This window comes from Somniosus microcephalus, chromosome 13 (genome assembly GCF_052327205.1).
Source record: "Somniosus microcephalus isolate GS21.2 chromosome 13, FLI_Smic_1.0, whole genome shotgun sequence".
Taxonomy (NCBI): Eukaryota; Metazoa; Chordata; class Chondrichthyes; order Squaliformes; family Somniosidae; genus Somniosus; species Somniosus microcephalus.
In genome coordinates, this window is record NC_140999.1 from 183,481,122 (window position 1) to 183,625,300 (window position 144,179).

The 144,179-nt window shown below is 46.4% G+C and overlaps 1 protein-coding gene across 2 annotated transcripts; it reads left to right on the top strand.

Annotated features, from left to right (window-relative positions):
• Window positions 1–29,957: 29,957 nt before the first annotated feature.
• On the top strand, window positions 29,958–112,812 carry hm13 (histocompatibility (minor) 13). Of its 2 annotated transcripts, XM_086005774.1 has the most exons (13): window positions 29,958–30,773; window positions 36,236–36,334; window positions 36,875–36,957; window positions 54,312–54,400; window positions 56,423–56,508; window positions 60,874–60,999; window positions 61,928–61,985; window positions 65,900–65,983; window positions 72,775–72,811; window positions 75,354–75,456; window positions 81,971–82,056; window positions 98,921–99,108; window positions 109,269–109,357. In XM_086005774.1, exons 1-12 carry the CDS (start codon window positions 30,561–30,563, stop codon window positions 99,066–99,068), a joined length of 1,212 nt encoding a protein of 403 aa, XP_085861900.1. In that variant the 5' UTR covers window positions 29,958–30,560; the 3' UTR covers window positions 99,069–99,108; window positions 109,269–109,357. The 2 variants fall into 2 exon arrangements, with proteins under 2 accessions (XP_085861900.1, XP_085861901.1); XM_086005775.1 differs by lacking the exon at window positions 98,921–99,108 and having other exon boundaries at window positions 30,123–30,773; window positions 109,269–112,812.
• Window positions 112,813–144,179: the final 31,367 nt, after the last annotated feature.

Sequence of the window (144,179 nt, forward strand, 5' to 3'; positions counted from 1 at the left end):
GTCCGACTCCCCCCCCCCGCGATGTCCGACTCCCCCCCCCGCGATGTCCGACTCCCCCCCCCGCGATGTCCGACTCCCCCCCCGCGATGTCCGACTCCCCCCCCCGCGATGTCCGACTCCCCCCCCCGCGATGTCCGACTCCCCCCCCGCGATGTCCGACTCCCCCCCCCGCGATGTCCGACTCCCCCCCCCGCGATGTCCGACTCCCCCCCCCCGCGATGTCCGACTCCCCCCCCCCCGCGATGTCCGACTCCCCCCCCCCCCCGCGATGTCCGACTCAATTCAATTCAATTCAATTCAAATCGCTTTATTGGCATGATAAGTTACATCTTATGTTGCCAAAGCATCAAAATACATTTATGGTTTAGCACATAAACGCAGTTCTATTCATACATTGTATAAACAGGTATATCCCTGAATGTATAAATATACATTCGCATTGTTTATATATATTCTTTTCTTAGTTTACTGGTTGTCCCTCTGTTCATGGCAAGCTGTAACATAGTGTGCCGCCAGTGTTATACAGCTTCTCTCCTCTCCCAGTAGGAATGGGAGTTTTTGGTTGTCATTCAGATTTCTGAAATCAGGGCATATTTGTGAGAATTTTTGGTAGAAATTCTCCCTGATGCCCTGATATTTTCCACAAGCTGTGAGGAAGTGCATCTCTGTCTCCACCACTCCCTGACTGCAGTGAGAGCATATCCTGTCCTCTCTTGGCAGCCTGGTCTGCCTGTGTCTGCCTTTTTCGATCGCTAGGCTATGTTCGCTAAGTCTGTACCTTGTCAAGGTTCTTCTCAGTTTGTTATCCTTTACCATGGTCAGGTAATCAGCTATGTTGTATTGTCTGTTTAGGGCCAAGTAGCAATTGAGTTTGCTTTGGGTTTTTGTTGTTTCTGCCCAATATGTCAGATATTTTTCCTTTTGCTTAGCGACGATTGTGTTGGGTCGAATTCTTTGTGTTACCCTGTCACTGTCCTGGGGCTGGTTATTGTTAGTATTGTTAGTAGTTACTTCACTGAGTCCCAGGACTAGTTGACTGAGGGTATTCTTCTTTATGGTCAGCTCTTGGCATTTGAGGGCGTCGTAGTGATAGCATTGGGGATTGCTCATTTGTAGGTGATTCCAAAATTTGGTGGCTCTTTTTTGGATAGTGATTATTAATGGATATTGGCCTAGTTCCGCCCTGCATGCATTGTTTACTGTTTTCCTTTGAGTCCGGAGGATACTTTTACAGAATTCTGCATGTAGGATCTCAATTGGGTGTTTGTCCCATTTTGCAAATTCTTGTCCGACTCCCCCCCCCCCCCCCCGCGATGTCCGACTCCCCCCCCCGCGATGTCCGACTCCCCCCCCCGCGATGTCCGACTCCCCCCCCCCCGCGATGTCCGACTCCCCCCCCCCGCGATGTCCGACTCCCCCCCCCCCGATGTCCGACTCCCCCCCCCCCGATGTCCGACTCCCCCCCCCCCGCGATGTCCGACTCCCCCCCCCGATGTCCGACTCCCCCCCCCCGCGATGTCCGACTCCCCCCCCCCCGATGTCCGACTCCCCCCCCCCCCGCGATGTCCGACTCCCCCCCCCGCGATGTCCGACTCCCCCCCCCCCCGCGATGTCCGACTCCCCCCCCCCCGCGATGTCCGACTCCCCCCCCCCCGCGATGTCCGACTCCCCCCCCCCCGCGATGTCCGACTCCCCCCCCCCCCGCGATGTCCGACTCCCCCCCCCCCCGCGATGTCCGACTCCCCCCCCCCCGCGATGTCCGACTCCCCCCCCCCCGCGATGTCCGACTCCTCCCCCCCCGCGATGTCCGACTCCTCCCCCCCCGCGATGTCCGACTCCTCCCCCCCCCGCGATGTCCGACTCCTCCCCCCCCCCGCGATGTCCGACTCCCCCCCCCCCGCGATGTCCGACTCCCCCCCCCCCGCGATGTCCGACTCCCCCCCCCCCGCGATGTCCGACTCCCCCCCCCCCCGCGATGTCCGACTCCCCCCCCCCCCGCGATGTCCGACTCCCCCCCCCGCGATGTCCGACTCCCCCCCCCCGCGATGTCCGACTCCCCCCCCCCGCGATGTCCGACTCCCCCCCCCCCCGCGATGTCCGACTCCCCCCCCCCCCGCGATGTCCGACTCCCCCCCCCCCGCGATGTCCGACTCCCCCCCCCCCGCGATGTCCGACTCCCCCCCCCCCCGCGATGTCCGACTCCTCCCCCCCCCCGCGATGTCCGACTCCCCCCCCCCGCGATGTCCGACTCCTCCCCCCCCCCGCGATGTCCGACTCCTCCCCCCCCCGCGATGTCCGACTCCTCCCCCCCCCCCCGCGATGTCCGACTCCCCCCCCCCCGCGATGTCCGACTCCCCCCCCCCGCGATGTCCGACTCCTCCCCCCCCCCCCGCGATGTCCGACTCCTCCCCCCCCCCCCCGCGATGTCCGACTCCTCCCCCCCCCCCCCGCGATGTCCGACTCCTCCCCCCCCCCCCGCGATGTCCGACTCCTCCCCCCCCCGCGATGTCCGACTCCCCCCTCCCCGCGATGTCCGACTCCCCCCCCCCCGCGATGTCCGACTCCCCCCCCCCCCGCGATGTCCGACTCCCCCCCCCCCCGCGATGTCCGACTCCTCCCCCCCCGTGATGTCCAACTCCCCCCCCCCCGTGATGTCCAACTCCCCCCCCCCCCGCGATGTCCGACTCTTGTCCATTTCATCTGTTATGAAATCCGAAAAATTCCGAATTCCGAAACACAGCTGGTCCCAAGGTTTTCAGATAAGGGATAGTCTACCTATGTGGCTCGGTGTATAAATTGTGTCTGATAACGCTCCTGTGAAGCATCTTGGGACGTTTTACTATGTAAATGCAAGTTGTTGTTGTTCAGACTATCGTGTTGTGCTCCCCTGACGGCTCAGTTTGTAAATGCACCACCTGACATGATTGGAACCATACAGATCAGGGAAGTCTCCGTCTCAATCCCTGGCCTTCACTGCACCAGCTGAGCTCAGCTGCCACACTACGAATGGCCTCAGTACACCTTGGTTAGTGACCAGGAAAAACAGCCAGGGCTGACCACAATCCCAAAACATTCCAGCTGGAAAATGCATGTGTGGATGTCAGGTTAGGAGTGCACCAGGTTTGATTTTGTTGTCCTCATGGTCAAACAGGCAGCTGAGCCTCATTGCACGTATGAGCATTAGCTAGAGTTGCCAACTCTCGCTGGATATATTCCTGGACTTGTCATCACATGACCTCAAGCAGCCATTTTTGCCCATCCCCCATATTTATTACACTAATAAAGGGAATGTATCTAAGAACATAAGAAATAGGAGCAGGAGTAGGCCATTCAGCCACTCGAGCCATAAGATCGTGGCTGATCTTCGACCTCAACTCCACTTTCCCGCCCGATCCCCATATCCCTTGATTCCCCTAGAGTCCAAAAAAATCGATCGACCTCAGCCTTGAATATACTCAAGGACAGCCCTCTGGGGTAGAGAATTCTAAAGATTCACAACCCAGAAAAGAAAATGAAAAATAACCCGCAATTTTTCTCCTGGGCTGCTCGCAGCAATGTTCGGGGAGATGAATCTTTAACTGCTGGAGATTCCACGGCAGTCCTGGAGCATTGGCAACTCTAGCATTAGCTGGCCAAAGCACCAGAGGAACCGTATCTCAGCATGAGTCAACGCTTTCACGAAAAGAGGGGCGAAAATTGGGGACGGGGAAACGGATAAAGAAAATTTTAATTTCAGTCCTGTTTTTAACTGACCAAAACGCTTCTCGCCTTTGTACAGGTCTGACATTGTGACTCAGTGCTTCAGAAATGAAGGTGGGCTGGGAAAGCAGAAATAACAACAGAAAATGCTGGAAAAACTCAGCAGGCCAGGCAACATCCGTGGAGAGAGAAACAGAGTCAACGTTTCGGGTCGAAACCCTTCGACAGAACTTGCTATCGTGCTTGGAAAGCAACTGAGCAGCTCTTGCATTTCCCGTGGGTTGCAGATCAGAGTGGAAGGTTAAGGAGTAGTGCTACAGCGACCCCATCAGTCAAGAGGCAGTACTGCATTGTGGCAGCTTCAATAAGTTTATAGGAATGTTTAATTGTAGGAGAAATGTTGTCTTACTTTCAAAAATAACTGCAAGAGCTTTTATTTAATGGAGTAGGGAGGTACTGGTACCTCTAATCCTGGGGCTATTAGTGTCCCAGCATTGGCTGATAGGACCAGTGAGGCCTTCTCTGCAGATCAAAGTTTTTTTTTGTTTCAGTCAGGTCACATGAGAGAGGGAGTGTAAACTGTCTGGGTGTGAGCAGGAGGAGCCTTGTTGAAAGTAACTGCGGAGCGCTTTCAAGTGAGTTGACCAAAGAATTGTCAGAAACAAAATGAAGGCTAAGAGGAGATTTGATAGAGGTGTTTAAAATCATGAAGGGTTTAGATAGAGAATAGAGATAACCAGAGGGCACAGATTTAAAGTGATTGGCAAAAGAACCTGAGGTGACATGAGGAAAAACTTTTTTACGCAACGACTGGTTAGGATTTGGAATGCACTGCCTGATAGGGCGATGGAAACAGATTCAATAATAGCTTTTAAAAGGGAATTGGATAAATACTTAAAGGAGAAAAAATTGCAGGGATATGGAGAAAGAGCGGGGGAGTGCGACTAACTGGATTGATCGTTGAAAGAGCTGGCGCAGACTTGATGGGCCGAATGGCCTCCTTCTGTGCTGTACTGTTCTATGTCCTATGATGATAGTTTGAGTAGAATGGGCCTACACTCTCTGGCATTTAGAAGAATGAGAGGTGATCTCATTGAAACATATAAGATTCTGAGGGGGATTGACAAGGTAGATGCTGAGAGGTTGTTTCCCCTGGCTGGAGTGTCTAGAACTAGGGGTCATAGTCTCAGGATAAGGGGTCAGCCATTTAAGACTGAGATGAGGAGGAATTTCTTCACTCAGAGGGTCGTGAATCTTTGGAATTCTCTGCCCCAGAGGGCTGTGGATGCTCAGTCGTTGAGTATATTCAAGGCTGATAAAGACAGATTTTGGACTCTAGGGGAATCAAGGGATATGGGGATCAGGCAGGAAAGTGGAGTTGAGGTAGAAGATCAGCCATTATCTTATTAAATGGCGGAACAGGCTCGGGGGGGCCATATGGCTTACTCCTGCTCCTAGTTCATATGTTTTTATGATTCTATGATCTGCTGGCTGGAAGCCTCTTTTCTTAGGAGGATGGTGTGGATGTGTTTGGGAGAGTTGTAGGAAAAAAATCTAAAAATGCTAGTTTAAAACATTGTAAATCTCAACAGACTAATCAGTGTCACTTTTTTCTATGTCTCCTGCAGATCGTCAGTGACACATCTTTCAGGGTTAATAATCCACTCACCTGTGGCGCATTCTTTAACTGCCGACATTGTTGCCTAAGCGTTTCTTCAGCAAACAACAGCATCTTACATTTTTACAGTGTATTTCTGTAATGAAACATCGCAAGTCACTTCAGGGAGTGCAGCAGAGTTAGGGGAAGTGACCAAAAGCAATGAAACAAAGATACGATTTCAGGAGTTAACAGGATCAGACAAATTTTAAATAGTCGTATTCTGGTAAAACACCTGGTTAGCAGACTCTCATCAGTGGACAGAAATGGCCATGCCATAGAGTATTAGAATTCCAACTTGTTGGAGAAGAATACTCAAACATGTTGGGAGTTTTGTTTTCTACAGTATTGAGTCTTAGAAGTTGTGCTCACCCCTATCATTCTCCATATGGCATCTGAAAGACGGCACCTCCGACAGTGCAGCACTCCCTCAGTACTGCAGTGGAGTGTCAGGCTAGATTTTTGTGCTCAAGTGTCTGGAATGGGACTTGAACCCACGACCTTCTGCCCCAGAGGAGTGGGTGCTACCCACTGAGCCACGGCTGACACAAAAAATGCCCAAAGTAGTGGACACACATAGACATGAAAACTTAAAATTAATTTAAGTAAGAAGTGGAACGGAACCAAAATCATCAATGCCACAAGTCACCTTAATAAACTTTTGCTCTGTGGCTATAATATATACACGTGGACGGACAGAGCCATATTGGAATCATTTCACAGGAGAACAGGAATGTGGCGGAGGGGTGCATAACACACCGCCCCCCGCCCACACCTGGCCGGCCTCCCAACTTCCACCCTCCATAAACTTGAGCTCATCCAAAACTCTGCTGCCGGTGTCCTAACTCGCACCAAGTCCCGTTCACCCCTTAGCTCCTGGTTCGGCATCGCCTCAAATGTAAAATTCTCACACTTGTGTTCAAATCCCTCCAGAGCCTTGACCCTCCCTATCCCTGTAACCTCCTTCAGCTCGACAACCCTCCAAGAACTCTGCGCTCTGCATTCCTCCAATCGTGGCCTCTTGTGTATCCCTGATTTTCTTTGCCCCACCACTGGCGGCCGTGCCTTCAGCTGTCTAGCCCCTAAGCTCTGGGATGTCCTCCCTAAACCTCTCCGCCTCTCTCTCCTCATTTAAGACGCTCCTTAAAACCTACCTCTTTGACCAAGTTTTTGGTCACCTGCCCTAATATCTTCTTATGTGGCTCGGTATAATTTTCTTTTGTCTGATTACAGTCCTGTGAAGCACCGTGGGATGTTTTACTATGTTAAATGTGCTATATAAATGTAAGTTGTTGTTGTATGTGCATGTAAAGACTTAACTGTATATATTCAATACAATAGATTCTTTTGAACATTGTTCAAGAGCTAAAGCCCATAGTACAGGACACCAACAAGGCTGAAAATAGAGAAGACTGGGTAAAAGTAAGGAAGCAGTGATTAGGCAACACAAAATTTGATCAGATAATGTGTTTTTGGTGGTGTTGGGGAGGGGGGGAATGTTGGTTACAGCACCAGGAGAGCTCTCTGCTCCTGTTCAGAAAGTGCCCTGGGATCTTTTCTGCCCACCTGAACAGGCAGATGGGGCCTCCATTTAACACTTCATCCAAAAGATAGTACCTTCGACAATGCAGCGTTGCCTCAGTGCTGCACTGAAGTGTCAGCCTCGATTCCGTAGGGGTTGAACCCATTAACCTCTGATTTAGGCAAGAGTGATATCACCTCAGACAAAATGACACCACCAGTCTTAATTTCAAATAGTATAGAGGGCAGGATGGCATATTTGGATCTTAGAATAAGAGAGAAGGGTACAGAGGGTCCTGACCAATGCAGAAAGAGCCCACATTTATATAGCGCCTTATCACATCGTCAGGATATCCCAAAGTACCCTCCACCCAAGGCACTCATTGTTTTTACGTGGTCAGTCAATTTGGACACAGAAACGTATGCCTGGATCAGGAATTCACTTGCAGTGAAAGGGAAGTAGTTTGATCCATTGAAATACTATAGAATCAACGTTCCCACTAAGCTGTGCGGCCGCGGTCTGGAGGTCCTGTGCAGGCCGCTCACCGGCTTTTATATGGGAGAAACCGTGCATGCACAAAAATTGGAATGGGTCGCGCAGCCACTTAAAGGCACCAAAAAAAAAAATAAGAGGGAACATTGTATAGAATGTGAAATGGTTTGTCTGGTGGAGGCCTAAATAATAATAAGTAGTTTGGTCCTTTGGAATTATATAAAACAAAGATGAAATGGTCGTGGTTTGGTCCATTGGAATTCAATATAATGGCAAATGATTTGCTCCATTGCAATTCTATACAATGGAAGATAGTTTGGTCCATTGGAATTCTTCACAATGGGAAGTGGGTTGTTCCATTGGGAATGTTATATTAAGGAAGTGAATAGGAAGTGGTTTGATCTGTTGTAGTCCCGTATAATAAGCGGATTGGAAGTGGATTCGTGCTTTAAATTCTAAATTTGCATGAGATAATGTGTTTATTTTATATGTTTTCTGCAAAAAGTCTTGAAGTCTACAGGTCTGTTTTCCACTGACAACTGAGTACAAAGCTCCTCTGTACCTTGGGGAATGGGGAAGTGATGAAGAAATCAAAGAGAAAGTACATTTATTGCAAATGGTGGAATTTTACAAGAACACCATGGACATATTTAAAAATAATGAATGGAGCTGTGCTCATTTACAGTGAGACAGATTATAAATCCACTGAAACGCATTCACAGCTCTGGTTCACCGCAGGAAGATTACAACCTAATTTTAAAGTGTAAAGATGGGCTTATTTACAATGAGTCAGTCTGCAAAACTGTTGAAATACATCGAGTTGCATTTATTTTATAGTGAGCCAAACTGTAGAGCTGCATTTATTAGAGAACAGGTTCCAACTGATTGCAATAAACCCGAATCTACTCATTTCAATGAAATAGGTGGTAAATCTTTTCCAATGAATAAAGCTGTGCTTAATATTTTATTGCGAGGCAAATTGCAAAACTGTTGCTGTGAACAAATCTGTGCATGTTTTACAGTGAGACAAATTGCAAACCATTTGGAATAAATCGTGAGATGCAGAAGCAGATTACAGATTTGTACATAAATCTCAGGACTTGTGTGCAAAGGGCAAGGAGATAATATTCAGTCCTAAGTGAGTTATGGTGCTAGCCAAGAATAAATTGATGTTTTTCTTAATATTGGTGTCAAAGAAATAGAAGGTTATGTAGATAGGTTTAGAAGAAGTAAGGTGGGAGGAGGCTCACGTGGAGCATGGACCAGTTGGGCCGAATGGCTTGTTTCTGTGCTGTAAATTCTATGTAAAGTCCTGCACTGGGGCTTGAGGTGTGACTCAGATTCAGAGGCAAGAGTGCTACCAAGGAGCCAAGCTGACACAAAAGGCAGTTACAATGTTTTGGATGAGACTGATGAAGGGTATATATCTAAAATCCTATCTGATAAGGGAATTAGGGGTTACGGGGAGCGGGCAGGGAAGTGGACGTGAGTCTAGGTTTGGATAAGCCAAGATCCTATTGAATGGCGGAGCAGGCCCGAGGGGCCGTATGGCCTACTCCTGCTCCTACTTCTTATGTTTTATCTCATAACCTGTCTTTTGTCTTTTTGTCATCTGTGGCTCAGTTGGTAGCACCCTTGCCTCTGAGTCAGAAGGTTGTGGGTTCAAGTCCCACTCCAGAGACTTGAGCACAAAAATCTCGGCTGACACTCCAGTGCAGTGCTGAGGGAGCGCTGCACTGTCGGAGGTGCCGTCTTTCGGATGAGATGTTAAACCGAGGCCCCGTCTGCTCTCTCAGGTGGATGTAAAAGATCTCATGGCACTATTTCGAAGAAGAGCAGGGGAGTTATCCCCGGTGTCCTGGCCAGTATTTATCCCTCAATCAACATCACTAACAAACAGATTATCTGGTCATTATCACATTGCTGTTTGTGGGAGCTTGCTGTGTGCAAATTGGCTGCCAGGTTTCTTACATTACAACAGTGACTATGGTTCAAAACTACTTAATTGGCTGTAAAGCGCTTTGGGACATCCTGTGGTCATGAAAGGCACTGTATAAATGCAAGTATTTCTTTTCTCGTGCCTTCTGTTGCCTAGGCCCTAAGCTCTGGAATTCCCTGCCTAAACTTGTCCGCCTCGCTACCTCTCTCTCTTCCTTTAAGACGCTCCTTAAAACCTACCTCTTTGACCAAGCTTTTGGTCAGCTGCCCCAATGTATCCTTATGTGGATCGGTGTCAAACTTTTTGTCTTAAAATACTCCTTTGCAGTGCCTTGGGATGTTTTACTACATTAAAGGCGCATAAAGAACACGTTTCTTAGGTCACAGAAGTGACTACACTTCAAAAAGTACTTAATTAGCTGTAAAGCACTTTGGGATGTTCAGAGGTCGTGAAAGGCGCTACAGAAATGCAAGTTCTTTCTTTAACTTACAGTATATAATTCAAAACAATAAAAGCCCTTATGCTCTACAGTTCTCCTTAGTAACTTTTAGATCACATGTCCATGTGTTTAAAAACTTTGCATGAGAAATTAACTTTGCATTGTCCGTTCTCACTTAATGTGCTGTCTCCAAGTGAGCTGAAGCAGTTATCACATTTATCCCCAGCCTGCGCTGCACCTGGAGACAGAACTGCCCAATAAGAATCAGAACAAAGGCACCATGGCAGGAGATGGCTCGCCTACCATCTTGATTGCTACTAATCACCCAGCATCTGCTTTGGCCAGAGATGCTAATTCTAACACAATGTGCACCTAGAGGCTTCTGAAAACAAAGCCTATTTTGACAGCTCAGCTATTAGGAATAATGATGGCGTCTCCCTCATTAAGCAAGGTTCTATTAAGATATTCAAGCTCCTCTCTCAGTAAGTAGAAAACAAGTTGTTAATCGATTACATCTTCCTCCGGTGAGACAGCCATTACAGACTTGCTAGCCAATTTGCATACAAGTCTGAAAAGACAAACACACCATTTGTCTTGACCAACAGAGACAGCAAAACAAAAGTAATCTTTCCTGAGAGCCAACACATTTTAAAGTTGTTAGAATACTGACATAGCTGCACACACATTGGTATAAAAAGATATAGAGAGATTATTTTGGTCTGAAGCAAAAAGGACTTTCAGATCTGTTATAGGAACTTTATAGAAATATGGAACATACTTACCAGGATAGAGAAAGTAAACATGAAACATTACTTTTAGATATCCCAGGTCAGCAAGACAAGAGGGCACACATCATAGAAACACAGGAATTGCGAGACGAGAAAAGACCACGGTCCATCTAGTTTGCCTGCTATCATCTTGGTAGTCGACTGATACAATGCTAATGGAGTTGTTGACTGATAAAAGAAAAAAATAAATCACAGCAATCAATCCCTAGCAATTAGTCTACAACAGAGACAGACATGACATGAGAATATCCCCAGTGGTGGAGAGCTTTGGGAACTATAGGTCCAAAATTACCTGTTCCTCCCAAGCATGCGACGCTTACCACATGTCATGTCTCAAATTACTCATACACTGCATCACAAAATATTATTTTCTGAAAGAAATCTACCTAATTTCCATTTGAATAGATCAATACTAACTGCTTCCAGTCTCCCTAGGGAGTCTGTTCCATAGATTGACCACTCATTGACTGAAATATTGGTTCTGCGGATTAGTTTTGAATTTATCCCTCTTCAAGCGCAGGCTGTGTCCTCTGGTCATATAGTGGTTCATTCAAGTGATTAATGGGGAATTGTCAACAGTAGTCACATCTCCACAGACAAGTTTGTGTAATGCTCGGACTGGATTGTGTGAATTCTATTGAGCTCCACATTTGCAGCATCTAATTATTTCTATTTTTGTATGTTGCGCTGTAATATTATTAAGTTTGTCTGAAAACCTGACTTCAAAGGAATTGGGAAGTTAAAAGCTAGAATTTTAAACACTTCTGCAATTCTCTGGAGTTTAGAAGAATGAGAGGTGACCTCATATAAGATTCTGAGGAGGATCGACAGGGTAGATACTGAGAGGTTGTTTCCCCTGGCTGGAGAGTCTAGAACCAGGGGCCATAGTCTCAGGATAAGGGGTTGACCATTTAAGACTGAGATGAGGAGGAATTTCTTCACTCAGGGGGTTGTGAATCTTTGGAATTCTCTACCCCAGAGGGCTGTGGATGCTGAGTCGTTGAGTATATTCAAGGCTGAGATCGATAGATTTTTGGAATTGAGGGATTTGGTGATCAGGCGAGAAAGTGGAGTTGAGGTCGAAGATCAGCCATGATCTTATTGAATGGAGGAGCAGGCTCGAGGGGCCGTATGGCCTACTTCTGCTCCTAATTCTTATGTTCTCATGTTCTTCTGAGTTCGGGTGTATGGTCGAAGTCATCCTGTGTGTCAGGTATAATAAATTAATTGGATTACAAAGCAAAATGGTTCACAGAACCAAAAGTGGTACAAGGGGATAAAAAAACAAGCTGAATTCGCCATTCAGAGACTGAACTGCATTCAAGACGACTTTCTTTCTACCCAAGAAATTGTTACAAAGGGCAAGTTTAAACTAACTTGGCAGGGGGATGGGATACGGAGTGGAGCTATAGTAGGGGGTGATGCACAGCCAAATATAGAGGAAAAAACAAGTCAGCCTGGAAGGCAGAGCAAATATGTAATGGCACAAGGGAGTATGGCAAGGCTGGATGGCATTTATTTTAATGCAAGGAGTCTTGCGAGTAAGGCAGAGGAATTGAAGGTGTTGATGAACACATGGGAGTACGATATTGTTGCTATCACAGAGACATGGTTGAGGGAGGGGTGGGACTGGCAGCTCAATATTCCGGGGTATAGAATCTTCAGGCAAGAGAGAGGGGCGTGTAAAAGAGGGGGTGTCGCAATATTAATCAAGGAGTCAATTACTGCTGTAAGGAGGGATGATATCTTAGCAGGTTCCTCTAATGAGGCCATATGGGTAGAACTTAAAAACAAAACAGGGGCAAGCACTTTGCTGGGAGTGTACTATAGGCCCCCAAACAGTCAGGGGGAGATAGAGGAACAGATATGTAGGCAAATCTCAGAGAAGTGTAGAAATAATAGGATAATAATAGTGGGGGATTTCAACTTCCCCAATATTAACTGGGATAGTCAGAGTGTGAAAGGCTAAGAGGGTGCGGAATTTTTAAAGTGCACGCAGGAGTGCTTTTTGAGCCAGCATGTAGAAAGTCGTACAAGAGAGGGGGCGGTACTGGACCTAATTCTAGGGAATGTAGCCGGGCAAGTGGTAGAAGTGTCAGTAGGAGAGCATTTTGGTGACAGTGACCATAATTCGGTGAGATTTAAGGTAGTCATGGAAAAGGACAAAGATGGACCGGAAATAAAGGTTCTAAATTGGGGGAAGGCCAATTTTAATATGATAAGGCAGGATCTGGCCAAAGTGGACTGGGATCAGCTACTTGTAGGAAAATCCACATCGGAGCAATAGGAGTCTTTCAGAAAGGAAATTGAGAGAGTACAATGGCAACATGTTCCCATAAAGGTCAAGGATGGGACCAACAAGCCCAGGGAACCCTGGATTTCAAGGGATATACAAGAATGGATTAGGAAAAAAAGGGAGGCTTTTGGCAGATACAAAGGACTAAAAACAGTGGAAGCCCTAGAGAAGTATAGAAAGTGCAGGGGGTTACTTAAAAAAGAAATTAGGAGAGCGAAGAGGAGGCATGAAAAAACACTGGCAGGCAAAATAAAGGAAAATCCCAAGGTGTTTTATAAGTATATTAAGGGCAAGAGGATAACCAGGGAAAGAGTAGGGCCCATTAGGGACCAAAGTGGCAATCTGTGTGTAGAGTCGGAAGGTGTAGGTGAGGTTTTAAATGAATATTTTGCATCTGTGTTCACTATGGAGAAGGACGATGTAGGTATAGAAATCAGGCAGGGAGATTGTGATATACTTGAACAAATTAGTTCTGAGAGGGAGGAGGTACTAGCGGTTTTAGTGGGCTTAAAAGTGGATAAATCCCCAGGCCCAGACGATTACAGGCCAGTGAGCCTAACATCAGTGGTAGGGAAATTATTGGAAAAAATTCTGAGGGACAGAATTAGTCTCCACTTGGAGAGGCAAGGATTAATCAAGGATAGTCAGCATGGCTTTGTCAGGGGGAGATCATGTCTAACCAATTTGATTGACTTTTTCGAGAGGGTGACTAGGTGTGTGGATGAGGGTAGTGCAGTTGATGTAGTCTACATGGACTTCAGTAAGGCTTGTAACATCCAGTTACACAGCCCTTTGTTTCAACATTAGCCACTCAGAAAAGAAAACCTAATAGGAAAGGTAAGAAACAGGGAAGAAGAGGTAGAAGGCTGTTAAACAAACATGACTACCATCATGTTAATACTTTTGTATACATGAGTTACTTGTATGCTAAAAGACAGAACCTTACTAAATGCTGGGTATGCAGTCACATCCCTATACATGCAGAGGGTGGAATACCCCAATGGCCCATTCCCTTTAAAATAGAGGAGATGGTAGGGTGGTTATTACAATCTAATACTACCTGGAATAATGAGGACACAGTACAAACCCAAAATAGCTTAAATTCAGATCTACTGGAAAATGAGTGGAAGGGAGCAGGATATAACCCCACGAAATTCGAAGGATGGTTTCATCCCCAATATGATAATCAAAGAAATCCAGAAAGTTTAATAGTCACCTCTAGGGGGGCGATAAAAAAAAATAATACAAAAGGAAAGGTCTGCCTGGTAAACAACGATGGGGAAGGATTGATGGTCGGATGGAGCGAGTGCAAATGTAATTACACTTTGACCAAAACCACTACTAAACCACCAGGTGCAGTTGAATGGCCCTACTCAGGACAATGGAACCTATCCACAGTGCAAAATCTTACCAGCAAGAAACCCTGGGAGGGGGAGCAAGGAATAGGAATGATGCACCAGATATGGATCAAATTTGAAGCCTATAATAATACTTATTTTATCTGTGGGCATAGAGCATACCCTTGGCTACCACAAAATTGGACTGGGTCATGCTACTTGGGATACGTAGTACCCTACATACATCATATTTCATCATTGGACAGCCACCCTAGGGCACGAGTAAGACGAGCCATTACAGAAACCGAGAGGTTTTTCGCCATAGCATTTCCCTGGTATGGAACTGGGAAGCTAGCCAGGGAATCTATAAACATGGCAGCAGTATTGGAACAAATAGCCAATGACACTGCTGATGCCCTTAGTGAAGTAAATGAAACCACATAAAGGAGGCTGTAAAGGTACTACACCAATCTGACCAATGGTCTATCTGGAGCTGGATTTCAGGATGGGGAGGAGCACTGGGAAAACAAATACTGGAGGTCCTAATCGCGATAGTTGTGATAATTGTCTTGATCAGCCTATTAATTGGATGTTTAAAAATATTGTGCACTAAGGCCCTCTCCCTGGTAGCACCAGCCCCTCCAGCACCTATCATGATGATGGAAGAATATGAGAATATTGATGGAGATACTTTTGAAATGGAGTTTGCCAAGTTAGGACAGATAGAAATTCCATAGATTTGTCCTTAAGAAGGACAAAAGGGGGGAATGTGGAAATATAGAATATCATACATATAGTTTTGTGTCAGTCTTGCAAAGTATGATGGGATAGTTGACATGGGTTAAAAGTTTAAGTATTGGTTTAGCTGATGCAAGACTGTTGGAACACGGCCAGAACAGAATGTGCTAGGTACCAAAACTGCCCCCGAGGTGCAGCCTGTAACTGAACAATGTAAGAGGAATAGGAGTAAGTCTGTGGCGACAGATGTCTTTGTGTATGTAGCAATGATTAACTTATGAACGTACAGGAATGTGACAAGATGTTCTATTCATTGTTCTTGTGCATGAAACGGTTTGATGTATGATAATGATGTGTCAATCAGGAGTTGTTTACTTCACTGTATAAATATAGAGCCCGAATGCGTGCTTGTTGGAGTTGTCGCCTCAGCCATTGTCTGAGACACGCTTCCCTTGTGCAAGTAAAAACATTAAAGTGTTACTTTTCTGACGGAAACCGGTGTCTAGAGTCTTACTCGGAGTCGAGATTTCGACAGTCCCCCCATGGGAGACTGGTCAAGAAGGTAAGAGCCCATGGGATCCAGGGCAATTTGGCACATTGGATCCAAAATTGGCTTAGTGGCAGGAGGCAGAGGGTGATGGTCGAAGGTTGTTTTTGTGACTGGAAGCCTGTGTCCAGCGATGTACCGCAGGGATCGGTGCTGGGTCCTTTGCTGTTTGTAGTGTACATTAATGATTTAGATATGAATGTAGGAGGTATGATCAATAAGTTCGCAGATGACACAAAAATTAGTGGAGTGGTAAATAGCGAGGAGGGAAGCCTCAGGCTATAGGACGATATAGACAGGTTGGTTAGATGGGCAGAACAGTGGCAAATGGAATTTAACCCTGAAAAGTGTGAGGTGATGCATTTTGGGAGGACCAACAAGGCAAGGGAATACACAATGAATGGTAGGACCCTAGGAAGGACAGAGGATCAGAGGGACCTTGGTGTGCATGTACATAGATCCCTGAAGGCAGCAGGACAGGTAGATAAGGTGGTTAAAAAGGCATATGGGATACTTGCCTTCATTAGCCGAGGCATAGAATATAAGAGCAGGGAGGTTATGATGGAGCTGTACAAAACGCTAGTTAGGCCACAGCTGGAATACTGTGTGCAGTTCTGGTCGCCACACTATAGGAAGGATGTGATTGCATTGGAGAGGGTGCAGAGGAGATTCACCAGGATGTTACCTGGGCTGGAGCGCTTCAGCTATGAAGAGAGACTGGACAGGCTTGGGTTGTTTTCCTTAGAGCAGAGAAGGCTGAGGGGGGACCTGATTGAGGTGTACAAAATTATGAGGGGCATAGATAGGGTAGATAGAAAGGAACTTTTCCCCTTAGTAGAGGGGTCAATAACCAGGGGGCATAGTTTCAAGGTAAGGGGCAGGAGGTTTAGAGGGGATTTGAGAAAAAACTTTTTCACCCAGAGGGTGGTTGGAATCTGGAACTCACTGCCTGAAAGGGTGGTAGAGGCAGGAACCCTCACAACATTCAAGAAGCATTTAGATGAGCACTTGAAACGCCATAGCATACAAGGCTACGGACCAAGTGCTGGAAAATGGGATTAGAATAGACGGGGCTTGATGGCCGGCACAGGCACGATGGGCCTCTTTCTGTGCTGTATAACTCTATGACCTCCAGTGTACTGTCTTTATTGTATATATGTTTTATGTTGTACATACAGTACTGGACGACCTTTTCTGGTTAATCTCTCAATTCTTTTTATATTTGTTCTTGGGATGTGGGCAATGCTAGCAAGACTGCATTTATTGCCCATCTCCATTTGCCCTGAGTAGGTGAAGGTTGGGCCTACCCCTTGCAATCCTTGTGGTGATGGTGCACCCACAATGGTATTAGATAGAAGATTGTAAATAAATATATTAGTTGATGAAACCTAGTCTGTGCTTATTAAAGGAAGAGCTTGCATTTATATAGCGGCTTTCACGACCTCAAGGTATCCCAAAGCGCTTTGCAGCCAATGAAGTACTTTTGAAGTATAGTCACTGTTATAATGTAGGAAACGCAGCAACTAATGTGTGCACAGCAAGCTCCCACAAACAGCAATTAAATAAATGGCCAGATAATCTTTTTTCGTGATGTTGGTTGAGGGATAAATATTGGCCAGGACACCGGGAATAACTCCCCTGCTCTTCTTTGAAATAGTGCCACGGGATCTTTTACATTCACCCAAGAGGCTTCAGTTTTTAACCTCTCATCCGAAAGACGGCACCTCTGACAGTGCAGCACTCCCTCAGCACTGCACTGGGAGCGTCAGCCTAGATTTTTGTGCTGAAGTCTCTGGAGTGGGACTTGAACCCACAACCTTCTGACTGAGAGGTGAGAGAGCTACCCACTGAGCCATGCTGACACTCACTGAGCCTCGGCTGACACTCACTGAGGGCCGACACTCACCGAGGGCCGACACTCACCGAGGGCACTCACCGAGGGCCGACACCCACCGAGAGCCGACACCCACCGAGGGCACTCACCGAGGGCCGACACTCACCGAGGGCCGACACCCACCGAGGGCACTCACCAAGGGCCGACACCCACCGAGGGCACTCACCGAGGGCCGACACCCACCGAGAGCCGACACCCACCGAGGGCACTCACCGAGGGCCGACACCTACCGAGGGCTGACACCCACCGAGGGCACTCACCGAGGGCCGACACTCACCGAGAGCCGACACCCACCGAGAGCCGACACCCACTGAGCCTCGGCTGACACCTAACAAGCTCATCAACTTTGTATTTAAGATTTTGGTGAACTATTTACACACAGAAAGGCAGAGGATTACTCATAATCATTGTGTTGTGTTACCAGTGTGTCGCAGGGCTCCATCCTTGTATGTTGCCCTTTTGGAAGCAGGGGGTTCAAGTTTCCTATGTATGCTGATGACATACAGCTTTATCTTTTAGTTCCAAGTCTACTACTTGGCTGTCATGTTATATGTCTAACATCAAGTCCTAGGTGAATCAAAATTTCCCTCTAACTCAATGCAGACAAAACTGAAACCATCCAATTAGGCTCCCATCAGCTGCTCCATGTCTTTCGTACTTAACTCCATCCTCAGGCTATGTCCAGTGGTGCAAAGCATGACATGTTGCTTGATCTGGAACTTAGTTTTTTCCCCTGCATCTGTTCTGTCATCAAGACTGCCTTCTTCCACCTAGAAAGAAGGACTTGCATTTATATAGCGCCTTTCACGACCACCAGACGTCCCAAGCGCTTTACAACCAATGAAGTACTTTTGAAGTGTTATCACTGTTGCAATGTCGGAAACGTGGCAGCCAATTTGCGCACAGCAAGCTCCCACAAACAGCAATGTGATAATGACCAGATAATCTGTTTTAGTGATGTTGATTGAGGGATAGATATTGGCCCCAGGACACCGGGGAGAACTCCCATTGCTCTTCTTCGAAGTAGTGCCGTGGGATCTTTTACGTCCACCTGAGAGAGCAGACGGGGCCTGGGTTTAACATCTCATCCAAAAGACGGCACCTCCGACAGTGCAGCACTCCCTCAGCACTGCACTGGGAGTGTCAGCCTGGATATTTGTGCTGAAGTCTCTGGAGTGGGTTCTTTAAAACATCAGCCAGCTCGACCCCTTTGTAATGATGACATTGTGGTGGTACTACCGAGTGTCCCTTACTTATAATATACATAATTCCCTTTAACTTTACTATATATGTATATAATAACTTACCTGTTTGGGCCATTGCCCCTTTAAGGACGCGTCCTAACGCACTGACGTCACGTCACGTGACGTACGCGCGGCGGCCGCCCGTAACGGCCACCGGCACAGCTCGGCCTACCGCATCCGCGACTTCGGCCGCATCGGCCAGCTGCAGTGCCGGGTGCCTCCCGCTCTCGCGACTTCGGCCGCAACGGCCAGCCACAGTACCGGGCAAACGCGACGATGTCACGTCGCGAATCACGTGACGCCCCAAGCGCGGGAAACGTGATGACGTCATCACGCAATCCACAGGACTGCGAACTCAGGCCTCGTGGCGTCCCCGCTGGGACAAGACCTACCTGCTGGCTCTCCTGCATCCATCTGTATCGTCGCTGTATTCCATCTGTTTTCTGCATTAAAGAACTTATTTATTGTTCTCCTGAAGTCGAACTCGATTATTTAGTAGGCAATTCGTCTAATACCTACCTAGATGAACACGAATCGCTACAACATTTTATTTGTGGGTGGCAGCAGAAAACCAGTCCTTAATTATTGCCCTACTGCCTATTCCTTTTGTGAATGGCAGTGTCCGAAGTGATATTTTAGGCAGATTAGAGCAGGCACGTAAACAGAAAGGAAGAGTAGGTGGGGTGGAATTTAACCTCAAGAGGGGGCTGTCACCGGCACCTCCCAAGACAGTTGTACCCTCCTTCCCTAAATGTAAGTGCAGCAACTGCTCCAGGGGTGGATTTCTTACTTCCAGATCTGTAAAAACCTTGTCCAGAGTTGAAAGAAAGTCACAAATCTTCATTTTTAAATCTGTGCATGCACAAGCTTGTGTAATTGAATATCTGACGCTCCAGTGCTATGGCGACACCCTGCAATACAGGTGCGGCAGGTTATACAGTACCAGAATTGTTCGGGTTTGGGCTCACTCGATACTTTTTCTCCATGCTTAATGAAAAAGTCCACTCTGTAAGCAAGCTCTTGCTCCTATGAACTGAAACATGACATTACGTGTGATGTAATGTGGGATAGTGTGACCTGGGCAAAAAATTAGGCCTTTTAGTGTTACCGAATAGCACAGAGAAATTCAACTACCGTACTTCTCACTCCACTTCCGAAAACGAATAGTAATCATGCCAGACACTTTTTTGTAACAAGCTAAACTATTAAACATGCTTATCCACAATTAGTTCCTTACAGAAAGACTTGTATTTCTACAGCGCCTTTCACGACCGCCGGATGTCCCAAAGCGCTTTACAGCCAATGAAGTACTTTTTGAAATGTAGTCACTGTTGTAATGTAGGAAACGCGGCAGCCAATTTGCGCACAGCAAGCTCCCACAAACAGCAATGTGATAATGACCAGATAATCTGGTTTTCAGTGATGTTGATTGAGGGATAAATATTGGCCAGGAGACCGGGGAGAAATCCCCTGCTCTTCTTCGAAATAGATCTTTTACATCCACCTGAGAGCACACGGTTTAACGTCTCATCCGAAAGACATCACCTCTGACAGAAGCTGACACTCCCTCAGCACTGCACTGGAGTGTCAGCCTAGATTTTTGTGCTCTTGTCTGGAGTGGGACTTGAACCTACAACCTATAGGCACAGGAGTATAAGTGAAATATTGGCCTCAATAATAACAGGGAGGCGGGAAGGTAGCAGGAGAGGGGGGAAACCCAGCGGGGGAAAATTCCCTCTATCCCGGCCGCAGCCAGCCAGATTGAAGGCTAGCTGGATGTCATGTGGGTAGGCCTGCGGCTCAAGGACAGCTGGGGATCGGTCATCGGCAGGGCAGTCATTGGGAGGGGGGTTCGGATATCGGGAGGGGATAAACGATTGGGAGGAGGCAATGGTATGAGGGTGGGAAGAGAAGCCATTGTAGAAAATGCTCTGGCTACGATTGGATAAGTAAAAGTGGAACCAAGCGAGGGCAGTCCCACTCAGCTGGACAACGGAGGAGAGATGTTGGAGGAGGATGGTGTGGTCGACTGTATCAAAGGCTGCAGGGAGCTCGAGAAGGATTAACAGAGATAGTGCATCACGGTCACAGTCAGAGAGGATGTCCTTTGTGAGTTTGATTAGGGCTGTTTCAGTGCTGTAGCTGGGATGGAAACCTGACCGGCAAGATTCAAACGTGGAGTTGCGGGAAAGATGGGCATGAATTTGGGAGGCGACAACAGGTTCAAGGACCTTTGAGAGATAAGGGAAGTTGGTGATGGGGCGGTAGTTTGCAAGGACAGAGAGGTCGAGGGTGGTTTTTTTTGAGTAGGAACTGATGACTGCGATTTTGAAAGGGGGGGGCAGTAGCTGAGGAGAGGGAACCATTTACAATGTCAGCTAACATGGGAGGCGGAGGCTGCAGGAAGGGAAGTTGAATGGTTCGCAGTTTAGTAGAAATGGAGTCATTTGGGCAGAATATGGGCCTCATGGACAGGATGAGCTCAGAGAGGGCATGACGGGGACATAGGAGAGAAGCTAGAGAAAGAAGTGGGCTCAGGGCTAGGGAAGGGAGAAAGTTTGGGTTAGTGGGAAATGGGAAGTGGGGGTACAATAGAGGCAGCTGAATGGATGGTCTCAATTTTGTGACAAAGAAATTTATGAGCTCCTTGTTGTTGGAGGTAAGGGCGGAGGGAGCAGGGGAGAAGGGTTTAAGGAGACGGTTTGAAGTGGAGAAAAAAAGCCAGTTATCTTTGCATTCCAGGATGATCCTGAAATAGTGAGCAATTTTGTCAAGAGGAGGGCAGAGCCCACTCGTGCTTTTTGTGGTGCAGCCAGCTATGTGCACCAGATACGTTCAAGTTTGCACTCCTTTGACTTGAGGGAGCAAAGATGGAGGCCATACCAGGGGGAATGAACAGGGTGAAAGAAAGTAAGCGTTTTTCCGGGGACAAGAGCATCAAGGTGGAGGTGAGGGAATGAATGAGCAGATCGACAGCTGCAGAAGTATTGTGGCGAGTGGAGGGCCAAAGGCTAGACAGTTGAGAGTTTGAAAGTACATTTGTATGTGACTTGGGGGGGTGGGGGGAGAGGTTTTTCCAGAGTAGTGATGGATACAAAGGAGTGATCAGAGATGGCCCTGTCTGTGATCGATACAATGGGAGTAGGGAGGCAACATGTGATGGCAAGGTTGAAGGGGTGGCCGTGAATATGGGTAGGGAAGTTTATTTCGGAGAGGTTAAGGGAGGACAGGAGGGCAGTGCTCCGAGGATGAGGAGTCGCTTATTGCAGAGCTGAAGGTAGAAAGGTTGAGGAAATCTCAGTGAGAAAAATTCAAAAGACCAGATCCATATTTTTCAATGATTTATCATGACACAGTGAAAACTAAACTCTACTCCATTTATTTCATTTTTTTGGTGTATTATTTCTCCCTCTATTGAAGTTAATGGCTGAGGTTCACTGAGGTACAGTAAGCTCCAGCAGCCCTTTGCTTACCTCATCCATTTGTCCATTCTTCATGTATGAATCAAGGTGTCAGCCTTGGCTCAGTGGGTAGTACTCTCACCTCTGAGCCCGAAGGTTGTGGGTTCAAAGTCCCACTCGAGTGAGACTTGAGCACATAAGCTTGGCTGACACTTCTGTGCAGTACTGCGAGAGTGCTGCCCTGTCAGAAGTGCCGTCTATTGGATGAGATCTTAATCTGAGGCCATGTCTGCCCTCTCAAGTGGATGTACAAGATGCCACGGCACTATTTGAGGAAGAGCTGGGGAGTTCTCCCTGGTGCCCGGGACAACATTTATCCTTCAACCAACACCGAAAACAGATCATCTGCTCATTTATCTCATTGCTGTTTGTGGGACCTTGCTGTTCGCCAATTGGCTGCCATTTGTCTCTACAATGCAACAGTAGCAACACTCCATAGAAACATAGAAGAGAGGAGCAGGAGTAGGCCATTCGGCCCCTCGAGCCTGCTCCGCCATTCAATGAGATCATGGCTGATCATCCAAACTCAGTACCCTGTCCCTGCTTTCTCCCCATACCCCTTGATCCCTTTAGCCTTAAGAAATATATCCAACTCCTTCTTGAATATATTTAATGTATTGGCCTCTACTGCCTTCTGTGGTAGAGAATTCCACAGGTTCACCACTCTCTGGGTGAAGAAATTCCTCCTCATCTCTGTCCTAAATGGCCTACCCCTTATCCTTAGACTGTGACCCCTGGTCCTGGACTCCCCGACCATCGGGAACATCCTTCCAGCATCTAGTCTGTCCAGTCCTGTCAGAATTTTATAAGTTTCAATGAGATCCCCTCTCATTCTTCTAAACTCCAGCGAGCACAAGCCCAATCGACCCAATCTCTCCTCATACGTCATTCCTGCCATCCCAGGTATCAGTCTGGTGAATCTTCGCTGAACTCCTTCCATGGCAAGAACATCCTTCCTCAGATAAGGCGACCAAAACTGCACACAATACTCAAGATGTGGTCTCACCAAGGCCCTGTATAACTGCAGCAAGACATCCTTGTTCCCGTACTCGAATCCTCTCGCTACGAAGGCCAACATACCATTTGCCTTCTTAACCGCCTGCTGCACCTGCATGCTTACCTTCAGCGACTGGTGCACAAGGACACCCAGGTCTCTTTGCACTTCCCCTTCTCCCAATCTATTGCCAATCCAACAGGGCAACACTCCCTCAGTACTGCACAGAAGTGTCAGCCTAGATTATGCGCTCAAATCTCTCGAGTGGGGCTTGAACCCACAACCTTATGACACAAAGTTGAGAGTGCTACCCACAAATTGATGAGATAAGCAAAGGGCTGCTGGAGCTTATTGTACCTCAGTGAACCTCATTGGCTGTAAAGCACTTTGGAACATCCTGAGGTCATGAAAGGTGCTATATAAATGTAAGTTCTTTCTAGATAGTGAGTGTTAGCAGGCTATTCGACCGCGTGCCCCTATGGAGCAGCCTGAAGCTGACCTCACCCAATATCCGCACTCACACACTGTGAGGCAGGGATCACTGGATAGTTATCAAGGGGCGAGAACCCTGGCCGATTCTTGCCCTGTTTAGCCCAGGGGGTGCTCACTCTTATGCTTGGAAGAACTGCGAAATACAGAAAGGATTTCTTATAGAGGACCCCAGAGTACAACATGAAGGATCAAACCTTCCTCGCAAACAGTGGACAACCATCAACTGCCTCAGAACCGGTCATGGTAGATGCTGCCACCTTCTCCATAGATGGAAGATTAAAGCGTCTCCATCATGTGACTATGGAGCTCCAAATCAGACCCTGAAGCACATCATTGAGCACTGCCCTCAGAGGAAATTTGCAGGCAGCCTACAAGATATCCACGCTGTTACATGAGAAGCTTTGGCCTGGATATCCAACTTAGAGATTGACATCTGATTTGCTTTGCTATTACCATACAAAAGAAGACTCTTCTTATTGCACTGGTGGATGGTGTTATGTATAGTGTGTTCTATTGTGTGTTCTCCTCCCACCTGTGGTGGCGCTGTCACAGGAGATAAATGGTTGGGTGTTCTCTCGGTTAAGTTTAGCTCTCTTTGTTCGGAACTTTCCAGAACTTCCTTTCCTTCCAATAAAGCACTTCATGTTTGAATCTCTGAGTTCTGAGTCCTAAATTGTGTCTAGGTAGAAAGGTACCGACACAACGGCCCAGTAATTCCTGTCACAACGCGTGAGTACGGACGGGGTACTCACGCGTGTGCCAGGAGGAATTGCCGGTTTTGAGCATGCACAGCGCATGCGCTGAAAACCGGCATTTCCTGTCCTCTGACCCAAGGGGTTAAGAGGCTGAACGCATGCGCGGTATTGGGCAGCGCGTGCGACTTGGATTTCCTGTATTTTTACAGATTTGCGCATGTGTAAAGGGCTCCGGTTTTTACGCACTGAAAAACCACACGTAAGTACTTAGTTTTACAGGTAAGTGGTCTTTTAGTACAATTAAGAATTTTTTTTTCCACAGGTTTATTATTTTTAAAGAATCTACAGTAAGGTAAGTTTAGTTTTAGACCCTATTTTTTAAAAATTTATTTTTTTCAAAAATTTGATTAATTGTTTAAAATAGTTTTTTAAAGTTATTCATAGTTAATTTAATTATTGGGATGCTTTTAAAAATTTTATTTAAAGTTTAAGTAGTGTTTTGGGGTGCCGTACTTTTCATGAGTTTGACAGTCTTTACTATCAAACTTATGAATGAAGATTGGCTGAACAGTGCTCACCTGATCCCAGCCGGCACATCGCACTAACTACGCCGCTGGGTCAGGTTAGCATAGCGCGCCGAGATCAGAACCGGGCCACTTACAGGAAATCCACTGCGGGCCAGGTTTCAGATGTCGGCGCGCCGGGTAAGTGCACGTCGGGGGCTTGCACGCGCGGCAAGCCCCCGACACCAAGTTCTGGGCCAACAAGTGGCGATGAGGATCGGATGAATCTGTGTTGTGGGAACTTTCTTGTTTTCGACCACAAAACACTCGGAACAGAGATTGCAGCATCACATTAACGTTACGGCAGTGAGTAAACAGAAATTTTAATTTGAAACGTGAGATGGCTACTATATTAGGAAACATCGGTGATTTTGATGAAAATGTGGAGCAATGGAGCGCTTATACGGAACGTTTTGACTATTTTGTATTGGCGAATGCGGTGGCAAATGAAAAGGTTGTGCCTACCTTTTTGAGTGTAATCGGGCCGAAGACATTCAATTTACTTCGCAGCCTCATGCAGCCAGATAAGCCAGGAACTAAAACATATAAGCAACTAGTGGAAATTCTTGGAGCACATTTTTCACCAAAACCTCTGGTTATTGCTGAGAGATTTAGATTTCACAAACGGAATCAAGAGGAGGGGGAATCAGTGACGATGTTTATTGCTGCTTTAAAAAGGTTATCAGAACACTGCGAGTTCAAGGAGGTGCTGAAGGACACCATTAGAGACAGACTCGTGTGTGGTCTGCAAAATGCAGCCACACAGAAGCGCCTTCTTACTGGGGACAACCTTACTCTTGAAAAGGCCATTGAAGTTAGTGTCTCCATGGAGATGGCTGAAAAGGAGGCTCACCAGTTGAGTTCAACAGGGAGAGTTCACAAGGTGTCATCTGAGCCTAAAGGTGCGCGGAACGGCACATGTTACCATTGTGGGAAAACGGGCCATCACGCTAATGACTGCTGGTGTACGGAGCTGGAATGCCGAAATTGTGGCAAAAAGGGTCACATTGAACGCGCCTGTAGAGGTAAAAAAAGAACAGACAGAGCTGGGAAGCATGGAAGCAAAATGTCTGTATTTGGACAAGAGAGGAAAAAGAGTGTTCATTCAGTGCAGTATGATGGAACAAGCAAAACAGAGGGGAGCGACACCTCTGAGGAGGAAGAGGTGCACATACTGACGGTTGCAGGTGATTCAAATGGCTACTGGGTGTCACCACTGGTGGAGGGACAATCGGTGCGGATGGAGGTGGACACAGGCGCGGCTGTGTCCCTTGTTTCAGACACTGTCTACAGCAAAATGCTAAAGCATCTTACCCTTCAGCCAACAAACATTGTGCTAAAGACGTATACCGGCGAACCTGTGGCCATGAGAGGCGTCACTGAGTGACAGTTAAATTGAACGGACAGACTGCAAAACTGCCACTATATGTGGTAAAGGGAAATTACCCATCACTACTGGGATGTGCGTGGCTAGAGAAAATCACGCTGGACTGGCCTGCAGTCCGCATGATGTCAAAAGGGGAGTCAGGTCTGACTGCAGTGTTAAACAAACATGCAGAACTCTTCAATGGGGAACTTGGGAGCATGAAAAAGATCAGCGTGAGACTGGACATTAAACCTGACAGCAAGCCGAAGTTTCACAAAGCCCGACCTGTACCCTATGCAATTAGGCCAAAAGTTGAGGCTAACTTGGAGGCCTTAGTCGAGAATGGAGTCCTGGAGCCTGTGAGCGTGAGCAAATGGGCCACACCCATTGTTCCTGTCCTGAAAAAGGATGGATCTGTTCGAATCTGCGGGGATTTTAAAGTGACTATTAACCCGGTGCTGTCTGCGGAACAGTACCCTCTTCCCCTCATTGATGATCTTTTTACGGGCCTGGCCGGAGGGCAAAAGTTCAGCAAAATAGACTTATGCCAGGCTTATCTACAAATGCATGTCGATGACAAATCAAAGGAGCTGCTGACAATTGTGACACACAAGGGGCTATACAGGTACTGCCGCCTTCCGTTTGGAATTACGTCGGCCCCTGCTCTATTCCAAAGGGCAATGGATCAGATTTTGAGTGGACTGCCAGGAGTCCAGTGCTACCTGGACGACATCCTTGTCACTGGGACAAATGAGGAGGATCATCTTCTGAACTTGGATGCGACACTACAACGACTGAAAGAGTACGGACTCAGAGTTCGTAAAGACAAATGTGAATTCTTTCAGTCTTCAGTTGAGTACCTGGGGCATGTGATTGACGCTACTGGCCTGCATAAGGCGCCGTCAAAGGTCAAGGCGATCGTGGAGGCCCCAGCACCCCAGAATGTGAGCCAGTTACGTTCATTTCTGGGGCTACTTAACTACTATGGGAAGTTTATTCCAGACTTAGCAACATTGCTGAAGCCGTTACATCAGTTGCTATGTCAAGGCAAAACATGGAAATGGACTGAACTGTGCAACGAAGCTTTCGCCCAAGCAAAGAAAGCATTGCTGAAATCGGAGGTCCTGACACACTTCGACCCAAAGCTACCCGTGCAGCTAGCATGTGATGCATCACCATATGGTGTGGGAGCAGTCATATCCCACATCATGCCTTCGGGTGAAGAGAAACCTATCGCCTTCGCATCACGCACCTTGAACAAGGCCGAGAATAACTATGCGCAGATCGAGCGCGAGGCCTTGGGAATCGTTTTTGGAATTCGAAAATTTCATCAGTACCTGTTTGGGAGAAGGTTCACACTCCTGACGGACCACCGTCCATTGACTTCAATCTTCGGGCCCCACACCGGAATTCCGTCTCTTGCTGCAAGCAGGATGCAAAGGTGGGCTTTACTGTTGTCAGGACACACATACGACATCAAATATCGCAAATCAGACTTGCACGGCAACGCAGACGGTCTCTCGAGGCTACCCTTGCCTGTTACTCCCCCAGAGCCTCGTCAGATAGACATCTTCTACTTTAGACAAGTGGAGGGAGCACCTATCACGGCAGTTCAGGCGCGAAGGTACACCCGCAACGATCCAGTCCTGTCTGAGGTAATGGACAATGTCATTCGAGGGAGAGCTATAGGAGATTCTCCTAGTTTGAAACCTTACGTTTCAAAAAGAAATTAGCTCTCCGTCCAGGCAGGTTGTCTTCTTTGGGGACGCCGTGTCATCATTCCGCCACCTCTGAGGGAACCTATACTGCAACAACTTCATACAGGCCACAGTGGGATGGTTCGGATGAAGGAAATGGCAAGAAGCTACTTCTGGTGGCCAGGTCTCGACGGGAATATTGAGGAGAAAGCCAAAACATGTTCCCCATGTCAAAGGGTCCGGAATGTTCCACAGCTGGCAACCCTACACCCCTGGGATTGGCCTGCAGAAGTGTGGCAGCGAGTACATGTGGACTTCGCCGGTCCTTTCGAAGAGAAGATGTTTATGGTGGTTGTAGACGCTCGTAGCAAGTGGCCGGAGGTCGCTGTGATGAGGTCTACCACGGCAGAGAAAACAATTGAGAAACTTGGTGAGATTTTCAGCCGTTATGGCTCACCGGAACAACTCGTAAGTGACAACGGTCCACAATTTGTATCACAGGAGTTTGCAACCTTCCTGCATGTGAATGGTGTCCAACACATCAGGTCTGCGCCCTATCATTCCTCTACTAACGGCCAGGCAGAAAGGTTCGTGCAAACTTTGAAGCACGCCTTGAAGGCATCGCAAGGTCAGGGCTCAATCCACCAACATCTGAACAGCTTCCTGTTGTCCTACAGGAACGAGCCGCATGCCACAACCAAAACTTCCCCCGCTTCGCTCATGATGAAGAGGCAGCTGCGGACAAGTTTTGACTTACTCAAACCTCCAAGGGCAGAGCAGGTTGTCCATCGTCAACAACAAGCTCAAGTTGAAAAGAGAGAGAAAAGAGCCAAGGAGAGACGGTTTCATCCAGGAGAGCACGTCCTTGCTCGAAACTACAACACTGGACCGAAATGGGTTCCTGCTACGGTGATCGCGCAGACGGGCCCTGTGTCTTACACGGTTGAGACTGCTGAGGACGTTGTCTGGAGAAGACACACAGATCAACTGTTGCTAGGAGCAGGGACAGCCACAGAGGCTCCAACGGCTGGTTGGCCTGAACTGTTTCCGGATGATACCGCAAACCAGCATCCTTTGCCACAGTGCTCTTCTCCAACACAGGAAGTCAAAGAGACTGTTCCACCTGTGCAAACTCCTGACTTTCGACTGACACAGGCACCTTCTCCATCCAGGCCTGTGTCAATGCCTACTGCTGTGGAAGCCAGTGATGACCGCCGGTATCCTGTCAGAGAGCGGCGGCCTCCAAGACGCTTGGATCTGTAGGTTTAGTGACTTACCCACAAGACTGGGGCAGAATAAACCCCAGGGTAAAGTCAGGGTTTGAGGCAGTCTACCTCTACCCTAGGTTCGTTGAGTGCATTGAAAGTAACTTACCTGTTGAGGACTGTCTGTGTGGAGTTTGCACATTCTCCCCGTGTTTGCGTGGGTTTCCTCCGGGTGCTCCGGTTTCCTCCCACAGTCCAAAGATGTGCGGGTTAGGTTGATTGGCTATGATAAATTGACCCTTAGTGTTAGGGGGATTAAATACGTGGGGTTACAGGGATAGGGTGGGATATGTGTTGGTATAGGGGTTACGGGGATCGGGTGGGATATGTGTCGGTGCAGGCTCGATGGGCCGAAATGGCCTCTATCTGCACTGTGGGGTTTCTGTGATTCTGTGATTCTGTGAATACTGTGGACCTTCCATTTAAGAGGGGAGGAAATGTTATGTTTCGTGTGTTCTCCTCCCACCTGTGGTGGCGCTGTCACAGGAGATAAATGGTTGGGTGTTCTCTTGGTTAAGTTTAGCTCTCTTTGTTTGGAACTTTCCAGAACTTCCTTTCCTTCAAATAAAGCACTTCATGTTTGAATCTCTGAGTCCTAAATTGTGTCTAGGTAGAAAGGTACCGACATAACAGATGGCAATTGCCATCACCAATTTAGAGGTAAGCATATGCCCCCTTCTTAAAGGGGCACAACCAATAAAAACTGACGAACTGACGAAAGGTCATTGACTTGAACCGTTAACTCTTTCTCTCTCCACAGATGCTGCCTGACCTGCTAAGTATGTCCAGCTTTTTCTGGTTTTAATTTCAGTTTTCCATCATCTGCAGTATTTTGCTTTTGTATTACAATAATAATACACCTTGCACCGTCATCCCTTTTATCATTTAATCTCTCCTGCCTTCCACCTTATCGCAGACCTTCCATTTTGTTCTTTCCCCACCTCCCCCCTTTACCTGCCCCTGAATTTGCTTAAAACACGTTACACCTTTTTTTAACATTTTCCAGTTCTGAGGAACGGTCAACGACCTGAAACGTTAAAACTCACTTCTCTCTCCGCAGACCTGCTGAGTGCTCCCAGTAATTTTCATGTTTCTATTTCATTTCAATGGGTTTGGAAACCCAGCTCAGCTTTGCTGTTGAAAAGCTCAGTGCAAGAAATCCTTGGGCAGATAGGCGTTGAGTGAAGTGAAAGATATGGAGAAATATATGGATAGAAAAATGGTATCCTTATTTTGGGGAAATAAAACTCAAGACAGGCCCTGGGCGGTTGCTAGGCACAGCTGGCCCGGTTGCTAGGGCGGAGACGGAACCTCCGGTTCGCTCTGCGACGTGACGTCGTCGAAAGGGGGGAACGGTACGTCACGTCCGCCGCCGGCTGTTAAGGAAACGTGGCCGTTCAGGCTCTGGTTACCGGGAGAGAGAGAGAAAAAGAACATGGCGGAGGGAGAGAGCCCGCTGATGGCCGACAGTACCGTTAACGCCACCCTTAACGCCACCGAGGCGGCGGCCGCCGCCGCTGCTAATGCCACCGCCAAGTTCGTGGCCACCCCCGAAGGGACGGCCGTGGCCTACGGGAGCCTGGTGCTGATGGCCCTGCTGCCCATCTTCTTCGGGGCCCTGCGCTCTGTCAACTGTGCCAAGTCTAAGGTAAGATATATGGAGAAATACATTGATAGAAAAATGGTATTTTTTTTGTGTGTGTGTGCAGTTTTGGTCGCCTTATCTGAGGAAGGATGTTCTTGCCATGGAGGGAGTTCAGCGAAGAATCACCAGGCTGATACCTGGGATGGCAGGAATAACGTTTGAGGAGAGATTGGGTCGATTGGGCTTGTACTCGTTGGAGTTTAGAAGAATGAGAGGGGATCTCATTGAAAGTTATAAAATTCTGGCAGGACTGGACAGACTAGATGCAGGAAGGATGTTCCCGATGTTCAGGAAATCCAGAACCAGGGGTCACAGTCTAAGGATAAGGGGTAGGCCATTTGGGACTGAGATGAGGGGGAATTTCTTCACCCAGAGAGTGGTGAACCTGTGGAATTCTCTACCACAGAAGGCAGTTGAGGCCAATTCGTTAAATATATTCAAGAAGGAGTTGGATATATTTCTTAAGGCTAAAGGGATCAAGGGATATGGGGAGAAAGCAGGGACCGGGTACTGAATTTGGATGATCAACCATGATCTCATTGAATGGCAGAGCAGGCTCGAGGGGCCGAATGGCCTACTCCTGCTCCTATCTTCTATGTTTTTATGTAACTGGACCACCTACGGCAACAGCGGGCTGGATGGGTGAAGAAAGCCAAGACTCGCCTTTATACCTGCGCTTTTTTTCCTCTTGCAACGGTTGAATTCCAATAATTAAGCGAGCTGCTCAGTGTGTCGCGCCCTTGCCTCTGAGTCAGACGGTTGGGGGTTCGCAATCCCCACTCCGGAGACTTGAGCGCTGAAGTCCAGGCTGACGCTCCGAGGGAAGTGCTGCGCTGTCTGAGGTGCCAGCTTTCGGATGAGACGTTCAACCGAGGCCCCGTTTGCGATCTCGGCTGGAAGTAAAAGATCTCATGTCCACTATCTTGAAGAGCAATGGGAGTTATCCCTGGTGTTCTGGCCAATATTTATCCCTCAACCAACATCACTAAAAACAGATTATCTGGTTGTTATCACATTGCTGTTTGTGGGAGCTTGCTGTGTGCAAATTGGCTGCCGCGTTTACTACATTACAACAGCGACTACACTTCAAAAAGTACTTAAATAACAACAGAAAATGCTGGAAACACTCAGCAGATCAGACAGCATTAATCAGGGTGCTGCCTGACCTGACGTCAACTCTGTTTCTCTCTCCACAGATGCGGCCTGACCTGTTGAGTGTTTACAGCATTTTCTGTGTTTATTTCAGATTTCCAGCATCTGCAGGATTTTGCTATTATTGAAAAAGTACTTAATAATAGGCTGCAACGCGCTTTGGGGAGTCCGGTCGTCGTGGAGGGCACTATAGAAATGGAAGTCTTTTTTAAAATTGCTGTGGATTATCAGCACATAGCAACATCTTAATACAGGAAACTCTCGATTTACCGGCACCTAAATAACTGGAAATCTCTGTTAACCGGCAAAATTCAGGAGTAGGTTCAGGTAAGTTTTACTTCATATTCGTGGCCGTTCCTGGATCTGTGGTTGTGTAACCGGGGTTCCTGCACTTGTTGCTAAGCAACAGGGAAGCCTGGATTTGTTGCTGTGTACAGAGCTCTCGTGCCTTTTACTATACCTCTCTGTAATCCGGACTTTTTGATAAACCGGCACCACGCCGGTCCCGTCGGTGCCGGATAAAAAAGAGTTTCCTGTACTTGTTGGGATCTGCAAACGTTACTGAATGTTCAGAATGGTTCCCATGCCTTTGTGAGTAACCCAACTATTCTCAGCATGAGTAGTGATACAAAGAGAAAAAAGAAAGACTTACATTTATATAGCGCCTTTCATGACCACAGGACGCCCCAAAGCGCTTCACAACCAATGAATTACTTTTTTGAAGTGGAGTCACTGTTGTAATGTTGGAAACGTGGCAGCCAATTTGCGCACAGCAAGCTCCCACAAACAGCAATGTGATAATGACCAGATAATCTGTTTTTAGTGATGTTGATTGAGGGATAAATATTGGCCTCAGGACACCAGGGATAACTTCCCCCGCTCTTCTTTGAAATCATGCCATGGGATCTTTCACGTCTACCTGAGAGAGCAGATAGGGCCTCGGTTTAACGTCTCACCCGAAAGACGGCACCTCCGACAGTGCAGCACTCCCTCAGCACTGCACTGGGAGTGTCAGCCTAGATTTTCGTGGTCATGTCCTTGGAGTGGGACTTGAACCCACAACCTTCTCACTTAGAGGTGAGCGCGTTACCAACTGAGCCACAGCTGACGGGGAGTCTGAACAACGGGCTGTGCTTGGAGAGTAGGGATCATGTTCTTAAACTGTATATGCGTATATACAGTATATTTCATTTACACACACTTCTCAAGAAACATTTGTAAATAATTAATGCTGAAGTAAATAACACATGATAAAAGTTTCCTACTGGGCAGGAGATATCTTTCTCTCATGGAAGGTGGCAGGGCAGGACAGGTTAACGAAGCAGTTAATAAAGCATATGGGATCCTGGACAAGGCATAGAGTACAAAAGCTAGGAAGTTAAGCTGAACCTATATAAAACACTAGTCTGACCCCAGCTACAGTGTGTCCAATTCTGGGCACTGCATTTTAGGAAGGACGCGACTGCTTTGGGGAGGGTACAGAAGAATGACTAGAATGGTTCCAGGGAGGAGGGATTACAGTTACATGGATAGACTGGTGAAGCTGGGGCATTCTCCTCGGAACAGAGAAGGCTAAGAGGAGATTTGATGGAAGTGTTTAAAATCCGAACTGTTTCCGAAGGCTGAAGTGTCGATAACCAGAGGGCTCAAGTTTACGGTGATTGGCAAAACAACCAGGGACGACATGAGGAAAAACTTTTTTACGCAGCGAGTGGTTAGGATTTGGAATGCACTGCCTGATAGGGTGGTAGAAACCGATTCAATAGTCGCCTTCAAAAGGGAATTGGATAAATACTTGAAGGAGAAAATATTGTAGGGATATAGGGAAAGAATGGGGGAGTGGGACTAACTGGATTGATCTTTGAGAGCTGGCACGGACTTGATGGCCTCCTCCTTGCTGTACTATTCTATGATTCTATTTCTCTATCTCCTCTCTCGTCTCTTAATTATTTAACTATCTATTTTTATAAATATATTCTTATTTATCTGCCTTGCCTAGTTTGGGGGAAACTTGTGTGCTAGTTTCTTCAGCATTAATTATTTATCAAGAATTGTTTGTAAATATATTCTGTGCATTTTTCATATTTCAAGTTGAATATATATTTCAAATCTAGTAGGTGGCATCAGAAGAAATGGTAATGCATGGTAAGAAGAATTAAACTGGTGTCTCAATTAGTTGTATATTTTCCATCAAGTTTTATGGAACTAAATGTAAAGAAGAGTTGCAATATGTAATCTATATCTATGAATTCTGTAATTGGTGCAGTGGTCACTAGTCTGGAGAATAAACGTTAAAGCTGTTGTCCAAGATTCCTTAGGGCTGGAGTGCATTTTGGAGTTTGTTCTGATAACTTCAGAGGAATTGTAAAATCATACAGCACAGCAAGAGGCCATTTGACCAGTCATGTCTGTGCTAGCTCTTTAAAGAAACTATCCAAAGCAGTGGCTCAGTTGGTGGCAACCTCTCCTCTGAGTCTGAAGGTTGTGGGTTCAAGTCCCACTCCAGAGACGTGAGCACAAAAATCTCGGCTGAAACTGCAGTGCAGTGCTGAGAGAGTGCTGCGCTGTCGGAGGTGCCGTCTTTCAGATGAGACGTTAAATGAAGGCCGCTTTTGCTCTCTGGTCATTATCACATTGCTGTTTGTGGGAGCTTCCTGTGCACAAATTGGCTGCCATGTTTCCTACATTACAATGGCGACTACACTTCAAAAAAAAATGTAGTTCATTGGCTGTAAAGTATTTTGGGATGTCCGGTGGTCGTGAAAGACGCCAAATAAATGCAAGTCTTTCTTTCAAGGAGTGCTGAGGTTCATTGTGGCCAAGTTAGGGAGGGGGGAAACTAGGAAACCCTCATACTGGAGCACAAATGTGCTACTATCCCACTGCCTTAGAACACTTCTTTTATGTTGATTGATTTTGTCAACCGGGTATGTAGTTTATTTCTACCTATACTGAACTATTGTATCCAAACAGCTTTCCTAGCCGGTAGGATGGGATTGAGATTTCCCTAGTCCTGCCAATGCCAATTTATGGTCTTCTTGAAAGTTGATGTTTGCTTTGTGTTTGCAGCACTGCTGTGCCATATGCTCCTGCCTTTGCCAAACAGATGCGTCAGCTCATTTATCAGGAAAACCTGGTACCAATGTTCCCCCTATTTTTTTTTTTTGGTGCGCGACCCATTCAAATTTTCACGCATGCACAGTTTCTTCCCTGTAGCAGCCAGAGAGCAGACCGCTGCGGGAGCGTTGCCTGGTACCCCAGCTAATCTTCAGTTTTGAACTCCTTGACAAGCTCCTTACCCCTGTATGGTTTTTCTTTTTGCAGTTTAAGAATATTTATGACGTGTCCCATGTAGCTTGTTTGCGCATTAAAACACCACACTAAAACTGATTGTGGTAGCAGCTTGATCTTGCTCACTGTGCCCCTTACTGAAAAGTAAGTAATGGCAAGGTCCTAGCACGTAGTGTCCATATTGAGTGTCATTATTTTAGGCAAAACTGACTTGTGACCGTTCCATCTGCAGCGATGCTACATGGGACAATGTAAACTCATTTATTGGGGTAAAGAGGAAAGTAACTGGAAGATTTTTTCCTTGTAGCATTTGTACGAATAGCAGGGTAGAAAACGAATTCCCTAACTGTTACCTCGTGGCGAAAGACTTGAGCGTTGCATATTATAAGGCTCCAGTTTACTGGATACAAAAGCAAAATACTGCAGATGCTGGAAATCTGAAATAAAAAGAGAAAATGCTGGAAATTCTCAGCGGGTCAGGCAGCATCTGTGGAGCGGGAAACGGTTAACGTTTGAGGTTGATGACTGAAACGTTTACTCTGGCTCTTCTCTCCACAGATGCTGCCTGACCTGAGTATTTCCAGCATTTTCTGCTGTTACTCCAGTTTACTGGACCTTTGTTTGCTGTCTGCCTTCTGTTCTGGTGTGTTTTGTTACAGCACTCACATGAACAAGTGTGTAAAATCTTGGAATCCCAATTATCTAGGGTTGGATGGAATGGAATCTGACTCTCCCTTTCCCTTTCCCATGTTTTAAACACGGTGGGTTTGAGCTTATTTACTTGGCTGGGAGTTAAACATATTCCACGGACGACTGCTGTTATTGCAATCCCTACAAAGCAAAAATTCAAAAATATCTCCTGGCGAGAAGTACTTGGCTTCAGCTTCATTTTGCCTTTAGTTACGATACCTACAAAAAGAAATGATCTGATTAACCTGAACATCTATTATGTACTCCGGCTGACTGTAGAGCAATGGTACAGTATACTTTGATTCTTAACTGCTTTCTGTTTTGCACTGCAGAATTCCTCCGATATGCCAGAGACCATTACAAGTCGAGATGCAGCCAGGTTCCCCATCATTGCCAGCTGCACACTGTTTGGCCTTTATCTTTTTTTCAAAGTAAGTTGGTCCTAGTTTGCATAACACATTATCCTTCAATTTTCAGTCTCTCTTCTCGCCCCCTCTAAAATAGCTGACTCTTCAAATGTCACCAATCGATGTGCAGAACCTTGATTTTCATCATCCTCTTCTCACAGAATCACAGAAACCCCACAGTGCAGATAGAGGCCACTTCGGCCCATCGAGCCTGCACCGACACATATCCCACCCGATCCCCGTAACCCCTACACCAACACATATCCCACCCTAACCCCGTAACCCCACGTATTTAATCCCCCTAACACTAAGGGTCAATTTTTATCATGGCCAATCAACCTAACCCGCACATCTTTGGACTGTGGGAGGAAACCGGAGCACCCGGAGGAAACCCACGCAAACACGGGGAGAATGTGCAAACTCCACACAGACAGTCGCCCGAGGCCGGATTCGAACCCGGGTCCCTGGCGCTGTGAGGCAACAGTGCTAACCACTATGCCACCTGTAGCAATAATAGCATTGTACTATATTTACTAAACTAATTGTAGCATTTTTTGTTTTCAGATATTTTCTCAAGAGTACATCAACTTGCTCTTATCCTTGTATTTTTTCATACTGGGTATATTGGCTTTGTCTCACACTTTAAGGTATGTGGTCCTTTTTACTATTCAAAGAGAAGGATCCTGTAGAAGAAAAGCAAACCAATTTGCTGTGTAAAAATATGTATGGCTTAGTGGGTATCACCCTTGCCTGAGTCAGAAGGTTGTGGGTTCAAGTCCCACTCCAGAGACTTGAGCACAAAAATCTAGGCCGACACTCCAGTGCAGTGCTGAGGGAATGCTGCACTGTCGGAGGTTCCGTCTTTCAGATGAGACGTTAAACCGAGGCCCCGTCTGCTCTCTCAGGTGGACATAAAAGATCCCATGGCACTATTTTGAAGAGCAGGGGAGTTATCCCTGGTGTCTTGGCCAATATGTGTCCCTCAATCAACATCACTGAAACAGATGATCTGCTCATTATCACATTGCTGTGTGTGGGAGCTTGCTGTGCGCAATTGGCTGCCGCATTTCCTACATTACAACAGTGGCTACACTTCAAAAGTACTTCATTGGCTGTAAAGCACTTTGGGGCATCCTGAGGTTGTGAAAAGCGCTGTACAAATGCAAGTCTTTTCTTTTTAGTGTGTGTCAACATTTAGTTTAACTCTATCTTTCACAAGTAATTGTCCTATAAAGATCTCTGTGGCTGATTTAGCTGACTGGAATATTGGGGGAAAATGTTCTCGTGCTGGGGTCATAGGAAGGAGGCAGGGAATAGATTGGTAAAATGCCCCATGGGCTGTTTGTAATTTGTTGTTGTACGCGAGTCGACTTTTTTTATTGTCTGGTAGTGCGTTTTTAAAAAAAATCTGGTTATTTAGAGCAAGTGGTCCATTACATAGAGTAGCAGAAGGTATAACTTTGTACAGCACTTACACGCTGGTAGAAGTTTGGAACTCTTCCACAAAGGGCAGTTGATGCTGGGTCAATTGTTAATTTAAAATCTGAGATTGATAGATTTTTTTTGTTAAACAAAGGTATTATTAAGGGTTATAAAGGCCCCATATGGAGCTCGGTCACAGATAAGCTTGATCTCATTGAATGGCGGAATAGGCTCGAGGGGCTAAATGACTGCTCCTGTTCCTATAACTGGTAACAAGGTCATGAAATAAGTGGACATCAGAGGTGTTGGTGTTGGATAGCAAAAGCACATACTTGAAGGAAATTAGGTGTAAAACTGGGGACACAGGTGAGGGTTTAAGGAAATAAAGGATTTCAAGCTACAGGAAACTCTTGTTTAAACGGCACCTAAATATCCGGAATTCTCTATTAACCGGCAAAACTCTCACTCCGAAAACAACACCTCAATAACCGGCAATGTTGCTGAGTCCGAGTCCGAGTCTCCCACAGTGGCCGAGTTAGTCAATGGGGGTAGTTCTCCAAACTGCCACTGCTCGGCCTCTTGGCGCTGTCGGAAGTCCGAACACCTCAATAACAGGAGTCTGACTCTCCCGCGCTGCCGGTAGTCTCTTCTGATCTGCCATTTTACAGGGGTACTGTGTGTCTCCCACGCTGCTGGTAGTCATTGCATTGCATTACTCTCAACTGGCAGTACTGTACTTAATCAAGCATCTTCCACCATCCATTTAACACAACATTCTGTAGGTGAGTACCCAATTACTGTATACTGCACATTTCTTGATTTTTTAAATTTTTCTTTGTTAAAAATAATCTCGGTAGATAACCCTCTCCGTCATCCGGAATTTTTGATCAACCTGTATGTAGTGAAATTTGACTACGCTCCCCCCACCCTTGTTGAAATGTAAGCTGACAGGAGAAAATTAGGACATTGCCAACACTTCATGCTCTGGAGCTCCTTGGACCCGAGAAATGTTAGTTAGGTGCCCATCCCCAACACTGATTGCTTTTTGTGTATTTTAGATTTCCTTTGCCCCCCCACCCCCCAGTAAGCTGACTTGAACTGGGATGCGTCCACGGAAGGCAATCGCCTCGCCCCTCTCCCCCCCCCCCCCCCCCCCCCATCCCCTCCCTCTGTACTTCATCCAAGTGGCTTTCTTCAAGTGTGACCTGAGACAGTGAGTCTCTGCAGGTTATTTGCCTATGTAGGGGCAGGAGGTTGCGGGGCAATCACAGCAGAGCCTGATCTTGTCCTTGCCTGAGATCCATACACATGCACCTTCCAGCAGGAGGCACTGGATAGCGAGCAGAATGGCTGCGCTTTCTTTCCCAAAACCCAGACCGTTAAGCCAGTTGGCAGCACCTGTACCACCGTGCCAGTCCCAATCGGCTAACTCCGCACAGACCGGAGAGCCTGAAATATTCCTAGTGCTTCACTACCACATTAACCTACGCATTTACCCACCAAACCTTTGGGTAAGCCTGTTTTTTTGATTTGTTTGTTTTGCAAATCCTACAATGTTGCACTGTTGGTGCAAACATCTTTCTAAAAGGGAAGTTGGAGACTGGTGGGTTCTTTTGGGAGTTATAAGGGTTATTTATATTAGAGGATCAGCATTTGCTTCCCAAAGGATCCGGTTGAAAACTAGTTCTTAATAAATTGGAAATCTGGGAAATCTGACTGCAAGTGATGTGTAACCTTATTTCCCAAATTAAAAATTTTGTTTCATGTTTCATTGATATATTTCATTGTTCATAGAGATTAAACTATGGAAAATTAGTGCTTGAATATATAATATAAATAAGTTTAGAGTTAGTATGCTGTACCAGATATATAATTTCCTTTTAATCAATGGCGGATTATTTCAGGATAAATCTGCAATAATGGTATCTGCACGCGTGAATTGATGAATGGAATGCCATCACTGATGGTGTGTGAAGATCACTGGTCAGCACATTGCTGACTATTAATGGCAAAAAGACGTACATCTTAAATAAGATAGTGGAGTGATCTGTTTTTTTCAGGTCCAGAAGACACTTGCAAGCTACTCGGTTATTTTTGGCAGTGTGACAATCCCTCAGTGGGTTACTGCCTGATTAAGCACTTCCAAGGCCTCTACTATTCTGTAATGATATTTCATTTATATTGTGTTTATAAGAACATAAGAAATAGGAGCAGGAGTCAGCCATTTGGCTCCTTGAGCCTGCTCTGCCATTCAATAAGATCATGGCTGATCTTCTACCTCAACTCCACTTTTCTGCACTATCCCCATATCCCTTGATTCCCTTAATATCCAAAAATCTATCGATCTCTGTCTTGAATATACTCAACAACTGAGCCTCCACAGCCCTCTGGGGTAGAGAATTCCAAAGATTCACTACTCTCTGGGTGAAGAAATTTCTCCTCATCTCAGTCCTAAATGGCCGACCCCTTATTCTGAGACTGTGACCCCTGGTTCTAGACTCCCCAGCCAGGGGAAACATCCTCCCTGCATCTACCCAGTCAAGCCCTGTAAGAATTTTGTATGTTTCAATGAAATCACCTCTTATTCTTCTAAACTCTAGAGAATATAGGCCAAGTCTACTCAATCTCTCCTCATCGGACAATCCCCCCCCATCCCGGGAACCAGTCTGGTGAACCTTCGTTGCACTCCCTCTATGGCAAGTAGATCCTTCCTTAGGTAAGGAGACCAAAACTGTACACAATACTCCAGGTGTGGTCTCCCCAGGGCCCTATATAATTGCAGTAAGACATCTTTACTCTTATACTCAGATCCTCTTGTAATAAAGGCCAACATACCATTTGCTTTCCTAATTGCTTGCTGTACCTGCATGCTAACTTTCAATGATTCGTGTACGCAGACACCCTCTGAACACCGACATTTCCCAATCTCTCACCATTTCAAAAAAACTCTGCTTTTCTATTTTCCTACCAAAGTGGATAACTTCACATTTCTCCACATTATATTCCATTTGCCATGTTCTTGCCCACTCACTTAGCTTGTCTATATACCCTTCATATTCATATATATACCCTTCGAGCCTCTTGTCTCTGTCACAAAACTTACATTCCCACCCAGCAAACTTGGATATATCACATTTGGTCCCCTCATCGAAATCACTGATGTAGATTGTGAATAGCTGAGGCCCAAGCACTGATCCTTGCGGTACCCCAATAGTTGCAGCCTGCCAACCCGAAAATGACCCATTTATTCCTACTCTGTTTTCTGTTCAATAACCAATCCTCAATCCATGCTAGTATATTACCCCTAATCCCATGAGCCCTAATTCTGTTTAATAATCTCTTGTGTGGCACCTTATTGAATGCCTTCTGAAAATCCAAATACACCACATCCACTGGTTCCCCCTTATTATATCTATATGTATGTATGTTTTCCATACTTTATACTCTTGCCAATTTTTTTTGCTAGCATTACTGCATGGAGGAAAATGTACCCCATTGCATATTTTTTTGTGTAATTTATGGCCTCCCTCTATTTGCACGATTAGTAAGGGAAGTGATTTGTTGTAGCAAATAATTTGTTACTGTTCAGATCTGCTCAGAAACCAGCCTTTTTTATGAAAAATTGCCATATTGGGGCATCAAATAGAACTACATGCAATAAGTACAGAATTTGCTGTGCAATATTTCACTGTGACAAATCACTTGCAATGTTATCTCTAATTTTTTTTTCTGTGCGCGGTCCCTTTAAATTTGCTGCAAGGCCGCGCATGCACGGTATCTTCCCGCGGCAGCAGCTTGTGAGCGGCCTGCGCGGGACCTCCCGATAGGGGGAACATTTATCACTTGTCCTATTAAACAGCTGAATACGTTGCCACGGGCTTGACCTTTGGAACAGGCGGGTAGACAGAGTTCGGATGCGGATCAGCTACGATCTGACTGAATGGAGGAACAGGCTCGAGGGGCTGAATGGCCTTGCTCCTGTTCCTATGTTCTAACTCTCACTTAAACCACTTAGCCTTGCTGAATCTTTTCCTTCAACATCCTCTACCTGTATCAGGAGAAGGAAGACATGAGAGGCTTCCCACGGCATTGTGAATTAAAACCCCCTCATTTTTGGGTTCCCTGCATTTCCTGGCTGAGTGTGAGGAGGCTGCCTGCTCCTCGGCTTCAGCAGTAGCCGGGTCCGAGCCCTTTTAGTACCTTTACTCGTACTTCAGTACTTTTAGGCGCACGAGAACAGCTGAGGTGATTATCCTTTTAGAATTTTTAAAAATTTGGTGGAGAGGGCGTAAATAAGAAATGCTTGATTATAGGAAAAACTAGTCTGGAAGAAAGTACTTAAAATGTTCAGCTCCCGACAGTTTTTGCATTAACAGTAGATTGCTACTAATGAGCTGCAATTTTCCTGACAACCACGCACTATTTGCAGAGCATAATTATTGCATCTCTAGGGAGGAAAGAAACAAAGCAGGAGAGATGTGAAAAATGGTCCGAGTTGATCCTGTGCGCTGCCCCTTCTAAAATTTCCTTTTTGGCTTTCTCTTGTTCCTGCTGTCGGTCTGGCTTGGTTCATAGCACTTTTGCCTCTGGATCATAAAGTTGTAGGTTCAAGCCCCACTCCAGGACTTGAGCACATAATTGTCGGCTGACAATTCGATGCGGTATTAAGGGAGTGCGGAGATCATAGTCGTCTTTGTGGGAGCTTGCTGTGCGAAAATTGGCTGCCGCGTTTCCTACATTACAACAGTGACTACACTTCAAAAAGTACTTCATTGGTTGTAAAGTGCTTTGGGACGTCTGAGTTCGTGTAAGGTGCTATATAAATGCAAGTTCTTTTTCTTTCAACTGAGGCCTCATTGATCTGTTCAGGCAGATGCAAAAGATCCCATGGCACTATTTGAAGAAGAGCAGGATTCAGTTGGTCACCTGGCCAAAACTTATCATTCAATCAACACTCCCAAAACATATTAGCTGGTCATTTGCTGCTTATCAGCACGTGGCTGTGTGCAAATTAGCTGTTGCATTTGCTTATATTTACATAACCAGTAACTACTAGGGTTGCAAAATTCCAGGAATTTTTAAGAGGAAACTTTCCATGGGAATTTTTGGGAATTTATGGGAATTTTGAGTTTTTTTGCACACTGATGGTTTTTGTCTCTGACCCTTATATTATCTTTGTCATCAAAATAGACATACTGTTCCATACAAATAAAAACAGGCTTTCAAAACTTTATTTAGGTTATAATTTTGAACTTTATTGAACCCCCACAAAAAAGACCCATCTAAAATAAAATAAAAAGAGCGTCAGCTTATTTAGCCTGTAATTTGTCATTATTTTGTCCCTTTGAGTCTTCTACTCATGAGTCTTCTACTCCTCATTGCTCCTCCTGATTCTCTGACGTGTCCATTTCCTCCTCTGTGTCAGTGTCTAGCTGTGTGGTGGACACTTCTGTATCTGGCTCAATAAGTTGTAGGTTCGCCCGGATAGCCACCAGTTTCTCCACTCTATTGTTAGTCAGCCTGTTGCGCACCTTTGTATGCGTATTCCCAAAAAGTGACCAGTTTCGTTCAGAGGCCGCTGATGAAGGTGGGATTTGGAGTATCACCGATGCAATGGGTGACAGGGCCTCCGATGCACAAAGTCCCTTCCACCAGGTATGTGCGCTGATATGCTTGCATGATTCCCATATCCCGTCCCCATTCCAAAGACCTTGCTTGGTAGAGAACTTTGCCAGACTTCCCAGAACTTTGCCCACGTCCAGATTGAGGTGGCGTGAGGGTAGAAATCACACTAAGCGCTGTTGATCTGTTCTCCAGAAAGTATTGGTCTCCCAACATGCTTTGGGTCCAGCATGTATGCTGCAGCATGAATCGGCTTAACACAAAATTCTTGATGCGTCTGTATGAATTGAACAATTGCCTTCTTCTCTGCTTTGAGCAGCAGGGATGTGGGTAGGGCCATGCTGATTTGTTCTTTTAAATCAGCAAAAAGCCTGAGAACATCTGACAAGACAGCGTCATCTCCTTCAATCTGAGCAATTGCAGATGCTACTGGTGAGAGTAGTTTAAGGCTGCTAACCACTCTCTCCCAAAACACATCATCCAGCAGTATTTTCTTGATGGTGGTTTCCATATCCCCAGACTGGGATATTGCCATTTCTTGCAGCGACTCCTTACCCTCCAGAAGGCTGTTGTACATTATGACAACACCACCCCATCTAGTGTTGCTGGGCAGCTTCAGTGTGGTGTTCTTGTTCTTTGTCGTTTGCTTAGAGTTGTAGGTTGCTGCAACTACTTGTTTTCCCCTGACATACTTAACAACTTGCTTGGCTCTCTTGTACAGTGTTTCCATGGTTCTCAAACCCATGATGTCCTTGAGGAGCAGGTTAAGCCCATGAGCTGCGCACCCAATAGACATAATATGACGGTAGGCCTCCTCCACTTGAGCCCAAGCAGCCTTCATATTCGCAGCATTGTCAGTAACTACTGCAAAGACCTTTTGTGATCCAAGATCGTTGATGACCGCTTTCAGCTCATCAGCAATGTATGTGCCTGTGTGTCTGTTGTCCTTCCAGTGTTCTTCAAGAGCACAGGCATGGAGAGGAGTGGAGACAATGTAGTTTATGATGCCCTCCCCTCGTACATTTGACCACCCATCTGAGATAACTGCAACACAGTCTGCCATCTCTATCGTGTCTTTGAGCTTTCCTTGGACTGTTATACTCGGCCTCCAGCAAATAAGTAGACAAAGCATGTCTGATGGGAGGACAGTATGCAGGGCGAATAACATTGAAAAATCTCTTCCAGTACACATTGGCTGTGAGCATGAGGGGTGAGCCTGTCACATATACAGCTAGAGCAAGGCACTCGTCTGCATTCTTCTGGCTATGGTTATCCATTGTATCAAAGAACCTGCCAAGTGGGCCAGGAGTTGCTGATGATAAGGAGCCTGATGCTGAATGTGAACCATCATCTTCTTGAATGGAAGCAGAGGAACTCTGGGCTGACTGCTGTGAGCTTTGAGTGAAGTTGTTGCATTTGGATAAATGCTGCTGCATCTTTGTGGCATTCTTTACATATGGCTTTGTAGAGTGTTTGCACATGAACACAGTCTTTCCATCTTTAATGCCTGGGGTAAAATGCTTCCACACATCCGACGGTAAACGTGGCATTATTCTCTGCAGAGAAATCAAGGGCATTCATCTCTGTTGAACTGTGGTCGATCAGCACGATTGCAACAGGGTGAGTAAATTTTTCCTGATGCTCCATGTGATGGAAGCTTGACCTGTGCATGCACGACGCTACATCACCAATAGAGGGAGCGAATCGCTCATCCACTCATCCAACCAATCAGGACACACTTGTTCACAGTCACACACAAAACTTTTAATTATTAAAACAAGCCAAGTAAGAAGATAAACATATATATTGATTAAGAAAGTCTTTAATAATTAAGATTTCATCTTTGTTAGTAATTTTAAGAGAGGACCTGTGGGGGGGAAAAAAAAATGTGCTTTTTTGGGCAAAATTCCCAAGCTAAACTTCCTGTGGAAATTTACTGGAAACTTTCCACCCCTTCGCAACCCTAGTAACTACACTTCAAAAGTAATGTATTGCACGTGTATCCTCAAGACATGGAAGGCACCATATAAATTCAAATCCTTTAATCCGTGAAGTAGTTGGATTTACTCTCAAATTCTCCCTTCCCCTTTATCCTTGTATTCCTGATTGTGGACTGCTGGAAAGAATATACAAAAATGATGGACAAGAAAAGATCAACTGTTCCATCAGCCCTGCCCCACACAGTCGTGAATCCTTAAGCTTACCGTTCTTCGACAGCACCTCCCAAACCTGTGATCTAGAAGGACAAGGGCAGCAGGCGCATGGGAACACCATCACCTCCAAGTCACACACCATCCTGACTTGGAAATATATCACTGTGCCTTCATAGTCGCTGGGTCTAAATCCTGGAACTCTCTCCCTGACAGCACTGTGGGAGTACCTTCAGCACATGGACTACAGCGGTTCAAGAAACATAGAAGATAGGAGTAGGCCATTCAGCACCTCGAGCCTGCTCTGCCATTCAATGAGATCATGGCTGATCATCCAAACTCAGTACCCTGTCCCTGCCTTCTCCCTATATCCCTTGATCCCTTTAGCCTTAAGAAATATATCTAACTCCTTCTTGAATACATTTAATGAAGTGGCCTCAACTGCCTTCTGTGGTAGAGAATTCCACAGGTTCACCACTCTCTGGGTGAAGAAATTCCTCCTCATCTCTGTCCTAAATGGCTTACCCCTTATCCTTAGACTGTGACCCCTGGTTCTGGACTCCCCGGCCATCGGGAACATCCTTCCTGCATCGAGTCTGTCTAGTCCTGTTAGAATTTTATAAGTTTCAATGAGATCCCCTCTCATTCTTCTAAACTCCAGCGAGTGTAAGCCCAATCAACCCAATCTCCTCATACGTCATTCCTGCCATCCCAGGTATCAGCCTGGTGAATCTTTGCTGCACTCCATGGCAAGAACATCCTTCCTCCGATAAGGCGACCAAAACTGCACACAATACTCAAAAGGTGTGGTCTCACCAAGGCCCTGTACAACTGCAGCAAGACATCCTTGTTCCTGTACTCGAACCCTCTCGCTACGAAGGCCAACATACCATTTGCCTTCTGTAATGAAATGTGTTTGGCTTGCCTGTATTCGTTTTGCACTCGTGTATATTACCCTCCCCCACACGGTGTATAGTTTCACTTCCTCTTTCCCGACTAACCGGGAATGTTCCAGGTCTTGGTTCTTGGCTCCACCCCTGACTTCTCTTACATAAAGATCCCAGGATCTTTATGACTCATTCCTGCGAGCCAGTCAGTGTGTTGAGATGTTAGCTCTGATCTTAGTGATTAAAAGCCAACTTGTTAAAGTCTATAACTTCTAGTTTTGTGGTTATTGAAGGCACATCAATTTTAATCACTAAAGAATACTAGGATGGATCGACTCCTAAAACCAGAGCGTCTGGACTTGGATCCACATTCTGCTGAAGCATCAAATCAATTTGGACACTGGCTCAAATGCTTCGAACTCTTCGCGAGGGCCTCATCCGCTAGCGAGGTAGATAAACTGAGTCTACTGACTACTCGCGTTAATCATCGGATTTATTCGTTCATCCGGGACGCCACCTCTTACACGGAGGCCATCACTATCCTGAAGGCCCAATACCAGAGGCCAGTAAACGAAGTGTACGCCAGACATCTGCTGGCTACACGCAGGCAGCGACCTGAGGAATCAATGGACGATTTCTTACAGGGCCTAAAGGACTTGGTCCGGGACTGTAACTGCAAGGCCGTGACGGCCAACGCGTACTCTGACGAATTGGTCCGCGATTCCTTCATCACGGGCCTCAAATCGAATTATATCCGGCAGAGACTGCTGGAGAAGGAGGCCCTGGACTTAAAAAAGGCAGTGGCCACTGCGCGATCGCTGGACGTGGCCCAGAAAAACTCTGACTCTTATTCTTCCGGCCATGCGGCCCTCACCGCCTCGTGCGCGCCGAGCGGGCCGCCATCTTGGAATCAGCCATCTTCCCCATCCAGGTCTCAGACCAGCTCCACACCGCCGGAGTCCCCACACAGAAGTTCACCCAGGAGTCCTACTACAGCGGCAATGTCTCGAGGCCCGAAATGCTACTTCTGCGACCAGGCCAAGCACCCCAGACAACGATGCCCAGCGAAGGACGCTACATGCTTCAAATGTAAGAAAAAGGGGCATTTTAGCAAAGTCTGCAGGGGGAATCCGATTTCCAACTCCGTCACCGCCTCGTGCGTGCTGTGCGGGCCGCCATCTTGGGATCCGCCATCTTTTCCCGACTCAACGGCCGCTCAGGGCCCAACAGTGGCTTCGATCACGGTGGATCAATCCAGGCCACACCCATTGACAAAATCCATGATGGACATGCAGGTAAACGGGAATTTAATGAAATGTTTAATTGACTGTGGGAGTACCGAGAGTTTTATCCACCCTAGCCTGGTACGGCGGCACTCTTTAACGGTAACCCCTACACGGAGCAGAATTGCTATGGCTGCTAAGCCCCACACTTCGGACATTTTGGGCTACTGTGTGGCAACACTGACTGTAAAAGGCACGGACTACAAGGATTTTAAACTCCTCGTGATGCCAGAACTCTGTGTTAATGTATTCTTGGGCCTGGACTTCCAGTGCCACCACGAAAGTGTCACGCTAGCATATGGCGGGTCCCAGCCGCCACTCGCAGTCTGTGGCCTATCAACCTTAAAAATCAGCCCGCCCTCTTTATTCGCTAATCTCGCTCCGAACTGTAGGCCCATAGCGACCAAAAGTAGACAGTACAGTCTGGAAGACAGACACTTTATCAAGACGGAAGTGGACAGACTCCTGCGGGAAGGCATTATTGAATGCCGTACCAGTCCGTGGTGTGCCCAAGTAGTCATAGTTAAAAATAGCGAAAAGAAACGGATGGTAATTGACTACAGCCAGACTGTTAATATTTATACCCAGCTGGACGCCTACCCTTTACCCCGCATATCAGAAATGGTCAACCAGATCGCGCAATACCGAGTCTTCTCGACTATCGACCTCAAATCCGCGTATCACCAGCTCCCCATTAGAACGGAGGACCGCCCATACACCGCCTTCGAGGCGAACGGACGCCTCTACCATTTTCTCAGAGTGCCCTTCGGGGTAACAAATGGGGTCTCGGTCTTCCAACGTGAGATGGACCGCATGGTTGACGAGAATAAACTACAAGCTACCTACCCCTATCTGGACAATGTCACTATCTGCGGGCACAACCAGCAAGACCGCGATCTAAATCTTGCGAGATTTTTAAAAACTGCCCTAAAGCTGAATCTAACCTACAACGAAGACAAATGTGTCTTCAACACAACCCGTCTCTGTATCCTCTGCTGTGTGGTGGAAGATGGGGTAATTGGACCGGACCCTGACCGATTACGCCCCCTAAAGGAACTGCCCCTGCCACACAATCCCGAAGCCTTAAAAAGGTGCCTGGGATTTTTTTCGTATTATGCCCAATGGGTGCCCAATTACTCTGATAAGGCCCGACCCCTCATTAAATTGACGTCCTTCCCACTATCAGCTGAAGCTCAGGAGGCTTTCACCAGTATCAAACAGGACATTGAAAGGGCTGCACTGTGTGCAGTGGACGAAAGCATTCCCTTTCAAGTCGAAAGCGATGCGTCAGACTTTGCTTTAGCTGCGACCCTCAATCAGGCTGGGAGACCTGTGGCCTTCTTCTCCCGAACCCTTCAGGGACCTGAAATCAGGCACTCTTCTGTCGAGAAGGAGGCACAGGCTATAGTGGAGGCAGTGCAGCACTGGAGACACTACCTAGCCGGCAAACGTTTCACCCTGCTCACCGACCAGCGGTCGGTGGCTTTTATGTTTAATAACAAACAAAGGGGGAAAATCAAGAATGACAAAATACTCAGGTGGAGGATCGAACTATCCACGTTCGACTATGATATTATGTACAGGCCGGGAGCCCTTAATGAACCCCCAGACGCCCTATCGCGGGGAATGTGTGCCAGCATTCATACGGACAAATTACAGGGTCTCCACAACGACCTCTGTCACCCAGGGGTCACCCGACTATACCATTTTATAAAGTCCCGCAATCTGCCCCACTCCATCGAGGAGGTCAGGGCAATGACCAGAGCCTGCCGCATCTGTGCGGAATGCAAGCCTCGTTTCTACAGGCCTGACCGTGCACACCTTATCAAAGCCACACGGCCATTCGAGCGCCTAAGTCTGGACTTCAAGGGACCCCTTCCCTCTGCCGACCGTAACGTATACTTCCTCAATATCATCGATGAATATTCCTGCTTCCCCTTCGCCATTCCCTGCCCAGACATGACCAGTGCCACGGTCATGAAGTGTCTCGGTAATCTATTCTGCATGTTTGGCATGCCGAACTACATACACAGCGATAGGGGGACGTCATTTATGAGTGACGAACTGCGCCAGTTCTTGCTCTCAAAGGGGATAGCCACTAGCAGAACCACTAGCTACAACCCCCGGGGTAATGGGCAAGTGGAAAGGGAGAATGCTACTGTTTGGAAGGCTGTCACGTTAGCCTTAAAGTCAAAAGGCCTTCCGACCAGCCGCTGGCAGGAAGTCCTCCCAGACGTGCTCCACTCCATAAGGTCTCTGTTATGTACAGCCACTAACGCTACCCCTCACGAAAAGATGTTCGTTTTCCCCCGGAAATCTACCTCGGGCATATCTCTACCCGCGTGGCTGACGTCTCCGGGGACAGTACTATTGCGGAAGCACGTGAGAGGCCATAAAACGGATCCCCTTGTGGAAAAGGTACAGCTCCTCCATGCAAACCCTCAGTACGCCTATATCGAATACTCTGACGGGCGAGAGGACACTGTTTCCATAAAAGACCTCGCTCCCTCGGGGAGCGGAGAGAACGATGAGAGACTACCCGAGGAAGACCTACACCAAAAAGAGACAGGACGCCCAGAGGTATCAATACCCAACTATAACCTGGAGGACACTGCAGATAACCTGGAAGACACTGCGGAGGCCCGGACAGCGGAGGAACCAATCCACTCCCCTAGAGGCACCCCAACCGGCTTTGCGCCGATCACTGAGAGCCGCAAAACCTCCTGACAGACTCACTTATACCAACTTTTAAGAAACATCACCCCGATGGACTAAATCTAAAGAAGGGGTGAATGTAATGAAATGTGTTTGGCTTGCCTGTATTCGTTTTGCACTCATGTATATTACCCTCCCCCACACGGTGTATAGTTTCACTTCCTCTTTCCCGACTAACCTGGAATGTTCCAGGTCTTGGCTCTTGGCTCCACCCCTGACTTCTCTTACATAAAGATCCCAGGATCTTTATGACTCATTCCTGCGAGCCAGTCAGTGTGTTGAGATGTTAGCTCTGATCTTAGTGATTAAAAGCCAACTTGTTAAAGTTTATAACTTCTAGTTTTGTGGTTATTGAAGGCACATCACCTTCTTAACCGCCTGCTGCACCTGCATGCTTACCTTCAGCGAATGGTGCACAAGGACACCCAGGTCTCGTTGCACTTTCCCTTCTCCCAATCTATTGCCATTCAAATAATCTGCCTTCCTGTTTTTGCCACCAAAGTGGATAACCTCGCATTTATCCTCATTATACTGCATCTGCGCAATAACCCAACCTGTCCAAATCATACTGGAGTTTCTCGGCATCCTCCTCACAGCACACACGCCCACCCAGCTTTGTGTCGTCTGCAAACTTGGAGATATTACATCTAGTTCCCTCGTCCAGATCATTAATATATATTGTGAATAGCTGGGGTCCTAGGATGTATCCCTGCGGTACCCCACTAGTCACTGCCTGCCACTCGGAAAAAGACCCGTTTATTCCAACTCTTTGCTTCCTGTCTGCCAACCAGTTCTCTACCCAAAGTCAGTACCAATTCAATTCAATTTTATTTGTCATATATGCAGCAGACGTGTGTACTGCACAATGAAATGTTGATTTTTACGAGTCCTCCCAATTCACCTTTCCCCCAATCCCATGTGCCTTAACTTTACACGCTAATCTCTTATGCGGGACCTTATCGAAAGCATTCTGAAAGTCCAAATACACCACATCCACTGGTTCTCCCTTCTCCATTGTACCACTTACATCCTCAAAAAATTCCAGTAGATTAGTCAAGCACGATTTACCTTTTGTAAATCCATGTTGACTTTGTCCGATCCTGTCACTGTTTTCCAAGTGCTCTGCTATTACATCTTTTATAATGGACTCTAGCATTTTCCCCACTACTGATGTCAGGCTTACTGGTCTATAATTCCCTGTTTTCTCTCTACCACCTTTTTTGAATAGTGGGGTAACATTAGCTACCCTCCAATCCATGGGAACTGTTCAAGAGTCTATAGAATTTTGGAAGATGACCAGCAATGCATCTACTATTTCTAGGGACACTTCCTTAAGTACCCTAGGATGTAGATGATCAGGCCCTGGGGATTTATCGGCCTTCAATCCCGTCAATTTCCCTAACACCATTTCCCTACAAATACTGATTTCATTCAGTTCCTCCCTCTCACTAGACCGTATGTTCCCCGACATCTCTGGGAGGATATTTGTGTCCTCCTTTGTGAAGACAGAACCAAAGTATGTATTTAATTGGTCTGCCATTTCTTTGTTCCCCATTATAAATTCCCCTGATTCTGACTGCAAGGGACCTACGCTTGACTTCACCAATCTTTTTCTCTTCACATATCTATAGAAGCTTTTACAGTCAGTTTTTATGTTCCCTGAAAGCTTACTCTCATACTCTATTTCCCCCCTCTTAATTAATCCCTTTGTCCTCCTTTGCTGAATCCTAAACTGCTCCCAATCCTCAGGTTTGCTGCTTTTTCTGGCCAATTTATATGTCCTCTCCTTGGATCTTATGCTATCCCTGATTTCCCTTGTTAGCCACGGTTGAGTCACCCTTTTTGTTTTATTTTTATGCCAAACAGGGATGAACAAATTCTGTAGTTCATCTATGCGATCTTTAAATGTTTGCCATTGCCTATCCACCGTCAACCCTTTGAGTAACATTCCCCAATCAATCCTACCCAACTCGCGCCTCATACCATCGTAGTTTCCTTTATTTAAATTCAGGACCCTAGTCTCTGAGTCAAATACTTCACTCTCCATCTTACTGAAGCTCACCACCACCTTCTCGAGGGCAATTAGGGATGGGCAATAAATGCTGGCCTTGCCAGCGATGCCCACATCCCATGAACAAATTAAAAAAAAAAAACACACACTTTAGCAGCCATGTAATCTCATGAGAGAGAGAAAACATCTAAAGCCAAATTGGGGAACAAAGTCTAGAAAATTCCCCTCCGCCCCTTCAGGTGATCAAGTTTAGTCCAGGAGACCGCATTGGCCATGATTTTATATTACTTAGTGTGTGTATCACTTTTTATGTGCTGTGATCTCTGCCCCAGAGTCGTTTTTAATCTTTTTTGAGTTTAAAAGGAGATCAATCAAGCTTGCTACTAATTAGAATATAAACGGGTTCCAATTTCGAATTTTTTTGCTCTTCCACGTTTCACCTCAAGCTTCCTTGTTTGTGAAACAGTGGCGTGCCTGCTCTCAACCATCCAATGATGCCCACTGTATCTGGATGGCGGAAGGTGTGTGGGAGCAGCCCAGGTTTAGGAGTTTTGATTTAATTGTGTTTATTTTTCTCTCCTTGCTCAATGTTATTCTGTAGCTTTGCTTCCTCTTTGAGCTGCTCCTCTACAGATTCACGGGTGCTCGGCACCTTTCAGTACTTCACCCAAGTAGCCATATTTTAAGTGTAAGCCAATCGGCCATTTGACTCCAAATGCCATCACCGCTAAGCCTGTTCCTGTCTTTACCCAATAACCACACATGGGACAGTGACAACCATGTTTCCTGTAAGCTGCGCTTCGTTCTGTGCGGCCTGTTTCTTTAAGTGCGCGGTCCCTTTAAATTTCCACACGTGCGATATTTATAATTGAGAAGCCGGTGAGCGGCCTGCACGGGACCTTTCCCATTACTGCGCGATCGCGCACCTTGGAGGGAATGTTGATAACGAACCCTTTTTCTGCCCCCACCCCCTCTTTCAGGAGTCCTGGGGAGGGGCAAGAATTCTATCACCCTTAATGAAATCTGACAACTGAACAAATCGGGGAGGACGATGACCAAGCCCTCCTTGGTCTATACTGTTTAGTTCCCCACTGGTGCTGCAGTAACCAACTGAATTATTGAGGGAGCTTGTGATGTTTAAATTCCAGTTTCTATATAAAAAAAAAAGAAATGATATTTTACGATTGCACCTGTTTACATTTTTTTCTCATCAATTTCCCCTCGCCCTCAACACGTAAGCTATTTAACACTGGGGGGCAGCACACAGCTGAGCTCCCTACTTTTCTAAATCAAACATAACATGCTCACACTTCCAGCAGGTGTCACTAGATAGCAATCTGGAGCTGGAACTCCTCTGGTTCCTAACCCGGCTCGCTGAGGCCAAGTGTAGTGCCATTGCTGCCCCAGCAGGGAACCAGCTGCCCACAGACTGAGGATTGAACACGGTGGTTTCCTGGTCTGTATGGCTGAACCACTGGGTAAATTCACCTGAGGTGTCGAGAATTGCTGCTATTTAAATTTTCGTAACAAAAGTCGAGTGCGACTTGTTGGAAGCTTTTACCATATGGCGGCGCAGACTGGTAATATTGAACCTGCATTTCCCCCATTGTATTGTGCAGCTGGCACTGTTGTGCTGGGTGTCTGATCAGGTGGAGAGTCATTCCTCGGCCATTCTTGTGCTCCTCTCAATAGCTGTCTGACCAGCATTGATGATGACTGAAAGATATTGGCTGTAGTCAGAGCATGGCCACAGGGGACTCTGGCAACTGAAAAGAAATTAAAGCGCTGTCGTAAATTTGAAAACCAAGATTTGCAATAATATTGAGCTGTTTCCATTAATAAAGTTATAAATGGAGCTCTTAAATAAAACTTGGGACATGTATTGGATTGATTTGTTCTTTTCTGTTTCAGTCCAGCTATGAATAAAGTGTTTCCTGCCAACCTGCCAAACAAACAGTACCAGCTGCTCTTCACTCAGGGAACAGGAGAAACTAAGGAGGGTGAGTAGTACGCTGTTTAACCCCTTCGACTCCAACAAAATCCGTTCCTTTTTAAATGAGATGGTAAGTGTAGATCAGTCTTTGATGTGGGACTAATGAGTACTGCTGTGCTCCACTGGTGTGGAATTTTCCAGTCTTGGGTGATCGTAATGACTTGTGCGGGGCGTTGAGGGTGAAAGAGAGAGAATGTCAGTCACCTTTTGAATTGTAGAGTTTTTTTGCAGAGGCTATTGTGACACTTTTTTTCCCTCTTAAAATATGGACAATTGTTACACCTTCCCTACCCCAGACTATATGGAGACTAGAGTACTTTGCACTGAAAGTAATCCCCCCCCCCGCATCTGTCTCCTCCTTCGAGATGCTCTTTTGGTTTTGTGCACTTGTCTAAATCTGCTCTAGAACATCTAGTGTAGACTAATTAGTGGAATGCAGTTTGGTGCTCGGCTTCTCTTGGGTATTCTCTTTCAGTGCTGACTGAAACCCAAATGTGGTGTCGGTTTTATCTTTGCTCTTTCTCTTTATGCAATAGATTGACGGGGGAGGGAAAGAGCATGGGTGAGTCTCTAAGGACTGTGCTTTTATATTTTTAATTGTTTCTTTATCTTTCCTCCCCTCCTTGCTTAGGTGTGCTGACTAGAGCAAGGGTATACACTGGGATTGGGAAGCGGTCCTTTGGTACCTCAAGTCTCCACTCCAGATACCCTGGACAGTGAGTGGTGGCAGGCTGGTCAACCATAGTCTGTTTCAACTGAAGCCATTCCTGTTCTGCACATTTTTCGGAATGGGGGTGACACTGGCAAAGCTGTGTTAATGCCCATCCCGAGATGCCTGAGAAAGTGATAGCCGAGTTTCTCCTTGAGCTGCTGTATTCCTTGTGATAATGGTGCAAGGGAGGGGATTCCAGGTTATTGACTTGGTGACGATGAAGGAATATGTCCAAGTCAGACTCTTATGTGACTCGGAGGGGGTGGTGTTTCCACAACATTGCTACTCTTGTCTTTCTCCATGGTAGAGGTTGGGGAGGGAGGCACGACCAAAGTGAGTCGCTGCAGTACATCCTATAAATTATGCATAACAGGAAATGCTGCAAACACTCAGCAGGCCAGGCAGCATCCGTGGAGAGAGAAACCGAGTTAACATTTCAGGTCTGGGACCTTTCATCAGAACTGGAAAAGGTTAGAGATGTAACAGGTTTTAAACAGGTGCAGAGGCAGGGAGGGGAGGAAGGGACAGAAGGAACAGTCTGTGCTGGGGTTGGAGGCAGGAGAGATTAAATGTTGCAAATGGGGATGGCAGAATCATCAACAGCCTGAAAAATGAGGGCAGGGATTATAGTCTGAAATTGTTGAACTCAATGTTGAGTCCAGAAGTGCCTAATCGAAAGATGTGCTGTTCCTTGAGCTTCATTGGAACAGTATGAGGCCGAGGTCATAGTGGGAATGGAGCGGAGAATTAAAGTGACAGGCTACCAGAAGCTCGGGGTCACCCTTACAGACTGAAGGTGTTCCGCAAAGCGGTCGCTCAATCTGCGGTCTCCCCAATGTAGAGGAGACCGCATAGTGAGCAGCGAATACAGTATACTAAATTGCAAGAAGTACAAGTAAATCGCTGTTTCACCTGGGAGGGGTGTTTGGGGCCCTGGACAGTGGAAAGGGAGGAGGTAAAAGGGCAGGTGTTGCACGCGAAGGTGCCCGGGGAAGGGCTGTTGGGGGGTGACTGAGGAGTGGACCAGGGTGCCGCGGAGGGAGCGGTCCCTTCGGAATGCTGAAAGGGGAGGTGAGGGGAAGATACGTTTGGTGGTGGGATCACGTTGGAGGTGGCAGAAATGGCAGAGGATGACCTGTTGAATGTGGAGGCTGGTGGGGTGAAAGGTGAGGACAAAGGGAACCCTATCGTGGTTCTGGGAGGGAGGGGAAGGGGTGAGAGCAGAAGTGCAGGAAATGGAACAGCCTCTTTCTGAACAGCACTTCAAGAAAATGTGAATTTTTTTCTTAAATCAGGATGTATTTTATATTTTCCTAGAAATCGTCAACTATGAGTTTGACACAAAAGATCTTGTGTGCCTGGTTTTTAGCACTGTGGTTGGAGTCTGGTATTTGCTGAAAAAGGTAAGAACAATGTGGGTACACATAACCAGGTGTTGTCTCATTGAATTTTCTAGTTGACCCTCATCCACGGCACTGTCCTGATGGTTCAGTGGGTACATGCACTGTTTGTTTGGTGTGATTGTGGTAAACCACTGTAGTTCACTGTGTTCACTTGTTGTTGTTGTCGTTCACTCTTGTTTCACTGTTGTGCCTGACTATGCCTCAGCTGACTCCGCCCCTGGGCTACCGAGTATAAGAGCGGCCGCATGGCAGCTCCTGGCATTCGGTCGTCCACTAGAGGCATAGTCCTGATCTGTCTGAAGTGCAATTCAGTAGTTAATAAAAGCCTGTTGTTCTGAACTCTGCCCAGCCTTTTATTAGAATTGATAGCGCATCAGTGATACAGAGCAGGAGATTGCCAGATCGATCACTGTTCTGTGCTGATTATCCTGATCTCAATGAGGGTTGTGTTTGGGGCATTAATTGGTCTCGGCATCCCTGGGCTAGGGATGGGGGATAATATCAGTCAGGGTATGTGCTTGTGTTTCTGATCGCTATCAGTCACTGAATAGCCTATCTTAGTTAATCTACCCAGAACGATTTTAAGAGTTCCCCCCTCCACCCACTCAATTTCAGCATCCAATTGATTCTTAAAGTATTCCAGGATTGTCTCCACTGCTCTTCCTGGAAGCCTCTTCCATACATTTTGATCAACCTACCATGAGGAGTGTAGCAGTGAAAACTATGGATTCTTGTAAGAAATAATGTGATGCTGAAGAGGGGTGGGAACTTGAGGATTTTTGAGTCTCTCTGAAAATTGGCTGAATGGCCGCCTTCACCTATAACTATCGTGCTCACTATTCAGTGACCCCCTGGGCAGTGCATTCTCTCTTCCTCCATTTTCCCCATCCCTCTCCCAGTCAGAGAGCCAGCTGACGCTCGATGTCAGGACTGCAGCTTGAAAATTGGCTGCTTGGGACATGGGAATATGCCATTCAGTCCCTTGAGTCTGTTCCGCCATTCAGTGAGATCATGGCTGACCTGTGACCTAACTCCATATACCCGCCTTTGCCCCATATTTCTTAATACCTTTAGTTAACAAAAAATCTATCGATCTCTGAGATTTAAAATGAACAATTGATCCAGCATCAATTGCTGTTTGTGGAAGAGAGTTCCAAACTTCTACCACCCTTTGTGTGTAGAAGTGTTTCCTAATTTCACTCCTGAAAGGTCTGGCTCTATCTTTTAGACTCTGGCCCCTAGCCCTAGACCCTCCAACCAATGGAATTAGTTTCTTTCTCTCTACCCTGTCTGTTCCCCATAATATCTTGAAAATTTTGATCAGAACATAGAAACATAGAAGATAGGAGCAAGAGTAGGCCATTCAATGTGATCATGGCTGATCATCCAAACTCAGTACCTGGTTCCTGCTTTCTCCCCATACGCCTTGATCCCTTTAGCCTTAAGAAATATATCCAACTCCTTCTTGAATATATTTAATGAATTCGCCTCTACTGCCTTCTGTGGTAGAGAATCCCACAGGTTCACCACTCTCTGGGTGAAGAAATTCCTCCTCATTTCTGTCCTAAATGGCCTACCCCTTATCCTTTAGACTGTGACCCCTGGTTCTGGACTCCCCAACCATCGGGAACATCCTTCCTGCATCTAGTCTGTCCAGTCCTGTCAGAATTTTATAAGTTTCAATGAGATCCCCTCTCATTCTTCTAAACTCCAGCGAGTACAAGCCCAATCGTCCCATCTCTCCTCATACGTCATTCCTGCCATCCCAGGTATCAGCCTGGTGAATCTTCGCTGAACTCCTTCCATGGCAAGAACATCCTTCCTCAGATAAGGCGACCAAAACTGCACACAATACTCAAGGTGTGGTCTCACCAAGGCCCTGTACAACTGCAGCAAGACATCCTTGTTCCTGCACTCAAACCCTCTCGCTACGAAGGCCAACATACCATTTGCCTCCTTAACCGCCTGCTGCACCTGCATGCTTACCTTCAGCGACTGGTGCACAAGGATACCCAGGTCTCATTGCACTTCCCCTTCTCCCAATCTATTGCCATTCAGATAATAATCTGCCTTCCTGTTTTTGACACCAAAATGGATAACCTCACATTTATCCACGTTATATTGCATCTGCCATGCTTCTGCCCAATCACCCAACCTGTCCAAATCATCCTGTAGTTTCTCGGCATCCTCCTCACAGCACACACGCCCACCCAGCTTTGTGTCGTCTGCAAATTTGGAGATATTACATCTAGTTCCCTTGTCTAGATCATTAATATATATTGTGATAGCTGGGGTCCAAGGACCGATCCCTGCGGTACCCCACTAGTCACTGCCTGCCACTCGGAAAAAGACCCGTTTATTCCAACTCTTTGCTTTCTGTCTGCCAACCAGTTCTCTATCCAAGTCAGTACCTTGCCCCCAATCCCATGCGCCTTTACACGCTAATCTCTTTTGTGGGACCTTATTGAAAGCCTGCTGAAAGTCCAAATACACCACATCCACTGGTTCTCCCTTATCTATTTTACCAGTTACATCCTCAAAAAATTCCAGTAGATTAGTCAAGCACGATTTACCTTTTGTAAATCCATGTTGACTTTGTCCGATCCTGTCACTTTTCCAAGTGCTCTGCCATTACATCTTTTATAATAGACTCTAGCATTTTCCCCACTACCGATGTCAGGCTTACCGGTCTATAATTCCCCATTTTCTCTCTACCACCTTTTTTGAATAGTGGGGTAACATTAGCTACCCTCCAATCCATGGGTACTGTTCCAGATTCTATCACCCCATAACCATCTAAATTACAGAGAATACAGCCCCAGTTTGTGTAAATTCTCCTCGAGTCTAGGTATCATTCTGGTAAACCTACACTGCACTCCCTCCAAGTGCAATATTCAAGTTCCTCGGGCAAGGTATTAGAGGTCTGCCCATGGAACTGTATCACTGTACGAGTCTGCACCTTCTCGAAAGGAAGAGCGGCGATGGGAGAAGTTAATTCTATAGGCCCTATGGGGTGGGGGTGGGAGTGGAGTGCTGGCATGTTCCCACTTTAAAAGTAGGCTGTTAACATGCGTCAATTTGAATTTTTGGGTCATTTGGCAATATCTAATGCAAGTCTCCAAGCCATTATTGCTAATTGCTCCTTTTATTACTGGAACTGCCTGTGGGAATAACATGTATGCAGAAAATTGGTATTGTGCCAAATCAGATAAAAGCATTGTAACCAGGATGCGAACATTTTAAAGGTGCATTATTACTTAACTATAGGTCCTTAATTTTCCAGCCTTTACATGTATGTATTAGAAATTGGATTCTGTGTACTTTAAGGTTGTAATTGAACTTAAGCACGTAACAAAAAAATCATTGGCAGACCTCCATAAATGAGCAGCCCGTTTTGAATTGCTCTGTAGTAGGTGATTACTTACAATGTGAATTTAATATTGGTTTTCAGTATTTTTGTTAAATTGAACTGATCAGAAAATACAACATTGAATACCCAACCACTGTTTGAATCCAAGGTTTTAACTTGACATTCACAGAAGGGGAAGTGAAGTTTCGCTGGTACACTTTGGGATGTGGGGGAGGGAGATGGTAACTTCACGATTCATGCAAGAATGGACAGTTGGGTAACATACCTGAAGGTAACAGCCCTGGAGTTAACACCTTTAGGAAAGAAGGGTGGGTTTAAAAAAAAAAAGTAATTAATTGCTAAATGAGAACTCCAGTTGTACAGTTGGTTTTGTGCTAAATTTGCTTGGCAGCATAATTTTGGCTTGAAAACGATAGTGTGGCGATGAAGCTCATTCTGCTGCAGTTGCACAGCCTCCACTGATGGCGGTAATGTATTGGCTGCTGTCTAACATCTTGAGCCAAAACACTGCCCAGAACTCAGTGGACAAGACATCGCAGCATAGTGATTGACTTGGAACTTGTACCTAATTTGTACTGGCCCCCTTAGGCTAGTAGATGTGCTGTTGGATAATGTCACGGCTAACTTGAACTTGCCAGAAGTACTGGGCTTTCCAGCTTCCTCCAAAACTGACATTTGATGTGTTCGGGCAAATGTACAGCGCATTTATGCCACAAGTTGCAGCAAATCTGCTGCTGTAATTGTTCAAGTTTCATCTGTAGTTGAGGCATCTGAATGTGCTCATCGAGTATAACCGGACTGGTTACTTAATTCTCCTGACTGGCAGTGTCCAGGTTAATACGATGGGGCGTTAATGGTGCATAACTCTTACCTCAATACTCCAGTTAGAGGAGGGTTTGAATAAATCGCAGTAATGGAGAAACCGATGATTAGTGCATGTTCTGGGCTGTGATGACTTGTCTTTTTTGTAATACTGCATTCCCGTTCTGTTGCAGCATTGGATTGCTAACAATCTGTTTGGATTAGCATTTGCTCTCAATGGTGTTGAGCTCCTGCACCTCAACAATGTCAGTACAGGCTGCATTCTCCTCGGTGGACTTTTTGTCTACGATGTATTCTGGGTAAGTGGGTTTCTCTTTCTTACCCAGTTAGGTTTTCCTGCATCTTCCTTGATCAAAAGAACAAGCGGCCTGTTTCCTGCCAGTTGGTGTGTGAGCGTGGCTTGCAGGGAGGAAGAGGCTCTTTGTGTTGGGAAACAACTAACTGCCACTTGGTTGCACGATGGGAAGTGAAAGGAAAGACCACTGAATCGAGCTAAGTTACACTTTGGTGGAACCTCACAACTGATGTTTAGGCTCGTGTGGAGCATAAATACCGGCACAGACCAGTTGGGCCAAATGGCCTGTTTCTGTGCTGTAAATTCTATATAACAACTTGCATTTAACTTGGGTGCTAATTGGCTTTAAAAATGTGTGTTTTACAACATGACACTTTAAAGTTGTGCTGCTGTTTTTATTTAAACCGCCAGTTACTTCAGCACAATTCTATGTAGAAATATGTGCAGTTTTTGGGGAGGAAAGATTTATCCATTCTGTCTTTGAAATGTAAAATACCAAACATCCTAGAGGCCTGTACTGAGACAATATTTAAATGATTGTACTATAAGTATCTTTTGGATAGATATTACTAGATGATAAAAGACCACGGTCCATCTAGTTTGCCGTCTACCATCCTGGTAGTCGCAGGGCACTACAATAATAGTTAGTGACTAATCATGCTAATGAATTGCTCTCAATTAGTCTACAACAGTAGTTTTCTAGGAAGATGCATTTGTGTTAAGTTCCGAATATTCATTATTACTTTCAATAAAACTGGAAACTGAATATTTCTAATCCACAATGTTCCCATATCTCCCTCTCCTTACGACGTGGGTTGGCTATTGAGAGTTAACAGCAAGCTGCAATAACCTGGTCCATGGGGTTCTCGTTGCTTAAATTCTGTTAAATTAGATGCCTATATTAATGCAGCATTTATTTTCTTCCCTTGAAGGTGTTTGGCACGAATGTCATGGTAACTGTTGCCAGGTCGTTTGAAGCACCAATTAAATGTAAGTACCTCTGGTAACGATCCTTAACCAGTGGTGGCTACAATAATGTACAAAATGGACAACTGCAGCAGCAGGCTTAGTTTTCTGGTTCCATTGTTTTTTTAAGTCTAGTGTAAGAATTTGTTGAAATGTATGACAAACCAGTTTAAGCTCCTGACTACTGGGTTTAACTGGTAATTGCATGTAGTTAGGAGAGCAGAGAGATAGATCTCTTAATTTTTATTCCTTCTCTATGTAGCAACAAGGGCAAAGCACAAATTGGGTATTTGGCACACACCCAATGAATAATCCTGCAAAATACTAATGCCCTTGAGCTCCGCAAAATGAGCCTGCTGGCTGGCTACTGTGGTGGTTTTCGAGTGCCGAGATAGTTTTGCATTGTCAACGAGATGTCTGATATCGCAGTGCTAGATGAATCCTGTCCCCCATGCTCCAGAAAGAGGGAAACGAGGATTGAACAGTGAGGCAGCATTATGTGCTCTGGTAGAGGCTTAAAGCCCAGCAAGGCCAGGTTCAATCTCTAGTCTGTGTTGAATTAGCTGTTCATGTTTATGGGCTCATTGTCCCCAGCGGGTGGGGGTTAGGGGGCCAAGTCAGGAGGAACATCAGACAGAGCCCCTCCCCCTGATCGCTAGCTAAATGCTCTGACTGGAAAATGCACGTGTGGTGCCTGGGGAGGACAAGATCCGGTTTGGCTGTGATGCTTCTGTAGTGCAATAGTCTGTTAGGACTCGCAGTCTATGCTGACACATGAAGAATGGCCCCTGGGCAATGTTCCTGCTAAGCTGCACGGCCGCGCAGTAATCTCAAAGGTCCCGCGCAGGCCGCTCACCAGCTTTTACTTTGTAAATACCGCGCATGCACAGAAATTTAAAGGGACCGCGCATTAAAAGAAACAGGCTGTGCAGAACAAAGCGCAGCTTACCGGGAACATTGCCCCTGGGTGATGTACTGAAGTGAGTCTCTGTAATCACATTTATAGTGAAATTGGTAGTTATGTTTAACTAGAACTATTTCAACTTTATACATAGAGGGGATTCCCAATCTTTAGTTGTTGGGGCAGAGTTTTAACTGTTGGTTCAACACTTCTTTTATTAGGAGGGCAATTTAGGCAGAGGTGGGGGTGGAGGGAGCGAGCCAGGTAGCTGTGCATATTCTAGCTGCATAAGCCTGGCAGCAAGAACTGCTCTGGGCAAGGGTGGGGGTGTGGTACAAGTTGCTCTAGAGGGACGGTAGTTCTCCTGAGCACTCTGGAGCTTCTCCATTGGGAACTGAGCCACACTGATTCCAGTTAATTGTAGCCAGGTGGCATTTGAAGTGCTAGGATTGTAATGAAAACTTTCAGATGGGGAGAAGGAAGTGAAATATTTGAGGAAAAGAAAGTAGGAACAATGGGGAGTGGGGAGTAAAAAGTAATCAATTAAACTCCTTGATACAATTGTCTGTACAATCTAATTAAAAAGGATGGTGCCTGGCATCTAGAATGTTTCTTCCCTATGTTGGTGCAAAGGATGAAATCTCTGTTGTTCCCTCCACTTCTTTTCCGTCCCCAACTCCACCTAAAAGGCACTTGCATTTTGTTCCATTAATGGAACAGGCAAGTGTGGACTTTCAAGAATATGCAGACTCTCGCAGAGTACAGCCATTCTGAGAGATGTGTACAGTGTATGTTAACTTGACCACTGCTGCTGAGTAAACATTCGTGCTGGGGTTGCCCAATGGTAAGGGCATAATGAAATGGGTAATTGCTGTACAACAACCACTGGCAGGAAAGTGACCAATTATTTTTATACTAATCGAATTGCTGCATAACCTCTGGTCTGTTTCTTTTGCTCCTCATTCACCAAGTGGCAATGAATTCTAACACGCACGACTGTTGTAATTTACACTTCATTTTATTATGGTTTCACTGTGGCATTGGCTTAGATTTCCAGAGCCAAATTATTTAAGCTGTACAACGTGTGGCCCCGAGATGGAGCTGTGCCCTGAGCCATACTGGAATTTGGTTCAATTCCATACTTTCCAGATGTATCTCTTCCTAGATTTAAAACCTGCCTGTCCAGTCATGCTGTGTTTTTTTCTAAACTAACTGTATTTGCCCAAACCTGTTAGTGGAATTTTACTGGGACTAAAAGAAATGCAGCTATTGTGAGTAAATGGGAGAAATTGAGGTCACCTTGTTGTCATCCTGTGGAACGTTACAAATGAAGCTACTGCTCCCTCTCTGATTGCTGTAGTTAATCAGCTGGTAAGAGCACCGCTTGTGGTACAGAAAGAATGCTCTTGCTATTGCAACTCAGATTGGGCAGTGAATCCTTTTTTTGCCTGTGGACTCGCTCCATGCCTCGCTTGTGAAAGTAGTAGTCATGTCAAGAGGTGAGCGATGGCTTGTGGCAGAAGAAGAATTAAAGCAGCTTCCATGCCTTTAACTCCAAAAGTGAAGAAAATTCCCAGTGTTTGTGATTGAATTGGGCTGCTGTTCCTTGATTGTACATAAACATTTCATTCCCCTATTTTGTGAATGTTTGAAGTGTGTAGTTTTTCAGTTTGTACTACAAATACAACGCGGTGAGCCATTATAAGTATTCATCTCTCTGGCAATTTAAGCTTGCTTTGAGAAGGCTGCACTGGCCTAATTGGTGCATTCTGCATTGTTTTGAAACTGAGGGCAGATTGTTACAGGACTGAGCACAGACATGATCATCTACCTGGAGAGTCCAACACTGAATGAAGAAAATCTTTTGTGAGGTGGGATAGCTTTGTATTTAATTAACAATCTTTCCGAGAGAGAGAATAAACAGAAGAGATAACTGAACGATTGACTATATAAAGTGAATTGGAATTGACAGGATGGGGGACTGGTTACTGTATGTACTTTTATAATAAGCCCTTAAACACATGCAATTCATACCTGGGTCAGGAGGCAATTTTATTGCATTCTTAATCCCCCACTGTTGCTCAGTGGGGTTGTATGCAGGAATGTATAATGATTATAAAACCCTTCTATTTCAATTTAGTATTTTGCACTTGGGCATATTCCAAGTTTTTAAAATATCAGTTACATAATTGTGACAAACTGGATCCTCAGCTTTAGGGCTTTACAGTGCCTTTTACAAACCTCTGACTCCTGCTTCCTCCTAAAAGGAGACAAGAGTTTATAAACAGATTTTGTTTTGGATCATTTCGACTGAGCTGGTTGCCCGCTGCTCACCAATCCAGCTGCAAGACAGCAGAATTAGAAACTGTCAGCAAAATGCATGTTATTACTCTGGCTGGTGGTTGGATTCCAGATGGCCTGTGGTTGGGCAGTATCACTGTGCACAGCACGAACTGGAATGAGATGTACAAAAGCAAACATTCCTGTTGTAGGCTGCAGGACACCCCAGCTGCTCTGTGTTTATATAGGCTGGTGCTGGAATGTACAGAACATGTTGTGAAAGATTGTTCCTTTATAATTGAGTTTCTCTCCCTTCCCTGCCCGCCACCCTGCTGCCACCATATTTCTCACTGGCCCAACTAAAGATGCTGACTTGTGGTCTGGGTAGTATCCACAGGTGCCAGTAGCCCTCCGCTAACTCGCCTGAAGTGGTACCACTTCTTCATGGTTGAGCCTCAGCGGTGAGTGTTGACATGCTATTTGTTTGTAATGGGGAGGTGGGGCACAGGAGAGCATCATCTATACGCACAATCCTACATCCGCCTGACCTCCGCATGTACATTACTAGCAGGGTCACTCAATAGCCATTGGGAAAACGTGACTCTTTTCCCCAGCTTTCTATTTCTAGATGTTATGGCCAGTTGTATCTCCCCAGCCCCCCCCCCCCCCCCCCAAAATCTCTTTCCTGTTCTGCATGGTTGAACTAAAGGCTGGATGGGAATTTTGTTTTATTCTCTAATTTTATCTTCTCTTGTAGTGGTTTTCCCTCAAGATCTTCTCGAGAAAGGACTTGCAGCCAATAACTTTGCAATGCTCGGCCTGGGGGATATCGTCATTCCAGGTAATCGAATGAACTTTCAGTGAAGGAATCCACTGTCTTTAAAAGTTGATGCTCCTGACTGAACCCATTCGCTAGTCTTCCTGGCCAAATGGGTTGGCTTCCAGTGTCGTGCCTCCCTCTATTTTAATGCCTGAGCCTGAATGATCTTGTATTTCTGCAGTGGCGTCCATGTCTCGTATGGTTTTCTGGGTACAGTTATATTGCCACTTTCATGTTGTTGCAAAATGGCATTATAATTTGGGAGCCAATTGCCAATCTGACTTGAGAGAGTATGAAAGGAAGAGATGTGAGCCCACGTTCAGTCTTGCATTGCTTGATGTTGACGTTGGGTGTAATATAGCTCCACTCTGATGCACAGCTACGTACAAGAAGTGTCCAGGTGGTCTTGGACCTTTTTATAAACTTGTAAAGTAGTTGCAGCCAATAACTTGATACCAGAACTGAGGTGTTAAACCATCATGAAAGATTGAACAGGCTGGGACCAACATTCCCTCTAAGATGTGCAGATGACAGTTCCACGCCGCTCAGGACCAGCTTTTTCAATGTTATTGCGGCATGTGTGAAACTGTGAATGAGCTGTCCAAAAAAAAAAAAATTAGGGGCAACATTGGCTGAGACTTTTTTTTCCCTCTCTAGAAAAGCGAAGGCTGATAGAGGTCTTTGATTATGATGGGGCTTGATAGGGTAGACGTAGAGAAGTTGTTCCCACTTGTGGGGGAGTCCAAAACTACAGGTTATAAATATAAGGTAGTCACTAATAAATCCAATAGGGAATTCAAGAGAAACCTCTTTACCCAGAGAGTAGTGGAACTCGCTACCACGAGGAGTAGTTGAGGCCAATATCATGGATGCATTTAAGGGGAAGCTGGATAAGTACATGAGGGAGAAAGGAATAGAAGGTTGTGCTGGCTGAGTTAGGGGAAGAGGGGTGGGAGGAGGTTTGTAAGGAGCATGGACCAGTCGAGCGGAATGGCCTGTGTGTGCTGCACATTCTCTAATTTTTCCATTCCCCATCCTAAAGAACAGTCCGTGTGAAGGTTGGAGTGTGCTGCAGAGATAGAAGCTCTTAATGAGCTATTCAGATGGGAGGAAGTGGATTCTGCATTGCATAGCCTAGCTAGTGGTAGGGGAATGGGCATTCTGGACCAAATCCTATTGAATAGAATTCTGCTTGAGGCATGCTTACAGTGTGTCCCTCAAAGCTAGAGAAGTATATGATCAAGTCTTGGATTTCATCTGGAACGTGTACTCCAGCTTCAAAATCTGTGTAAAAGCAGATGAGAGAGTGTAAAGATTATTGGGAGAGAGTATGTTCCATATCAGGCAAACAAGCTACAGGTATGGATTTCTCCACAGCGTGACACTTATGACGCAATGGATTTCCACATGTGTTTGACATCCTGCTGCAAAAAAAAAAAATCGCTTTGGTAGTGAATGAGCTGAAGGATTTTGGATTAATTAAATCCAGTAATTGGCTGTCTGTATCTACAAAGAGTTTACTCTTGCTCTTCATTCATTCATTGTCTTGGAGAGATGTCTCTAATTATGCACTGACGATCTACAAATCTGTATGGCTGTAATGATTTTAAAACAAACTGCTGTTTGAGATGCAGTTAGCAATCCAAAGTAATTGTTGCAATAAAAACATTGTCAAGGAATTGGAGTTATTTGCACACTGCTAACAGACTGAGTCATAGCAGCAGCAGGAAAAGATAACTAATTGGAATAAAAATTAGAATCTTAAATAACAATCAAATTTTGCTTTGTGTAGAAGTGTTTTTTCAGCAAACTCTTTTTTTGTGAAGCTTTTGAAAAATGCTCACTGGGTACATGAACTGTGAAACGAGGTTATGAAAGTTATTTATTCTTAGTTTGTTCTGAATTAGTTGATCTTCGTTGCGGTACCAGTAGATTGGATGCTGCCCATATTCATAAAGGGTAACAAAAACAAGCACGGCAACTACAGACTAATTTGTCTTGCTTCCAGTCAATGGAAGCTAGTATCAGTTGCAAACTTGAGGGCTATCTGAATAAACCCTAGTAAACAGCAGTCAACATGGATGCAGAAAGGGAAGATTCTACCTGACCAACTTCCAACATTGTTGAGAAAGCAACATTCCAATGGACTGTGGCAGCCCTACATGGTGTACCTTGACTTCCAAAAAGGATTTTGACAAAGTTCCACATTAAAGGCTATTAAACTCAGAGCTGTGGGGATTCAAGGTAAATCTTGGGGAAGGATAAACTGGCTGAAGGTTAAGAAATACTGAACTCATTATTAGAGTAGATATGTCAGTGAGGGTGATGGGAAGTACTGAATGGGTGCCTGAAGGCCCAATGTTCGGATTGCTATTAACATAGAAACAGAGAAGATAGGAGCAGGAGTAGGCCATTCGGCCCCTCGAGCCTGCTCTGCCATTCAATGAGATCATGGCTGATCATCCAAATTCAGTACCCTGTCCCTGCCTTCTCCCCGTATCCCACGGATAGAGGCCCTTCGGCCCATCATGTCCGTGCCGGCCATCACGCCCTGTCTTATCTAATCCCATATTCCAGCATTTGGTCCGTAGCCTTGTATGCTATGGCATTTCAAGTGCTCATCCAAATGCTTCTTGAATGTTGTGAGGGTTCCAGCCTCCACAACCCTTTCGGGCAGTGAGTTCCAGACTCCAACCACCCTCTGGGTGAAAAAGTTCTTTCTCAAATCCCCTCTAAACCTCCCGCCCTTTACCTTGAATCTATGCCCCCTAGTTATTGACCCTTCTACTAAGGGAAAAAGCTCCTTAGTATCCATCCTATCTATGCCCCTCATAATTTTGTACACAATCATGTCCCCCCTCAGCCTCCTCTGCTCCAAGGAAAACAAACCCAATCTGCCCAGTCTCTCTTCATAGCTGAAGCGTTCCAGCCCTGGTAGCATCCTGGTGAATCTCTTCTGCACCCTCTCCAAAGCTATCACATCCTTCCTGTAGTGTGGCGACCAGAACTGCACACAGTATTCCAGCTGTGGCCTAACCAGTGTTTTATACAGCTCCATCATAACCTCCTTGCTCTTATATTCTATGCCTCGGCTAATGAAGGCAAGTATCCCATATGCCTTTTTTACCACCTTATCCACCTGTTCCGCCGCCTTCAGGGATCTGTGTACTTGCACACCCAGATCCCTCTGACCCTCCGTCTTGCCTAGGGTCTTACCATTCATTGTGTATTCCCTTGCCTTGTTAGTCCCCCCAAAGTGCATCACCTCGCACTTTTCCGGGTTAAATTCCATTTGCCACTGTTCCGCCCATCTGACCAACCCATCGATATCGTCCTGCAGACTGAGACTACCCGCCTCGCTATTTACCACCCTACCAATTTTTGTATCATCCGCGAACTTACTGATCATACCTTTTACATTCATATCCAAGTCATTAATATAGACCACAAACAGCAAGGGACCCAGCACCGATCCCTGTGGTACCCCACTGGCCACAGGCTTCCAGTCACAAAAACAACCTTCGACCATCACCCTCTGCCTTCTGCCACTAAGCCAGTTTTGTATCCAACGTGCCAAGGCACCCTGGATTCCATGGGCTCTTACCTTCTTGACCAGTCTCCTGTGCGGGACTTTATCGAAGGCCTTACTGAAATCCATGTATACCACATCCACTGCGTTACCCTCATCCACACCTAGTCACCCCCTCAAAAAAAAATTCAATCAAATTAGTCAGACATGATCTTCCCTTGACAAAGCCATGTTGACTATCCCTGATTAATCCTTGCCTCTCCAAGTGGAGACTGATTTTGTCCCGCAGAATTTTTTCCAATAATTTTCCCACCACTGATGTTAGGCTCACTGGCCTGTAGTTCCCTGGTTTTTCCCTACTCCCCTTCTTGAATAATGGAACTACATTAGCGGTTCTCCAGTCCTCTGGCACATCCCCTGTGGCCAGAGAGGTTCTGAATATGTGTGTTAGAGCCCCCGCAATCTCTTCCTTTGCCTCACACAGCAGCCTGGGATACATTTTGTCCGGGCCTGGGGATTTATCAATTTTTAGGCCTGCTAAAACCGCCAATACCTCCTCCCTCTTGATAATGTGTTCGAGCATATCACAGTCCCCCCGCCCTATTTCTATGTCGACATCGTCCCTCTCCATAGTGAAAACAGATGCAAAAAATTCATTTAGAACCCCTCCTACATCTTCCGGCTCCACACACACATTGCCACTTTTGTCCCTAATGGGCCCTATTTTTTCCCTAGTTATCCTCTTACCCTTAATATACTTATAAAACATCTTAGGATTTTCCTTTATTTTGCTCGCCAGTGTTATTTCATGGCCCCTCCTTGATCTCCTAATTTCTTTTTTAAGTATCCCCCTGCACTTTTTGTACTCCTCTCTGGCTTCCTCCGTCTTTAGCCTTTTGTATCTGCCAAAAGCCCTCCTTTTTTTTCTAATCATTCTCGTATATCCCCTGACATTCAAGGTTCCCTGTGGTTTTTGGAACCACCCTTGACCTTTACGGGAACATGTTGCCATTGTATGATCTCAATCTCCCTTCTGAAAGCCTCCCATTGCTCCGATGCGGATTTTCCTACAAGTAGCTGATCCCAGTCCATTTTGGCCAGATCCTGCCTTATCCTATTAAAATCGGCCTTCCCCCAATTTAGAACCTTTATTTCCGGCCCATCCCTGTCCTTTTCCATGACCACCGTAAATCTCACCATATTATGGTCACTGTCACCAAAGTGCTCACCTACTAGCACTTCTTCCACTTGGCCGGCCACATTCCCTAGAATTAGGTCCAGTACCGCCCCCTCTCTTGTAGGACCTTCTACATGCTGGCTCAAAAAGCTCTCCTGGATGCACTTTAAGAATTCTACACCCTCTGTGCCTTTCACACTCTGACTATCCCAGTTAATATTGGGGAAGTTGAAATCCCCCATTATTATTACCCTATTATTTGCACATTTCTCTGAGATTTGCCTACATATCTGTTCCTCTATCTCCCCCTGACTGTTTGGAGGCCTATAGTACACTCCCAGCAAAGTGCTTGCCCCCTTCTTGTTTTTAAGCTCCACCCATATGGCCTCATTAGAGGAACCTGCTAATATGTCATCCCTCCTTACTGCAGTAATTGACTCAATTAATATTGCTACACCCCCTCCTCTTATACCCCCCCCCTCTGTCTCGCCTGAAGATTCTGTACCCCGGAATATTGAGCTGCCAGTCTTGCCCCTCCCTCAACCATGTCTCCGTGATGGCAACAATATCATACTCCCATGTGTTTATCAACACCTTCAGTTCATCCACCTTATTTGCAAGACTCCTTGCATTAAAATAGATGCCATCCAGCCTTGCCTTTGTATATTTGCCCTGTCTACCAAGCTGACTTGTTTTTTTCTCTATAATTGGCAGCACATCACCCCCTATTTCAGCTCCCCTCTGTATCCCATCCCCCTGCCAAGTTAGTTTAAACCCCCCCCAACAGTGCTAGCAAACCTCCCCGCAAGGATATTTGTCCCGCTCTGGTTCCGGTGCAACCCGTCCGACTTGTACAAGTCCCACCTTCCCCAGAAGCAGGCCCAGTGATCCAGGAAAGTAAAACCCTCCCCCCTACACCAACTCTTTAGCCACGCATTCATCTGCTCTATCCTCCTATTCCTATACTCACTAGCACGTGGCACTGGGAGTAATCCAGAGATTACAACCTTTGAGGTCCTGCTCTTTAATCTGTTACCTAGCTCCCTAAATTCTTGATACAGGACCTCATCCCCCTTCCTACCTATGTCGTTGGTCCCAATGTGGACCACGACCTCTGCCTGCTCACCCTCCCCCTTAAGAATGCCCTGTAGCCGCACAGTGACATCCATGACCCTGGCCCCAGGGAGGCAACAAACCATCCTGGAGTCACGTTTGCGGCCACAGAAACGCCTATCTGTTCCCCTTACGATAGAATCCCCTACCACTATTGCTCTCCCACTCTTTTTCCTCCCTTTCTGAGCAGAAGATCTATGTGCTCTGATCCTTTGTCCGTTCTATAAAGAACTTCCTGATAATCAACACCTGGAGTAGACTTCCAGGTAGAGTAGTGGAGGCCAAAACCATGGACTCATTTAAGAAAGGAGTGGCCCTTTTAAGTTCGGTCTGGATGAACTAGTTAAGATGGGGCAACTGTCCTTCCTCCGCAGTAATTGCCTTGTGTTCAGCTGGCATCATGAGCAGTATAAAAGCAACTTGAATTCCGTCAGGGCAGCATTAGTAGTGCTATAGTTAGCATTATTCTCCCAGAGTATGGCGCTGGGAAAGTTATCCAGGTTTCCTTCTCTTGATGCTATCCAGTGATTGCTGCTGGAAGGTATGTGTGCGGAGGCTGACGGACGCATCAGGTGATGACGGGATTGGTCTTGGTTGGAATGCCCTCTACAGTTGAATGTAAGGCTGACCCTCCCCATCTTGGCTCAGTCAAAAAGAATGGCCTCTTGGGAGAGGTCGCAGAAGGCTGCCGAGACCCATGGAGCTCTTGCCCAGCAAAATGTGTAAGGAGGTGGAGGGGAAAAAATATGGTATTCATCCCTTCAGTCTAACTGGTTTCAATTCTAGGTGCTAGAGATGATGGGACTGTGTTTTAACCCACTTTAACACCCAAGTCTTTCTGGCTCATTATGTATTTAATTTTTTTAATAATTCAAGTCAGGTGGTGTTGATGTATTTGGGTATTTCGTGACCCTACAAAGTACAGCTGCTACTAAGGTTGAAGTTGACTGTATTCACATTAACAAATCTAATTCTGTTGTTTTCTAACCGTAGGCATCTTCATCGCTCTTCTACTTCGTTTTGATGTGAGGTAAGCTGCTTGAATACATGAACAGAATTGTATTTGGCCAAAATCTTCCACTTGTGTTTGCACGAGGGAAAGGATCCGCCCTACATTTGTCAGTTGATATTGGACTAGGTTTTTTGATCCTGATAGAACTGTACTAGTCCATCAGTCACTGTATACACTGATAAAGCAATGGAGTTTTAAAAGTCGATTTGGGTTTAAGGAAGGTTTTTGCAGCTTAAAGGAGGTCGAAGTTGCAAATGGTAGTAATGTTTTAACTGATGGAATTGCAAACCTGCAGCTTAATAAATGAAAGTGTGTGTTTATGTAAAACATAATATACTAGCTGGGGAGCCCCGCGTTGCGAGGGCAATTTTGGGGCGCTTGGTCTCCCTGCCCCTGTGTGTCCCCCCTCTCCCTGTCATGTCCTCTCCCTGTCCTATCCCTCCCTCCCCTCCCCTCTCTCCCTCCCCTCTCTCCCTCCCCTCTCTCCCTCCCCTCTCTCCCTCCCCTCTCTCCCTCCCCTCTCTCCCTCCCCTCTCTCCCTCCCCTCTCTCCCTCCCCTCTCTCCCTCCCCTCTCTCCCTCCCCTCTCTCCCTCCACTCTCTCCCTCCACTCCACTCCACTCCTCTCCCCCCTCCCCCTCCCTCCCCTCCCCTGTCTCCCTCCCACCCCCACTCCCCTCTGTCCCTCTCTCCGGCCCCTCCCCCTGCCTAGCGCCTGAGGTCCGGAGCTGAGGTCCGCCGCGTATCGCACGGCTGATGGACGGCCGCTGTGGGCGGGCGGGCGGCGCATGCGCGGTCAGTGCAGGCGGCGCGAGCCCCCCGCGATTTCCCGAGGCTCCCCCCCCCCCCCCCCCCCGCGATTTCCCGAGGCTCGCTCGCCCCCCCCCCCTATTAAATTGTTATTTAATTCCCTAACACATCATTAAAATATTTAAAATAACAACAAAAAATGCTGGAAAAACTCAGCAAGTCAGGCAACATCCGTGGAGAGAAATTTGAGTTGACGTTTCGGGTTTGACCCTTCTTCAAAACTGGAGAGAAAAGGAACTAGATCGAAGGCAGGGCTGCGATCGGACAAAAGAATAAAAGAACCAAAAGAAGTAAAAGAGCCAAAGAACCTTAGTTCCCTAACAGACAAAGTGTGGGGGGAAAAATTGTGAAAAATCAAGATGGCGGCCACTCACCTCGGTTCAGAAGGATAAGGCCCGCCCACACACGCACCGATTGGTCGACCGGTCAGGTCGCCGAAGCGTAGGATTGGTCAATCGTCGAGTCACTCGACACTCAACTGTAGGAAGGAACCCGCCGTCCGATTGGTGGACCTCGACGTCACACGGTCGCTAATGAGATGCTAATGAGCGGAACGCTGAACGTTTTTGGGATACCGCGGGCGGGACTTTTGTCCGGCCGAAACGTAAATACGCCTATGACCGGTCCGGAATCGCAAGCTTTCTTTTGAGGCGACGCGCGCGTCGGTACGCTCTGTAACTTTCAAATGTATAGAGAACGGACAGACAGACATCGGGACAGACAGAAGAGCCGCTTTATATATATATATAGATTCAAACGTGCTTTGTCCAGTGTTCCCTGTATGTAAAAAAAAAAAAAAAAATTTTTTAATTTGGCGCCGCGCAGGCCATTCAAAATACCATGCATGCAAGGTTTTTGCATTCAAAATAAGGCTGCGCAAGATCCCTGGAGCGCTGGGTGGCCGCACAGCTTACAGGGATCATTGGTTGTGGCGTAGTCCAGCTATTTGGAGTTCTGAATGGTCTTGGCAATGTTGGAAATGTACAGTATATCGAGATTACATTTTCTGTACAGTTTCTCTACACATACCAGTTTCACTTGCACGTTTTTATTTTAATAGTTCTTCCCTTTCTGTAAATGTTCTCCCCTGCTCTTGTCTCCTTCCTGAAGGCATTGATTCCTTTGTGTAGTATGGTGCCTTCTAGTACCTCACCCAAGTGACCATTCTTCATATGTGAGCCTAGGCGGTGAATGTTGAGCCAAGGGGCATTTCTGCCTTATTCCCACATATTGTGCGCTTGCAGCAAGGGTTGCTGGTTAGCAGCTAGGATTGGGAACCCCAGACATTCTTGTTCTCCACCTCCACCCCCACCCCAACCCTCCTAAACCTGCGACAGAGGTCGATTGCAGTATCACCCTGGCCGAGATCCACTGACTTGGCAGTGACTGCGGATAAAATGTGGAGACCTTCTGCTCTTTGTGGCTGTCTGCTCGCATGAGAAACGTGCTGAGCTGTTCAGAGAAGTAACTGCAGATGAAACGAATATTCCAAGCTGCTGTATTTGCTTTCCCTGGAATATGCTGGGGAATATCGAGCAGCATAAAATGGCAAAGTAAAATGCCTATCATTGTTTTAAATTTGGCTTATTCTTTATTTCATGCTTATGGGCTACTTAATGGTTGTACTGATTTAGATTCTTGTACTGAAATTCAGACTGATCATGTCTTAAAATCCTGCTGTTGAAAATAATCGGTATAATATACAGAGATTGCCAACCGGTCTTTTTTTTTTCTTGTCCCTTCCGGCCCAGTTTGAAGAAGAATAGCCGAACGTACTTCTACACCAGCTTCTTCGCTTACATCTTTGGTCTTGGACTTACCATTTATGTAATGCACACTTTCAAGCATGCTCAGGTGAGTTATGCTTTGTAGTCTTAAATCTCGATTGTACGTTGATCCTAGTTGCATAAACTGGGCTGCTTGTGGGTTTTCGCAACCAATCCTGGATTGATGCTGATTCATTAGATTTGCTTTGATTTTACTGTCCTCCCATATCCTATCTTGCAAACACAGCCCATCGCAACATGCTGCTACTGATTAATTTCCCCCCTCAAACCTGCTATACTGTCCCCAGTTGTCAATCTTCCTCATCATAATCATAATCAACTTTATTGTCATTGTTAGTGCACAAGTGCAGTACAACGAAATGTAAGCTTGCGGCTCCCGAGTCAGATGTGGAGTGTAAAGATAGTGAGAAACTCCAATAACCTGAGCTCCCCTATTGGATTCATGCTTTGCAATTCACTTTTAATTTTTTTTCCAGTTGTGTGATTCTGGTTTTAGCATATGTGACTGAAAAAGGAATTTACATTTTCTCTCTCTCTCTCTCTCTCTCTCTCTCTCGGGGGCGCTTGCTGAAGTACTTTATCTACCCTGTTAAACTTTACACCGTAATAAAACATCCTACCTGCTTGTAGAGTAATGTGGCTAGTCACTCTGGCCTGATTTTTATAATTTCTTTCATATCCAATTTCATCTCTGAGCAACATTCACTTTCCTCTGACCCCATCCCTTCTTCCAATCTCACCCCCTGCCGTGTTTTCACTATCCCCTCTGACCCCGAACGATCAGTCCTCGGCAAAGGCCTGAGCTTCATCCCCTTACGCCCCCATCTCAATGAATTTCGAGCTCGGCACGATGCTGAGCTTTTTCTGTCGCCTTCGTATCCGTGCCCACTTCTTTGGCCAGGAGTCTTTCTCGACTCTTTTTTCTCCCCTTGTCCAGTCTCTTCCCACCTACATTCGCGACTCTTCCAACGCCCTCCATCACTTTTAACAGATTCCAGTTTCCTGGCCCCAACCGTCTCCTTTTCACGATGGACGTCCAATCCCTCTACACCTCCATCCCCCACCAGGATGGCCTGAGGGCGCGCCGCTTCTTTCTTGAACAGAGGCCCAGCCAGTCCCCATCCACCGCCACCCTCCTCTGCCTGGCTGAACTTGTTTTCACATTGAACAACTTCTCCTCTGACTCCACTCACTTCCTCCAAATTAAAGGTGTTGCTATGGGATCCTGCAAGGGCCCTAGCTATGCCTGCCTTTTCATGGGATATGTGGAACATTCTTTGTTCCAGTCCTACTCAGGTCCCCTCCCTCACCTCTTCCGGTATATCGATGACTGTATCGGCGCAGTTTCCTGCTCTCGCCCTGAACTAGATAAGTTCATTCACTTTACTTCCAATTTCCACCCTTCCCTCGCCTTCACATGGTCCATCTCCGACTTCTCTTCCCTTCCTTGACTTCTCTGTCTCCATTTCTGGCGATCGGCTTTCGACAAACATCCACTACAAGCCCACTGACTCCCACAGCTACCTAAGACTACACTTCCTCCCACCCCACTTCCTGTAAGGACTCTATTCCATTCTCCCAGTTTCTCCGTCTCCGCCGCATCTGTTCCGACGATGCCACCTTCCATACCAGTGCTTCCGACATGTCTTCCTTTTTCCTCAACCGAGGATTCCCCTCTACTGTGGTTGACACGGCCCTTGACCGTGTCTGTTCCATCCCAGAACCATGATAGGGCTCCCCTTTCAACCCACCAGCCTCCACATTCAACGGATCATCTTCCGCCACCTCCAACGTGATCCCACCACCAAACGCGATCCCACCACCAAACGCATCTTCCCCTCACCTCCCCTTTCAGCATTCCGAAGGGACCGCTCCCTCTGCGACACCCTGGTCCACTCCTCAATCACCCCTAACAGCCCTTCCCCTTCGCCTGACACCTTCCTGTGCAAGCGCAGGAGATGCAACACATGCCCTTTTACCTCCTCCCTTCCCACTGTCCAGGGCCCCAAACACCCCTTCCAGGTGAAACAGCGATTTACTTGTACTTCTTGCAATTTAGTATACTGTTGTGGTAAACCACTGTTAACCCTGTACATGTCTGTGTGGTAAACCACTGTTAACTCTGTACAAGTCCGGGCATGTCTCCACCCCTAAGCCCGAGTATAAAGGTGACTCACCACCCTTCCCCCGGGAGCTCTTAGGATGGATCCACTAGCAGAGGCATGTTCCAGTTCTTAGTCAATAAAAGCCTACTTCATATAAGTTCAACTCGTAGTCTTTGGTGTTGTTGATAGTGCATCAACTGTATTCGCTGCTCACGATGCGGTCTCCTCTACATTGGGGTGACCAAACGCAGATTGGGCGACCGCTTTGCGGAACACCTCCGTTCACCTTCCGGTCGCCTGTCGCTTTAATTCACCGCTTCACTCCCACTCTGATCTCGCTGTCCTCAGCCTATTGCATTGTTCCAATGTAGCTCAACGTAAGCTTGAGGAACAGCACCTCATCTTTCGATTAGGCACTTTACAGCCTTCTGGATTCAACATTGAGTTCAACAATTTCAAACTATAACCCCTGCCCCTATTTTTCATGCTGTGATTTTTGCCATTCCCATTTGCAACATTTTATCTTTCCTGCCTCTTACAAAAGTACAGGATGTTCCTTCCTCCCCTCCCACCACCCCGCCCCTGTCTCTGCACCTGCTTAATATCTGTTACATCTCCAGCTTTTTCCAGTTCTGATGAAGGGTCCCAGACCTGAAACGTTAACTCTCTTTCTCTCTCCACGGATGCTGCCTGGCCTGTTGAGTATTTCCAGCGTTTTCTGTTGTTCCTTTTTAGGTGTTCACTCAATTGCCAATTTTGACAGAAGGCTGAACTTGATTCCAAGTTATTGTGGATTGACCATATGCTGCAGAATTGTGTATGCGACATGCTTTCAGTGTCGGCTGTGGCTCAGTGGGTCCCACTCTCGCCTCTGTCAAATGGTTCTGGGTTCAAGTCCCACTCCAGAGACTTGAGCACACAAATCTAGGCTGACACTCCAGTGCAGTGCTGAGGGAGTGCTGCACTGTTGGAGGCGCCGTCTTTCAGATGAGACGTTAAACCGAGGCCCTGTCTGCCCCCTCGGGTGGACGTAAAAGATCCCATGGCATTATTTCGAAGAAGAGTAGGGGAGTTATTCCTGGTGTCCTGGCCAATATTTATCCCTCAATCAACATCACTGGAAAAAAAGATAGTCTGGTCATGATCACATTGCTGTTTGTGGGAGCTTGCTGTGCGCTAATTGGCTGCTGCGTTTCCCACATTACAACAGTGACTGCACTTCAAAAGTACTTCATTGGCTGTAAAGTGCTTTGGGACATCTGGTGGTCGTGAAAGGCGCTATATAAATGCAAGTCCTTTTTTTTCTCTCTCTTTCTCCTCCTTCCCCTTCTCTAATGGATCTTGTGGTATGAGACCCGACCAGCAGTCCTGATTATAATTTGGCAGTAAATAGGAGTTTGGAAAAGTCTGTGCGAGCGTAGCTGTTGACTTTGATTGTACTCCTTATGCTTTTCTATTTTTTTTTCTATGATATTTGCTAATGGACCAATTGTGTTCTTAGGCATTTCATTTGCCAAACCATTTTCTTAGCACAACTTGCTCTCCAGTTTTGCATTTTTCCCATTGCCTTTGCTTCCTGTGGTTAACAGCTTCACCTCCTGGCAACCTGTTAAATCCCTACATGGGTGGTTGGCGGGGGAAGGGAAACGTGAACAAACTCCCCATCATGCCATAGTGCTGCGTATTTTAGATGTGGGTGGTATATTTTCTGGCCCATAAACTTGTTTGCCCCTGCTCATTCTTCCACGCTTCACTTCACGCACTCCAGAGACTTGACCACAGAAATCTAGGCTGACGCTCCAGTGCAGTACCGAGGGAGTGCTGCACTGTCGGAGGTGGCGTATTTTGGATGAGACGTTAAACCGAGGCCCCGTCTGCCCCCTCGGGTGGACGTAAAAGATCCCATGGCACTATTTCGAGGAAGAGCAGAGTCGTTCTCACCGGTGTCCTCGCCATTATTTATCCCTCAACCAACATCACTAAAACTGATTATCTGGTCATTATCACATTGCTGTTTATGGGAGCTTGCTGTGCGCAAATTGGCTGCTGCGTTTCCCACATTACAACAGTAACTACACTTTAAAGAGTACTTCATTGGCTGTAAAGCGCTTTGGGACGTCCTGAGGTCATGAAAGAAGCTATATAAATGGAAGTTCGTTCTTTTTTTCTTTCTTTCTGATCTAGGGATACAGTCCTAGTCTTGTCACTCTCTTTGGGAGATGTTCAAGCTATCCTGGACCATAAATTTTGACTTGCATTGCTAATCATCTTCAAACTGCAAAGCCGCATTATCTAGCGGGCTACTAACAAAATTTGAAAGATATTTGTGCATTTTCACTGTTTGTCCAATGAGCTGATTTTCTGTAAATATTGCTTCCCCTCCTCCTTACGGTGTTGGCTATTCTGGTTTACCTCTTCACCTTATAGAACTCAAATGTGTTCATTTCCCATCTCTTGTGGATTATTATTCTGATTTTCTGCTGTCATGCACCATCCTGTAGAAAGCATGCGCACCTCCCGAGCATCCTCATGCATTAGTGCTGTTTCACTGGACATTCTTTCCCCCCCCCCCCCCCCCCCCCCCAAACCAATTAACATTTTTCCGTGTAATTCTATGAGCCAATTCTGATCGAGGAAAATTTGACTTGTTTTCCAATATATCTCCGTCGTTAATTTAGTTCTTTCAGTAACCTGTTCACAGATTGTCGCTATAAATATCATGCTGAAACTCTGCTCAAGAACATAAGAAACAGGAGCAGGAATAGGCCACTTGGCCCCTCGAGCCTGCTCCGCCATTTAATGAGATCGTGGCTGATCTGATCTTGGGCTCGGCTCCATTTCCCTCCCCGCTCCCCATAACCCATCTGCAAATCTTCGAAAAGGTCAATTATGAGGTCTGAATCCCATCATCCTCGCGCCCGAAATGTCTTTGGTCTTTTCCCTTTACAGGTCCTGACTGACCTGCTGTGTACTTACAGCGTTTTCTGTTTTATTTGTAATGTCACTATATCCGGCTTGAGAGGAGGCTGTAAATAACACTTAAAATGACTTCCTTGATACAGACCACTAAACTGCAACTCCCACTCTTCGCTGACGTTATGCCTTTTTAAAGTCGGTTTTTATTGCCAATTTAAAAACTTGTGTTTTTTGGCTGTTTTTCAGTTATTTTTAGCTTGAAAATCTGAGGGGGCAAAACTAACAGTCCAATAAACAGATTAAATTCAGAGGGAAGCAGTTTAATTTTGAACAGCGTTAATCATAGAATCGGAATTTACGGAGGAGAAAGAGGCCATTGGGCCCATCGTGTCTGCCGGCCATTATCCAGCCTAATCCCACTTTCCAGCTCTTGGTCCGTAGCCCTGTAGGTTACGGCACTTCAAGTGCATAGCCAAGTACTTTTTAAATGCGATGAGGATTTTTGCCTCTACCACCCTTTCAGACAGAGAGTTCCAGACCCCCACCACCCTCTGGGTGAGAAGTTTTTCTCAACTCCCTCTAATCATTGTATCAATTACTTAAAATCTATGCCCCACGAAACCTCGTGAAAGCAAGCAAAAGACTAACTAGGTACAATCAAGCTGAATGACAACACACAATTATTTACACCGTTCACAGACACCACTTTTTTTGACCTCAATGGTAGTTTTAAAAGTAAAGTAGGTTTCCACTATCACAAATCCCTGTCGAGCCATTTCAGCAGTAAAACATTTGTGAATGTACGCCGCAAAATGTTGACTGCTAAAATTAGTCTTTGAAAATTATATCTGCTTCACGTTATTATAGTGGTGATGTGCTACTTTAAAGTCTGACAGAGATGCTAAAGTTTCATCTTGCAGTGTGTGCTTTGAATGTTTCGTGATCACTGCATACAGTGAATCACTTTTTGGTTGTCAACGTGGCTGTAGTCATTATCAAGACTCTTCAATGTGCATCCTGACATTTGCCGCGCATCTCGGGACCTCATTTTTTGGTAAGAAAACAAAGAGAAATTTCTCTTTTTTTTTCCCCCTCTCCAACTGGGAGGAAATCATTTTTTTAACCAATTCCTCACCCAGAAACAGTCCAGGAATTTATGGTGAAAACTGATATTTTAATGGTCTCTGTCTCAGATAGAGAATCTTCTGTTGAGAGGCAACACCATATTGACCCAAACTACTTCAACTGCATGAAGAAAGCAAGCAACAGCAAGAAATAGAATCCCAATCATTTACGAATGCTGTACGATTTATATTTATTTAAAAAAAAAAAAAATCTTTTCAAGGGGAGTGGAAGGTAAGTGTGCTTTCTGCTGCATTGAGAAATGCGATTGAATCCACTCTGGTCCCAGTGCAAAGTAAGTGTCATTTTGCAACAAAAGAAACTCGCTAAAGAGCAGATTATTCTGTGTATTCTGATTTATTATTTTGGCTTAAACTAGGGGTATAGTGGGTATAAAGTGTTGGGTTTCCTTCTAACTTTTTTTTTTTTAATTGCCAGCCTGCTCTACTGTACCTGGTACCTGCCTGCATTGGGTTCCCAGTCATTGTTGCTGTGGTTAAGGGAGAACTTACTGAAATGTTCAGGTAAGAATTTGGATTGAACTGACCATCAGGAATGTGGCTTACATGGACTCTTATTGTCAGGTGTATGCTAAATGTCTACAATTGGTACAATTATGAATTACTCTTGTAAAACTACTTGGCAAATCCTGATTTCTGACTGGCACAGCATCTTGGTGTTAATGGTATACATAAAAGGCACAAATGTGTCCTGTATCAATGCAAAGCTCATTTCTATTCCCTTGAGCTCAGCCATACACTGGAGTGCGTTTCATTTGTGGTGGGCTATCTAGGAATTTTACCCTAGATATTTTAGGTTAAGATTAGTATGTGTGCATTTCAAAAAATGCACCTGCGGAGTTCTGATGTATATTTGAGCTTCATGCTCCCTGCTTCACTTCCTTTGAACACTTACTTGCTTCAGGCTGGCAAACAACTAGCGTTCATTATCGTGCATGTAAATACAGAGATTTACAATTCGACATGACGGAATTGTAATTAAACCACTTAATTTATGGAGCCTTTGCTACAGGGTTATCCTGTAATCAGTAACCCCCGAGACAGCCCTGTATCATAAACCAAGCGCCGGTGCCATCAGTAGCACCAAAAACAAGATTGGCAGATGGTTTCCTTCAGCTGGGGAATCTGAAGCCAATTGTATTATTCCTCTGCCACCCTGGCTGGTGCCTGTAGGGCATTCCTGGTTTGTATGCTTCAGTACTGCATTCCGCAGTACACTAAGCCTTTGGAACAAAGTCTCGTACGTTTATAATTAACTTAAAAACAAGCGATGGTCCTCTGATAGTCCAGTGGCTAATATGCTATCAATGAGGTGTGGACTATACAAACCAGAAAGATCTCTGGTTCATATTCCAGTTTCAGTTGATCTTTGCCATGGTGGCAGGAACGGTTATATGGTTGTCCTGTCCCTCTGGGTTTTGGGGATTGGGTGGAAACATCCGAGGATCCTATTCAGGGCCACCTTCTGGAATGTGCATATATGTGTATGTTGGATGAAGATAGAATAAGAAATAGGAGCAGGAGTAGGCCATACAGCCCCTCGAGCCTGCTCTACCATTCAGTAGGATCATGGTTGATCTTTGACCTCCACTCCACTTTCCCACCCAATGCCCATATTCCTTGATTTCCCCTAGAGTCCAAAAATATATCTATCCTAGAATATACTCAACAATTCAGCATCTGCAGTCCTCTGGGGTAAAGAATTCAAAAGATTCACCACCCTCTGAGTGAAGAAATTCCTCCTCATCTCAGTCTTAAATGGCTGACCCCTTATCCTGAGATTATGCCCCCTAGTTCTAGACTTTCCAGCCAGAGAGAACGACCTCTCAGCGTCTACCCTGTCAATCCCCCTCAGAATCTTGAATGGTTCAATGAGATCCCCTCTCATTCTTCTAAACGCCAGAGAGTATAGGCTCAATCTACTCAATAGAACAACCCTCTCATCAGGCCTGACTGGGATCTCCTCCCTCTGGGTCAAATAGCCAACCAATGCTAACTGAACATGTGTGATAGGTCACTGAGGATACAGTTCAATAGGTAAATGCAGCTCTCCAGCTACAACTTTCATAATAGGGGAGGAGGAGGTATGGTAGTGCTGATCCCTGCTAAGTAAATATCTCACCTACATTTAGTGGACCTTTAAAACTTAGTGACTTCCTCCTTTTCAGGATGGCAGGCGGTAACTAGTGGGGTGCCGCAAGGATCAGTGCTTGGGCCCCAGCTATTCACAATCTATATCAATGATTTGGATGAGGGGACTAAATGTAAACCAGTTTGCAGATGAGACAAAGTTGGGTGGGCGTGTGTGCTGTGAGGAGGATGCCGAGAAACTCCAGTATGATTTGGACAGGTTGGGTGATTGGGCAGAAGCATGGCAGATGCAATATAATGTGGATAAATGCGAGGTTATCCACTTTGGTGTCAAAAACAGGAAGGCAGATTATTATCTGAATGGCAATAGACTGGGAGAAGGGGAAGTGCAACGAGACCTGGGCGTCCTTGTGCACCAGTCGCTGAAGGTAAGCATGCAGGTGCAGCAGGCAGTTAAGAAGGCAAATGGTATGTTGGCCTTCGTAGCGAGAGGGTTTGAGTACAGGAACAAGGATGCCTTGCTGCAGTTGTACAGGGCCTTGGTGAGACCACACCTTGAGTATTGTGTGCAATTTTGGTCGCCTTATCTGAGGAAGAATGTTCTTGCCATGGAGGGAGTTCAGCGAAGATTCACCAGGCTGATACCTGGGATGGCAGGAATGACGTATGAGGAGAGATTGTGTCGATTGGGCTTATACTTGCTGGAGTTTAGAAGAATGAGAGGGGATCTCATCGAAACCTATAAAATTCTGTCAGGCCTGGACAGACTAGATGCAGGAAAGATATTCCCGATGGCTGAGGAGTCCAGAACTACGGGTCATAGTCTAAGGATAAGGGGTAAGCCATTTAGGACTGAGATGAGGAGGAATTTCTTCACCCAGAGAGTGGTGTACCTGTGGAATTCTCTGCCACAGAGGGCGGTGGAGGCCAGTTCATTAAATATATTCAGGAAGGAGTTGGATATATTTCTTAAGGCTAAAGGGATCAAGGGATATGGGGTGAAAGCAGGGACAGGGTACTGAATTTGGATGATCAGTCATGATCTCATTGAATGGCGGAGCAGGCTCGAGGGGCCGAATGGCCTACTCCTGCTCCTATCTTCTATGTTTTCCAAATTTGCTGATGATACAAAGCTCGGTGGCAGTGGCAGTTGTGAAGAGGCTTCAAGGGGATCTCGACAGGCTCAGTGAGTGGGCGAGAACATGGCAGATGGAATATAATGTGGATAAATGTGAAGTTATCCACTTTGGTAGAAAAAACAGAAAGGCAGAGTATTTCCTAAATGGTGAAAGATTGGGGAATGCAGATGCTCAAAGGGACCTGGGTGCCCTTGTACATCAGTCACTGAAAGTGAATGTGCAGGTGCAGCAAGCCATTAGGAAGGCAAATGGTATGCTGGCCTTCATTAGAAGAGGATTTGAGTACAGGAGTAAAGAAGTCTTCCTCCAATTATATAGGGCCTTGGTGATACCACACCTGGAGTACTGTACAATTTTGGTCTCCTTACCTAAGGAAGGATGTACTTGCCATAGAGGGATTGCAACAGAGGTTCATGAGATTGATTCCTGGGATGGCGGGACTGTCATATGAGAAGAGATTGAGTAAACTTGGCCTGTATTCTCTTGAATTCAGAAGAATGAGAGGGGATCTCATTGAAGCATACAAAATTATTACAGGGCTTGATGGGGTGGATGCTGGGAGAATGTTTCCCTTGGCTGGGGAGTCTAGAACCAGGGGTCACAGCCTCAGGATAAAGGGTAGGCCATTCAGGACTGAGATGAGAAGAAATGTCTTCACTCGGAGGGTGGTGAATCTTTGGAATTCTCTACCCCAGAGGGCTGTGGAGGCTCAGTCATTGGGTATATTCAAAACTGAAGTCGATAGATTTCTGACTAGTAAAGGCATCAAGGGATATGGCGATAGGGCCGGTGAATGGAGTTGATGCAGAAGATCAGCCATGATCTCATTGAATGGCGGAGCAGGCTCGAAGGGCCGAATGGCCGACTCCTGCTCCTGTTTATGTTCTTAAATGGAACATTGGTTTACTTGCAGTTTCATTGTGCTATAGTTTCACACTCTGCCTTACCTTTTGAGATGTAGGCTAAAGTCTGCTAACATTCCCCCTAATATTTGGATCAGGAGCACCTAGCCAGAGGTATTTAAATTGGGGGGATGGAATGGGGTGGTGGGTGGGGGAAAGGAACTGAAAAGTTGCAACATTGATTAATGGATAGTGCGCTACATGTTCCTGTCTGGAGAACTTCAAATATTCATCCATTCATAGGCAGTCCCTCGGAACCGAGGATGACTTGCTTCCACATTAAAAATGAGCTCGTATGTGACTGATGAGTCCAATGTGGGACCTACAGTCTGTCACAGGTGGGGCAGACGGTGGTTGAAGGGGCGGGTGGGTGGGGTGCTTGGGTTGACGTGCGCTCCTTCCGCTGTTTGCGCTTGGCTTCCGCTTGTTCCCGGCGAAGAGACTCTAGGTGTTCGGCGCCTTCCCGGATGCTTCTCCTCCACTTTGTGTGGTCTTGGGCCAGGGATTCCCAGGTCTTGGTGGGGATGTTGCACTTTTTCAAGGAGGTTTTGAGGGTGTCCTTGAAGCGTTTCCTCTGCCCACTTGGGGCTCTCTTGCCATGCCGGAGCTCCGAGTAGAGCGCTTGTTTTGGGAGTCTCGTATTGGACAATGTGACCCGTCCATCGGAGCTGATTGAGCATGGTCAAAGCTTCGATGCTGGGGATGTTGGCCTGAGCAAGAACACTGACGTTGGTGCGCCTATCCTGCCAGTGGATTTGCGGGATCTTGTGGAGGCAGCGTTGGTGGTACCTCTCCAGTGCTTTGAGGTGCCTGCTGTACATGGTCCATGTCTCTGAGGCATACAGCAGGGCGTGTATCACTGCTGCTCTTTAGAGCATGAGCTTAGTGCCGGGTTTGTGGTCCTGGTCTTCAAACGCTCTTCCTCAGGCGACCGAAGGCTGCACTGGCACACTGAAGGCGGTGTTGGACTTCGTCGTCGACGTCTGCCCTTGTTGACAGTAGGCTCCCGAGGTATGGAAAGTGGTCCACGTTGTCCAAGGCCTTGTCATGGATTTTGATAATCGGGGGTGAGATTAAAGTGAGATTGTCCCACCATAGAGAATTGAGTTTACTTTCAGCTTTCCCAATAGCCTGTGGGATGAACAAGGTGTGTTAGTATGGGAAGTTACTGAAGATGTCGACTCTCTTTATTTGCCAGATTGACAAATCTATCTAACAGTTGACCATGGAGAGAGAGGACTTATGAATATGATATCCAAAGATGTGCGGGTTAGGTTGATTGGCTATGATAAATTGACCCTTAGTGTTAGGGGGATTAAATGGGGATATGTGTTGGTGTAGGGGTTACGGGGATTGGGTGGGATGTGTGTCGGTGCAGGCTCGATGGGCCGAAATGGCCTCTATCTGCACTGTGGGGTTTCTGTGATTTCTGTGATCTGTGATATTTGGGCATTGAATTGGGGAGGAGAGAGAAATGCTGCTAAATATAGTGAAATATATTGATTTTTTTTCCTGTTCTGATTAGAAATGCTACTGCTTAATGGGCAAAAGTAAGCTGCGTTCCCCTGCTTTAGTGCATCAAGTACCACCCAGTTAGCTCTTGAATGATTTATTTCCAAGCTGAGAGTAAGACCGTTAAAAGAAACGAAATGGCAACAAGAGTGTGTGTAGTAAACATTCATCGATCGCCAGTGGGCTTTCTGAACACCTGGCACTTGAAACTTTGAGAACAAGTTATATTTGTAAAATGCTAGCTTCCCAAAATTAAAATGGCCAGACTTCAGCGAGCATTTTGAAGACCAGACAAACCAGAGCAGTACTTTCTACTCATTGCTTGCTGTATCTCTTTCTCAACCTATATAATGGTTCCAAAAATATAGGCTGCTTGTACTGAAATACCATCAAATTTGTTGCCTTGCCGAGCTCGCTACAGACTCTGTACAACAGTACCCAGCCGCTACTGTTTTTCTGCAGTAATGCTTTATCTGAGATTCGACTCCTCCTGAGTAGCTCTCGAGCCAGCATGAAGTTATAAGAAGCAGAATCAGTGGCCGGTCTCCGCGCGGCAGCGAGTTTAATGTTTCAATCCAGTTACAATATTTTTGTGTGTTTTGCTTTCAGGTAGAGATGAGAATCCTTTCGACTAGAAAATACACTTCTCTTTCGCCTTTGCCATAGACTTTCCTTCCCCTTTAATGACACTAATGGTGTTCCTTTAATGACACTAATGATGTTGTGATGTGCCACCGAGTCTGTCATCCCAGTTTACTGTAACTGAGTCTGACAGTTTTTACTTGTTTCTCCCAACACCAAGTTCTGTCTCTTTGGCTTTCCCAACCGTCTGATCCATGGAGTTGTTTTTTTCCCACAGCAAGTTACCCACTGCCCCGGGTCATTCACTGGGTGTCCTGGCAGCAGATCACATACCTGGTGTGGGAGGAAGGTGACGGAGATGTAAAATAACACATTACATGCATTATTGTGTGTGTATATTTTTGTAGTTAAAAGTTATGCTTGTCAGTTGAGCATTAAAATCTGATGTCACTGGCTCAGAAGTAAAAGTCTCTATTCCTGAGCCTTACAAATCAGGAAAGTCCTGTGTTTGCTCCCTGATCTGTGCAGAATGAGCTGATCTTGGCTGCTGTAGTGGTAAGGATGATGGAAATGGCCTCGGAACCCTTAGCGTTGGAAGAGAAACATTTGCTGGGGTTCCTATTCCCAATTGCTTTTCAGCAGTCCCTCTGCTGGAGGTGTGACCATGCAGATGCCAAGTGAGGATATCATCAAGCTTAGCGCCAATGTTTTCCAGAGTCATCCTGTTGACACATACAGTCATGGCTTTTGTGTGAATAAAGACCACTTGTGTGAGGTACCGGAGCCTTTTGAAACCGTATCCCAGTGAGTCAGCACCACACAAAAAACAGTATAATGATTAAACGGCAGTTGTTACTTCTGGCAAAAGATCATTCTCTGGGCGAACTTTTAAGAGTTAATATCCTATACAGCTGGTCTGACTTCATATGAAAGGCCACTGCCCCAGAACAACGGCATGGCAAGAAAAAACTTCCCCTGCGTTGACGATCATTAGTACTCAGTAGGCCAGCTGCAAGGAGAAATTTGTACTGTTGAGTGTTCCCAGGGATTCGAGCAGCAGCCATGCCAAATGAGCACCTGCTTTTAGCTTTGATGTTTAATTAATCCAGAGACGCAGCCACAGACTGATGGCGGCCTTATTCTAGTCCTATCGCAAGCACCTGAAATTCAAAATACAGCTGTTTGCAAAAGAAAAACATGAAGGCCTGTTCTTGTTTGGGTTCATCAAACCGCACTGTGGCAGCTGACCAAAGCTGCTTTTTTTTTGCTGTGTATATTTTTGCTTTGGAACAGAGTGACTGAAATCTCAGTAAAGGGTTTACAGGACAGCGGGAACCTGTGTAAAGGAGGCGGGCGGCTGTGTTAGTTGTGTTTAATAGTGGGTAGTTTGACTGCAAATGTGGGAACCTTCAGTTCCTTTAAAGAGGTGGTTAGTGCTTTTAGCTATCTTGAGAACTGATCTCGTCCATTGTATGCTTTGATTCATTTACAACTGTCTCCATACTGCTTCTCCATCCTGGTTATTTTGAGAGATTTGGTGGCATTGCCCACATTTCAAATTCAGCTTGGCTGCCAACTTGGCTGGCCTATCAGAACAGGTGGCAGTAGACTTTGTAAGATTTTTGAATTACTATGTCTCTAGCATCCAATTCATGATGGAATGGGGAATCTCATTGAAACGTCTAAAATTCTGACGGGGCTAGTCAGACTGGATGCAGGGAGGATGTTTCCCCTGGCTTGGGGGTCTAGAACGAGGGGTCACAGTCTCAGGATGAGGTAGGACATTTAGGGCTGAGATGAGGAGAAATTTCTTCACTCAGGGTGGTGAACCTGTAGAATTCTCTACCACAGAAGGCTGTGGAGGCCAAGTCACTGAATATATTTAAGAAGGAGATAGATAGATTTCTAGACACAAAAGGCATCAAGGGGTTTGGGGAGAGTGGGAATATGGTATTGAGATAGAGGATGAGCCATGATCATATTGAATGGCGGAGCAGGCTTGAGGGGCCGAATGGCCTACTCCTGCTCCTATTTTTCTATGAATGTCTTTAGTTTGCTTCAATTCCTCAATCACCGGGTAACTGCATGAGGACGGTTATTTGCTTCAACTATCTTTTTATTTTTAAACAACAACTTGGCTTTTTTGTCTCTGCCCTCAATCACAGCCAGTTGGCATTGGATTTTTTTCTTCCACCACCTTACATTGGAAGTCCAGTCTATGTGTTGGTCATTCTTCGCGGGGAAAAAGAACGTTGTGATTTTCCTAAATTTGCCGTTCACCACGTTGAGCCTGTGCCTCCTTATTCTACTTATAAGGTGCCACATAAAGGTTGTGAAGAAGGATAAGGGCACGTGAGGTGGGGGTAAGCTATTAGCAAGGATAAAGGATTGGTTAACTGACAAAACGGAGCGTTGGGCTAAACGGCTCATTTTCAAATTTGCGGGCTGTAACTAGTGGGGTGCCGTAAGGATCAGTGCTTAGGCCTCAGCTATTTACAATCTATATTAATGACTTCGATGAAGGGGCCGAGTGCAGTGTATACAAATTTAACAGAACATAAGAAGTAGGAGCAGGAGTAGGCCATACGGCCCCTCTGGCCTGCTTCGCCATTCAATAGGATCATGGCTGATCCGAACTTAGACTCACGTCCACTTCCCTGCCCTCTCGAATTCCAAAATTTGCTGACGATACAAAGCTAGGTGGAAAAGTAAGATGTGAGGAGGATACAAAGGGATATAGACAGGTTAAGTGAGGTGGCAGATGGAGTATAATGTGGGGAAATGTGAGGTTATTCACTTTGGTAGGAAGAATAGAAAAACAGAATATTTTTTAAATGGTGAGAAACTATTAAATGTTGTTCAGAGAGATTTGCGTGTCCTAGTACAAGAAACAGAGTTAGCATGCAGGTACAGCAAACAATTAGGAAGACAAATTTCATGTTGGCCTTTATTACTAGAGCGTTGGACATTTGTACAGGGCTCTGGTGAGACCACACCTGGAGTACTGTGCAAAGTTTTGGTCTCCTTATTTAAGGAAGGATATACTTGCCTTGGAGGCAGTGGAGCAAAGGTTCACTAGATTGGTCCCTGGGATGAGAGGGTCGTCCTATGAGGAGAGATTGAGCCTATACTCTCTGGAGTTTAGAAAAATAAGTTGTGATCTCATTGAAACATATAAGTTTCTAAGGGGGGTTGACAGGATAAATGCTGAGTGTACTGGCCTCGCTAGACGTGCTCCTATCTAGCTATCCAGCAAGTTAAACACATTCAAAATAATTCCTCGTGAAGCCGTTTGCTGTTTTGAAGCATTACTTGAACAAATTTGTGAAACTGTAAACAAACACAAAGTATGTTTTGTACATAAAACTAAGTACTATACATTCGATATTACATAAGATATAACATATTTACAACAGTAGAATAGACTAATTGTATAACTAACATTTGCACTAACTTCTGTAACTATCAAATATTAACCTTTTATAAACATAGTGTTATCAAAATACTACACTGACTTACTATCATGCTAATAGACAAAGATACTCACACACATTGTGCCTGGCCTAACATAGAAGATCAGATTACATTGGATTGCAAATCCCTCATGGAATTCTCCATTACTCAAGCCAGGTTCTTCCTGGAATTCCACTTCCTGGCATTCTACTTCCTGGGTCACACAGGAAGAAAGGTCAAATGACCTCTCACACAGGAAGAAAGGTCAAATGACCTCTCACACAGGAAGAAAGGCCAAATGACCTCTCACACAGGAAGAAAGGTCAAATGACCTCTCACACAGGAAGAAAGGTCAAATGACCTCTCACACAGGAAGAAAGGTAGAAAGGTCAAATGACCTCTCCTCCCACACAAACACTGCTAACACATAACCACCACCAGAGGGTGCTATCTGCATATAAAATGGTCCAGAACACAGAGTGTTTCCCCTGGCTGGAGAGCCTAGAACTGGAGGGTATGGTTTCAGGATAAGGGGTCGGCCATTTAAGACTGAGAGGAGGAGGAATTTCCAGAGTGTTGTGAATCATTGGAATTCTCTGCCCCAAAGTGCTGTGGATGTTGAGTATTTTCAAGGCGGAGATAGATAGATTTTTGGACTCCAGAGGAATTAAGGGATATGAGGATAGGGCAGGAAAGTGGAGTTGAGGTCGAAGATCAGCCATGATCTTCTTGAATGGTGGAGCAGGCTCGAGGGACCTTACTCCTGCTCCTAATTCTTATGTTCTTTTTTATAGCATACCTTGGCGTTGTGACCAACTGTACCTTTTCTACACCGTTTAATAACTTGTACAACTCTACAGTACACCGCAGCACGGTGGCATAGTTTTTAGCACTGTTGCCTCACAGCGCCAGGGACCTGGGTTCAAATCCGGCCTCGGGTGACTGACTGTGTGGAGTTTGCACATTCTCCCCGTGTTTGCGTGGGTTTTCTCCGGGTGCTCCGGTTTCCTCCCACAGTCCAAAGATGTGCGGGTTAGGTTGATTGGCCATGATAAAAATTGACCCTTAGTGTTAGGGGGGATTAAATATGTGGGGTTACGGGGATAGGGCTTGGGTGGGATGGCTGTCGGTGTAGGGACCCGGGTGCTAGGGTTTGGATGATCAGCCATGATCTCGTTGAATGGCGGAGCAGGCTCGAAGGGCCGAATGGCCTACTCCTGCTCCTATCTTCTATGTTTCTATCATCTCCTTTCAAGGTTCAATTGCAAGTCTGAGACCTTAAACCGAGACCCTGTCTGGCCACTCGGGTTTGACATACAAGATCCCAGGGGACTATTGAAGAGCAGGGAAGTTTTCCCGGTGTCATGGCCAGCAGTTATCCCTCAACCAACAGTTTAATTGGTCATTTGTCTCACTGCTGTTTGGGACCTTGCTGTGTGCAAATTTGCTCCTGCATTTCCCTACATTACGACAGTGACTGCTCTTCAAAAGTAATTAATGGGCTGTGAAATGCTTTGAGGTCATGATATTGTGAAAAGCGCTATATAAATGCAAGATTTTTTCCTCTTTTGTTCGATGGGAAAGTTTTAATAGTCCTTGAGTTTTTTTTAAAAATTGGGGTAACTTTAATAAATGTATTTAATTGGATGCCTTTATGTGGCTATATTCCAAATGTGGGATCTAGTGAGAGAGTTTACTTGCTTCTTGCTGTTCAGAAATGGTAGGGATTCGTATAACGTGGATTCTTAATAAATTAAATACTATTTAGTTTTTAGTGTCTAAGCATTTGATGACTTGCCATTCAAGTGGTTATGCTCACCTTGTGTCTTCATGAGAAAACATTAAGCCACACATTCCAGAAGGTCCCAGGTCCGCTAAGTTGGCTGATCCCAGCCAAGACATCAACTGAGATGCTAAAGTTGGCTCAACATCTCTGGGGTAGGCAAGAGAAAAATCAGCCAAGGGTCCCGGTCCCAGTCGCTATCCAGTGGCTCATGTAACATTCAGAGGTGCACTTTTTGGCTGTAATGGCCTCCATGGTCGCTTGGTGTCTATGCTTAATGTGAAGAAAGACCTGTGAAATCATACTGTAGCAATAGTCGGCATCTTCAGGAAAAGGGGCAAGAAAATTGGCAAAGTTTGCTTCCACATTTAAACAGAATGCTACTTTTAACACTCGGCCGGTTAAGCAAAGTGTATGGGATAGCTGGCTTTGTAAATACGAACATTGAATACTAAAACAAGGAAGTCATGCTAAACAACACCAACAACTTGCATTTATATAGCGCCTTTACCTTGGTAAAACATCCCAAGGCGCTTCACAGGAGTGTTACCAAAAACAAAATTTGACACCGAGCCATATGAGGGGATGTTGGAACAGTGACCAAATACTTGGTCACGGAGCTAGGTTTTAAGGAACATCTTAAAGGAGGAAAGAGAAGTTGGGGGCGGGGGGAAGGGAGAGGTTTCGGGAGGGAATTCCACAGCTTAGGACCTTGGCAGCAGTCAGTGGTGGAGCGATTAAAATCGGGGATGTTCAAGAGGCCAGAATTGGTTGAGCGCAGGGATCTCTGGGGATTGTAGGGCTGGAGATTAGTGATGGGGAGGGGCGAGGCCATGAAGGGATTTTAAAACAAGGATGAGAATTTTACAGTGGAGGCATTGCTTCACTGGGCGTCAATGTAGGTCAGCGGGCACAGGGGAGATGTGTGAGTGGGACTTGGTGGGAGTTAGGACATGGATAGCAGAGTAAACATTTATAAATCTCTGGTTAGGCCTCAGCTGGGGTATTGAGTATAATTCTGGACATTGCACTTTAGGAAGGGTGTCAAGGCCTTGGAGAGGGTGCAGAGGAGGTTTACCAGTATGATGCCAAGGATGAGGGAATGAGGTTATATGGAGAGATTGCAGAAGCTTTGATAGGTCTCCCCTTCGCTGCTCAAAGGAGAACATCGAAACATAGAAACATAGAAGATAGGAGCAGGAGTAGGCCATTCAGCCCTTCGAGCCTGCTCCGCCATTCAATGAGATCATGGCTGATCATCCAAACTCAGTACCCTGTCCCTGCTTTCTCACCATACCCCTTGATCCCTTTAGCCTTAAGAAATATGTCCAACTCCTTTTTGAATATATTTAATGAACTGGCCTCCACCGCCCTCTGTGGCAGAGAATTCCACAGGCTCACCACTCTCTGGGTGAAGAAATTCCTCCTCATTTCAGTCCTAAATGGCTTACCCCTTATCCTTAGACTATGACCCCTGGTTCTGGACTCCCCGGCCATCAGAAACATCCTTCCTGCATCTAGTCTGTCCAGGCCTGACAGAATTTTATAGGTTTCGATGAGATCCCCTCTCAATCTTCTAAACTCCAGCGAGTATAAGCCCAATCGACACAATCTCTCCTCATACGTCATTCCTGCCATCCCAGGTATCAGCCTGGTGAATCTTCGCTGCACTCCTTCCATGGCAAGAACGTCCTTCCTCAGGTAAGGCGACCAAAACTGCACACAGTACTCGAGGTGCGGTCTCACCAAGGCCCTGTACAACTGTAGCAAGACAAATAGAGATATTCAAAATTGAAAGGTTGTGATGGAGCAAGTAAGGAGAAACTGTTTCCACTGACAAGTGGATTGCTAGCCAGAGGTCACAGATTAAAAATAATTGGCGAAGTACAAGAGCTAATTGAGCAGAAATTGTTTCACAGAGGATTGTTAAGATCGCACTACCTGAAAGGGTGGTGGGAGCAGATTCCATAGGAACTTTCAAAAGGCAATTGGACATGTACCTGAAGTTGATTAATTGGCAGGGCTGGGGGGGGCGGGTGGGGAGAAACTGGGGTGTGGGACGAAACTGGAGAGTTCTTTCAAAGAGCCAGCACAGGCACGGTGGGCCAAATGGCCGCCTTCTGGGCTGTAAGATTCTATGATTCTATGAATTCTGCATCAGTATTTTTCCATGAAATGTAAGAATCATGGAAATTGTCGCCATGGTATAGAAATTACACTTTAACAGTGTTATATTAAAGCCTTTTAAAGACCGAGCTTTTAGCCACCTCTCCAAATAGATCCATCTTTGGCTCAATGCCGATTTTGGGCTAATTATGCTTCACTGAAGTTCCTTGGAATGTTTTTCTACTTTAAAGGTGCTGTTTAAATGTAAACTGCTTTACCAACACTGCATGCTCCAGGTGTCCCGTATTCCTTCTCTCTACCCATGCTTAGTGTTATTTCCTTTGGTGATATCATAGAAACTTGCAGCATAGAAGGAGGCCATTCGGCCTGTCGTGCCTGTGCCGGCTCTTTGAAAGATCAGTTTTGTTTAGCCCCACACCCACACATTTTGTCCCTACCCCTGTAAGTTCCTCATCCTCCAGAACCTGTCCGACTCCCTTTTAAAATTATTTATGGAATTCGCTTCCACCACCTTTTCAGGTAAAGCGTTCCAGATCCCGACAACACCGAGTGGAAAAAATTTCTCCTCATCTCCCCTCTCGATCTTTTTCCAATGATTTTGAATCCATGACTTCTAGTTATTGACCCACTCGCCAGAGGGAATATTTTTTCCCTATTTATCTAGCTTGTGTCTCTCCGTTATTCTCAATGCCACCACTCTTCCCCATACATACATTTTGTGTGTCCTTACTCTTGTTTCTGTCATTGCACAGTAAATCAATGGATCACTGTTTCTGTAAACTTTCCGGTGTTAAGTGCTACATTGATCCTGTTTGTTCTGTAACACTGCTGGGAGATTACCTGAAAAGCAGTTACTTTGTGCATAAGTGTCCCTTGCAGTGACCTGAGTGGGATGTGTTGTCTCCAGAGAAGTGAATTTTCTTTCATTTTCTGCCCTGCTCTCTCCGAAAAGCTGGCTCTTGGTGACGTAGTGTTCCTTGAGGGTCGTCGGGTCTCTTTCCCAAGTGTCCGCTCTTTGTGTGTGAGCCAGGGTAGTGATAGTATCATGATATATGCGACTATGAAAAGCGATGCAGCCAAGCCTGATTCTGTTCGCTCCAGAGGCCTGCACTTTCTAGCGAGAGTCGCTGGGTAGTCAGCAGTGAGAAATCTGGCAGACTTTTTTATTTGCCTTACCCACCCACCAGTTGGAGCTCTGCAGGATTGCGGAAATCCCCGCTGTGCAGTTTGCTGATGAACCGGCCTGATCTAACACTGATGTAGAATTGCAGGAACATTGTGAACCGCAGAACATATTTTTGCAACTTTGTCTTGAGTAATTAGAAGGTAGGAATGAAGTGGGGCAGTATTCCGGATATGTTTGAACAGGATCTCGGGTGGCCCTTGTTTTGCTTAACTCTTTTGAGGGCAGAAAATATATACAAGTCACTAATTTTATTCAAACCATAATATGAATGTGGGTGTCGGTGAGCTTTTCTTGTTCCGGACGTGCTGTCGGGACTCTTGGACCTGTGGTCTCCTTGAGTTGTTGGAGATCTTGTCTATGGTTGCTCGGCTGCAAGTGAAGGTAAAAATGGAAGGAAGAGCTGATCACTCCGGCCCAGCTCCCGACATCCAGTTAGAGTTTCCAATGGAAAACGTTGACCGCATGTAAGTACAGATGTACGATTAATAGATTTTCCATGTGAAACTCCAACACGGTGAGATCTGTTTTTATGAAGCTGGGGAACTTTATCAACCCCTTCCTTCTGTTTCACATCTCCACCTCCCCAAAAAAGGACAGTGGGTATGGTATTAACCTGTGTTGTTTTCACACACTGTGTCCGGATCAGAGTGGGCTTGACAAAAGCCTGGCTTGCCCTTGCCCAACTTCTCAATGGGGAGGGAAGATGCAAAGTGGCAACAGAAAAAACGACCCTTTGTCTGCCATTCCTGTCTTGCAGGTGTTCACTCTTGGTGGGGTACAGACACTGGATACCCTCCGATACCTCCTCCAAGCTGCTGCTGTTTGAGAGGCTAGCCAACCACAGGGGATATCACAACCGAGCCTGATGCTGTCCACATAACTGTACTTCAGTGGAGTTGCTGAATAGCAACCTTGTACATGAGTCACTGAGAGTGAATGTGCAGGTGCAGCAAGCCATTAGGAAGGCAAATGGTATGCTGGCCTTCATTACAAGAGGCTTTGCGTTCAGGAGTAAAGAAGTCTTACTCCAATTATATAGGGCCTTGGTGAGGCCACACCTGGAGTACTGTGTACAATTTTGGTCTCCTTACCTAAGGAAGGATATACTTGCCATAGAGGGAGTGCACCGAAGGTTCACGAGATTGATTCCTGGGATAGCGGGACTGTCTTATGAGAAGCGATTGAGTAAACTAGGCCTGTATTCTCTTGAATTCAGAAGAATGAGAGGGGATCTCATTGAAGCATACAAAATTATTACAGGGCTTGATAGGGTGGATGCTGGGAGAATGTGTCCCTTGGCTGGGGAGTCTAGAACCAGGGGCCACAGCCTCAGGATAAAGGGTAGGCCATTCAGGACTGAGATGGGAAGAAATTTCTTCACACAGAGGGTGGTGAATCTTTGGAATTCTCTACCCCCAAGGGCTGTGGAGGCTCAGTCATTGGGTATATTCAAAACAGAAGTCGATAGATTTCTGACTAGTAAGGGCATCAAGGGATATGGCGATAGGGCCGGTGAATGGAGTTGAGGCAGAAGATCAGCCATGATCTCATTGAATGGAGGAGCAGGCTCGAATGGCCTACTCCTGCTCCTATTTCTTATTTTCTTATGTTATTAACCAGAATCAGAAACCCTGGCTGTTTTTTTTTCCTCTTCCCCATTTCAAGGACGCTGAGGTAAGTTGCAACACGTCTGTAATTCTGAGTTGAGCTCCACTAACTCTACACAGCGAATGGATTAAACCTTTCTGATCAGAATAGTTGTTCCACTCCCCGCCTCAACCAGTTGAATCAGAAGTACAGTGTAGTAGAAAGCAAAGAAATCTGTACGCTAGTCATTGGGGACATGTTAGGACCAATGCTCCCGCTAAGCTGCGCAGCGGTCTGGAGACCCCGCGCAGGCCGCCCACCAGATTTTACTTTGAAGAAACCGCGCACACACGAAAACCTGAGTGGGCCTCGCAGGGACGGGAAAAAAATTACAGGGAATATTGGTTGGGACTAAACCCAGAGTCCGTGATGCACAGATTTGATTCCAAAGTCCATTCTGCAACAGATTGCAACATTGCAATGATAAAATACGTGTGTCTGTGTGATGACTATGCTTTCAGTGAACATTTGCCAGTGCTGTAGCAGATTGAGTTCAAATGTAGCTTTTCTAACTTCCAGATGATTGTTGGCAAAGCAGAGAATGGAGGATAGTCTTTTTATTTATTTATTTCTTGCCTGTTCTCCATTCCCAGCTACAGTACATAATTTCTGATATACTGAAGTAGCAAATTCAGTTAATAGATGCAGCCTTCGTGTCTAATCTCTTCCTCAAAATTAGTGCATTGTTTAGGAGTCATCATGGCTGCCCTAAACCAGACAGATAGTCTTTGAAAACCTGAGATTTATCTGGAGTGTTAATGCTTGGATCTAAATTTAAAAAGGAATTTGGTACGTCAGGTTTGTATTAATGGGAGTTTTGAGATTTCTCTGTATTTGCATTTGCTGTTCTTTAAAAATTGTTTGTGCACTCTTTCTTAATTCCTTTTTTTGTTCTCTTCCTCTTACCCTATCCCTCCCCTCTTTTCACCTTCTGTTACTGAATCAGCTACGAGTCTTCAGCTGAGGTCATGCCACACACGCCAAGACTCACCCACTTCCCCACTGTCTCGGGCTCCCCTGCGAGTCTGGCCAACTCTATGCAGCAAAAGCCCAACTCCCCCCGCCGCAGGCGGACGAACCCAAGCCCCATGTAGTCGTGTGACGGGGGGGCTTGTGGAGCAGCCAACGGGTCAGGTATACGCGACTTCTTGCCGAGCTTTGCCTGTATATTAATATTTCCAGCATGTTGCTGCAGTGCAAGCGTCTTTGACTTCTGTGTGGTGTTTTCTTTTCCTCTTGTGCGTAGTCTGATTATTTAAAAAAAAAATTAAAAAAAATTATTTGTTCTTCATTTGAGGGTAGAGCTGTTAATCCATTAATGAACCGCTTCAAATGCATGCCCTGAACATGACCCTCAGCAAAGCTTGCCTGCAGTGCTTTAGGTCGTGTGATTTGTGTCACCGTTGCTAATCCTTCAGCATGGGCATCACTGTGCATCTACGCTGGATTATTCTGGTGGTTGGCTTCATTTCAACATTGGCTCCAGCATTTTGCAAGCAGATCATGAGAATGAAAGAGCATTACAGTCCACCAAACCACTCCCATAAGCTCCATTGTATATATATTACAAGAACGAAAAAATAACGCCCAGGGTAATCACAAGGCTGTACTCCCTGTTTGTGGTTCAACTGCCTGCTGTAACCCATTCCAGATACGTTGAAATTTAACATTGCCTTAATCCCTGATGATCTTGCAAGGCCTCTGGATGGCCATTCTGTCTATGAAGAATAATCAAATGATGGTGCTTTATTTTGAAATGAAATTGAACATATTTAAAATGTTGAAAACATTGAAATATTCAGATCCATTTGGTTGAGTTCTAGAAATCTAATTTAATGCCCTTTTATAAAGCCTAAGTTCAGTTAACTTGAAATGACCACGTGCTTGATGAGCGTACTCGCTGACCGTAAACTCCCTTCAGGCAAATGCTGCTCGTCTTCGGAGAGCAGGGTCTGGTCCAGAGTCGATAGCTCAACTATTCAGAAGATGTAAAACCACTTAACTAAGAGCTATAGCGGCTTCTGATGACCATGACTGTATTCCCGACTAGTTAATTTAATAAACTCTTACACCTAGCTGCTTGTAACAGCACACTTGAGCTGTGCAATTTTGCTGTTGATGTGTGTACAGTGTGGAGGGAGGAGGTTTGGGCTCCAGAAAGAATTTCTTGTTCCAAGAAAGCAGGCAGGCGATCTGTTCTCGGTCCTTTTGAGCCAATGCCAGGAAATGAATGAGTGGGGAAAAGGGGCTGATGTCTGCTCCACTTTTCTGTCCCCAGCATCAAGGCTGTGATCGAGACCCAGCCGTGTCTGGAATCGGGCACAAAACTCGTCCTGTTCTGTGGCTGCACTGTGCTACCCTTGCGGTGGGCTTCCAACATCCCACCAAGACACAGAAGCGTTAATCCAGCACTCTGCCAGGCTAAGCTTGCATTTAACTGGGCTTTGCAAATTCATTGTCTTGATGATTTTTTTTAAACTAATGTTTTTGTCTAAATTTGAAACATTATAACTTTTAGCTTTTTCAATGAATTCAAAATGGAGAATATAGTGCAGCTGAATTGTCAGGACATTGTGACATGTCGGGAGATGAATTGCGCTTCCATATCTCTGGGATATTTGTCGATCACCTCTAGTTCGGACTTGTTTGCAGAGTACAGAGCTTTTCCGTTAACCTGAAGAGAAAGGACAAGAGGTTGATTCCGGAGATGAAGGGGTTGTCTTATGAAGAAAGGTTGAGCAGGTTGGGCCTATACTCATTGGAGTTTAGAAGAATGAGAGGGGATCTTATTGGAGCATATAAGATTCTGAAGGGGCTTAACGGTAGATGTAGAGAGGATGTTTCCCCTCGTGGGGAAATCTAGAACGAAGGGGCATAATTTCAGAATAAGGGGGCACCCATTTAAAACGGCAATGAGGAGGAATTTCTTTGAGGGTCGTGAATCTTTGGAATTGTCTTTCCCTAAAGAGTTGTGGAGGCTGGGTCATTGAATATATTTAAGGTGGAGATGAGACAGATTTTTGATTGGTAAAGGAGTCAAGGGTTATGGGGAGCGGGCAGGGAAGTGGAGTTGATGCCAAGATCAGATCAACTATGATATTGAATGGCGGAGCAGGCTCGAGGGGCCAAATGACCTGCTCCTGCTCCTACATCTTATGTTCCAAGTGGAAGGGTTTGACTATTTTAAGTTGCGCTGCCATGAGATTGCTTATTTGCAACAGTGAAACAACCTGCTGTAATACTTGGGCTGTCTTCAAGCTGTTCACTGCTGTTTCACATGATACTGTAGCACTTCACTTTCCATTTGTAAGAAAAACACACTCGCCTAATGGATTACAAAGACTAAAGTTCTTGATTTCTATGCGTACTTCAGTGTGAGTACTGGTGCAGTAGCTCGCAGTCTAGCGCCACTCTTGTGGAAAGATGAAGCATTGCCAGGTTCTGCTGTGATGAAACTAGAAATGCAGGACAGTGGGATCAATTTTTTAGTTTGGAGATTGCATTCTCTCCTCTGAAAAAGGGAAGAAAATGATTTAAACACTTTTTTTTAATGTTTCATTTGGTCATTTTCTTCTCTAGTGATGCACCCATCTCTGATCAGGCAGACAGAGGGCTCTGTGCTTGCTTAAGTCCCTTCAGTAATATTCAACCAGATCCAATCTGCAGGTTATGTGTAGAATATGTGAAGGAGTAGAGTGAATTAATGATCCTTTTATTTTCATCTTTCATAATGGAAATTGCAGTCACTGTGCTGGTCGTGCCTCCAAGTTACTCGGGGACTAGAATTGTGGAGAGAGGTTAGGAGAAATTTCTTTTACACGTGGGGTTGCTAGAGCATGAAATGCATTGCCACATGAAGTGACTGAGGCAGAGATCACTTCACATCTTTTCAGGGATAAATATTTGAAGCAGAAAGATGTAGGGTTATGGGGAGCGAGCAGGGCAGTGGGATTAGTTTTGGATTGCTCCAGCAAAAAGCTGACACGATGGACCGACTGGTTTTCTTCTGTTCTGTATTTAATCATTTTCTTTTTCTCTTTCCCTCCCTCTCTTCTCTTCTCTTTCTCCTTCCCTTTCTTTTCTTCTCTTCTTTCCTCTCTGCCTTTCTCTCGCACTCTCATATATCAATATACTGCAATGGTCAGTCCTGCTTTGAACCCTCAACTCCAAATAGATTCGCTCTCATTTCCATCTTCCTGCATCCCATTACACTGAAAATAAGCCTTATTGTACAAAGTTTCCTACACTTAACACATTGTCTTCCAGTACATCAAAAGTATAAAATACCTTTCTTCTATTAATCTTCAAACACTTCAAACCCAACTTCAGGGTCACCTATTTGCCATTTACTGTTTTTACATCTCTTTTTATTCTTTTCAGCCATGATGGTGCCCTACAGTAAGGGTCTTGGCCCGTCACCTTGCCGTCTAAGGGGGTCAAAAGCACACTGGTCTTCCATACCACTAGATCATCTTCAAATTGAATTTTTTTTGTACAGATGAGGTAAAGTCTAGCTCCAAGTTGTTTAAGCATCAAGTGGTACCACAGTTACCACTGGGAAATTAACACACCCTTACACTTTGGACACTAAAAAAAAAACCATGCATGCTCAACAACTGAAATAAAACTGGGAAAATCTGGGCAAGCGCAGCAAGATTAGTTAACAGTTAGAGTGGTTGAGAAAAGGTAGGTTAAAATGTCAGGTGGGATGCTTCATCAGAAACTGAAACATGAATCTGCCTTTCCCTTTCAGATGCTGAATGACCTGTGTATTTCCAACATTTTCTATTGTCTGTGTACTTGCATTTTAAAACTAACTTTAGTTACTCTATTTTTAAACTTAGCTGTGTTTAACATCCAGTGGGTCAAAATCTTATCATTTTTAATGACCTACCTAATTATTGTTTTGAGAGCACAGGCTTGGGGGTGGAATCAGATGCAGCATCAATAATGTTTGTGTGACTGCTGGCTGATAGTGACTTCTCGTTTGTCGGTTTGTAACCTGCACTACAGCCTCACTGAGCTGGGATTGTAGTGAAGCAAATAGCCCTTGTATTGCCGGTTCACCGTGGGCAGTCAGCAAGCCACTAACTGAGACCATCATTGAGTATCAGCAGACTCCTGTCTCACACGGTTCTTTTGTTTTGTTTATACTTCCCACTATTGACTTGTTGCACGTGTAGCCAGTCTGCTCCGTAAATCGCTTGCTGTTGAGAGGGGAAGGGGAAGTGGAAAGTCACTCGATCGTTGTGCCACACTCTATGTGCACGCAGCCCCCTTGCCCAATGATGCGGAAGCAGAATTGACAGAAGAAGTGACGGAAGAGTCTGCAGCTGAGTCGGGGTGGAGGAGGGCGCCAAGATACGCAACAGAGAAATAAATATAATGGAGCAAAAGATCCAGAGGGGCGATGAGGAGAATGTTTTTTCGCAGCGAGTTATGATGATCTGGAATGCGCTGCCTGAAAGGGCGGTGGAAGCAGATTCAGTAGTAACTTTCAAAAGGGAATTGGAGAAATATTTGAAGGGGAAATTTTGCATGGCAATGGGGAAAGGGCAGGGGAGTGGGACTAATTGGATCGCTCTTTCCAGGAGCTGCCACATGCACAATGGGCCGAATATCCTCCTTCCGTGCTGTATCATTCTATGAAAAGTGACAAAGAAAAGATTCTGAGGGAGGAGGAACAGTGAACTGCAGAGCTGCAGTGGTGGAGGCCAAAGAGCTGTCATCTGTTGCAGCTATCTGTCCCTTCAGTACTGTTACTATCGTACAGACTCGATATACATTTTTCCTCTTTCTTCACCCCCCCCCCCCCAATCCCCCACAAAAAAATCCTTGAACTTTCCTCTGCAGTAATCTTTTATTCTCTTCCGAAAGTGTGTGTCTCATTGCTGGGTTAAAAGTGTGAAGTTAGCTTTTACACATCACACTCTCTGTCTATCATCTCCCCCCCCCCCCCCCCCCCCCCCCCCAACAACCCAAACAAGCTGAACATCAGCTTTAAATGCACACACAGCACCTGATTGACTCCTCGCCTTGGCAACTGGAAAAGAAAGGAAGGCATACATAAGAGTGCCCCAGGAACAGCAGGCACCATATCTGCATCATCTCTGTACCATCACAGGAGGGCCAGGTATGGTCTGTGGACTGTAGTTTGAGCACCACCGATTCAGATGGGAAAATGGGGCATTTTCTTGTACCATGATGTCTATTCAGAGGTCACATAAGTACAGCTTAGGTCAGAAGTGCATCATGTAACCTCACTGGTACATTTGGCCAATAGTGAGATGGTAGCAATATAAAGTCCACAGGCTCTGCTTTAAATTGAATCCTTGGACAGCTGACATTTCAGGAAAGACACAGTTTTGATCACCTGATGGGCAAACTGCAGTCTTTCCGACAATGCTCAATGGTAACTTTTCTTGCAGAGTTTTTTCTGATGCGACTATATAATGCAGCAAGGTTTTGTTCTGTCACTTCTGAGTAACTATCGCCAGATAGGGAAACTAATGCTTCATCGGGTAGTTTTGTTGAGGATTCTCATCCAATTGTCCCTTCATTGGGCTGGTTTATGTTGTGTGCAGTGTATGGCTCCCAAATATGTGTGCTTGCCTCATGCAGATAATGGCATGTGTCAAATTGTCCTGCATGTTCACTCACAACTTTATATTTATAACGTATTAAAACATCCCACATTACAACAGTGACTCCATTAAAAGTACTTCATTGGCTGTAAAGTGTTTTGAGACGTCCGGTGGTCGTGAAAGGCGCTGTATAAATGCAATTCTTCTTATTTATAAGGCGCTTATTGCATATTGTCTCTGAAGAAACATAAAGGAAAAACTGAGTTCTGGAAATTAAAATTAAAATAAAAACAAGGTTCTGGAAATGCACAGTCCCCATTGGAACTGCTGGAGAATGAATGTTTAGAAAAGTAAATTGCAACTCGTGGGCAGCAGATTGAATCCTTGATTCTGGTTCCTAAAGAGAAGCACGAAATTATCTACACTGTATTTTTAAAAATTGAGATGGGCTGCGTTTTGTTCAAGGCCTGAAGACCATTGAAGTAATTGAATGTGTTGCAAACCTGTGGGAATGATTGGCAGGTTCCAGAATCCGCAATGTTGTAGATGGCAGCAAGCACCACAGCCCTGCCAACGGAAAGAAGAAAATGTTGGCCAAGTTATCTTGGGAGTTTCTTACAGTTAAACTGCAAAAACAAGATGCAGAAGATGTTGGAATTTTTTTTGTTGAAGAATTGTTCAACATAAATTTATAGTAGCTAACCTTTATCAGGAAGCAGTTTATTGGAGGAAAGGGAATGCACATTATGATGCCAATAGGCTGACTTTATAAAGTTTTTTTTTTTAACAAGTTCCCAGGTTTGATCGTCCCTGCTGAGTTAGCTAATCTCCGGAGCAGCAACAGGAGCACCAATAGTTATATAATGACTCCCTGTTGGAAGTGCACATGTGTGGATGTTGGATGAATGCAAGATCGGACTTGGCTTTGACATTCTCTGCAGCCTGCTGATATTCACGGTCCAGGTCTGTGCATGAATGACTGAGTGGAGTATTCGAGTGACTGCTAGCTGGACCCAAGGTGCGGTGACTGAGCCAACTCCTTCATGAGGGGCGGGGGTAGGGAGAAATGCAGCTCAACTAATACTTTTACCTTTAATTGCTGCAGTGCTTGGTTTAAGCAGGAAGGTCCGAGGTTCGGTACCTGGTCAGTGCAGCATTAAGCAGGGCATCCCACGCCCTACAGCTGTGCCCTGGGCTGTGCGAAGGGAGGGAATCTGGCCATAATTCCCATTTCTGATAACTATCCAGTAACTTTTGCTGGAAAATGTATCTGTGGACATTGAATGAGAAGTGGATCACCCTCAACTGCGATGACCTTCCCCCCCACCCCTGCCCAAAGGTCATTTAGCTTAATATTTTGATATTTTGCTCCTTTTAATTCTGTAACACTGGTTGAATAAATGAGCCTAGATGATACTTTTTGAAGGTTTAGGAACCAAATAGATCAAATTGAATCATTCTGATGCTGCCCCCGGTGTTTCTGTGTAGCTGTCACTTGCAGTGGTCCTATTGTTGAAGGAAATTAAGCTCTTTCACAGTAAAGTGATGCTACAGACGGTGTATTGCACGAATTCTGCATCCGTCCGGCTATTCCTACAGGCAGTTCCGCACAAGTGTTCAGAGTAATTCCACTCCAGATCTGGCCCATCTTCAGGGAAAACTGAACTTCAAATAAGTCACCGGATGTGTTGAATTGCATAAAATGCCATATATTGAAAGAAAGACATTCATTTATATAGCGCCTTTCACAACCATGGGACGTCCCAAAGCACTTTACACTTCAAAAGTATTTCATTGGCTGTAGTCACTGTTGTGATGTAGGAAACGCGGCAGCCAATTTTGCACACAGCAAGGTCCCATAAACAGCGTTGAGATAATGACCAGATAATTTGTTTTGGTGATGTTGGTTGAGGGATAAATATTGGCCCAGGACACCGGGGAGAACTCGCTGCTCTTCTTTTGCGTCCATCGGAGAAGGCAGACGGTCTCTGTGGCGCATTGTGGTTTAAGATACTGGGGGTAAAAATTGCAGTTGCACCTAGACTTCCCCACACAAGTTGCCAACCTGGTCCCTGCAGAAAAGAAAATTGAGGGCTACACTTATACACTACTTGTGCAATTGGATGTCGGGTGCCCACTTGTAGGGAGTCAAAAACTAGGCCATAAATACAAGATAGTCACTAATAAATCCAATAAGGAATTTAGTAGAAATGTCTTTACCCAGAGAGTGGTTGGAATGTGGAACTTGCTACCACAGGGAGTGGTCGAGGCGAATAGCACAGATGCCTTTTAAGCTAAATAAGTACATGAGGGAGGAAAGAATAGAAGGATATACAGGTAGGGTGAGAGGGAGCTCGTGTGGAGCCTAAACAGCAGCACAGACCAGTTGGGCCGAATGGCCAGTTTCAGTGATGTAAATTCTATGTAGAATAGGTTTGACCGAGTCCTTGGAAGCAGATTAACCGTCTGCTTTAACTGTCTGCTTTTTGGGTTTGGGAACCGTTTGTGGGATCGGGAGGCAAAAAGAGAAATTGCTTCGTACTGACGCTGCTGTGCAGCCACCGTTCCAGATGTTTCCAGAGAGTCTTGGGTGCATCGTGCTATCCTCCTGTGTTGATCTCCATGTTAGCTGCACTCTGATCATATGACGTGTTCAACAGTAGCAGCAGGCCTAATCTCAACAGTGCCTACCAGTCGGCAATTTCTAAATCTTAGTAAGTGTTTAGCGTAATTAACTTCAGCCTGTTGGTGAGCGGCTGCAGAAATGGGGTTTCATTGCACCGAGAAAACTGAAGCCAAATGCCTGTACACAGCACGGCACCTGTCAACAACAACTTTCATTTATACAGCGCCTTTAACGTAGTAAAACGTCCTAAGGCACCTCACAGGAGCGTTATCAGACATAATTTGACACCGAGCCACGTAGATATAGAAACATAGAAGATAGGAGCAGGAGTAGGCCATTCAGCCCCTCGAGCCTGCTCCACCATTCAATGAGATCATGGCTAATCATCCAAATTCAGTACTCTGTCCCTGCCTTCTCTCCATATCCCTTGATCCCTTTAGCCTCAAGAAATATATCTAACTCCTCCTTGAATATATTTAATGAATTGGCCTCTACTGCCTTCTGTTGTAGAGAATCCCACAGGTTCACCACTCTCTGGGTGAAGAAATTCCTCCTCATCTCTGTTCTAAATGGCTTACCCCTTATCCTTAGACTATGACCCCTGGTTCTGGACTCCCCCGCCATCGGGAACATCCTTCCTGCATCTAGTCTGTCTAGTCCTGTTAGAATTTTATAAGTTTCAATGAGATCCCCTCTCATTCTTCTAAACTCCAGCGAGTATAAGCCCAATCGACCCAATCTCTCCTCATACGTCATTCCTGCCATCCCAGGTATCAGCCTGGTGAATCTTCGCTGCACTCTCTCCATGGCAAGAACATCCTTCCTCAGATAAGGCGACCAAAACTGCACACAATACTCAAGATGTGATATTAGGAGAGGTGATGGTCAGTGTAAGATCTTAAGGAGTGTCTTAAAGGGGGGGAGAGAGAGGTGGAGAGGTTTAGGGAGGGAATTCCAAGAGCCACGGGCCTAGACAGCTAAAAGCACAGCTGCCAGTGGTGGAGCGATGAAAATCGGGGATGCGCAAGAAGCCAGAATTGGAACAATGCAGAGAGCTCGGAGGGTGGAAGGAAGTTACAGAGATAGGGAGGGGCGAGGCCATGGAGGGTATTGAAAACAGGGATGATAATTTTTAAACTGAGACGTTGCCGGACCAGGAGCATGATGTATACCAATGGATCCAGATACTGTGGTAGTTGCATTGTGACCTTTTCCATTTATTCTGAGTTTCTGGCTGTTTGAATTTTTTGCAATTAATCTGAATAGTTATTCTCTATTTTGGGGAAAGGTTGGGGTCAATTTGCTGCACTGCTAGTCATTCTTTTGTTTTATTCAACTTCCCCAAAAGAGCAGACTATCTTCTGGCTTCTCTTTCTCTCCTTGCTATATTTTTCCACCCTAACAATTCGTACTGCAATATAGTCCCACAAGTGCCAGCAGCCTTCCAGTAACTCACCCAAGTGGCCATTCTGCATGTGTGAATGTTGGCAGGCTGTTGGACCCGGGAGCTTCTCAAAGCCAAGCTTGTCCTCGGCCTATATCCACGCACGTGCACTTTCGCAGCAGGGGTCACTGGATCAATATTGGGAATGGGAACCTTGGCTCCCCTTCCTCTCGCTAGCCCAGGGCTGCTGAGGCCAATCGTAGCATCTCGGTTGCTGCTCCTGAAGAGATTGGGTAACTTGGGATACTGACCAGGAATCAAAGCCAAAACCTTCTGGTCTTCAAGCTCTGGGTGGTGCCTTTACCCATTGAGGTTTTTGGAGGAGCCCTTCTCTTAGTTTTTAATAAACTTCCTTCACTTGAAGAGGAGTAGGCAATGGGTATCCATGCTCTCCTGCTGCAGTTTCAATACTTGACTTGCTGCTGATCCCAGCTGGTTGTCGAGCAGAGGTGAAGTGCTTCATCAGAGGAGACAGGAACTTAAGAGGGCCAGGGATCATACTGCATCACTCTTTCAAACTCCTGGAAGCCAAGGCTTTGGAGGATAATGGAGGAAAAAGAAGGCAGTTCACTTTCTAAGTATCAGCATTGATTTGATAACTTTCCAGTTGCCTTTAACTTCCCTCTCATTTTAAATGCAGGTACGAGGAAAAGCCAAGCCTTTCCGACAAAGAGGCTTTGGACGAAGCCACGGACGATTTGAAGGAAAGCAAGAAGGAACAGTAACAGGAGACACCGTGGAGCAATCCATTTCTAAAAAGATCCTCACTCCTAACTGCCTGTTTTTGTGTTCATTTCGTGCAGATACCTAATTGTACTGACATGGTCGTGTGTGTCTTGCGTCCCTGGCAATTTACAGGGAAACAAAAAAAAGTATTTCATTACATCATGCTACGATGCTAGTTATTCAGTTCTGCTTGGGTGTTTTCTATGAATGTGCCAATTGATTGTTTTAAAAGGAAAAAAAACCTGAGGGATTGCACCAGTGCCTATCTAAGTTTTTAATTTATTTTGACTGGATTAAAGTGATCATGACACTTTTTAAATTCAAAGGCGCCAGTATTTTTGTTTTGTTTCACAAACAAATGCAGAAAACTGAATTTTTAGAACCGCTGTACGCCTGGTTCGTGTTATAAAAATTTGTATTTAAAAAAAACAAAGAATAAATACCTCAGCTGTTTTTTTTTTTTAACGTGACTGCTTTTGCTCGCAGACGCGCGTGTGTGTGTGTGTTTTTTAAAAGGGAATTTAGGGTTTAAATGGACAGGCTTTTTTTAAAAACCCTGACTGATGTCAACGATACTGTGCTGACCTTGCACGTGCACACCACCTAAAACACATTTGCGCAGTTTAATTGGAGAATGGTGATGGGGATTAACTGCTGATACATTCTCTATAGGTAACCTATATGCGGGAATTACTTTTCTTTAAACTAATGGACCACCTTTTTTCCTGCATTTGTTTGTTAAATGAAGGGAACTACCTTTTTATAAGTGGCAGCTGCTGGGATGCACAGATTATTAACAGCAACTTTAAAAAAAAATTCCTTTGTCGCTTTGATTTTCACAGACGACGTAAATATCAACTGATATGAATATTATATATGTACTAGCCAATGAAGTGTTGTCTGCCTGACTGTGACTCGTTCAGCATAAGTGTTCACAGGGTAAAAAAACAGTATGTAGCGACACTATATTTGCTAAATGAGAGTGTGTGTACAGTATCATGTCTTTGTAGCTTTTGGAGGGACCCGAGTCTGATGCAGTGCATGTAGCAGTTGTATCATTTTACTTTTTTGTTTCATGTATTTTCTTACTTCCTTTCTCTTCCCCACACCCCCAGGAAGGCAGTGACTGATCCCAAATGCCATCAGCGTGTCCTCCAGCACCTCGCCCCAGTGGTTACTCATGTGTGAGCCTAGACGGCGAATATTGTGGGGGCACGCCGATGGTGGGAGGGGTACAGACATCGGACCCCATTTTCACCCGATGCCCACGTTGCATGCAGGTTCCAATTGAGGTGCCTGGACAGTCAGTGATCAGCGTCGAGAAGCTGTTTTGTGGGGTGGGGGAAAGAAGGGATAATTTTTTTGTTTGTTTTTGTTTCCCTTCCCCCCCCCCCCCCCCCCTTCAGCTTGGAATGCCGAAACAAACTGAAGTTTTCAGACCCACCAAACTCGACATGCACCCAGAATCGAACACTTCTTCCTGCTCGGTGTCACTCAGTAATGCGCCACACACTGTCTTTTTTTTTAACTCCGTGAACTGTTGGGGAAATTCCAGAGCTTTTCTTCTGAATAGTTTGCACAAAGTCTCCACTGATGCCGCAGTGTGGATCAAGCCCGTTTAGAATAGATCCTGTGTTTTTTTTTTTTAGGGATAGGCTTTGCTCACCTTTCCAATATTTTCACAATTTAGGTCAAGCTATGCTTCAGAAGTTCCCCTCTTGGCCTTTTCCAGGCTTGTACTTGCCACTGTCTGTTACACCGCCGAGAGAGGGTGCGCTGAGAGCCCTGATAACCTCCAGTGTTCTTGAGCCTGGTGCGCTCCTGCAGAGTGGGACTTTGGATTGATCAGGAAGCCTTGCAGTGTCGTGGGCAATTCTCCCCCCGCCCCCCACCCCCCGGTGGGCGAATCATTTGAATTTTCCTTGTAGTCCGCCTCCTGTGTACTGTGTGTTTGGGGGAGGTTTTTTTTTAATAATCTATGCACGACAGTGCTGTGTCTTAAATGTAATGCCACTAGCGTATTGGCGTTTGCCCTTTGATTAGAAGACGTTGGCAGTCTCGACTAATACCTTTTGCACTTCTGGTGAATGCACCATGTTAGAGCTCATGCTGCAGAATTTCAGGACCCATGCCTGTTTCTGCTCTTGCTTCGTAGCCAAACTTTAAAAAAAAAAAAAAATTGCAGCATCATTGTGGAGTTTGGGAATCCAGGGGGAGTGGGAATCTGTTGGGTGGATAAGAAATAGTGCAGTTTGAAGATGGGCTAGGAGTGATAGAAGAGTAGATAGTTTTGCCTTTTTAAAAATATTTTCTCTCAAAGCAATTACTGAAGTTTTGATATTTTCGTGCCTCTGTTCTTTTATCCCTCTCCTTATGAGAAAGGGTTAATGATTTCTCCGAACTCCATTCCCTGTCAAAATGATGAAAGTAGCATCATTATTCCAGAATGGTATTCTAGGCCACTGCTAGATTTTTTTTTAAAGAGCAGGTTCCATTGGGTTAAGCTTCGAGTTCGCGGTCTGTTTTTAATGTAAATTATTTCTAGGTAATAACATTGCGTATCTAATGAAGCAGTATCCTCACAGAATATCCATGTCCCTAAATGCTCACTGTATACAGGCAGAGCGACACTGACGATGAAAAGTCTGCGGTACCACAAGGTGCTGAATTTGGTACCAGTCAGCAATCTGCCTCGGCCCACAGGATAGCCGATGTAGGAAATGGGGGGCGGGGAAACAGCACACTAATGCAGCAGTGGGTGCTTTGCTCTGCAACTTATTCTGCTGCTCCTGACCAGAAGGTGTTTAATTCTAGTTGTTGGGTGCTCAAACTGTTCCTTTCTCCAGCGCTGACATCCTTGACCTTGAAGAGCACAACATTTGTAGCTTCAAAAGAATATATATATATATATATATATATACATCTGTAGTAAATAGCCCAGGCAGATGATGGAGGAGATTTTTTAAATGCGGGAAGGGTGTACCAGGGAGAGATTTTTTTTGACTCGTGTACACTTATCTGAAACTCAGTTTTTTAAAAAGAAAATGGTGAATGATTGATTACATGTATTGCATCTGAAGCTTCTTGCGTGATGCCTCTAGAATTCGTTTTAATTTTCACTCTTTGTGGAAAAGGGACTTCCATCCTTTTACTCTTTTATCCTAATGATGAAGGGGTTAGTCATTGCAGTGTACGTTAGATTCAGCTGTACCGTATGTATTGGAGATTAGGTGTGGTTAAAATTTAAAACACCGTTATGTTTCTGACAGGACGGGATTTTGTATTTTTTAAATGTTTCTGCTCCTTGTTCACATTCTTGCATTTGTCTCACCCCCACCCTCTCCAACCATCCTCCGCTTTTTCATTATTGTAGTATAACTGGCTTCCCTCGTGAGGAGCTGTGATTTGATTTGCAATAAACTGTGGTGTGCGCCACTGTCGATACGCATTAAGCAATGCTGCTGCCTCCGCATTTATTCCTTGGCACTGTTCGAGTACACCTTGAGAAAGCCCATTTAAAAAAAAAAAACATGACCGGCTTCACCCACCCTCGTAGCGATATTGGTAAAGGCAGTGTGTATTTAAGCCATGGAGAATCAAAGGTCTGAGAGAAAGACTTGCATTTATATAGCGCCTTTCGCGACCACCGGATGTCCCAAAGCGCCTTACAGCCAATGAAGTACTTTTGAAATGCAGTCACTGTTGTAATGTGGGAAATGCGGTAGCCAATTTGTGCACAGTAAGCTCCCACAAACAGCAATATGATAATGACCAGATAATATGTTTGTGATGTTGATTGAGGGATAAATATTGGCTATAACTCCCTTGCTCCTCTTCGAAATAGTGCCATGGAATCTTTTATGTCCACCTGAGAGAGCAGATAGTGCCTCTATTTAATGTCTCCTCTGAAAAATGGCACCTCTGACAGTGCAGCACTCCCTCAGCACTGCACTAGAGTTTCAGCCTAGATTTTTGTGCTCAAGTCTCTGGACTGGGGACTTGGACCCACAACCTTCTGACTCGATGGTGTGAGTGCTACCCACTGAGCCACAGCTGAGATTGAGAAGCTGAAAATGCTGGAAACATTCAGCAGGTCAGGCAGCATCTGTGGAGAGAGAAAGAGTTAAAAGTTTCAGGTCGTTGACCCTTCGACAGAACTGGAAAATGTTAGAGATGTAACAGGTTTTAAGTAAGTACAGGGGCAGGGAAAGGGGGAGGTGAGGAAAGAACAAAATGGAAGGTCTGTGATAGGGTGGAAGGCAGGAGCGATTAAATGACAAAAGGGATGGTGGCAATGTTCCCTTTAAGCTGCGGGCCTCGCAGTTCTCTGCAGCTCCCGCGCAGCCGGCTCATCGGCTTTTAAATAGGAAAAACCACGCATGAGTGATTACAGGGAACATTGGATGATGGTGAAAGGAGATGGTAATGGGACAAGTAAAGAAACAGAAGATGGGTCTAGAGGAGCTGTAAATGGGAATATCTGAATCATCAGCAACAGCTACCGTCGGAAAAATGGGCTGAGGTTCACCTGCGGGCTTTGTATTTGTAGATCTCGGCTGGGGTGACATTGCAGTTGACGTCACTGTCCTGGGGCTAGGTCTGAGGAAATCTGCCCAAGCTTCCTAGTCCTGGTAGCTATCCAGTTATTAATGGTACCTTTTGTCACAGACCCCTATTATGGTGCACTTGCCAGTAAAAAGGACACTAGATACTAATTTGAATGAGTCCTAGTGCAAAACTTACCAGCCTCCCATCCTCTACGCTTTTTGAACCCAATGTGCAAAATTCGACTGTGTGCTTCCGTACACCACTTATCCCTTTCCTCACCGAAAGACTTGCATTTAGATAGCACCTTTTGTAACCCCTTCACGGTTCTCTAGATATATGTGAGATGTGGTCTCTGTTGTAGACAGTATTCTATAGTCCAGTAAGGAGATCACTACTACAATGGCTTAATTCTAATTATCTTACTTTATAGTTTTAACGTCAGACAGTATAAGAAGATTACGGGTCAATGACCTAAATTAGACATTTGCATACATTAGAATGAATCTAGACATAATAAACATACATTTTCCATTTACATGGATTCAAAGGAGAATCTGTCCCTGTGTCCAAATTCGAGTGCACTCTTTCGTTGGCGCGCTTAAGTTGGAGCTCATGGTATGTATAATGTCTGCAAGACTTACGACTCCGAACCCCTTCATTGAATTCTCTTCACGATCACTGAATCCCACTTTGAGTTCTGGATGCAGAGCTACTAATACGAAGGGCGGCGGCCGAGTTTGGAAGCCCGGGACGGGATGCGGCAGCCATTTGCCTCCTGAGCCCTCTTTTCAGAGCTCCTGCCCTCTTTCCAGTCGCTCCCGTTTCCCGCTCGAAAAACCCAACTCCACCCCTTCCTCCTGGGGTTTCTGCCTGGAGACTGCGCAGCCTCACTGTCTGCAACAGTTGATACTGGTGCAGAATTATGGAAAGTCTGCTCTTAGTCACATTGTGTCCTTAAAAGTTCTTGCCGTACCTTCACATGGGCAACTTTAACCCAGGGATTTATAACAATGATAATAGTGTCTAAGTTAAAGATTGATAACCATACTTAGCGTACATAACATTTCCAGTGGGTATTACACTTTCATGACCTCGGAACTCCCCAAAGTGCTTTATAGTTAATGTAGTCACTGTTGTAATGTAGGAAACATGGCTACTAATTTACACACACCAAGGTCCTACAAGCAGCAATGTGATAATGACCAGATAATCTGTTTGTGATGTTGGTTCAGGGATAAATGTTGGCCAGGACACCGGGGAGAACGCCCCTGCTCTTCCTGTCCTATCCCTCAATAGTGCTACGGGATCTTTTGCATCCACCTAAGAAGACAAGACTCCCTCAGCCAGCACTGGAGTGTCGGCCTAGATCCTGTGCCCAAGTCTCTGGAGGGGGACTTGAACCCCCAACTTTCAGGCGAGATTGCTACCATTGACTTACATTGGTGCACTAAACCCTCCACAGCCTTGCCCCATCCTATCTCCGCAATCTCGTCCAGCCATATATCCCCTACCCCACCAAGCAATCTGGCACTGGCCATTTATGTATCCTCGCCTCTTCGTCCCTCCATTAATAGCATAGCCTTCAGCCACCTGGGTCCTTCTCTCTGGAGTTCCCTCCCTAAACCTTTCCACTTTTTTTTAAAAAAGACACACACTTTCTCAACCCATCTCTGACCAAGCCTGCCATCCCTTCCTCTCTTTTCCTTACGCCCATCTGTGAGGCGCCTTGGGCAGTTCAACTCTGTTAAAGCTTCTATGTAAATGCCAGTTGTTGATGAATTTCCCTTCTTTATCCAGGAATACCAGTTGCAGCACCCTTAGTGCCAGCCGAACGGCCCCTATTTCAGCACAGGCCAGAGATTGTACCTGGTACCTTCTGTTTTTTTAATATTCATTCACGGGTGTGGGCGTCGCTGGTGAGGCCAGCATTTATTGCCCATCCCTAAGCCGCCTTCTGGAACTGCTGCAGTCTGTGAGGTGAAGGTTTTCCCAGCACTTTGATACAACTGAGTGGCTTGCTGGGCTATTTCAGAGGGCAGTTAAGAGTCAACTACAGTGCTGTGGGTCTGGAGTGGTTGCCAGACCGGATAAGAACGGCAGAATTTCCTTCCATAAAGGACATTAGTGAACCAGATGGATTTTTAACGGCAGTCTGGTAGTTTCATGGTCACCATTACTGCTATCAGCTTTTTATTCCAGTTTTATTTAATTAACAATTTAAATTCCACAGCTGCCATGGGGGTGATTTGAACTGCTGTCTCCGGATCATTAGTCCAGGCCTCTGGATTACTAGCCCAGTACCAACCACTATGCTACCGTTGTGTGGCTCGTACATTTAGGACTGAGATGAGGAGGAATTTCTTCACCCAGAGAGTGGTGAACCTGTGGAATTCTCTACCACAGAAGGCAGTAGAGGCCAATTCATTAAATATATTCAAGGAGGAGTTAGATATATTTCTTAAGGCTAAAGGGATCAAGGGATATGGAGAGAAGGCAGGGACAGGGTACTGAATTTGGATGATCAGCCATGATCTCATTAAATGGTGGAGCAGGCTCAAGGGGCCGAATGGCCTACTCCTGCTCCTATCTTCTATGTTTCTATATCTACGTGGCTCGGTGTCAAATTATGTCTGATAACGCTCCTGTGAGGTGCCTTAGGCCGTTTTACTACGTTAAAGGCGCTATGTAAATGAAAGTTGTTGTTGACAGGTGCCGTGCTGTGTACAGGCATTTGGCTTCAGTTTTCTCGGTGCAATGAAACCCCATTTCTGCAGCCGCTCACCAACAGGCTAAAGGGATCAAGGGAAAAGGCAGGGACAGGGTACTGAATTTGGACGATCAGCCATGATCTCATTAAATGGCAGAACAGGCTCGAGGGGCCGAATGGCCTACTGCTCCTATCTTCTGTTTCTATGTAACAGTGCTGCTTTTATCAACTGAGCCACTAGGGGGCAACCATTGAGCTAGTTGAAGGATGAGGTTATGGGCTGATTTGGAGAATTGGTTGACATACTCCACAGCTTAGTGTACTGGTGATTAAACCGTCCTCTGCAGAATCGTGAGAATCCACGTTAAAACACCAACACTTGCCAACAGTATTTATGTATACAACAACTTCACGGAAAAGGGGTAAAGAACATCAGGTCCAATAATTTACTTCACAAGTGATTTCGACATCTACCCTTTCACTGTTGTTTTCTCTCTCGTTTCTCTGCGCTGCACCATTCCCCCAGTCCAGAGGATGAGCGCAGGCCTCGTGATACAGTTTTGTAACCAACCGCCGAGTCAGAAGGTCGTGGGTTCAAGCCCCACGCCAGAGACTTGAGCACACACACCGCACTGCAGTGCAGTACTGAGGGAGTGCTGCACGCTCGGTGGCGCAGTCTTACAGAGGCGATGTTAAACTGAGGCCCCGTTTGCTCTCTCGGGTGGAGATCCCAAGGTGTTATTCGAAGAAGAGCAGGGGGTGTCTCCTGCTGCCCTGGCCCATGTCTGTCCCTTAACCAACACCACTGATCATTCTCATTACTGTTTGTGGGGCCTTGCTGTGCACAAACTGGCTGCCGCAATTACTTTGTATTACAACAGTGAATACGCTAATTGGCTGTGAAGCACAGTGGGACATCGGCGGACATGAAAGGTGCTGTATAAATGCAGGTTATTTTCTTTAAAAGGGCACTGGGCCAGGGACAGAGATTTATCTTGCCTTGTGGAGAAGCATCTCCTTGCCAGCAATCCAGCTGATTATATGTGGAGTTTATGGATGGTGGATACAAGCTTCCACTATTCTGCGGCACAGTATTTTGGTATCCTGTCACCAACGTTCCCGCTAAGCTGCGCGGCAACGCAGCGGTCTGAAGGTCCCGCACAGGCCGCTCAGCGGCTCTTACATAGGAGAAACCGCGCATGTGCGAACATTTAAATGGACCGTGCAGCTACTTAAAGGGACAGCGTACCACCCCCACCCCAAAAAAAATTAGAAGGGAACATTGCCTGTCACTGAACCAGGGCAAGAGAGAAACTTTGAAAAACTTTTTTTTTAAATGTGGAATGCTAATTTTAATTAATTATCCACTAGAGGGAACCATTGAGCTACAAAGGAATCATTGCTGCATTTCCCACTGACATTGCTTTCGCTCCCAGACCGAGAACAAAAAAACTTCAGCCATTCACAGACTGACAAAGCATTAAAGCGAATCCTTAGATTCTCAGCAATAGTGTTTCATGCAAATTAGGAACATTTCCTTCAAAAGTAACTTCCAAGATTGATTGTAAAAGTGAACAAATACTCATTTCTGTCTTCGTAAAGGTCAGAGTGAGGGAGAATCTGAGAAAGGGCTTCACGTGGGAAGTTCTGATACTGTAGTTAGCAACAGACAGTGTGGGGGAGATTTATTTTTAAGCTTGTTTCTGAAAGGAGCTGAATTTAATAAATACCATTTTAACTGAAGGAATTTTAGGAATGCTCGTCCTTACCATTAACCAGTACCGGGATATTTTTATTTCGGAAAGTTTATAATCCTAATAGTTATGGGTAGAGAATGGAACTATTTCCATTGGCGTAGAGGAGATTTAATCGAGGTTTTTAAAATTAAGAGTTGGTAGGGAAAGGGGAAATAAGAGTGAGAAAGAGGTCAGGAGAAATTGCTTTAGACAGAGTTGTTAGAGGGGAGCCGACAGGCCGGGGGGACCTCCTCGTGGGACTGCTCCTGGGGCCTGGCCAAAGTGGCCATCAACTGGTCCAGGCAGTGGGCGGTCGAGGGGGTCGTTCGGCCTGACTGCCCTGCCTCTCTTCCACGGCCACGTTCGCGCCCGGGTGGCCCCGGAGGTGGAGCACAGGGTGTCCGCCGGCACGCCCGAGGCCTTCCGCGACCGGTGGGCGCCGCGGGGACTGGAGCGCATCATCACCCCACCCGGGGAAAATAGAATTTTAATTTAACTTATTAAAGTTTCCTTTAATGTTTTAAGTTACAGTTTATTTGTTTACTGCTTCACCAGAAGAGTGCACTGAGTTGTTAAGAGCAGAGAATGCTTTGCCACAGGGAGTAGTTAAGGCAACGAGCGTCTTTTAAGGGAAAATTGGAAAAATATTTGAAGCAGAGGTGGACACAGGACTATGGGGAAAGAGCACGGCAGTGCGATTTGGGAGCTAGCACAGACATAATGGGGTGAATGGCCTCCTACTGTGCTGTAAGCTTCTGTGGGTTCATAACTTTTAAAACGATACAGGGTATGGAGTGGAGATGAGATACTCTAACCCGCAGGGAAGCAGTGGGGGTGCAGGGAAATCCGAGGGAGAAGCACCATTTCCAGCATCCGCAGTATTTTGCTATCGTATTAGTGTTTGGTTCACTGCCACCTCTTTTCTAGGAATGCCCACCTTGAAGAAGTTCTGCTCTTCTCTTCGACAGGAGCCCAGCCCCCAAACTTGCCTTTTAATCTGTTTCATTTCCTGCCTTTTTTTCTCAGTTCTGACGAAGGGTCTTCGACCTGAAACGTTCACTCTGTTTCTCTCCCCACGGATGTTGCCCTGGCCTGCTGAGTTTTTCCAGCGTTTTCTGTTGTTATTAGCACCATCTGAAGTGCTCCGTTGAACTTTCTCGTGGGCAGTGCAAGAGTTGCGCTACCAGACTTTATGGCGAGTGGAGGATGGGAGACCGGCAAAAGAAAGTGAGAACTTCTATAGCGCAGTGTCCCACAAACAGCAGTGAGATAAATGACCAATTAAATGGTTTAGTGGTGATGGGTGAGGGGTAAATGTTGGCCAGGGCACTGGGCGAGCTCCCCTGCTCTTCTCTGAATAATCTTTTACATGATGGCAATAAGGATATCGGTTTAACATCCAAAGGACGGCACTGCCGACAGTGTAGCACTCCCTCAGTACTGCACGAGAGTGTCAGTCGAGATTATGTTGCTAAAGTCCTGGAGCGGGGCCTTCCGACTCGGGTTAAAATTACTACCACAGAGCCATGGCTGACATCTAATGAGACAAGGGGGATATTGGAGAAATCGAATCTAGAGGTGAGAAAAAGCCTGAATAAGGATTTAAGTAGTGGTAGGGAGGGAGCAGGCAATGTTAAGAGGTGGAATTAAGCAGTCTTCTTAATGGACAGGATGTGGGGTTTCAAATGGCTCTGGGTTAAACGAGTTGCCAAGGATTTGCATAGCATGATTCAGCCTGAATGAATGGCCTGGGGGTGGAATTCATGACAGCAGCTGAATCAAAGGCTTCAGTCATCCTCGGTTGGAGGAAGTTTTGACTCGTCCCTCATTAATGTCACACAGTCAGTCTGATAGTGAACCAGCGCAGAGGTGGTCGTGGGGCCGAGAGAAGTGGTGGAGGGATAGGACCAGCGTACGTGTGGAAGCTGACCCCGTACCTGTGGATGATGTTGCCGAGGTCCAACACGAAGAGGAGGAGCCAAGGATCCATCTTCTCGCATCTCTGGAGGTGACTGCGGGGGGATGCGCGGGCAGGGAAAGCCATCACTGGAAATGTACTGGCTGCATTGGCACGGGTAGGAGTGGAAACAGGTACGGAGCTGACAACAGAGGAGTGGCGATAGAGGAGGATGATGGTGCCGTCAACCACGGGGAAGTGAAGGGAGGGCAAGGAGGGATAAAGCCCCATGGTCAGAAGTCCCAGGGGGAATGATTTGTGGTTTTTTGAGCAGGGCAGAAGCTGAACTGAAGGGATTCAAGCAGAGTGTTTTGGGAGGGGTGGGCACCTAGCCGGGAGATGGTGATTGTTCTAGGACCTCAGCGAGATTATTTCAGGCCTCAGGCAGAATCACAGCAAGTCCTGGTTGGGCTTCGTGCCAAAACACTGCACATTCTGGTAAACTATTAAGGTATCAATAATTGATGATGTTTCCTACACCTCAGTGCATTTTTTTAAAGATGCTGTAACACTTATCTGTAAAGCTATCCCTGTCTGTGCTCTTGTGTTTTCACCATCACCCCACTTCCCCCCTGCTGTTATAGGTCGACCATTGGTGGTGCCTTCAGTCACCTGGGTCCCACTCTGGCATTCCCTGTAACAATTCAATTCAATTCAATTCAAATGCTTTATTGGCATGAAAGTTTACAGAGAACCATATTGCCAAAGCTTACATAGCAAAAAGGTACAGTTTTCCAACATTCTGTAGGTGTCAATCGATTTGACATTTGTTGGTTACATACAAAATTACTTTTAAACAATATTAATTTTAAACAGTCTTTGTACTTTTGCATTTATATAGCGCCTTTCACAACCTCAGGACACCCCAAAGTGCTTTACATTCAATGAAGTACTTTTTTGAAGAGTAGTTACCGTTGCAATGTAGGAAACCTGGCAGCCAATTTGCGTACAGCAAGATCCCACAAGCAGCAATGTGATAATGACCAGAGAATCAGTTTTGGTGATGTTGGTAGAGGGATAAATATTGGACAGGACACCAGGGGAGAACTCCCGTGCTCTTCTTCTATATAGTGGCCGCGGGATCTTTTGCGTCCACCTGCAAGGGCAGACGGGGCCTCGGTTTAACGTCCCACCCGAAAGAAGGCACCTCCGACACTGCAGCCTTCCCTCAGCACTGCACTGAGAGTCTCAGCCTAGATTTTGTGCTGAAGTTTCTGGAGTGGGTCTATGAACCCAGCGACCGTCTGACTCCGAGGCGAGAGCGCTGCCCACTGAGCCACGGCTGACTCTTCCTTTAAGAGCCTCTTTAAAACTCACCTCCGACCCAGCTTTAATTCATCCCTCCTAATCGCTCCCTCTTTGGTTCAGTGACCACCTTCCCCGCAACTCTGTGAAGCTCCTTGCGATGTTTTTCTATGTTAACGGTTGTCTGGTTACGGCAGTCTCCAGGCCCTGTTCTCCCCCACTTTTTTTTTATGGCGTATCAGGTCAGTTTTCTCATTCGGCTCCTCTGCATAATGAGAAAGAAAGAACTTGCATTTCTGCAGCGCCTTTCACAACCTCAATACGTCCCAAAGCGCTTCACAGCCAATGAAGTACTTTTTGAAGTGGAGTCCGTGTTGTAATGTGGGAAAGGCGGCAGCCAATTTGCGCACAGCAAGATCCCACAAACAGCAATGTGATAATGACCAGATAATCTGTTTTTAGTGATGTTGCTCAGTCAACCCTTCTTAATAATGTAGATCACATAGCATTTATATTCATTATTAATGCCTGTTAGAGTGGGTTCTTTCAGTGGTGTTCTGCTTCAGCCACTGGGGAACGAAGTTCACAAATCATTCAAGTGACCTGGACCTGAATAGAAACAGTATGGTGGCAGTAGAATGCTTAAATCTCAATACTATAATACAAAAGAATAAAATTGCATTTATATAGTGCCTTTCACGACCACCGGACGTCTCAAAGCACTTTACAGCCAATTAGGTACTTTTGAAGTGGAGTCACTGTTGTAATGTAGGAAAGGTGGCAGCCAAATATGCGCACAGCAACCTCCCACAAGCAGCAACGTGATGATGAATCGGTTTCAGTGATGTTGATTGAGGGATATCTATTGGCCCAGGACACCGGGAAGAATTGCCCTGCTCTTCGTGCCATGGGATCTTTTCCGTCCACCTGAGAGAACCACTTAGGGGATCCCAGGGCTAGGATGGATTGGGGAGCGTTACTTAAAGGGTTGACGGTGGATAGGCAATGGCAAACATTTAAAGATCGCATGGATGAACTACAGAATTTGTTCATCCCTGTTTGGCATAAAAATAAAACAAAAAAGGTGACTCAACCGTGGCTAACAAGGGAAATTAGGGATAGCATAAGATCCAAGGAGAGGACATATAAATTGGCCAGAAAAAGCAGCAAACCTGAGGATTGGGAGCAGTTTAGGATTCAGCAAAGGAGGACAAAGGGATTAATTAAGAGGGGGGAAATAGAGTATGAGAGTAAGCTTGCAGGGAACATAAAAACTGACTGTAAAAGCTTCTATAGATATGTGAAGAGAAAAAGATTGGTGAAGTCAAGCGTAGGTCCCTTGCAGTCAGAATCAGGAGAATTTATAATGGGGAACAAAGAAATGGCAGACCAAATAAATATATACTTTGGTTCTGTCTTCACAAAGGAGGACACAAATAACCTCCCAGAGATGTCGGGGAACATAGGGTCTAATGAGAGGGAGGAACTGAATGAAATCAGTATTTGTAGGGAAATTGACGGGATTGAAGGCCAATAAATCCCCAGGGCCTGATAATCTACATCCTCGGGTCCCGCATAAGAGATTAGCGTGCAAAGTTAAAGCACATGGGATTGTGGGTAAGGTACTGACTTAGATAGAAAACTGGTTGGCAGACAGGAAGCAAAGAGTTGGAATAAATGGGTCTTTTTCCGAGTGGCAGGCAATGACTAGTGGGGTACCGCAGGGATCGGTGCAAGGACCCCAGTTATTCACAATATATATTAATGATTTAGACGAGGGAACTAGATGTAATATCTCCAAATTTGCAGACGACACGAAGCTGGGTGAGCGTGTGTGCTGTGAGGAGGATGCAGAGAAACTCCAGTATGATTTAGACAGGTTGGGTGATTGGGCAGATGCATAGCAGATGCAGTATAATGTGGATAAATGCGAGGTTATCCACTTTGGTGGCAAAAACAGGAAGGCAGATTATTATCTGAACGGCAATAGATTGGGAAAAGGGGAAGTGCAACGAGACCTGGGTGTCCTTGTGCACCAGTCGCTGAAGGTAAGCATGCAGGTGCAGCAGGCGGTTAAGAAGGCAAATGGTATGTTGGCCTTCATAGCGAGAGGATTCGAGTACAGGAACAAGGATGTTTTGCTACAGTTGTACAGGGCCTTGGTGAGACCACACCTTGAGTATTGTATGGAGGGAGTGCAGCAAAGATTCACCAGACTGATACCTGGGATGGCAGGAATGACGTATGAAGAGAGATTGGGTCGATTGGGCTTGTATTCGCTAGAGTTTAGAACAATGAGAGGGGATTTCATTGAAAATTATAAAATTCTAACAGGACTAGACAGACTAGATGCAGAAAGGATGTTCCCGATGGCAGGGGAGTCCAGAACCAGGGGGTCACAGTCTAAGGATAAGTGGTAAGCTATTTAGGACAGAGATGAGGAGGAATTTTTTCACCCAGAGAGTGGTGAACCTGTGGAATTCTCTACCACAGAAGGCAGTAGAGGCCAATTCATTAAATATATTCAAGAAGGAGTTGGATATATTTCTTAAGGCTAAAGGGATCAAGGGATATGGGGAGAAAGCAGGGACAGGGCACTGAATTTGGATGATCAGCCATGATCTCATTAAATGGCAGAACAGGCTCGAGGGGCCGAATGGCCTACTCCTGCTCCTATCTTCTATGCTTCACCCTACAGCAAAGCAAAAATATCCGTTGTGTAAGCGTTGAAATGATTTAATTGCATCACTGCCTCATTGCCATCTCGCATGACAATGACCGTTTAAGTAAGGTACATTGGGAACTGGATGGTGTGGTGAGTTAGCATGCTGTACTTTCACCTCTGCGACCTAGATTTGAATCCAAAGTTTGGACAACTTCAAACTAGGTTCCTAATGGGCAATGGGCACACGGATTAAAACAGATCAACACAGAGAAGACTTGAGTTAGTGTCAGCCGTGGCTCAGTGGGTCACACTCTCGCCTCTGAGTCAGAAGGTCGTGGGTTCAAGTCCCACTCCAGAGACTTGAGCACAAAAATCCAGGCTGACACTCCCAGTGCAGTGCTGAGGGAGTGCTGCAGTGTCGGAGGTGCCGTCTTTCGGATGAGATGTTAAACCGCGGCCCTGTCTGCTCTCTCAGGTCAACATAAAAGATCCCGTGGTGATCATATTTCAAAGAAGAGCAGGGGGAGTTATCCCCAGTGTCCTGGGGCCAATATTTATCCCTGAACCAACATCACTAAAACAGATTTTCTGGTCATTATCACATTGCTGTTTGTGGGAGCTTGCTTTGCGCAACTTGGCTGCTGCATTTCCTACATTACAACAGTGACTCCACTTCAAAAAGTACTTCATTGGCTGTAAAGCGCTTTGGGATGTCTTGAGGTCGTGAAAGGCGCTTTATATAAATGCAAGTCTTTATTTAAAGGTGGCCGGTGTGAAGATTGGGAGCGTTTACACCGGTGGAGAAATGCAAGACGTTCTTTTTCAGTTTGCTCACTTTTTACTTCCTTCGAGGTAATAAGAGGCAAAAAAAAGGATTTACAAGGATGGTACCAGAACTGAGAGGTTATAACTATCAGGAAAGACTGAACAGGCTCTAGAAAAGAAGTCTGGGGGGGTGACCTGATTGAGGCCTTTAAGATTATGAAGGGGTTCGATAGGGTAGACGTGGAGAAGATGTTTCCATTGTGAGGGAGTCCAAAACTAGGGGTTATACATGGAAGATAGCCGCTAATAAATCCAATAAGTAATGCAAGTGACAGATACATCAAACATTCCGCCAGCTGGTGTTAAAAAAGCGAGTAAGCAGTATCACCAAGAGGTAAAAGAAAATGTAAATCTCACTCCTGTCAGCATTCGCGAGTTATTTAACTCCGCTAAGATCTGTTTCTTCTGGCTGTGTACTGGAGGGGAACTGTTCACCTCTGTGGCCGCAGCGCATTGAACTGCCAGGCCCCATCCCTGTTACATTATTTACTGTTAATGATTGACAGTAAGGCATTATTTTTCACATTCTCATGCCAGGGTCAGATTTGAGATAAAGTGCTTTGCACGGGGACCAAGCGGTGTTACTCCATGTTATGTCACTTAAGGGGTGTCACAATTTTATAGTTTGACTGTCTGTCTGCCCCCTTCCTGAGCTGAATAGGTTCCCCCTTCGCCCCCTCCCCCCATAATTCATTCGCCCATCACCCCTGTGCTCGCTGACCTACATTGGCTCCCAGTCCGGCAACGCCTTGATTTTATAATTCTCATCCTTGTTTTCGAATCCCTCCATGCCCTCGCCCCTCCCTATCTCTGTAATCTCCTCCAGCCCTACAACCTCCTCCGAGATCTCTGCGCTCCTCCAATTCTGGCCTCTTGGGCAGCCCCAATTTTAATCGCTCCACCATTGGTGGCCGTGCCTTCAGCTGCCTGGGCCCTAAGCTCTGGAATTCCCTCCCTAAACCTCTCCGCCTCTCTACCTCTCTCTCCTCCTTTAAGACGCTCCTTAAAACCTACCACTTTGACCAAGCTTTTGGTCACCCGTCCCAATATCTCCTTATGTGGCTCGGTGTCAAATTTTGTTTGATAACGCTCCTGTGAAACGCCTTGGGATGTTTTACTACATTAAAGGCGCTATATAAATGCATTTGCATAGAATTAATTAGAATTTATAGCACAGAAAGAGGCCCTTTGGCCCAACGGGTTCATGCCAGTGTTTATGCTCCACACGAGCCATCTCCCACCGTACATCATCTAACACTTATCACCACATCCTTCAATTCCTTTCTCCCTCATGTACTTATCTAGCTACCCCTTAAATGCTTCAATACTGTTCACCTCAACTACTCCTTGTGGTAGCGAGTTCCCTATTGCTTGTCCAATGACATAACCACTGCACTCCCGTACCGCCCACTGCACTCCCGTACCGCCCACTGCACTCCCGTACCGCCCACTGAGCCAAGCTGACAAAAGAAAAGCTAACATTTGCTCGGCGGGGCAAAAGCAGCCTACGGTCATTTTTACAGCCTCCAGTCAGCATCACCTCTATGATGACATGGCTAAGGTCAGGAACTTACATTGGGTCACCGTTCCTTTGGCCCAGTACAGTGCTTTAGAGCCCTATATCCCCTGTCTCCGTGAAGGTATAGTTCTACAGGCCATGCCCACCCTCAAGTAGCCTTTCATATGTCTGCCCTGCCACCAAGGGCATCGCAGCTGAGCCCCCCTCCCCCCACAATCCTGCCCTCACTTGACACACGCATTATACCAGAGGGCCTGTCGCTATCGAGCCAGGACAGGAGATTTGGCTAGGTTTTCCCTCTTCCTAACCCAGGATCATTGGAAAGAAAGAAAGACTTGCATTTATATAGCACCTTTCACAACCACTGGACATCTCAAAGCACTTTACAGCCAATGAAGTACTGTCACTGTTGTAATGTAGGAAATGCAACAGCAATTTGCACACAGTAAGGTCCCACAAACAGCAATGTGTTAATGACCAGATCATCTGTTTGTTTTGTTGATTGAGGGGTAAATATTGGCCAGGACACCAGGGATAACTCTCCTGCTGAAATAGTGCCATGGGATCTTGTACGTCCACCTGAGAGAGCAGACGGGGGCTCAGTTTAACGTCTCATCCAAAAGACGGCACCTCCGACAATGCAGCACTCCCTCAGCACTGCACTGGCGCGTCAGCCTAGCTTTATGTGTTCAAGTCCCTGCAGTGGGACTTGAACCCACAACCTTCTGACTCAGAGGCGAGTGTGCTGCCCACTGAGCCACAGCTGATACTTGTAGCCACTTGTACGATCTTACTGCCTAACTCAGCACAGAGCAGCAATCGAACCTGCGACCTTCCCGGCTTAGAGACGACACCTTGCATTTAATCATAGAATCACAGAAGGGAGTCATTCGGCCCGCCGTGCCTGTGCCGGCTCTTTAAAAGAGCTCTCCAATTTAGTCCCACTCCCCCCTGCTCTTTTCCCGCAGCCCTGCTAATGTTTCCTTTTCAAGTATTTATTCAATTCCTTTTTGAAAGTTACTATTGAATCTGCTTCCAGGCAGCGCATTCCAGATCACAACAACTCGCTGTGTAAAACAAATTCTCCTCTCCCCGCTGGTTCTTTTGCCAATTGTCTTAAATCTGTGTCCTCTGGTTACCGACCCTCCTGCCAGTGGAAACAGTTTCTCCTTATTTACTCTATCAAAACCCTTCATGATTTTGAGCATAGGGTGTTAAAACCCCTTAACCGTCTCTGTTCTTGGGAGAACAACCCCAGCTTCTCTAGTCTCTCCACGTAACTGAAGTCCCTCATCCCTGGTATCATTCTAGTAAATCTCCTCTGCACCCTCTCCAAGGCCTTGACATCCTTCTTGAAGAGCGGTGCCCCCACTTGCATTCATATAACGTAGCCAAACGTTCCATGGTGCTTAATGGGAGTGCAATCCGAGAAAGTGAACACCAAGTCAAAGAAGGAATTATTCGGAGGGAAGGTCAAAGACATGTTTTTTCTTTGTTCATTCATGGGATGTGGGCATCGCTGGCAAGGCCAGCATTTATTGCCCATCCTTAGTTGCCCTTGAGAAGGTGGTGGTGAGCCGCCTTCTTGAACCGCTGCAGTCCGTGTGGTGAAGGTACTCCCACAGCGCTGTTAGGGAGGGAGTTCCAGGATTTTGACCCAGCGACGATGAAGGAACGACCAATATACTTCTAAGTCAGGATGGTGTGTGTGACTTGGAGGTGGTGGTGTTCCCATGCGCCTGCTGCCCTTGTCCTTCTAGGCGGTGGAGGTCGCGGGTTCGGGAAGGTGCTGCCGAAGAAGCTTTAAGGAGGACCTTAATGGAGGAGAGGGAGTTGGTCGGGAGGGTTTAGTCGGGAAGGTTTAGCCGGGGGTGGGGGGTGGGGGGGAATTCTAGAGCACAGGGCTTAGGCAGCCGCTTATGCAAAGGGAGGGGGAGATGCACAAGAGTCAGAGGTATAGAGAGTTCGGAGCGGGGGGCGCAGGGGGGTTGGAGGAGATCCACCAGGAGGGTGAGGGGAATGCACTGGCCCCTTCCAAATACCATTAATCTGGTAAAACCCCCGAGGCCTGTGCTCTGTCCATTGGAACTCAGGACTGAACTGAGCTCAGCAAGGGTGCCAGTACGGAGATATCACATCTGCACACCAGCATCCCCTGTGGCACGGAAGCAGCCGGCTGAACTGTTGTGGGACGTGTTTAAGCTGGGAGGGATTCCAACATCCCAGTTTCACCTCTCATTCTGGAGTCGAATCAAATCCCCTCAAGATCTTGGCAGAGAAGCGAAACGTTGCTCAGGCCAGACAAGAAAAAGATTATTTTTTTTAATCAGTTATCTCCTGGCGCCAGTCACAGGGTCATGCAACACATGAGCAAGCTCGAGAGAATAAAGTGGAGTTGAGAGGGACGTTAATTTTCACCTGAAATTTTCCATCGAGTATAAAAGATTGAAGGGTGATCTGATCGAGGTGTTTAAAATGTTAACAGGATTCGATAGGGTAGATACTGAGCAACTATTTCCTCTGATGGGGGAAATCAAGAAGGGTTCATAAACTTAAAATTAGAGACAGGCTATTTAGGAATGAAATCAGGAAGCACTTAGTGGAAATCTAGAATTCTCGCCCCAAAACATAGAAACATAGAAGATAGGAGCAGGAGTAGGCCATTTGGCCCCTCGAGCCTGCTCCGCCATTCAATGCGATCATGGCTGATCATCCAAATTCAGTACCCTGTCCCTGCTTTCTCCCCATATCCCTTGATCCCTTTAGCCTTAAGAAATATATCTAACTCCTTCTTGAATATATTTAATGAATTGGCCTCTACTGCCTTCTGTGGTAGAGAATTCCACAGGTTCACCACTCTCTGGGTGAAGAAATTCCTCCTCATCTCTGTCCTAAATGGCTTACCCCTTATCCTTAGACTGTGACCCCTGGTTCTGGACTCCCCGACCATCAGGAACATCCTTCCTGCATCTAGTCTGTCTAGTCCTGTTAGAATTTTATAAGTTTCAATGAGATCCCCTCTCATTCTTCTAAACTCCAGCGAGTACAAGCCCAATCGACCCAATCTCTCCTGATACATCATTCCTGCCATCCCAGGTGTCAGCCTGGTGAATCTTCGCTGCACTCCCTCCATGGCAAGAACATCCTTCCTCAGATAAGGCGACCAAAACTGCACACAATGGCTGTGGATGTTGGCTGACAATTGGAGCTTTCACTACTGAGATCGATAGACTTTCGTTGGGAAGGGGTATCAAGGGATATGGAGCAAAGGAGTTGAGGTGGAGGTCAGCCATGATCTATTCAAATGCTGGAACAGGCTCAAGGGGCTGAATGGCTTACTCCTAAATATGTTCCTAAATACTGTCAAGTTAAAATAAGTGTTTGGGTGCTAAGTGGGTGAAGACCAATTGCCACGCAAACCAGGGGTGCCGGGTTTGATCGCTGGCTCTGTGTTGAGTTAACCGCGCTCAGCAGCAGGACCAGCATTTGTACTTTGCTCAGCACCCCTGGGCTGGGGAGCGGGAAAATATCAGCCAGAATTCCCACTCCCGACTGCTGTCCAATCGGCTCTGCTTGGAAAGTAAGCAAGTCATGCTAACGCCAGATATTTGCAGGCTAGGCCTCGGTTGTGATGTCTCTCACGGTAAAATAGCTGCTCTATCTGAGTGTCAGTTTACAGGAAACTCTCGATTTACCGGCACCTAAATAACCGGAAATCTCGGTTAACTGGAAAAATTCAGGAGTAGGTTCAGGTAAGTTTTACTTCATATTAGTGGCCGTTCCTCGATCTGTGGCTGTGCAATTGGGGTTCCTGCACATGTTGCTAAGCAACAGGGATGCTTGGTCTGTGGCCGGGGTTCCTGCACATGTTGCTAAGCAACAGGGAAGCCTGGATTTGTTGCTGTGTATGGAGCTCTCGTACCTTTTAACTATACCTCTCTGTAATCCGGACTTTTTGATAAACTGGCACCACGCCGGTCCCGTCGGTGCCGGATAAAAAAGAGTTTCCTGTAGTTGGTAGTGTACTTGCCTCCGAGTCAGAAAGTCCAGTCCACTCCATGATTTGGGCACCTAATCTAGGCTGGCACCCCAGTGCAGTACTGAGGGAACGCTGCACTGTCAGAAGTGCCTTTCAGATGAGATGTTAAACTGCGTCTGCCCTCTCAGGGGAAGGTTAAAGATCCCGTTGCACTATTTGAAGAAGAGCAGGAGTTCTCTCGGTGTCCCGGCCAACATTTATTCCTCAAGCAACACCATCAAAACAAAGTAACTGGGTCCTTCATCTCATTTGCTGTTCCTGGAACCGGGCTGTGCGCAGATTGGCCGCCTCGTTTGCCTACATAACGACTGCAAGGACACTTCAAGAGTGTCTGTCAAGCACTTTGGGACGTCCTGAGGCCATGATGGGCGCTGTATAGATGCAAATTCTCACTTCTTTGTGCTCACGGTCTAGGCTCACACATGCCTGGTGCGGTATCAGAGAGGTGTCATTGGAGTCAGAGGAGTCTCATTGAAACTTATAAAATTCTGACAGGACTGGACAGACTAGATGCAGGAAGGATGTTCCCGATGGTCGGGGAGTCCAGAACCAGGGGTCACAGTCTAAAGATAAGGGGTGAGCCATTTAGGACAGAAATGAGGAATTTCTTCACCCAGAGAGTGGTGAACCTGTGGAATTCTCTACCACAGAAGGCAGTAGAGGCCAATTCATTAAATATATTCAAGAAGGAGTTGGATATATTTCTTAAGGCTAAAGGGATCAAGGGGTATGGGGAGAAAGCAGGGACAGGGTACTGAATTTGGATGATCAGCCATGATCGCATTGAATAGCGGAGCGGGCTCGAGGGGCCGAATGGCCTACTCCTGCTCCTATCTTCTATGTTTCTATGAATATTGCATAGGAGCAGGCCATTCAGCCCCTCCAGCCTGTTCCGCCATTCAATTCGGCCGAAGAAAGAAATTGGCTAAGAAAAGAAAAGTGTCGAGAAGGGAATGTTCCAAATATTGCTCAGTTCTTGTTCGCCACTGCACTTCAAAGTGCTTAATTGTATTTGAAGTGCTTTGAAAGGTTTCTGAGATTTGATAAGGTGCTCTAACTTAACGCAAGTCTTTCTTTTTTTCCTTTATCTAGTTATTTCAAATACCTCTTGTACATTTTATTTATACAAAGAAAAATGACTTCTGATAGCGTACTGAACTGGAGCTGAGAGAAGATGCTCATTGGATACTGTCTCCATTTGCAGCTGAGAGGGGTACACAGAGCCACAAATGTCAGCTTGACTCAGTGGTAGCATTCTTGGCTCCGAGTCAGAGGGTCAAGTGTTCGAGCCCCACAGCAGGACTTGAGCACATGTTCATGTCAGACGCCTCAGTGTAGAACCGAGCTACATAGGCTCCCGCCATTTCAAATTCACACCCTTGTGTTCAAACCCCTCTATGGTCTCCCACGGCACTATATCAAAGAAGAGCAGGGAGAGTCCTGGGCAACATTTATCCCTCAACCAACATCACTAAATTTAAAGAGTTCCCCTTGTCCTCACCTTTCACCCCACCAGCCTCCACATTCAATGGATCATCCGCCACCTCCAGCGTGATCCCACCACCAAACGCATCTTCCCCTCACCTCCCCTTTCAGCATTCCGTAGGGACCGCCCCCTCCGCGACACCCTAGTCCACTCCTCTACCACCCCCAGCACCCCTTCCCCTTCCCGTGCAAGCGCAGGAGATGCAACACCTGCCCTTACACCTCCCCCCTTCCCACTGTCCAGGGCCCCAAACATCCCTTCCAGGTGAAACAGCGATTTACTTGTACTTCTAGCAATCTAGTATACTGTATTCGCTGCTCACGATGTGGTCTCCTCTACACTGGGGAGACCAAACGCAGATTGGGTGACCGCTTTGCGGAACACCTCCGTTCAGTCCGTAAGGGTGACCCCGAGCTTCCGATCGCCTGTCACTTTAATTCACCGTTCCATTCCCACTCGGACCTCACCGTCCTCGGCCTCTTGCATTGTTCCACGGAAGCTCAGCGTAAGCTCGAGGAACAGCACCTCATCTTCCGATTAGGCACTTTACAGCCCTCTGGACTCAACATAGAGTTCAACAATTTCAGATCATAACCTCGGCCTCTATCACATATATATTTTTTCTTCTTTTTTTTATCCACACTTTTGTTTGGCCTTTTTTCCTTCCCTCCCACATGGCAGCTGTCCTTCATTCTGCCAGCGCAATTCACACTTCATCTAGAGCCATCCTTTGTTCCTTAACCTGTCCCATTACCACCTCCTCTCGCCTTGAATATCTCTTAATGTCTCTCAATGGCCCAGAACTTGGTGTCGGGGGCTTGCCGCGCGTGCAAGCCCCCGATCTGCACTCACCCTGCGCGCTGACATCTGAAGCCCGGGCCTGCTTGCATTTCCTGTCACAGGCCCGGTTCAGATGTCAGCGCGCAGTGCTTACCTGATCCAGCGGCGTAGTTAGTGCGATGTGCCAGCTGGGATCAGGTGAGCACTGTACAACCAATCAGGGGAGGGGAAGGTTCATTCATGAGTTTGAGAGTAAGAACTGTCAAACTCATGAAAACTACGGGGGCCCAAAACACTATTTAAACTTTAAATAAAAATTTAAAAAACATCCCAATCATTAAATTAAGTATAAATAAGTTTAAAAAAGTAATTTAAACAATAATTTTTTTTTTGGAAAAAAATAAATTTTTAATAAAAAGGGTCTAAAACTAAACTTACCTTATTGTAGATTCTTTAAAATAATAAACCTGTGGAAAAAAAAATTCTAAATTACACTAAAACACCACTTACCTGTAAAAATAAATACTTACGTGTGCTTTTTACAAGCGTAAAGACCGGAGGCCTTTAGACATGCGCAAATCCCCCAAAACAGAGGAAATCCAAGACGCACGCACTGCCCCCTACAGCGCACGCGCTAGCCTCTTCACCTCTTGGGTTAGAGGAGAGGAAATGCCGGTTTTCAGCGCATGCGCTGTGCATGCTGAAAACTGGCATTTCCTCCGGCCAGACGCGTGAGTACCCCTTCCGTACTCACGCGTTTGGGGAGGAATTACTGCCCCAATGTCTCTTACTCTCTCCTGCTTTCTATCCTATCACTGACCTTCCCTTTTGTTCTTTCATCCCCTCCCCCTTTTCCAAGCCCCTAAACCTGCTTTCCATTTCCTGCTTTTTTTTCCAGTTCTGATGAAGGGTCATCGACCTGAAATGTTAACTCTGTTTCTCTCTCCACCGATGCTGCCCTGGCCTGCTAAGTTTTTCCAGCGTTTTCTGTTGTTATTTCAGATTTCCAACATCCGCAGTTATTTGCTATCACTAAACAGATTATCTGGTCGTTATCTCATTGCTGTTGGTGGGAAATTGGCTGCCACGTTTCCTACATTACAACAGTGACTACAATTCAAAAATACTCAATTGGCTGTAAAGCGCTTTGAGACGTCTGTTTGTTCTTTCTTTCTTTCTTTCTGTCTCACTCACATAGAGATAACATAGAAACATAGAAGATAGGAGCAGGAGTAGGCCATTCGGCCCCTCGAGCCTGCTCCGCCATTCAATGCGATCATGGCTGATCATCCAAATTCAGTACCCTGTCCCTGCCTTCTCCCCATATCCCTTGATCCCTTTAGCCTTAAGAAATATATCCAACTCCTTCTTGAATATATTTAATGAATTGGCCTCAACTACCTTCTGTGGTAGAGAATTCCACAGGTTCACCACTCTCTGGGTGAAGAAATTCCGGAATGAATCCTGGATATTAATCACACACTAATACAGCTTGGTCCAAAATTGACTGCCGCTCAACCACATTATATAGGCGCTCAGTTTGGTCCAGTTATATAAGGGATTATTTTTTTCCTTTTGAAGACACTGGGAACTTGGAGCCCTGTACTACTTCCTCCAAGTGGCCATTCTTAAAGTATGAGCTCAGTCACCAAGTCTTGGCTATGATGCTCCCCACATTCAGATATCTTGCCAAGACTGATCTTGCCCACACTTGACATGTGTAAATGTGGGCCGATTTTAGTATCCGTTACTCCCTGGAAATGGAGCGGAAGGGTGTTAATGGATTATTATAAACGGGCAGGGATTGTCCTGACAGAGCTCAACGCACGTTGTACGAACGTTCGAAAATGGCGGGAGAGACCGACCAAGAGATGCAAAGTACTCGTTTATTATCTCCGTCAAACCTTGAGAGCAACGTTCCCAATAAGCTGTGCAGCTGTCTGCAGGTCCCGCGCAGGCTGCCTACCGGCTTCTCAATGGGAGATTTCAAGCATGTGCGAAATTTTGAATGGGTCGCATAGCCCGTTAAAGGGACCGTGCACCCAAAAGAAATTAGGGGGAATATTGCTTGAGAGTCCTTTCTAACCTGACCTTGAGCATCTTCCAATGGCCCAGTGCTGTGTTTGATCTTTTGATTCTTCAGGTAGCTGAAGAGGGTTTTTCCCCATTGTCAGCTGTGGCTCAGTTGGTAGCACCCTTGCCTCTGAGTCAGAAGGTTGTGGGTTCAAGTCCCACTCTAGGGACTTGAGCACATAAAGCTGGCTGACACTCCAGTGCAGTGCTGAGGGAGTGCTGCACTGTCTGAGGTGCCGTCTTTTGGATGAGACGCTAAACCGAGGCCCCGTCTGCTCTCTCAGGTGGACATAAAAGATCCCACGGCACTATTTTGAAGAAGAGCAGGGGAGTTATCCCCGGCGTTCTGGCCAATATTTATCCCTCAACCAACATAACACAAACAGATTATCTGGTCATTATCACATTGCTATTTGTGGGAGCTTGCTGTGCGCAAAATGGCTGCCGCATTTCCCACATTACAACAGTGTGGTAAACCACTGTCATACCTGTCTGTGTCTGTATGTGTATTCCACTAGGTACAGGTCTGGACATGCCTCGGCTGACTCCTCCCACTATTCCAGGTATATAAGTGACTACCTCCCAGTCCCTTAGTATTCTGGACGGGTCGACCACTCGAGACAAGACCTTCATTCTTTAGTTAATAAAAGCCTGATTGTTACTCGCTCAACTTCAGTCTTTTGAGTAATTGATGGCGCATCAATTTTATTAACTAAATTTTTTATAATGGAGAAGATCCTCACACCAGCATGCCTGGACCTGGACAGTCGGGAAGCGGACGCTTCCACCAAGTTTGCTCACTGGCTCACGTGCTTCGAGACATTCCTGACTGCCTCCACTGCGGTCGAAACGGATGCGGACAAACTGTCTGTCCTGATCTCCAAGGTGAACCACCGAGTGTACTCAGTCATCCGGGATGCGACCTCGTACACAGCCGCCCTCCAGCTCCTCAAGACCCAGTACACGCGCCCTGTGAACGAAGTATACGCTAGGCACCTTCTGGGGAGTCGCAAGCAACAACCTGGGGAATCGACTGAGGAATACCTCCAAGCACTGTCCGTGCTTGGCCGGGCCTGTGGGTGTAAGGCGGTAACGCCCACTAAGTACACGGAGGAACTGATCCGGGATGCCTTCGTAGCGGGCCACAGGTCCAACTACACCCGACAGCGACTGCTGGAGCAGAGTGACCTCACCCTCAACAAAGCCTCCGACATCGCACTAACGCTGGACGCAGCCTTCCGGGGCATGGATGCCTACTCCTCTGCACCGTGGACGCCGCGGGGAACGACAACCTGGGACACGGTAGGACAGCCCCATAGCACCGTGCCACCCCAGCCACAGCCCAACAACGGCCCAACTACCGCAGCAGTGTCCCAAAGCCAGACAGCAGTATCCCAAGGCCAGAAATGCTACTTCTGTGGCCAGGCCAAACACCCCAGAGCGCGCTGCCCGGCGAAGAATGCAACCTGCTCGGGCTGCGGGAAAAAGGGACACTACGCCAGCGTCTGCAAGGCCAAAGCCACCCCGAACGCCAGCAGCGCCGCGTGTGGGCCGTGCGAGCCGCCATCTTGGGCCTCCCCAGCCATGTGCGAACCACCGCAGCAGCAGCCATCTTGGACGACTCCAGCCACATGGGAATCATGGGCGCCGCCATCTTGGACACCAGCCGGGACGCAGCAGACCGCCAACCCCCACCCATCTGATACTCGCAGCGACACACCGACCCCTACGCTGGCCTCTGTGACGCTGGACCAAACGAGACCGCACCAGTTAGCTCGGTCCAAAATGGACGTTAAGGTAAACGGCCATGCAATAAACTGCCTTTTTGACTCCGGGAGCACAGAGAGCTTCATCCACCCCGACACGGTGCGGCGTTGCTCTCTCCCAGTCCTGCCTGCGCACCAGCGGATTTCTATGGCCTCCGAGTCCCAGTCAGCGGACATTGGCGGCTACTGCGTGGTGACACTAGTAGTAGACGGGACTGTGTTCAATAATTTTAAACTCCTGGTCCTGCCCGACCTCTGCGCTGCCGTTCTACTGGGGTTGGATTTCCAGTGCCACCTCAAAAGCGTTACGATGGCGTACGGTGGCCCCCTCCCCCCACTCACAGTCCGCAGCCAGCAGCCTCCAAATTGCCCGCCGCGCACTAGATGCAACCTCTCCACACTCAGAGTCCCACCCCCCCCACTGTTTGCTAACCTCACCCCTGACTGTAAGCCCATCGCCACAAAGAGCAGGCGATACAGTGCCGGGGACAGGGTTTTCATCAAAACCGAAGTGGAACGGCTCCTGAAGGAGGGGATTATTGAGGGCAGCTCCAGCCCCTGGCGAGCCCAGGTTGTGGTCGTTAAGACCGGCGAGAAACAACGCCTGGTCATCGACTACAGCCAAACAATAAACCGCTACACCCTGCTGGACGCCTACCCACTCCCCCGCATAGCTGACATGGTCAACCAGATCGCGCAGTACCGCGTCTTTTCGACCATTGACCTGAAATCAGCGTACCACCAGCTCCCCATCAGCCCTGAAGACCGCCAGTATACTGCTTTTGAGGCAAACGGCCGCCTCTATCACTTCCTTAGGGTTCCCTTCGGCGTTACCAACGGGGTCTCCGTCTTCCAAAGGGAGATGGACCGGATGGTCGATCAAAACGAGCTGCAGGCCACTTTCCCTTACCTAGATAATGTGACCATCTGCGGCCATGACTTGCAGGACCATGACGCAAACCTCGAGAAATTCCTCCGCACCGCCCAACTCCTGAACCTGACATATAACAAGGAGAAGTGCATATTCCGCACAGACCGCCTCGCCATCCTTGGCTGTGTTGTAGAACACGGGGTCATCGGTCCCGACCCGGACCGGATGCGTCCCCTTATGGAACTCCCACTGCCCCACTGCCTAAAAGCTCTGAAGAGGTGCCTAGGGTTTTTTTTCCTACTACGCTCAGTGGGTCCCCTACTATGCAGACAAAGCCCGTCCGCTGATCAAGTCCACCTCTTTTCCCGTGACGGCAGAGGCCCGCTTAGCCTTCCACCGTATCAAGGAAGACATTGCCAAAGCCACCATGCACGCAGTGGACGAATCCATCCCCTTCCAGGTGGAAAGCGATGCGTCCGACTTCGCTCTGGCCGCCACCCTTAATCAGGCGGGGAGACCTGTGGCATTCTTCTCACGAACCCTCCAGGGCCCGGAGACCAGACACTCCGCGGTCGAGAAGGAGGCCCAGGCTATCGTGGAGGCTGTGCGTCATTGGAGGCACTACCTGGCCGGAAAACGATTTACCCTGCTCACTGACCAGCGTTCAGTTGCTTTTATGTTCAACAACAAGCAGAGGGGCAAAATCAAAAATGACAAGATCTTGAGGTGGAGAATCGAACTTTCCACCTACAATTACGAGATCTTGTACCGGCCTGGGAAGCTCAATGAACCCCCAGATGCCCTATCGCGTGGCACCTGCGCCAGCGCGCAGATCGATAGGCTGAGGGCCCTCCACAATGACCTCTGCCACCCGGGGGTCACCAGGTTCTTCCACTTCATCAAGGCCCGCAACCTGCCTTACTCCATTAAGGAGGTCAGGACCATGACCAAGAACTGCCAAGTCTGCGCTGAGTGCAAACCGCACTTTTATAGACCAGACAGAGCCCACCTGATAAAAGCCACTCGCCCTTTCGAACGCCTGAGCGTCGATTTTAAAGGGCCTCTCCCCTCCTCCGACCGCAATGTGTACTTCCTCAACATCATTGACGAGTACTCCCGGTTCCCGTTCGCTTTCCCCTGCCCGGACATGACCAGTGCCACGGTCATTAAATGTCTGAACAGCCTCTTCACCCTGTTCGGTTTCCCCAGCTATATCCATAGCGACCGGGGCTCATCGTTTATGAGCGACGAACTCCGCCAGTACCTGCTCGCTAGGGGTATTGCCACAAGCAGGACCACCAGTTACAACCCCCGGGGGAACGGACAGGTGGAAAGAGAGAATGCAACTGTTTGGAAGGCTGCCCTACTAGCCTTAAAGTCTAGGGGCCTTCCGACCTCCCGCTGGCAGGAGGTGCTCCCCGATGCGCTCCACTCGATTCGGTCACTTCTCTGCACTGCCACCAATGCCACCCCTCACGAGAAAATGTTTGTCTTCCCAAGGAAGTCCACATCGGGGACATCGTTACCGCCATGGCTGACGTCCCCAGGGCCGGTACTACTGAGAAGACACGTGAGGGCCAATAAAACGGACCCCCTGGTCGAGAGGGTCGACCTCCTCCACGCCAACCCCCAGTACGCTTACATTGCGTACCCGGACGGGCGGGAGGACACAGTCTCCATACGAGACCTCGCACCCTCGGGGACCGCTGTAACCCACTACCCATTACCACCCCCCCCCACGACCCGATATCCAACCCCAGCAGCCGGCTCGCCTTGGACCGTCACCCATGAGGACTACACTCCAGGGCCCCAGCCTACACGGGACGCGACGCCGGAAGCTCCACCACCCCTGCCGTCGCCACGTCGATCACAGCGGCAGACAAGACCTCCGGAGAGACTCCAATACACGAACTTTTAAATACACTTCACCCCGCCGGACTCATTTTTAAACAAGGGGTGAATGTGGTAAACCACTGTCATACCTGTCTGTGTCTGTATGTGTATTCCACTAGGTACAGGTCTGGACATGCCTCGGCTGACTCCTCCCACTATTCCAGGTATATAAGTGACTACCTCCCAGTCCCTTAGTATTCTGGACGGGTCGACCACTCGAGACAAGACCTTCATTCTTTAGTTAATAAAAGCCTGATTGTTACTCGCTCAACTTCAGTCTTTTGAGTAATTGATGGCGCATCAAACAGTGACTACACTTCAAAAGTACTTCATTGGCTGTAAAGCACTTTGGGATGTCCAGTGGTCGTGAAAGGCGCTATATAAATTCAAGTCTTTCTTTCTTTATTGCTCCGACAGTTGTCCACGATCATCTTTTCCATGAACCTTTTTAGCTGATCTAACAGCAGCCTTGGGGTTTTTTTTTGTTAACTGTTCATGGTACTTGTCTTTGTTTTGCTGTGTATTTTGCTCTTTTAATTTGTAAAAAACATTTTGTTTATGTCTTATTGGTCTTTGCATTTGACCAGTTAGCCACTTTGGCTTCTTCTACCCACACTCCCTTCTTGTTGAATTTGGGGACGTACATGGTTTTTATCTGTTTTACTTTGCCCTTAAAACTTGCCGTTTATATTCCGAATCGGATTTGTCCCCACCCAGTAGGATTCGGCCAATTGACCTGTTCCAAATCCTCTGCCATTTTACTAGAGTTAGCCCTTTGGAAATCTGGGGCCGCTCATGTTTCCAGTTTAGCTTGAGGTGGAAGCTTCATAATAGTATTTAAATTGGGAGGAGGTGATATTATATTGACATCGACAGCACTTCGTACAGTTTAGGACAATAATTACACTTGTTCTTCATCACACTCATGTAACGGGTGTGTCCATAATTCCAGGGCTTACTATTTAAGTGCCAAAGTATTTAAAGGGGCAAACTCCTATTAGCAGGTTAGTTTTGAACACCTATGCCTTGGGCCTTTTCTAGGTTACTCCAGAGTCCCAGTCCAGAGACTTGAGCACAAAGTCTAGGCTGACACTCCAGTGCAGTGCTGAGGGAGTGCTGCACTGGCGGAGGTGCCGTCTTTCAGATAGACATTAAACCGAAGCCCCCCCCACAGTCTGCTCTCTCAGGTGGATGTAAAAGATCGCACAGGACTATTTCGAAGAAGAGCAGGGGAGTTCGCCTCGGTATTCTGACCAATATTTATCCCTTAACCAGCATTACTTAAAAAGACATGATCTGTCCATTTATTTCATTGCTGTTTATGGGAGCTTGCTGTGGGCAAATTGGCTGCCGCGTTTCCTATATTACAGCAGTGACTACACTTCAAAAAGTACTTCATTGGCTGTAAAATGCTTTGGGGTACGTGCCATATAATTGCAAGATCGATCTTTATTTTACCACCGTGGACATCATTAGCCAATTTGCAGTCATACAAATATAAAGCAGGTGACTAATGGAGGGCAAACAAGTTCATCACTTTCCCAGTGGACCACAGGAAACAGCAGGAGAGAGGCCCTGGGTTTTGTCCAGATTGCAAGATTTCCCAAAGCCCAGGGTGTCACAGGTTGCACACATGTTGCCCTGTGAGTTCCTGCCCTGGATAGTGGAGCTTCATGAATCCCAAGGGTTTCCACTCCATCAGTGACCAGCTAGCCCGTGACCATCGGCACAGGATCACGCCAATACCTGATGATTTCCCAGTAAAAATAAAGATCCTGTATTTATATAGCGCCTTTCACGGCCTCAGGATGTCCCAAAGACATCTTCAAACAAGGAGAAAGGGGCATAAAGGGATATGGGAGTGGGGCAGGCACATGGGATTAGGATTATTGCTCATGTGGAGGATAAACATCAACACAGACTAGCTGGGCCAAATGGCCTCTTTCCGTTTTGCCATTTCTATATATGTAACACATGGGAATGAGGAAGCACGGATTCAGATCCCTTGAGGTTTGGATGCTTCCTGTCCTGGCTAGCATTTATCTCTCAACCAACATCAAATCATTGATCTCATTGCGGTTTGTGGGAGCTGGCTGTGCGCAAATTGGCTGCCGTGTTTAACAACATTACAACAGGGACTCCACTTCAAAAGTGCCTCATTGGCTGTGAAGTGCTTCAGGATGTCCTGAGGATGTAGCAGGCTTTCTATAAATCTAAGTTCTTCCTTTCTTTCCTACAGCGCAGGCCAAACAAAGTGTCGTATGCTGCACAGCTTTGCTGTACAATGCAGAATAAACATGGAGCTACCAGGCGAGGAGAGGTCTCAAGCTTGTGAGGGTGAAGTCACGCCTGGGTTTGAGGACGAGGTGGCTGTCACCACAGCTGGCCAGATCTAGCTAGTCCTTCACGTAATGAGGCCCGAGTCCTTCCTGCATCTTTGCAATTCCCTCAACAAATTCATACAAACATACAGATTTGACAACTACTTCCCTGCCACCAACTTTCCCTCTCCTGATGCTGCAACACGACGAGAAAACTGTCAGGCCACGGTGCAGGTGGCATCCCAACAAGTTTCATTTCCCAACATAAGCATCTGAGGGAGAAGGGAATAGAGGGTTACGCTGATAGATTTAGATGAGGAAAGACGGGAGGAGGCTCGAGTGGAGCATAAACACCGGCATGAACTGGTTGGACCGAATGGCCTGTTTCTGTGCTGTATATTGGCAGTATTCTTGCTCAGGCCAACATCCCCAGCATCGAAGCTTTGACCACGCGCGATCAGCTCCGATGGACGGGTCACATTGTCCCATGCCCGATACGAGACTCCCAAAACAAGCGCTCTACTCGGAGCTCCGGCACGGCAAGAGAGCCCCAGGTGGGCAGAGGAAACGCTTCAAGGACACCCTCAAAGCCTCCTTGAAAAAGTGTAACATTCCCCACCGACACCTGGGAATCCCTGGCCCAAGACCGCACAAAGTGGAGGAGAAGCATCCGGGAAGGCGCCGAACACCTCGAGTCTCTTCGCCGGGAGCAAGCGGAAGCCAAGCGCAAACAGCGCAAGGCGCGCACGTCAACCCAAGCACCCCACCCACCATCTGCCCCACCTGTGACAGAGACTGTAGTTCCCGCATTGGACTCATCAGTCACCTGAGAACTCATTTTTAGTGTGGAAGCAAGTCATCCTCGGTTCCGAGGGACTGCCTAAGAAGAGAAGATATCCTATGTAATCCTATGAGCTGTGTGTCTTGCCACTGTTTGCCATCAGAGTGTTGTTGCCCCCCTGCTCCAGAGTGGGCGAGCAGTCAAACCCTGCAAGTGACTGCTTGCTGCAGCTCACCCGACCCAGCGAGTGCTACTCTCACTCATGGACTCTAGCAGGTGCTATTTCTACCGTGCCTGCCTCAAACCAGTGTCCAGCACTGGGGAGGTGGGTGGGTGGGGCGGGGTGGTGTGGTGACTGGATTGCAAACCGAGGTTGGTGACTGGACAATTGGCACCTATCGGCAGGAATGATGTATGAGGAGAGATTGGGCTTATACTCACTGGAGTTTAGAAGAATGAGAGGGGATCTCATTGAAACTTATAAAATTCTAACAGGACTAGACACAGGAAGGACGTTCCCGATGGTCGGGGAGTCCAGAACCAGGGGTCACAGTCTAAGGATAAGGGATAAGCCATTTAGGACTGAGATGAGGAGGAATTTCTTCACCCAGAGAGTGGTGAACCTGTGGAATTCTCTACCACAGAAGGCAGTAGAGGCCAACTTATTAAATATATTCAAGAAGGAGTTGGATATATTTCTTAAAGCTAAAGGGATATGGGGAGAAGGCAGGGACCGGGTACTGAATTTGGATGATCAGCCACGATCGCATTGAATGGCGCAGGCTCGAGGGGCCGAATGGCCTACTCCTGCTTCTATGTTTCTATGTTACCTATAGCTCTCTCCGGCCACCCCACTCCTTCAGCACACAGCAGGGATCGAACCTACCGACGAGCACGGTTCAGTATCACCGGTGCACACACCAACCGGGTTTTGGCAATAGAAGCATCCACTCCCTGACCCCAGAGCCTCAGCAAAGCATCCAGTGAAACTCTGCTCCGCGCCTTACTTCACACGGTTTTATTCGCTGGTCCCGCATTTCCTCCCTCGCCGATCTGCTTCTCATGTGGTGAAAGAGAGGGAGAGACACACACACAGACACACAAAAGGCATCTTGGAGACACGGAGGTCGATTTTTTAAAAAGGCGCTGGCATCTGCCAGCTCATCACTTTCATCCCTCTCGCTTTGTGCGAGTTCACTGCCTCTTGCTCCCACTACACTGTCCCCTCTGTGTCCGGCTGCAGGTGTGTTCCTTTCAGCTCTGAGCAGAGGTCCTTGTCTGTGGACAAGAGCCGAGCCTGGGAAGATTGATGCTCCAACTGTTGCTAGGTGACTATCTCTCACCATAGCGAGTGGAGTCAGCTGTTGATCGGCCGGCCAGCTGTGTTGACTCCTCTATTCAGCTCTTCCCGGTTTGCCCTACTTTAAGCGCTGTGCCTGTTTTTTTTAAAACTTTTTTGGGAAAAAGGGGATGTGGAGGTCGGATATGGTGGGAGTTTGTTTGCCTTTCTCATCTCAGCTTCGCAGGCATCAAAAAAAGCCCACCGGACAGGATTCTGAAATTAATACACCAAGAGTTGATCCTCCATAATTTCATTTTTCACCAAAAAAGGA

Bases quoted from the DNA above. Each gene is read 5' to 3' on its own strand.
- hm13 (XM_086005774.1), top strand. From the start codon at position 30,561: ATGGCGGAGGGAGAGAGCCCGCTGATGGCCGACAGTACCGTTAACGCC. The intron at 54,401-56,422 runs GTGAGTAGTACG...ATATTTTCCTAG, and splicing joins AACAGGAGAAACTAAGGAGG to AAATCGTCAACTATGAGTTT. The intron at 61,986-65,899 runs GTAAGTACCTCT...CTTCTCTTGTAG, and splicing joins GTTTGAAGCACCAATTAAAT to TGGTTTTCCCTCAAGATCTT.